Raw genomic sequence first — 144,179 nt, forward strand, 5'->3', positions numbered from 1 at the left:
CAAAATCCCTGGATTCAAAAAATAATTGTTCAGACACTGTAATTAGCAGTCAGAATACCTGATTCAGTTCTCACATCAACAGTTTTTAAGGGGAAACCAGGTCTCAAAATTGCAGAATTACGTGTGTAAAAATAAGTTATAATAGAAACGAAAAAAATATTGTTTGGTGTTTTTTTTTTAAAAATATGGCAGTGTTAACCAAAAGGTAACTGCAGAGTTCAGCAGGTGTCATGAATCTGTTCAGTATCAGACTGAGGTGTCCAGGGCCCACGGGGGCTGCAACATCAAATGCCCTCCTTCAAGGCACCTCCAGCACACACCACATACCTTTACATCTTCCCTCCTCCTTCGTTTTGCAGTTGTGATTAGGTGGAAGGGGCAGCCTGGGTAGGGAGCAGTCTTGGGCTGGGGAGCCAATCAGGTTTTTTCCCAGTGTCCCTCTTGTCCAGTCCAACTCTGTAGCTGCTCTTTGAGATAAGTCTCTCGACAATCAGGACCCAGAAGTGATATGACAGCCCCTTATGTGTGTTGCCAAAGAAAGCTAAAAATATAAACACTGCAAATGATCTTATCAGTGTCCCAGTCACAAAAGCAACATGATGAACTAAACATGCAGTATACATTCACTGAAATGGAATGCCATTCCCACATTACAGTAGAGAATGTATAGTAAGATGTCAGTTTATTTTTAGAAGCTGTAATTTAGACTTCATGCGCCATACTGCTTTCAACAGAATTGTGACTTTAAGGGAGACTTTCAGATGAGGTAGTTAAGATTATAAAACACATTCAGCAACTTCCTGTCCTTTTTTGACCAGTTGAACCCACCTGGTAGTTGATCCAGAAGAAGGCTAACAAGAACTCATTTGAAGTCTCTCCAATTCACCTCAAAGGGGAAAAAGACATCCTTTCCTCCTCAAAGAAGGTAATTGGACAAGTCCCTGGATCAACTTTGTACTTAGAGATGGTAAACCTGAAAGTTGCTAAAAAGGCCCCCAACCCTTTCTTGCCGCTAGCTAATTCATCTGCCAGTGCAATCCCTACAGGAAGATAACTCCATAACTTCACAGCTTTCATTGTTAAAAACCAGTTTCTTCTTCTTTGAATTTTATTTTAATAATATTTCTTGCACTAGAGACCGAAAGAGCTTGGCACATTCTAGATAGGGCCATTAATTTGTAAAGAGGAAGAAATACCATTTCCTCCCATTAATCCATAACCCTTTAGTACAGTACAACACATTGCTGACCCTTCCTGCTGCTTACTCTCATTGCTTGTTACAGCTAATATGTATAATCTACCTTTAAAGTACCTTCACCTTTAACACCAATAAAAGCTACCACCTCAGCTCCTCCAGACCAGCGGTTTATTTGCCCATGTATGGGGTTCTGGGAGGACTTTCCCAACTGATATCATGCAAAAAATTAGTTAGATAACTATCTGCTAGGTTTTATAATCCTGTCAAATGAGGTCTCCTTTGGCTTGCAGTATCATTTGATCATTGGCCCAATTTGGATCGCCTAGTTTGGCCCAGAACATGGGTCACCATTCCTTCCCCCTTTACTCCACCACTGCCTTCATGTCCTATGCTTTCTCTTATTGTAACACAAACCCATGAGCTAAAATGAAAAATTGTTGGTGAACTTTGTATAAAATACTTGCGAAACAAAAGCTTTCGCTCCTAGTTGTTGCTCTGTGCTGCAACCAAATACTATTGTACAAATCCAAAAAATAGGAAAAAAACTTCAGCAGGTTTGCTGCAAAACATTTATTGTGGGTAGTGGTAACACAACATGGTCAATACCCTTTATCAAGTGTACTTGTGCAGAGTGAAGCCCCGCCCCCACTTCCTGTTTAGGTCTCTCATCAAAAAAAAAAAACCCTGCTAATGCACAGACTGGCTCCTGCTGCCTCCAGGCATGCCCAGAAGGCTCTCCAGGTTGACTAGAGTAGTCGAATTGAAGAGAGAACTGAACAGGAAGTGGGGGCAGGGCTTCACTCTGCACAAGGAAGCAAAGAAAAACAAACAATCAACTTCTAACTGAGGAACCAGGTCAGAGAGAATGCTGGGACAAAGGTAGGTAATTCTGGAGGCTGTTTAGAGTAATTTTACTGATAGAAAAAAAAGGTTTACTTATTTTTCAAAAGGGTCATATTCTGAGACCTGTATAAAGAAGGGTTGGGTGCTATAAGAAAGTGAGGCAGTAATAGCATCAACAACAATCATAAGACTTTATGCCACAGTGCACCCTGTCTCCTAATTGGCTTTAATGGGGACATCTGACCCCTCTTGCACCTGTAGTAAAAAAATTGTCTACTCAAGTTTCTGGAGTTGTCCAGGAAGGAAATGGCTCCCCCGCCCCTTGTCAACCCTCCCCTAAAACTAGTGTAATTTCTTTTCTACAGAATCAAAACGTAGCCCAAGCTTTTACATACGTGAGCCTAGTAATTTCCAACAAACTTTCTAATCTTCACAGTAGATATTCCTTAGTGATTTAGAGATGAACATATAAATTATTAACAATAACTTCCTTACATGCAATCACTGTTATCAACTTCCTACACGTCTTCTGGCACTAACACATTGTAAATATTCACTAGGTAGAATTTTTACCTGACTAAAAATGCAATGTCAGGGGACTGCAATATGAAGATTAGTATCTCTATCTTATTCTATTCTTTTTCTCTAGTTTTTTGTATTTCTCTGTCGGTGTGAAACGTTTTCCTCTGTGAGCTGTGTGGCCCTCCACTGCAAAAGGGGTTTAAAACCCCCATTTGAAGGAACTGTATTTTTGATTTTACTCATGTTTCCTTGGATGTTCTTTACAGACAACTATGGTGAGTCACAACCTTACTATGTCCCATTCCAGCACCCAGACAGCAATATTTATAGACATCAGACTTGGGTGGGTCGGGCATGGGTCTATACAGGGTCGGACTGGCCCGAACCCTGTTACCGCTCTCCCGGCGTCCTCCTCTGATGCGTTAAGTGGAGGATGTCAGGCAGGTGGCAGCGGGTTATGGGGGCACAGCCGGCGGGGCACCTTGGGGGGTGTGGGGCCCCTGGGACAGCAGCCCCGGTGGGCCCTGCACCCCCCAGTCCAACCCATGGTCTATAAATACTGAGTCTCAGTGGGTTAGGGTTGGGAGCAGATGAAAAGTGAGTGGGCTAGGGTTGGGTGCAGGTCAACTTTTTGTTGACCCCCACATCACTACCGTTTGCCCAGACTTTAAATTTTCCTTGGAAAAATAATTTCTAGGCTGCTGTGATTCACGTTTTACGGTTACGTATCTGTGATTCTAAAACACAACACTTCGATTGCATAATATATTATTAATGTGCATGCGTACTTTCAAAGCTGCATGGCTAAAAGGGCCAATCCCTGTGTCCAAACGTCAACCACACAACTACCTAAGTAAATATATTGGTTAAGGGTTAATACTCACTTATACTCAATTATGACATCAATATCGCAAAGGCATGCCAATAGCTATAACACATACAAATAAATTATTAACTTTAGAGGCTTAAGAGCAAACACTGATATCATATCACCACTCCTCTTCCGATACTAACAAATATGTGTAAAATTCATTTTATACTTTTAATTCTTTGATTATTCAAATCCATAAAAAATGCAGATTTTACTTATGACTTGCAACTTTTACTTATGTGTGTAATATGACTAGAGGTCCATTTATGACTGAAGTTTTGCCACAGTCATTGCAAAAAAATTTGCACCAACAATTAGGGGAAATCACTTTTAAATATTTGGATTATTTGCTTGTAATGGAGTCTGTGGGAGATGGTCTTCCCGTAAGCAATTGTGTGTGAACAAAAATACAGAGCTATAATGTAATTATCTCCAGCTTACTAATATGCATGTCATGTATCTTTCAGATTTGGAGTTTTGCTCCAAAACTAATTGTTTGCTCTGAAAAATATATTAAAGGTATGTGACCTGTTATCTAGAATGCTATTGTATGAATAGAATGCTGTTATAATTTGGATCTTCTTACAAAATATACGAAAAAAACATGTAAATATTAAAAATACCCAATAGGACTGTTTTGCCTCCAATACGAATTAATTGTATCTTACTTTGGATCAAGTACAAGGTAATGTTTTATTATTACAGAGAAAAAGGAAATTATTTTTAAAAATTTGGATTATTTGATTAAAATGGAGTCTATAGGAGATGGGCTTTCCGTAAATATATAGGAAAAAAATGACCAGCTTTGAATTCTTCATTCTGCCTCATTTACCTGCTCATATAATGCTTCCTCAATTAAATTGTGACAAAACTGAAATATTCCAAGGGTAAGTCACCTTGCATAATCTATATTTATCTCTTTATAGTTTTCTTAACACAACTGCACCTAGCGGAAGCAAGATCTTTTTTTTTTACCCTACTATGACAATAAAACCTTGCACAGTGATCATTCATACATCATTGTCCAGGATTTTACATGAGTCATTCCTATAAAGGATATTTCCCTATTCTAACTGACATTCTTTCAATAGATAGGATAGAAATGCAGACTAAACAGAAGAATATCCTTGTCATTTACCTGGTTTGTTTTACACAACCAGCCTCATTAATGTGATGTTTGAAGTAGTCATTTCACAAGCATGCAGTCGAATTATAATTGTATTTTCATATGCTCATATACAGGGGTGGGTTGTATTATCTGGAATGTTAGGGGCCAAGAAATGAATTTACCACAAGCACTACCTGCAAATTAGTTGCTATGGGTGGTAAGAAGTGTAGCACACTTTGCTCCAGATATTACCTAACCCCAAAAGAATACAAAGAATGCTTGCCCGCTGCTGGAATTACATATCTAACTAGTAACCAATTGTAGAATTTGTTCATGCAGAATTAAAGTAGTATTGACCACAGCATAATGAATGTATACCTGTCTTCATCATTCAAACATACTTATTTTAGAACAATGGGATATGCCTTTAACATATGCTCTTGCCTTGCAGGGTAGGGGCATAGCCATTTGTGCAAACATATAATCTAGAACACATGGTTGTTTTCTCTCTCTCTTCCTGGAAAATTGACAAATACACTAACTCCATAATTTCTCAAATTAATTTATTTTCAAATTTGACTAATTTCTTTTTGCCGAATTAACTAAAAAAATGTACACAAAACTTGCAGCAAAAAAGTTGTAAAAACTCAACTTTTTCTAATTGTTGCCACGAAAATCCTCACTTTATTGTTCGAAGTCGAGCTTTTAGACAAAACCCAGCAAAATCTCTAAAGTTTAGAGACAAAAGGAAGAACTTCAAGGACTTTTGCCATTGACTTCTATATCAGTGATCCCCAACCAGTGGCTCGCCAGCAACATGTTGTTCACCAACCCCTTGGATGTTGTTCCCAGTGGCTTCAAGGCATGCGCTTAGTTTTGAATTCCTGGCTTGGAGGCACTTTTAGGAGCATAAAAATCAGCTGTACTTCCAAACAGAGCCTCAGGCTGTCAGTACACGTAGGGGGCTACCAAATCATAGCTCTTATTTGGCACCCCCAGACTTTTTTCATTTGAATGTTGCTCACAGGTATAATAGGTTGGGAACCCCTGTTCTACATGAACTTGACAAATTTAATCTGGTCAATTGTCAAATTTGGATTTCTAGCCATTTAGTAAGTTGCAGCATTATTTCTCTGCGACTTTTTTGAAAAAAATTCAAATTGAGTTTAAAATAAACAATCAATAGTTAGTAAATAAGCCCCACTGTGTCAGAAACACGGATTCTAAAAGCACTTTAAGAACCCAGCTACACATCAAATCATCAAATCAGTGTATTCTACGGTGCATTCAGGAGGAGATGATCAGGTATCTCTGTAGTAAATGGACTCACTTGGTTTTGCACACTGGACCTATGGTTTGACAGCCATTATGCATGTTATTTGGACAAATAAGAATCACTTTATTTTAACTATTCCCTTATGTCCCAGGGACTAAGGGAAGAGTACATTTCGGTAAGTATAAATTCACTCAATTTCAGTTTCTGAGGCTTAGTTAAAAGCAAAACATTCATTTATGCACAATGGATAAATGAAAAACACAAACTTTGGATGAGCAGAATATTATTGCTACCACTGCACATCGCACACAACCAATAGCCATTTAAAAATGTAGTTCACATGCAGAATCCATTTAGCAGTTTCCAGATTTTTGTTTCCAGACACACATTTTTACATTGTGCTGGTTACAATAATGCAAAGTCCACAGTGTTAACAATAAAAAAGACAATATTGATGAGTGAAAGTGCCCTTTATCCCTTCGCCAAATGTGTTTAATTGTCACCAAATGCTTTGGAGTAAGTAGGGTTCATTTAAAAACTTCATGCAGCCCAGAATGATTCACAAATTGAACATTCACATATTGAATTGTATTTAATGTGCAAACATATTTGCAAATATTTATTGGTGCTGCCATTGTCTTTAAGAGCTTTTTATATATAGCATAATTGCAAATTGCAAAAATGTATGCACATTCTCTGCATTCAAGTTACACAACACTTTGGTGGTACAGTTTGTGATGGAAAAAAACATTCACTAAAGATTTTGCGAATCTATATTCACAAACTAACCGCCGACGATATATTTGTTCACAACGAACATGCACAGTGACCAAGCTTATGCAAACACCCATCTCATTTGAGAATATCTGTGAGCAATATGCCTTTCACTATGATTTGCACAGCAGTGCAAAATTAGGATGTGTAATGGAAGACAAGGGCAAACAACTACATGCAAATAGATATGTGCTGCACAAACTTTATAAACAACCCCCAGCAGTGTTTTTCCTGCACCAAATGCATTTGAGTCAATGGGGGTATATTGGGTTTTTCCTCAAGTCAAGCGCATTAAAGTCAGTTGTATTTTTTCTTGCATCAAATGCATTTAAGCCAAGGGGAGGCTTCCTTGGAGTTTTTTCCCCATACAATACAACACATGGTAAAATTCTAGCACAGCTCTGAGGCAATTTTGAACAATCGCAAATTTCGCAGCAAATCTGTATCAGGCGAAAACATTAGCTCATCGCTAAAATACAATCACATTGTTTATATTACACGATACTTGTAACCATGGCAGGAACGTGTTAAGGTTAAAGATAGTTTAAATAATAGCCAAGAGCAATGACTCAATAAGGCTGAATGAATCAGCGTGTGAATTACCAGACATTCCTTCATTTACAGCTACAGTCAGAAATATGCCTTCTGCTTTGCAGAGTTAGCAAAAGGTGTAGACTATTACTGGGTATTATTAGGTACTATTAACCTGCACTAGTGTGTCTTCGTTTCATGTTTTATATATTATACAAGGAAATGACGTAGTACTTTACTATTGTTACACACAGTACAGGAGAATAACAGCAAACAGGGGAAAAGCAAATTCCTGTGTCAGATAATGCAGTTTCTATGCAACAGTTCTTTAACAGGAGACATAGCTTAAGGTTTATTTACAAGCACAAGTTGCCATGTTTTTTGCCCATAATTTAGTGGTTTTCCCTATAATTCCTGCATAACTGTGGTCACAATTGGGAAAGTTGCAGGGGATGTGTTACTCTGCACCCAGCTGCACTTGCACGCGGTCACAGTTGCTCTGAAAATCTTTGTTGTTGAGACATCACCATTTATAGCACTCCTCATCAGGATGACTTAATACGAATGCAACAAATGATGTGCGATCACATCTGTGAGTTTCCATGTAAATAACCCCTCTAGACTTAAAAATTACTTTGTAAATTGTGGTCAGTTTCTCTATAAATAGCTGGTATTTTTTTTTACCAGCAGCCACGTCAGACAGCACCAAGATATACAGAGGGTGCCAGGAGTTTATTTTCTTAAAATTATTCTGAAAGTTGCATACATCCATTTGTAAGACTGCTATAATTTGTTTGTACTATAGGGCACATAGTATGCCCACAAATTTTTTAGATAAATGAGTTAAAACAGAAGACTGGTAAGACTTGCAGAGAGTGTAGCTTTTCAGAGTTAAAGCATGACTAAATTCTTAAGGTGCATGTTCAGTAATAAATCAGCCATTCAAATTTCTTCTAGACATATACATGTATTCAGAAAAAATATGGAAAGCTCCTGAACATCCCCTAAGCACAATGTAACCATTTAGAGACTACTAAATGGTAAAGTGGCTGTACATGCATTGACTTAAGCATGGTAGTCTAGCAGATCTTTATTAAAATTGCTGACAACAGGACATATTTGGCTAAGTGGGCGTTTGAGGAGCATGGGGGGGCAGGCCAAGCTGACTAGATTGCCTAGGGCGCCCGGTCGGCTTGGCCCGGCACTGGTGTTTTATCTGCTATATAACATTTTTCTTTTCTCCTTTTTCCAGTCTTAATGGCTTCCACCATGGCTACACAGCCGAACTCTGAATCCTTTGTAAAAGATTCAGCCCAATACCAAACTGAACCCAAATGCATATTTGCATATGTAAATGATGATACAGATGGGTTAAAGGGTGCCACACTCTGCAAAATATTTTCAACTTCCGTGTTTACGTGACAAAAAGTCAAATGATTTTAAGGATTTGGTTCGACCAGTAGCGTGGAATTGGCTGAACCCAAATCTTGCTGAAAAAGGCAGAATCTTGGCCGAATCCCAAACCAGATCCTGAATTTGGTGCATCCCAAATTGCAATATATGGACAAAGAATCCCTGCCTTGCAGAAAAAGGCTTTATCTGCCAAGCACGTACGGCGTACGTTCTTGGGCGGATAAAGGAGTCAGGAGCAATGACAGCCCCCTGGTCAATGAGCCAGGGGGGCTGTCATGTCGGTCCTGCGATGTGATCGTTGCAGGACTCTGCAGAGAGGACCCTCCAGGACCCCCCAAAATTTGCATTTTTATCCCTGTATTAGTGTTCCTAATCTTTTGTTTAGCATAGCTTTAACATGCGGTAGTTTGGTGTAGAAAAATATCTTAGTAGAAGAAAAATATACGGAGCAACCAAATCATCGCTGAATAAAATCCATATTTATTGAGTCCATTAAAAACAAGTTGTGCATGTGCATATAAGGACCATACGCTTGACGCGTTTCGTGGCAACACACCACTTTCTCAAAAGCTGCATGGAACCCACCGCAAGGAGGTACTTTTTATACAGACCAGAACTCCTCCTACGACATATTAACCCCGTAATAATACACATATCAACAAAAATAAAACCAACAGCACAAAATCAAAATACACATAAAAATAGATAACACAAGGTTAGAGAAAAGGCAGCTATTTACACAGGGAGGGATCATATATTATATAATAATTTTATTACTTAATAGAAACATGTTAATTCCCAATCTATTCATACCGCCCAGAGAAAAGATTTTTACGTAATGAAGCATTTTGGATCTATCAGTTAGGCACTATGGAAACATTGAATAGAGACCTCTGGGGTGTTGTATATACTGTAGCTATCTAATGACCTCTACAAAATAAGATGCTGCATAGTGGACGTTTTGAGGTGATGTTTTGGAAATATCATAAAAATCGGCAAATTTAGGGAAGCTTTGGGGCTTGGAACTTTGGAATAGAAAGACATGGGTACCCATTTTGAATTCAGGGGAATGTGTATTTTCCAAAAATATATGGCTTTCAGGGGTGAGTGTACTTTTTTGTAGCTTTATCGCACAATAAAGGATGTAAATGTGTTTGTTTTGCAGGAGCTGAAATGAGAGATCATGTGGGGGTATGTTCACCTCGGGGCCCCTATATGCCATATACCTAGGTAAACCTATACATATTGGGTATCAAACTGTTCAGTTTACCCCTGCAGTTTAAATTTAGGGTGTTTTATCTTGGTACCTAGTGATATGTGGGAGATAAGATGCTGCAAAATAGAAGCTTTGTTCCTATTTTTGTTTCTGGTATGTGTTTATATTATGAAAAACGTTTTTTTTCATTCTTTAGATATTTTGTAGTCTATATCTTGTTACAGAATTACTCGAAAATTCTAGCACATTTTGAAAGTTTAGGTTGTCCTGAAAAAAACGATATATTGCTTTCCTGGGTAAACTAAAAGTCCCCCCCAAGGAAAGGCCCCTAAAGTGTGCAAAATGTTCAAAAACTGTCTGGCAATAAAAGTTCCGCTTTGACCAAATCGGCTGGCAGTGAAAGGGTTAAAGGAGATGTCATTTTTGGTACCTTAATGCACAAAGTATTTTAATGTCTTTAGCAAATTGGGTAAAGTGGGTGAGTGCAGAGGATCTTGTCCTGGGATTCGTTACTGGGATTCAAATTATCACAGTCTCTTGGTGGGGACAAGGGGCATAACTATGTCCCCACAACATTTTAAACAGTAAATAAACCCAGCTGGATTTTTTTGCCACTAATACGGATTCACTCAGCTTAGCTGGGATCAAGTATAAGTTACGGTATTAGTATTACAGAGAAATATTAGTCAAGTTTAAAAATTTGAATTATTAGCTTAAAATGGAAGATGGCCCCCCGGTAATTTGGAGCTGTCTGGATCTTTGGTTTCCAAATAACTCATACCTCTGTCATCATATCTGTCACTGAAACAGAAATAGTAATGTAATAATAAATACTATTGATAATAAATTCCTCAAGTTCCTCATTCATATCCCTGTCGTGTGCCAAGAATATGTTAATGTTTGCTAGATGTTTGCAATGCGTGCCCAAGACAATTACTATTCCTTTACACTCAAAGTATTCCTGCAAGTAATTTAGAGAAAAAGAACCTGCTCAATGGAAACTTGAACGGACTTGAATGAACAAAGACTTCATGGCTTGTTGGAAAATATATTCAATTTTATATCATATATAACAACCATGGTCCTTATACAGGAACGAAGACTGTAAACGGCCACATTGGGTAATTAAAGAGCAAGGAAAGGCTACTACTGTAGCCCTTAATATAGTGTAGAGCCCCCTTGCCTATAGCAAATCGCAAACTTTATTTTTTTAAATAATGGTCACTTCAAACACCCCCCCCACTCGCACCTCCCCCCCATGGCGATCAAACACCCCCCCCCCCCGTGGTGATCAAACACCCCTCCGCTCGCACCGCCCCCCCACCCCACAACTACCCCTACCCCACAACTACCCCCCGCCGCTCGCTCCCCACAGCGCTTGCCTGCTCCTTCTGTGCTTCTGCCTCTGTGTCTGTATACTTGCTCACAGAGGCCAGGGGAGGGAAGGGGAGTGCGCCTGCTTCTCTCACTGAAAACAAGCAATGCGCATGCGCCACCTACAGTGTCCTGGTCGCATAGTCTGTGCAGGAGCCATGCATTATGGGAATCCTCTTTACACAGCTCAGCGTTTTTTCTTCCTGTTTTGCTTCTGATCATCTGAACAGGTGAAATATGGGGAGACTTAAGGGCACTATTGAGACAACTGAAGGTATGCCTGCAGCTTGAGATTAACTCTTTATTAGCCTTTCCTTCTCCTTTAAAAGGGGAAGTCAGAGCAAAGGGCAGGAGTTCAAGAGCAGACTTCACAGAGATCAATGTATTATTTGTATATCTTTATTAATACATTTAATGTTTCACTCATGAAACAGTTGAGCCTTAGAAGAAATATCAATTCCCCATTGGTCCTGCTGGGAAAAAGAGATAAGTAACCTCAGTGAACACTGCACTTTGAATAACACTCACTGTTACTGTTTTCTAGTCTTCTTGGGATACTGTGTATGCTGGAACGCTCTACCATCTTGCATCAGGAAAGCTCCCACACTGCCACTTTACTCTAAGAATCACCTTCTACATGAAGCATTTCATTAGTCTTCCTCTGCAGCAACACAGCCTTGAAGAAGAAATCTGCATTTAAAGGATTTTTTAAACTGACATGGAAATTATCTACTTAAAGAAAATATTCAAAATTCTTAATGAAAGAAACAAAAAGCCACTAAAGTGCGGTGTGGCTTTGAAATGCTGCAGTGATCAGCATGTCCTGCATTACCCCCTTGTTTAAACTACATTGGGCTGCCTATTGGCCAGATATCAGATAATGTGTATTTGTGGTGCAAATCCTGCAGCCTCCCCCGCAATATCCATGGAATGAGCCCTGTCCCACACACAATCTCTGCTCTATACCCTTCAACAATTTTTCAAGGTTTTAGGTCAGTCAACCATGAATTACTTCTAAATCCATAATTATAATGCCCCATTTTGGAAATGAATGCCAACACATTGATGTACAGGACGAGCAGTTTCTGCAAGTCTCTATAGGTAATGATTCATCTACATTGTATTAGTAAAATAAACTTGCACTTTATATGGGAAATGTAATCCTGAGTGTGAGAGTTGTTCATTTTCCCTAGAATTTGAAATTGTGATTCAGTTATATAAATTAGGCACAGCAATGTGGTGCAACCTGTATTGCACAGCAGTTTCTGGCTGAATGACTATTATTGACTGTTATTATTGGTCCTCACAATGTTTTAATGGTTTCCATAGTGAATTACTTTATCAGTGTAGTCAGCAGGCATTATTGACATTCCCCAGTATTACACCATTATAGCTGGGACCTGATAAGTAGCACATACTGCAACCTGTGTTCAGACACCAATTAGCCTGTATTGTGCTAAGTAGCACTCAAGTTGCATTGCAAGGTTTTTCTACTGAATGGGGGTGCCTCAGGGCTCTGTGCTTGGTCCTTTGCTGTTCTCCCTGTACACTCTCTCTTTGGGAGACCTTATTTCTTCTTTTGGTCTTAAATATCACTTATATGCAGATGACATCCAGATATATTTAGACACCCCTGCACTAACCACTGATATTCAAACCCAGATTGGTAACTGCCTCCTGGCTATCTCCTCCTGGATGAACAGGCGCCACCTCAAACTTAACCTAGCTAAAACCGAACTCATGGTCTTCCTGCCCAAACTTGGCCCTCCTCCTCCTTTCACCATCACTATTGATGGCATGACCATCAACCCTGTAAAATCCTTCTGCTGACATTCAAAGCTCTTCACTCCTCTGCTCCTCACTACATTACTTCACTGGTCTCCCTGCATGTTCCTGGTCGTCTCCTCCGCTCCTCTCAGAGCCTCTGTCTTTTTACACCATCCACACCCACTGCGCTCTCTCGTCTTAAACCTTTCTATCTCGCTGCTCCTTACCTCTGGAACTCTATCCCTGAATCCCTCCGTAGGGAAAACTCACCCACTCTCTTTAAGAAAAAGCTCAGCTGTTACCTTCTGGAGCACTAAGACATTATTTTGCCCAGTCCTGCAATTAAGGGCAAATGCCCATACCTAGTGCACTCTTACCTTCTGGTTTGTGCCTGTATGTTACCCAACCACTTAGATTGTAAGCTCTACGGGGCAGGGACCTCCTTCCTACTGTGTCTCATACCACATGGCACTTATATACTGTATATATATTTATTGTATTTATTTATTATATCACTTGTCCTCCCTGTGTGTAATTTTGTATTCTGTAAGATTGTACAGCGCTGCGTACCCTTGTGGTGCTTTATAAATTAAGTTATACATACATACATTTCTACATTAACACTTAAATGATCCCATCCCTAATTTTGTCATTAGGGTGACAGACAGACTTTCCCTCTGTTTCAGGAGGTCGCATACCTTATCAAGGCGGAGTGGCAAAAGGCAGCTAGAAAGATCTCATTAATTTCTCCTGGCACTAGGTTCTCCAAACTATATCCTTTCAAGGACTCAGAGATTAAGGATTGGAGCTCTCCCCCAGCGGTAGATCCGGTGGTAATCCATCTGGCCAAGAAAACCACTCTTCCCATCGATGACAGTTCAGCCCTCAAGGATGCAAAGGACAGACGTGTTGAGACGTATTTGAGGAAAGCCTTCTTAGTCTCTGGGGCTATCTGTAAGCCAGCAGTGGCTTTAGTCTCTGTAGCTAAGGTCATGTCCGTGTGGACTGATGCCATTGACAAGGCATTGTCAGAGGGACTTGATGTTAAGGATATTTCAGACAGCCTTAGGGAACTTAAGCTTGCTGCAGGTTTCATGTCTGAGGGGGCTGTGGATTGCACTAGACTGGCTGCTTGCTCTATGGCACTTTCCGTGGCTGCCTGCCATGCCTCGTGGCTCAGATCCTGGTCTGCGGATGTCTCTTCTAAGATTAGCCTCTGCACTCTTCCTTTCGAGGGAAGATTCAGATCGTGGAAGTCTGAGAAGCACATGTCAGTGGTGATTTCCCTGTCTTAAGTGCTGGGTTTCCTCCAGGATGGCTTGGACAAAGGCCTTCAATACAGAACCTTAAAGGTCCATGTCTTGGCTCTCTCAGCCTTATAGGAGAGAATGTGGGCGGAGAATCCTCTGGTCAAAAGATTCTTTTGTGCCACTTTAAAGATTAGATCGCCAATACAAACGCTTGTTTCAGTCTGGATTCTTCCCTTGGTTCTGCTTTTCCTTTCCATGGCCCCGTTTGAACTTTTAGAAGAAATATCTCTCTGGCTCCCCACACTAAGGACTCTTTTCCTTTTGGCCATAGCAGCAGCAGCCAGAGCCTGTGAACTCTAAGCCTTGTCATGTAGTCCAGACAAGATTTCTTTCCTCCACGACAGAGTGGTCATCTGGCCAGTCCAATCCTTCAGGCCTAAGGTGACGTCTCCCTTTCACCTTAAAAGAGAGATAGTTTTGCCCATCTTTTCTCAGGATCAGAAGGCTAAAGATTTACATCTCATAGACGCGGTGCGCTCTCTAAAGCTTTATTTGGAGGTCTCCAGCTCTTTCAGGAAGACAAACAACCTATTTGTGATTCCGGGGGGGAAAAGGAAGGGTCTTCCAGCATGTACTTCTGCTGTTAGTCGTTGGATCAACTTGGCCATCGCTAAAGCTTATCAAGCTCAGGGCAAGCAAGCTCCAGAAGGCTTGAAGGCACACTCTACTAGGGCTGTCTCGTCCTCATGGGCTGCAAAGGAAGAAGTCCCAATCCCAGAGATTTGTGAAGTAGCTTCCTGGTTATCGGCATGGTCATCAAGCATTACCGTCTGAACCTGTCCTCTTTCAGCAGTCATGCCTTTGCAGCAGGAACCCAACCAGTGGCTGTGGGTTTCTTTTCCCGCCCGTATTTTCTTGGCATGGCTTGGTATTCCAGGTGTAATGCTGATATAGAGTGGCCAGGAAAAGGGAGAATTGTTTTCAAACTTACTGTAATTCTCTTTTCCTGGCCACTCTCCATATTAGCATGGCCCCTCCCTGTTTCATGGAAATTGGTATGAGACGGGGCAGGTGGGCTCCTGAGATACCTTAAAACCGTTGGGGGAGGGACTATCTGATCTAGGGGCGGGGGTGGTGCCCTGGGTGTAATGATGATACCGGCATGGGTATTACTACCATCCCAATAGCACTTGCAAACTCCAAGGCACTTTAGACTTAATGGGGACCTGTCACCCTAAGAAATAATTCCGAATTCCTCCTTATTGTGTTAGTTGAGTAAAATAAACTATATAAATTATATAAATCGTTTTTCCTTTATTCTGTGAATCAAAATCACAGCAAGCAGACAAGCTTTGCCTCATGCCCAAAATCTTGTGCATGTACCAGAATGGGGGGCCTGATGCCAATACGCATGCACAGGATACCTTATTATAGACCATGAGCAGGGAGGGGGAATGTGAGGAGTGCAGTGACATCTAGGCTAAGTGCTGAATAGAAAGTGAAAGTAATAGCCTGCTCTACCTCCATGCCTGAGGCATTAAGGTTGGGCAGGCAGTATATAATTGACAGCTGGCATATTTAAATACCTTTATAACAGTTATTGATGTTTTAATAAAAACATTTATTTGGGTTTCATGTTGTACTATACAGCTTTTTATGTCTAGTGGAGTAAAACACTTTCTCCTTATTCACAAACAGAAATCCGCCTAAATTCTGACTCAACTGTCACTTTTCAGTTTTTGGTGAAAGAAAGACAGTTTAAAGACATTTTCAACAACATTATTTTTGACATTTTCAAAATGGAGTAATTCTCAGTGTAATTCTGACAGATTACATCTAAGCTTTTCTGTTTTGCCTTGTTTCACCCAATAGGTGCAAAAAGCCTCATTAACATTTTAAAACACTGTAAAACACTGAGTAAAAGTTTAATTCATACAATCTTGTACATAAAATGTTTTTACCTTGTATTTCCATTATCATGCTAGCTGTAGCTTAATGAATGATGTAATGAGAAAGTTTCTAGTGAATATATTATACTTATCTGTGTCCCCCATAGAACTACAGAGCTACTTGACAGCATTGGACTGGCCCAACAGGGCGTTAGGAAACAATCTGATGGGCCCTGGTCCTAATAGGGCCCACATCACTTTGGAGGGTGCAGATTGCTGTTGACCAGTAGTGTGGGGGGGTTCTTGATTCACTTACCATGAGCCCCGAAATACACCAGTCTGAGAGTCTGACACTGTGCGCATGTTACTAGTTGAAATCCATGCTGGGATTTCAAGAAACAAAGGAAAGCTTTGAAATTTGGCAGTTTCGAACAGAAAGCCATATTTACCCATTTTGGATTCTGGTGCTCTAATGTCATTTACTGTATTTCCATATATAAAACATTTTTTTTTTCCACTTACTATGTTATTAAAGAAAAGCAGAAAGTACAGGGCCCTGTGCTCGAGTAGGAGCGAGACCAGTAATAATGTAATACAGACACCCAGTTGGCCCATACAGGGGACGATTGGGCATACTCTCCCTTGATTGTTAGGGAGAGTACCACTTGTTTAAATAAGCTCAGTTAAAATTAAGGGTCATTAAGCAAGAGATACAGGTGGAAGAAGGGCCCTTCTCCCAGCATGCCATTGCCCTCAAAAACTTGCATGTGTACACATGTAATAAAGTGCTTGAGTCTAGGTTTTTTTCTAAGTCTTTTTTTCTGAGTCTAGCACAGGGGTGGGCAAACTACGGCCCGCGGGCCACATCCGGCCCGATAGCCCTTTCAATCCGGCCCGCCGTCTCCGGCCCCTTTAAAAGAATGACAGGCCCTGATTGGTTGCGCCCCGTGCATGCGCACAACGTCAGCACGCACGGGGCGCAACCATATAAAAGAATGCACTGGGGAGCCGGGGAACAGAAGGACAGGACGGAGGAAGCAGCGGGTCACTGGAGGAGGGAGCCGCAGGTCATGGAGGATGCTGGGAGGAGCTGGTGGGAGGATTTTGAGGAGAAGCTGGAAGATGCTGGGGGTGGAGCTGCAGGATGCTGGGGTGGGGAACTGCAGGATACTTGGGTAGGGAACTTCAAGATGCTGGGTAGTGGAGCTGCAGGATGCTGGAAAGTGGAGCTGGGGGATGCTGGGGGGGAGCTGAGAGGCCCCATGATTTCTGATGGCAGCCCCGGGCGTAATGCTGTCCCGGCCCGGTCCGGCCTGTCTGTTAGTCAATGTGGCCCCTGAGCCAAAAAGTTTGCCCACCCCTGGTCTAGCATCATGTACAAGTTATGTCTAAGGGACAAGGGACAGTGAGATAAGACTTGTAAAACCCTCCCATTTTACACCTGGTGTAGCCCAGGTTCCCTTTGCACATACTGCAGTACATTAGCATATTTTTGTTCCTGCAAAATATTGTGTAATTGGAGGGTGTGTGAATATCCCTGCCCTACCATGGAATGCCTATAATGATACAGATGCATGTTACAACAGCCTTTCTTAAAGAATTATAAATGTTACAGCTTCATAAAGTTCCAAATTAAGTAGTATTAAATAACATTCAAAAGTACAGTATACCGTCCTTTGTTGAGCCAGTAATTTCAGCAACACCTTGAATAATGCACTGAATGAAAAACAATTGACCGGATATCATGTCATTCAAACTATGCAACAGAAAACATGCAACTGCTTCAAATCAAGCAAAATAATCAATTTGTAGAATGTATTTGTTGGAATTCTAAAGGTTGTTGCTTAAGGTTTAGCAGTTACACTGCTGATTGTCTGTCTGTCCCTGTCATTGTCTACCTTTCTTCTTTGCCAGTATAGTTTGCTTGCTTAACATTTGGTGTCATGATTTTTCATAATGTTCTATTTTGACAGTCAAGTATTTTATTGTTTTTGTGACCTAATTGCCTACAAATTTGGCTTCTTAGAACTCGGTTTCCTAATGCTGCTCACACATCAAAATGCTTATTTTGAAAGATTCGTGTTTCCATGCTTTGTCTCTTCACCTATCAGTGCTGTTACGGGTGCTCTAAGACATGCAAGTAGACCAGCATCTATCACAGCAATGATAAAGTTAGCACAATGGACATGCTGTCAGAGCAGCAGCAAGGGGAGCTTTGTGTCAGTACTACCCTTGCTGTCTAACCACTTGTCTACTGGGAGGTTTTTAAACCCCTATTGGGTGCGGACCAGGGACAACGTATACGACCAGTGAGCCAAATAAATTTGTGATAGTACTACCCTCAAGTGGCCAAACCAGGATATAAAGCAGGTAATAAGGAAATGCCTCTGTGTCCTGAACCAACAGCCATGGGAGTGGACAAACAAAGCATAAAAGTCATAGAAATGTTGTGTTGTAGAACTCTCCCAGTGGATTAAAATCCACTGTCAAAAGATGAATGGTCTAATGTTGGCCTCTGGGCCCAAATGATTAGATCAGCAAATGACAGTGGCCAAATCAGTCAAAGATAAAATAATTTGGCCACCTTGAGAAAAGAGCAAGAGCTCTCCCCAGATACCTCCTGGCTGAATTGGACGGCGGAGCTGGAGGGTTCCCACAGTGCTGGCAGCCACATGTAATGTCACTTCCATTGGAAGCGATGTCGTATGTATCCGTGCACGTGACGTCACTTCTGCAACCTAGGGTGGCACCAGCCCTATATAAAGCACTGCTTCTGTCAAGCTCTTACCAGTGTTACAAATATAAGTCTGCATTCTTAAGTTTAGAAGCCCTTCAGTGCCAGAATTAAAAAAAAATAAAAATGTAAATGCTTATATGTAGATATTTGCTGCTTGAGATATGTTCAATAATTGTCTGAAGAACTTGATTTTTTTAACATTTATTTACACAGGACCTTATCAAATAGTGGTAATAGTAAGCAAATAATTGGCAGAGAGAATGTCAATTTAACAGGACACTGATTTAAACAGTTTAGGTATCACTTTACATTTCTGATGCCCAAAAAGATAATTACAAAGAAGATGCACATTTACTAAAGGCCATGTAGTTTAGCAGCACTGGCAGTAAGACATTGTGTGCTGCTTTTTAACAGGACAACAATTTAAGGTTCTGTTTTGAAAATCTAAAACTCTGCAAGTGTTTCCACCCATTGAACAAATCCAGATTGCATATCCTGAAACAGATTTGCGGGTATAATGCCTGTTTCATTTGGGTAGGTATAAAACAAGATGGCGAAAGCATGCTGTTCCAGTGGATACATCCTTTTAGCTAGCAGTTTGCACTACAGATGAATAAATTATTTTAGTTATTTGTAAAACAATAGCATGAAGTGTATACTGTACCACCACAGCGCCAAACCCTTTGTAAAAACCCAGTCCACCTTCTTCCCTTTTTATGGTATTTATACAGTCTTTCAGTCCTTCATATTGGGAGTTGATTGGGACAACTTCGTGGCCAAGGTCTGTATTGTCTATAATAGTACGTGTTCCTTGAATGTGAAGCCTGTGCAGTACAGTCTCTAGAGGATAGAGCAGAACATCAGCACAAAGGCTTGCAGCAAAATTAGCTATGAGTTCTGGGAAGTAATCTTCTAGTTTGTTTTGCACGGCATTTGAGCCATCTCCTGGAAGCTGCGCAGGACTCTTTTTCTTTATGAAGAACAGAACACACTTCTGGATGGTGGAGCTGATGATGTAGTGAAGAATGCCATGAAGCACAGTGGGAAATGTGAGAACAAGGAGTGGCAGCAGTCGTTTGCTGTAAGGTACGCCCAGGTTCAGTACTCGGCCAATTCCTTCTTTTAGGCAATCCAATATTCCAGGGTTATCATGTATAATCTCACTCTACATAGGAAAAAAAATTGTGAGAAACGTGTCTGACTATATAAATCTTTCTTTTACCTTCTTTTCTCCTTATTCCTTGATATCCCCATTGCCCTTTGATTTCACGCTCAGTTTTGTTTGAACCAACCATGCCTTCCCTTCTATTTGCCATCTGTTTTCCTCTTACTGCTCCCTCAGCCCTTCTTTTGGCAGGATTTTAACTTAATGTGCCATGTATGAGCACCCCTGATGGGCCTACCCAACCAATATCTGGCCAAAAATTGTCCAGATGTCAATTGGGCAGGTTTGACTTTCCCATTGGATCAGGGACCCTGAACGTACCTTATCAATAATTTCTACTTGTGTTCATTTTATTTAGTCTGTAAGCAAATAACTGCCTATGGCACCCAGTGTGCTTCAACTGAGGCTAAGATCAGTGATTTCACTGCCAAGACATTAAGCAATAAAAAATAGTTAAACCAAATAAAATTATAAAACCATTTTGTTCCTCATTTGAAACAGTATCTACACTTAGAGGACAACTATGGCTAAAGTAGTAGGACAAAAATATTGTTCATTATGTTTTGGGTTTCTGTACCAGCCCAAGGCAACCACAGGCCTTTAGCAGGGAAGATCTGTGTCCCCAAAGATGCCCCAGTAGCTCCCCATCTTCTTTTCTGCTGATTCCCTGCACATGCTCTGTACTGCTGTCACTTACTGGGCTTAGGGACCCACTCACAATATACTGTATATATAGAACATAATTGTCACAAAACAGGACTGATTAGTAATTAGTACAGATAATTACTATATGGCAGTTCTGAAACCAGTGCAATTAGCATCAGAATTCAATAAGCAGTCCTGTAGCATCAGCTTATATTACAGGCCAGCCTCATTTTCTGCTTGATTTGTAACCACGCCTAAGCTTAGCAACAGCTGAGCATGTGAGTGTCAGGGCTCTGGTACACGGGGAGATTAGTCGCCCGCGGCAAAACTCCCTGCTCGCGGGCGACTAATCTCCCCGAGTTGCCTTCCCCCTGCCATCCCACCGGCGAACATGTAAGTCGCCGGCGGGATGGCAGACGCGGCGGCGCGATTTCGCGCAAATCGCCAAAAAAGCCTCGCGAGTCTTTTTCGGCGATTTGCGCAAAATCGCGCCGCCGCGTCTGCCATCCCGCCAGCATATAAAATACAACATGTGAAACCATATTCACATTAGGTTCTAGTTCTCCTTTAAATATATTACTTGCAATCAGTTCCCATCAGCGATCTGAGAAGGCAACTTCCCTCCATGCACCTGAGGAAGGCTGGTGAGCCGAAACATGTTGTGCTAAAAGATGTCTCAATAAAACTACACTGTTTCACTGCATATAATGGTACTCTCCGGGTTCTTGGAATCATATTTGTAAACTTCCCTCCAGCTGTCAATACAGCCTGCCCAGCTTCTTGTTTAAAAAATCAGCTAGCCCCCACCCCAGCACAATACCTGCCCCTTGCCTTTCCATTTAATTGCACTATGTATAATGTTTTACATATGGTGATTGAAAGTAAAGTGAAGAAGGTGTTATCAGGCACTTCACCGCCCATGGGAGAGGACTTATACACCTTATGGTGTAAAAAACCAAAACAGTGATAATGTTTGCAGTTGTTAGTTACTGTTGGTACAGTTATTATTCTTTTATACTGAACACTGAACATATACATAAAAAATATGAGAGTTCTTGAAAGCCGCACATTAGTGTGCAATCTGTGTAGGTGCAATTATATTCATGATGCATAAAATACATACACATTGCATTATAATGGGTGGGCAGCAATGGGCACTATCATCACTCCAATGGTTACATACTCACAAATAATATTTTTAACAAATTGGGTAGGCTCTGATTTGGATGACATTGTACATTTTGCTGCTTAAATAACCATTATTGCACATGAAGTATTAGGAAATATCTGTAAACTGTTAAGATACTACATTAGGTTTTTCTTATAGAGTTGGTGCACTGGATATCGTCTACTTCATATCCCTTATATATCTGTTGCAGTAATGTCAAATAAATATCTTATTTTTTAAATGAAGATTTTAAATGTGTGGTACTTGGAGAAAATATATCCTGTGATGAGGCTATTTTGTTGAAAGATGTATGTTCTTTATTTATATTACAAAGGGTTACTTTCTCTTCAGAGAACTGTATGCGCTTTAACTGAATGAGTTCTAAAAATTGCTGTTCAACGTCTATTCTGCAAGTCACAACAGATCTTTGAGGAAAGTGAGATCAAAGCAAAATAAGCCTTTGCTTCAGATTAGCCCAGTGTGTATTGCTTTCAAAGGTTTTCAAAGTTATATTTACATTTTGTATGCATTGTACATATTTTAGCAACCTATACTCAAACCCTTAAAACTTTTTGTATTTTGCATGTTAAAGATTAGGAAATTATAAGAAAAACGCTACCTGATTACTGAAGCTTGCTTAGTGTATTGCAATAAATATATTTAATTTTTGCAGGTAGTGGGTTACAGTCCTGAATCACACTCTCCTCCCTAAGGCTAGAAGGCTTATGTTTCCATCTATACACACAAAATTCCACATATTTAAATATCTGCCCCCTAACACAGCTAGTTTCCACTCACAAATCTTACAGAAAGACAGGACTTACTCATTTGCTCAGCACTTTCCACTTCAGATCAAACAGTCAGCTGATTAGCAATAATTTACAGCTCAGACTCCCTGAAGGCGGCTGTCAGTGAAAGTACATGGGGGAAAATAAAGGTATGCGCTGCTGGATTAAATGCAGCCGATTTGATTGGGAAAAAAACCAACAGGTCTAAACAGCTGGAAGGCCACATCTTCAAAGCAGTAATGCCTTAGCGGTACAAATCAGAAAAAAGTTCCATTTCCATTTTTAAGGGGCAATAAAACCACTTATGGGTATGAATAATTGACAGTATAAGAGAAACATGGAGCAAGGAACATAAAATGTATGAAATGAAACGTAGGAAATTACCTGAACAGTTTCAATTAGACTTGCTGAATAAAAGGGAGTTACAATAACATAGACCAATCTGCAAATAAACAAATACAGTTAATTATATCATTCAGAAATAAACTATATTATATATATATATATATATATATATATATATATATATATATATATATATATATATATATATATATATATATATATATATATAGCTGGTAAAGACAAACAAGATGTGGAAGGCAGAAGATTGCATACATTTTCACAGGACATACTTTATGCTTTGGCAATTTTTTTATATAAATATAATTGTTATCAAAACAAGTGAAGACTTATGTACTATCACATTTTTGTACTTACCTACAATTAGGGGGAGATTTACCAACTTGTTTGACTTTGATTTATTTTCATGATTCAATTTTTCTTGGGCTTAAAAAACTTAAATTTGAATTATGTTTAAAAAAAATCGAATATCTGGTAAAATGGAATGTTCAGAAAAAAACCTGGAAACTGGAATGTAAAAATTCACCGTCTAAAAGTTTCTATAGATGCCAATGGGAGTTGCAAAGTCAGGCCGTATTAAACTTGAAAAATTGTATGTATTCAAATTTTATTCAAAGGAGATTACCTTATTAATAAATAAGTGAGCATTCGATAAGTTTATTTGATTTAGAAAGACAAACTCGAAAATAGATAAATATACTCATTAACCATTTATACAGTAATTCTTTAGCAACTTTTTTTTTGTTTATTGTCTGGTACGGTCACCTCCAAATATACACAGATATGGCATCCCTCATCAGGGCATCAGCTATCCAGAAAGCTCCAATTACAGGAAGGCCAACTCCCACAGCACCCATTTTAATGAAATGATTCATATTATTTAAATTATTTCCCTTTTCCTTGTACTTGATGCTAACTAAGCTGCATGAATCCATATTGGTGGCAAAACAATCCTACTGGGTTTATTTTATGTTTAAATTATTTTTTAGCAGACTTAGGCTATGGAGGAATTACGGAAAGACAACTTAAGCAGAAAATGACAGGTCCAAAGTGTTCTGAATAAGAGTTTTTAAATTCAGCATTCATTTGTGATGTGTAAGCAGGGAGCACACAGACAGATTCCAATAAAAAGGTAACACACACTCTGGGGCTCATTTCCAAAACATGCTACGGTATCAGTACCAGTGCAGTTAGCAGTAGCAACCACTAAGCAAGTAGTTAGATTTTGAACATCACTTTGAACAGCACTTGTATGGCTCTAGGCCATAGCATGGAAATTCCATACACTTTCATTAGTGTACACACAATGAACATGTGCTTTTTTTTCTGTCTTTGCTTTCGAACAGGTGACCTATAAATTCTACCTGCTGATTGCTTGCTATTGATCACTGCTCCTGGCCAAACTTGGTGCCTTTTATTACATAACCCCTAAAGATCCTTTTTGAGTGCAAAAATACAATTCTGTTTTTTGAAAATATCAAGATTAGTTTAATGGCTTGTATCAAACCTATTTCTTAAAGGCTAGTAGCTGTGTAAAATATTTACACTCCCCCATAAAATGTAGGGTATCAAAGAACTCTGTTGTAGCTCTTACATGGGAAATAATTCCATGCACCATGAATGCAAAAAATCTATTACAAAGAGAGAATCGGCATATTTATAAAGTTATGTCCCACGCAAAGGTCCAGAAGCCAAGGATTACAATTAGAAACAATAGGGTGTGCTTACATTGTCAGCTTGCAATAATAATCCCTAGTAGGAGCATTAAACAACTGTTTAGATGTTCTCCAGCTCCCACAATATGTTTGTAGCAAACCTGTACTTTTTTTTGTATACCATCAATTCCATGTCTAAAATATGAAGAATGAAGTCATATATGGAGCTACCCTGAGACCATTTTTACACCACCTGCAATATAACCAGATAACTGCTGAAACTGGAGAGTTGCTGAACAAAATGGTGAAGAGTGAATAGCCCCTTTAATTGTTACCCTTCTTTTGCTTTAAAGGAACAGTAACATTAAAAAATGAAAGAGCTTTAAAGTAATAGAAATATAATGCACGGTTGCCCTGCACTGGTAAAACTGGTGTGTTTGCTACAGTAACACTACTATAGTTTATATAATAAGCTGCTGTGTAGCTACGGGGGCAGCCATTCAAGCTGGAAAAAAGGAGAAAAGGCACAGGTTATGTAGCAGATAACAGATAAGTTCTGTAGAATACAATAGTGTTTTATCTGTTATCTGCTATGTGCCTGTGCCTTTTCTCCTTTGAATGGCTGCCCCCATGGCTATATAGCAGCTTATTTATACATTACATTAACATTTATTTATAAAGCGCCAACATATTCCGCAGCGCTGTACAATAAGTGGGTTACATACATTGGACATACAGAGTAACATATAAAGCAATCAATAACCGATACAAGAGGTGAAGAGGGCCCTGCCCAAAAGAGCTTACAATCTACAAGGAGAAAGGGTTGAGACACAAGGTGTGGGAATGGGCATGACCAGAGTTGTGAGAGGTGGGGCACAGGGTATTGCTAAACTAGAATAGGGTAAGCCTCTCTAAATAAATGTGTTTTTAGAGATTTCTTGAAGGCAGAGAGATTGGGAGAAAGTCTGACAGTTTGTGGGAGCGAATTCCAGAGAAGGGGGGCAGCCCTTGCAAAGTCTTGAATGCGAGCGTGTGAGGAGGGAATGAGAGAGGAGTTGAGGAGCAGGTCAGTAGAGGAGCGTAACAAGCGGGTTGGATGGTACCTAGAGATGAGTTCAGAGATGTAGGGTGGGGCAGAGTTATGGACTGCTTTAAATGTGAGGGGATGGTAGGGGAAGCCAGTGCAGGGATTGGCAGAGTGGCACGGCAGAGGAGGAGCGGTTGGAGAGGTGTATGAGCCTGGCAGCAGTATTCATTATGGACTGGAGAGGGGACAGTCTTTGGAGGGGAAGGCCAATTAATAGGGAGTTACAGTAGTCCAGGCGAGATATTATAAGAGAGTGAATAAGAATTTTGGCAGCATCTTGGGTGATAAATGATCGGATTTTGGAGATATTTCTTAGGTGAAAGTGACATGATTTGATAAGTGATTGGATATGAGGGGTGAAGGACAGGGCAGAATCAAGGATAACCCCAAGGCACCGGGCCTGGGAAGATGGGGTGATGGTAGAATTGTTAACCGTTATAGATACCTCGGGAACAATGTGGGCGTTGGATGGGGGAAAGAGAACCAGTTCAGTTTTAGAGAGGTTTAATTTGAGGTAACGTTGGGACATCCAAGTGGAGATAGCGGACAGGCAGGAAGAGACGCGAGTTAGAAGCTCTGGGTTGAGATCAGGAGAGGAAAGATAGATCTGAGTATCGTCAGCATAGAGGTGGTACTGAAAGCCAAAAGAACTGATTAATTTGCCAAGTGAGGAGGTATAGAGAGAAAATAGTAAGGGGCCCAGGACAGAGCCTTGAGAAACCCCGACAGAAAGAGGCAAGGGAGAAGATGATTCCCCATTGTAAGAGACACTGAAGGATCGATCTGAGAGATGAGATGAAAACCAGGATAAGGCAGTGTCACGAAGGCCAAGAGAGCGGAGAGTCTGGAGGAGAAGAGGGTGATCCACAGTGTCAAAAGCAGCAGAGAGATCGAGAAGTATCAGTAGCGAGTAGTGTTTTTTGGCTTTAGCCGAAAGGAGGTCATTTGTTAGTCGGGTTAGAGCAGTTTCGGTGGAGTGTTGTTGTCTAAAACCAGATTGTAGGGGATCCAGGAGGTTATTGTCAGAGAGGAATAGCGTCAGTCGGTTGGATACTAGGCGCTCAAGCAGTTTGGAGATGAATGGGAGCAGAGAGATAGGTCGGAGGTTAGTAGGATTGGAAGGATCAAGGGAGGGTTTTTTCAGAATAGGGGTTACAAGTGCATGTTTCAGTTGGGAGGGAAAGATTCCAGTAGAGAGCGAGAGATTGAATAGATGAGTTAAGGCTTTGATAAGACAGGGGTTGGCATTACGTAGAAGTTTGGTAGGAATGGGATCAAGCGGGCAGGTAGTAAGGTGGGAGGAAGACAGCAGTTTTGAGACTTCCTCTTCAGTCACTGGGGGGAAGGAGCCAAGAAGAGACTGGGGAGGGAGGGGAATGGTTATGGGGATTTAGTTGTGCAATGTCACTTCGGATGGTGTCAATTTTATTTTTAAAGTGCTCAGCAATAGCTTGAGCAGTGACTGAAGCACACGGAGGTGGCGGAGGAGGGGACAGCAGAGAGTTAAAGGTAGAGAAGAGTTGTGCAGGTTTTTTAGAGAGGGAGTTAATAAGTGCAGTGAAGTAGGTTTGTTTAGCTTGGCAGAGGGTGGTGTTGTAGGAGAGCAGAGCAGATTTGTAGCTGCAGAAATCTGACTCTGACCTTGATTTGCGCCAGCGGCGCTCAAGTGTACGTGACTGTTTTTGGAGGGATTTGGTATGAGCAGTGTGCCAGGGTTGGAGTGGTTTGGGCCTCACGCGTTTGGTCTTGGCAGGAGCAAGCACATTGAGGGCAGTGGTGAGTGTGCTGTAGTAGACAGAGGTAGCCTGATTAGGACAAGAGACAGTTTGGATGTTAGAATGAAGAGAGTCAAAGGTAGAAGAGAGATGTGACGTGTTTAGGGATTGCAGGTCTCGGTATGTGTATGTTTGGGGGGCAGCAGAGGGTGTAGAGGGAGTTAGCGAGAGGTGAAATGTGAGCAGATTGTGATCAGAGAGGGGGAAAGGGGAGTTAGTGAAGTTGGAGGTAGAACAACATTTTGTAAATATAAGATCCAGGGAGTTTCCATTAGAGTGAGAGGGGGAGTCAGAGCACAGAGATAACCCAAAGGAGGATGTTAGTGAAAGGAGTTTAGAGGTAGCAGGGGCATTAGGATTGTTAACAGGTATGTTAAAGTCACCTAGTACAATGGATGGGGAGTCAGAGGAAAGGAAGTAAGGAAGCCAGGCAGAGAAGTGGTCAAAGAATTGTGAGGTCGGTCCAGGAGGTCGGTATATGACCGCAATGCGAAGCGAAACAGGGGAGAAGAGCTTAATAGAGTGAACCTCAAATGAGGAAAATGAAAGAGAAGGAGGAGGTGGAAGGACTTTAAATGAATAGCGGGGGGAGAGAAGGAGCCCTACCCCACCCCCTGCCCTGTTTCCAGGCCTGGGAGTGTGAGTAAGGTGTAGCCCCCCAAAGGACAGAGCAGCAGGTGAGGCAGTGTCAGTAGGGGAAAGCCAGGTCTCAGTTATTGCAAACAAGTTAAGCGATTTAGCGATGAAAAGGTCATGGATGGAGGTGAGTTTGTTGCAGACAGAGCGGGAATTCCAGAGGGCACAGGAAATTTGAATAGAGGCTTTGGGTATAGGGGTAAGGGTCCTGTACTTCAGAGGGGTACAGGGTGGGTTTGGGGAACGTGTCCCTAACAGAACAGGGATGGGGTAAGGGCCAGGGTTGGGGGAAATGTCACCAGCAGCGAGTAACAGGAAGGAGAGGAATGCAAGGTGAGAGCGGGATTTGTACGTTTTTGTTTTATATGAGGAGAAAGAGTTAACTGGGGTTACGGAGCAGAGCAATTTAAAAACTTCATGTGCTGAGAGGGAAGGAGAGGAGAGGAGAGAGGCAGTGATTGTTATACCTTTCTGACTGGATGGAGGGTGTGGCTGGAGATGTTTTAGGAAACATGAAAGTGCAAAGAGGAGGAGGGCAGGATAAAACATTTTGGGATAGGAAATAACAAACTACCATGAATAAGCAAAGTTGTTTTCTTGCGATTCCACCTTGTTCAGTGTTGATAGGAGATAGTTTGTAGCCTTGTCAGTGCCTTGTCCAACTGCCTTGTTTAACTGCCATTCCCTTCTTCCTAGCACTTGTGAAATGTTGGCACTTAGGAAATGGTAGCACCAGTGCCTGACACTAGTGCCATCCCCAAGGCTGCATCTGAATTTATATGCAGTTGATTGGGGAAAGCCAGAATCTAATTGACTAATTAATCAGTTAAGCACTCAGGGATCAAAGTAAGCAGGCTGTGAGACTTTTACAAGCACCAGAACCAAGTTTTGGGGCTGTAAAAATATCTCTTGCTCACTGAGGAGTGGACACAGATGTGAGTTTGACACAGCTATCACAAGTACTAAATCAAGGTAGGCCTAACAGAAAAAGTTATTGGCATAGCAGATACACAGATGAGAATTACCATTAATAAAGAGGCTGCAATATAGTGGGTCATATGGCAGTATACAGCAGAGGGATACACAGATGAGAATTACCATTAATAAAGAGGCTGCAATATAGTGGGTCATATGGCAGTATACATACAATTTATATAAATTATAGTAGACTTTCTGAAGTAAACACACAACTTTTACCAGTGCAGGGCAGCAGCACATTATATTTTAGTTACTTTTACACACTTTCATTTTTTGGTGTTACTGTTCCTTTAAATGGACTGAGCAGAGACAGCTTCTATCTTAGCCTTAGAGTTTTTTGAAGATGGGATCAGGGTCAGACCAGGATAAAATGAAAAAACAGCAGCACTCCGGAAATGTTGTAGAAAAAAGTGACTTTACTCCAGTGCACACTGGTCAGGGTCAGACCAGGGTATGCAGGATCCTCCCATTCCCCCCAGGGGCCCGACCACTGCCACCCCTGCATTATAAAAGGGCCCACTGTCTCACAGCCAACATTCCCAGATTAAACTATTAAGGTATTCCACGTGTATATCTACAAAACTAATTTATCTACTGCAGTGTCCCTGTGGCCTTGCGTACTAACAGCAAAACTAACAGAACGGTCAGACAAAGACTTAATGAGCACAGAAGTGCTATACGTAATGTCAAAACAAAACAGACTTATGTTAGTCGACATTGTCGGAAGCAACCTTTCCATTTCTTTGCTACGGTGGATGGTACTCGAGATGGTTCCACTAGGCTAGGGAATCTAGAACAAAAACATTTGCAGGAGGGGAATTTTTTGGATATGGAGGCTGAATACCTTAGCTCCTAAAGGTCTAAATGAAGCTATTAATTATGTTGGGTTGAAAAACTCAATATACTGTTCGACTTCAGCTTTTTCTTCTTATTATTATTCTTAATGCCCCCCATTTTCTAAGCGCTACTCCTCCTACAGTTTTAGGGGTACAACACCCAAACTCTCCACACTTCTTTGCCCTATAGCGGAGCAGGTTGCTTGTGCTTTTCTAAGTGATCCCGCCCCCCCGTCTTTTTGTGGTGCCGCTCCCAACACCCCAATTTTCCCATTGACTTTGAGAGGGAAGGTTTTCAAACTTCTGCCACTTCAGCTACACTCCCCAAACTTAAATAACATAATCATGGGAGGGGCAAACAGCAGCCAATCAAATTTCACCCCTTGACTTTAGTGGGGAAATTGAAACTGCTGCCAATCTTACAGCTTTGAGGCTACACTCCCCAAACTTGAATCACAGTCATGGGGTCAGCCTGAATGAAAATGTCATGATTGTTTGTGTTTGTGTTGAGCCACAAACAGCTAATCATATTTCAACTATTGAATTTTATTGGTAAAATGCTGTCAGTCCCACAATTTTTGGCCCGAGTCCCCAAACGTTGCAGAACTGGTCACTGGTGGACTGCAGTTAAAAAATATGAAAAGTGGGTTGGGCCACTAACAACCAATCAGAATTCATCCATTTTTTATTGTCTTAAATATAAAATGCTGTCATTTGTACACTAATTATGCCAGGGTGCCCAATGTTTGTCACTGCGTGACTTCAACTCAAGGACAGAAAAAGTGGGCACACCCACCAACCACAATTCACCTACTGACTTTTATTGGTTTAAATCTAAACTGCTGCCATTCTTTAACAATTGATCCTAGGGTTTCTAAACTTTGCAGTTAGTCACTGGGTAACTGCAGTTTCAGGTTAAAAAAGTGGGCGGAGCCACCAACTGCCAAACAGATGTCACTCATCGACTCATTTAAATTGCTGCCATTCAGACACTATTAAAACCAGAGTCCCTAAATTTTGCACAGTGGTTTTTACTATATAATTGTGATCCGAGGTTACAAAAACCGGGTGGAGCCAACAACAGCCAATCAGATTGAACTCAGTAACTTCACGTTTTTCAAATCAACATAAAGTTTGTTCTCAAACTTCCCTTTCTAGTTTCACATTTCTTTTTATCATCCTCCTGTACAATATCCTTATGTTTGGATATGGTAGGACTGTAATATTTAAAGACAAAGATGTCCATTAAATATTTATTACAGATTCTTACAAAATTAAGCACTTACCCTTTCAGAAGAAGATGTCCCCCTATTTGCTTTGGATTCCATTTATGATTAAGCTCCCTATGAAGAACATAAAAAAAATGGTCATTTTTAATGCCATTGCTTTTTGTAAATAGTTATAGATATAGCAAAAGGTTTTGAATACCAGGGCTGTGGAGTCGGAGGCAATTTTGGGTACTTGGAGTTGGAGTCGGCAAAAAATGAACCGACTCCGACTCCTACTAAATTTAAATGGGAATAAAAAAAAAAAAAATAAAGCAAGTTTAAATGTCCCAATTCACGAACAGTCATAATTAATTACTTCTCTGCTATAAGAATAAAGCCCAATGCACGCAGTGCATAAACAAACACGTTGAGCGACCATGAAGCATGCTTTTCATTGACTGTATGCTTCACTAACTGGGATGTAACGCAGTTAAGGTGCGGAAGCTCCACTGCGTCGTGTTTCTCTGTTACAGGGAACACAATGCCCACTGTGAACCTAGCCTAACTCTCACTGATAAATAATTAAGTAAAAAAAATTTGCAGGACTAGAAATACTTGTATACGTGAAGGGAATGGATAGTCAATAGTGTCAAGGAACAGTAACACCAAAAAATGAAAGTGTATAAAAGTAACTAAAATATAATGTGCTGCTGCCCTGCACTGTGTGGTTTACTTCAGAAAATCTACTATAGTTTATATAAATACCCCGCTGTGTAGCCCCGGGGGCAGCCATTCCTGCACTGGTACAGCTGGGGTGTTTGCTACAGAAACCCTACTATAGTTTATATAAATACCCCGCTGTGTAGCCCCGGAGGCAGCCATTCCTGCACTGGTACAGCTGGGGTGTTTGCTTCAGGAACCCTACTATAGTTTATATAAATACCCCGCTGTGTAGCCCCGGGGGCAGCCATTCCTGCACCGGTACAGCTGGGGTGTTTGCTACAGAAACCCTACTATAGTTTATATAAATACCCTGCTGTGTAGCCCTGGGGGCAGCCATTCCTGCACTGGTACAGCTGGGGTGTTTGCTACAGAAACCCTACTATAGTTTATATAAATACCCTGCTGTGTAGCCCCGGGGGCAGCCATTCCTGCACCGGTACAGCTGGGGTGTTTGCTACAGAAACCCTACTATAGTTTATATAAATACCTGCTGTGTAGCCCCGGGGGCAGCCATTCCTGCACTGGTACAGCTGGGGTGTTTGCTACAGAAACCCTACTATAGTTTATATAAATACCCTGCTGTGTAGCCCTGGGGGCAGCCATTCCTGCACTGGTACAGCTGGGGTGTTTGCTACAGAAACCCTACTATAGTTTATATAAATACCCTGCTGTGTAGCCATGGGGGCAGCCATTCCTGCACCGGTACAGCTGGGGTGTTTGCTACAGAAACCCTACTATAGTTTATATAAATACTCCGCTGTGTAGCCCCGGGGGCAGCCATTCCTGCACTGGTACAGCTGGGGTGTTTGCTACAGAAACCCTACTATTAGTTTATATAAGTAAGCTGCTGTGTAGCCATGGGGGCAGCCATTCAAAGGAGAAAAGGCACAGGCACATAGCAGATAACAGATAAAACACTATTGTATTCTACAGAACTTGTCTGTTATCTGCTATGTAACCTGTGCCTTTTCTCCTTTTTTCCAGCTTGAATGGCTGCCCCCGTGGCTACACAGCAGCTTATTATATAAATTATAGTAGTTTACCTGTAGCAAACACACCAGTTTTACCTGTGCAGGGCAACAGTGCATTATATTTTTATTACTTTAAAGCTCTTTTATTTTTTAGTGTTACTGTTCCTTTAAGACTGAAGCTTTAAAACATTTGAAAAACTGCTGTAATTCACCTGTAATGTTAGCTTAAACTTTAAACATGACTATGGGATTCTAGGGAAATCATTAGGAGTAGGAGTATAGATAAAATTGTCTATCAGTTTATTATCAGTTCAGTTGTGTTTTAAGTGCCCCTTCCCCTTCCTGGATGTATAAAATACATTAGCATATTAAAAACAGAGGAGTCGGAGTCGTGGAGTCTGAGTCGGACGTATCAAAAACTGAGGAGTCGGAGTCGTGGAGTCTGAGTCGGAATCGGAAGTATCAGAAACTGAGGAGTCGGAGAATTTATCTACCGACTCCACAGCCCTGTTGAATACATACAATTTCTTGTGCCACTTTTTACAGAATCCCTCACTATACATTTTATATGCTTTGAATCAGCTGTATAGTTGCCAGTTTAAAAAAAATTTAAAAAGTTGTGTAAGGTTACTGTACTGTGTTTTTATGCATTTTTTAAACACAACCCTCCATTCTATCGTATTTAAGCACAAGAAAATATAGCACCTGTCATCTAAAAAAATGGGATGAACCGCAAATGCCATAAACTCAACTGTGAATCAGTGAATCAATTAGCTGATGTATTTAGGTGCTCTCAAACCTCTGTCTCAAACGCACATCAAATGCATAAAAAAATACCTGTGTGTCTGAGTCTTAAGTCTATCTGGGGTAGAGGCCAGGGTAGGTGTGAAACAGTGTAACATACATACATTTTTCACACCACTAGTTTCTACAAGTTTTCTAGATTTGTGTGGTTTCCTTTTAAAATAGGTAGTTCACCTTAAATCCCCAGAAAACCCAGTTTAAATGCTGCAGCTTTATAAATTGGTATTGCAGTTTCACCAAATTTTACAACTTTTTACATTAACTTAAATACCCACTTTTATAAATATGTCCCGCAGTGATACAAAGATAGTGGGAATTTCTATGCTCCACTATAGCCAAACAGAGCATCCAGTGGCTACTACTAGTTCTCAGCACAAACATTTCCTGGTCACTTTTGGGTTGTTCTTCCTTTGCAATTAATGAACTATCACAATTTTTTGTACAAGCTTGGCTAACAGTATGCTGAGCAAAACACACATTAAATTAACAGGCACAGGCACCAGGTGTGGATAAAAGCAGTAATAAAGAAAAATGAGTAAAGTAATTAAGCAAATCTAGACTAGATTATTTTTCTTAAATGAAACCTTACCTTGGTAAATGAGTAAATTCACTAAGCATGCCTTCAGCTCCAAGGCTTATGCCCTGAACAATAAATGTGCTTCCCATTCCTTTCCAAAGAGCTCTGAAGCCCTGTAATTTTGTACAAAAACATAAAAGAAAATCATCCATCAGTTGGATATTTGCTTTCTGTTTCTTACCACTAAGTAGTTTATATGGATTACTGCACTAATGCAAAACTGCCCTGTATGTAAATGTGCCCCTTGTGGAATATATAGAGATACTTCCTCTCTCATCTTCTCATCTATTAGCTACAAACAAGCCATTAGGCAAAATAACCCCTTTAATTGAAAGGCAAACCCTGCATAAGGCTAATGCCAGACGTGGCGTTTTTACACTGTGTATTTTCTCCGCCTAAAAACGCTGCACAACCCACACAGCCCCTGACTATGGTGTTTTTCAGCCTAGTACCGGTGACGTAGCAAATCCCGTTTCCCATGGTGCTAATAGTGTGAAATAGGAAAAAACGCAGCGTATTTCTGCAAGGTCTGGCAGCTGCCTTTGTGTATACATAGGAATAGGTTGCTGTGCAAATAACGGCGTATTTCGGCAAATGCATGAAAAGTCCGTGGTAACGCGTTTTCTAGCGTATTTACGCATAGTGTCTTTTCCATCGAGACTGTTTAAGTTATTTCTATGGATGATGATATAGTGCGTTTTTCAGCCGCCAAAAGAATTAGAAGACACGCAGCGTAAAAATGCCACATCTGGCATTAGCCTTAGACAAATGTGATGAACTCCTCATTCCCTCAATTAACAGCACTTGGTGATTATTTATGAATTCACCGATTACCCCACAATATCTACTTGATACAGCTTCTCTAGCATCACCTATCTGTGCCTCTGCAGGATATATTTTGAAAAGTATACCTTTGAATTTTTGTGAACTATGAATTCATGCTTGGGAGATTTTTCATAAATTTATTTCTGGAATTTTTTTTTTTTTTTTAACACTATTTATTAATTGTATTTATTTTGAGTGGGCTGACCAGTCACTTAGTTAGAATTATTAATAAACTGATGGACATATAATTTTAATGGTTTGTAATGTAATGATCAAGGCAAGAAACTAAGCTTTTAAACATACCTGTGTTTTAGTGAAGCTGTACATAATATTAACAATACTAAATGGAGACAACTGGTAATTCCGTGCATGATAGTTCACCTAAAGAGAAAACATATAAATAACATTACGCAGAATAGTAATACCAATGCAGTCAGTGCAACACAAATGGACAAAAAGAGTATTTTCTATTATTAATAAATACTACAATGCTGTCCATGATTGAAGTTCTTTATGACAAGCAAATAAAAGGAAATCAAACCACTATACAAATCAAAGTATTAAAAAATATCTTGTATACAAGATCTTTGACACTTATGTGACAACTATGCAGTTTAAATACATTGTAACACTGCCACCTAGTGTTATGCTAAGATACTTAACTTAAAAACACAATATATACCAAAGATACAAATGCAACATTTATATGGGGGTTGTAAGCAGTATATACATACGTATTAAATAAAAACAAGGGGAAAATATCTGTCATACAGTATTTGCTTTGGAAAAATGGGAAGCGGCTGTCTATACAGGCTTTCTATGTGGGCGAACCACATCAGTCTAAAATATTTGCTGTCAGCCATCACCTACCCATTATATCTGCCATTATAAATGTTTCCTGAGGAAAATTCCACTGCATTACAATTCTTACTGTGCAAAAAATTCATTTGCACTAAAAGAAACTTCCTTTCTTGTGTACGGCATTATCAGGTTGGCATACATGTCATATTTAACTGCACTAAAAACTTAAATGGAAAATATAACCCCTTTTCACATGAGCTTATTCAGCCGGGCTTCAGGCTTCCTTCTCCGAGTTTTGCATCACTGGATAATTTATCTGAGGATAATTCTGACACTTCATCAGAGAAGACCTCCTAAATACTTGTTATAATCGATTGACATGCATCACAAACCCTATTTACTAAAGTCACAGGTATGTAGCGTACCCTATAACTCTTTTCAAAATTGCACTTCTATTCTATTCCAGACAAATATGTTAGCAGGTGTGGAAGGCACAGCTGGCATGTCCAAAGGCGATAATGCCATCTTCCACTGAAAGTTCTTTTCGTCATACTTCTAACATTAAAGGAGAAGGAAAGGCTAAGTCACTTGGGGGTGCCAAAATGTTAGGCACCCCCAAGTGACTTACATGACCTACCTTGTACCCCGGGCTGGTGCCCTTGTTAGGAGAAAACAGCACCAGCCCGGGGCACCTGTAGACACCGCTTCCTCCTTCCTTTGCGCGCTGCTGGCGAAATCCGTGGGCCGGCGCATGCGAGGAGGAAGCAGGTAGCGCCGGCAGCTGCCCCGGGCTGGTGCTGTTCTCTCCGTACGGGGGCACCAGCCCGGGGTACAAGGTAGGCGTTCTAAGTCACTTGGGGGTGCCTAACATTTTGGCACCCCCAAGTGACTTAGCCTTTCCTTCTCCTTTAAGCACAGAAGACATGCAGGCTGGCTGACCTTGTGTGTGGAAGGTTGTACTATTACCCATGGATTTGACAGGACACACGGTTTATGTGATACTATTACTGGACTAACTGGGATAGGTATCTCTGCAAGCTTTCCAGGCAACTAAATCTTCTTAACTTGCAGTATGTTGCAAATTTTATATATATGTATATATTAGAGATGCACCAAATCCCGGATTCAGGCCGAATGCAGCCTTTTTTTGATGCATTCGGTTTCGAATCCATGGTCCCAGGTTAAATTTTAGGGGGGGTTTAACCCTTCCCAACCCTATTTAGCATATGCTAATTTGGATTTGGTTCGGGATTCAGCAGAATCCATCAGGTTCGGCCAATTTAATTAGTCTTTAATGGCTTCTTTTAAAAGTAAAAGGGAAGCTACTAAGACAGTTTATTGCCAACAGATTAGCCACAATAGTGCAAGCTAGAACCCTGTATTTATTCTTCAGAAAGCTAGCAGCTGCCATATGAGCTTGGTGTGATGCCACTTCCTTCTCCTGCACCCTTGTGTTCCTGGCTGGCTTGTAGCGCTCAGCTCAGATACAGCAGGGAGGGGAGGGGGAGAGAGGAGCGAGCAGTGCAGGCTCATGGGTTTGAGCTGAGAGAGAAGCCCATGTGCACACAATAGACGTTTCTGATAAAGTTTACTTAGTTTTAACCTTTTCTTCTCCTGTAGGGCTGTGACACACGGGAGATTAGTTGCTGCGCGACTGTCTTGTCGTGGGTGACTTATCTCTCCGAAATGCCATCCCACTGGCGAGAATGTAAATCTCCGGTGGGATGGCATACACGGCGCAGTGATTTGCCGAAAGTCGCGGAAAAAAACTTGAGAGAAAACTTCCGCGACTTCGGCAAATCGTCCCACTGGCTCCGAAAAATACTGCACAGACAAAGTATAATTGAAAGAAAAGAAAGGAGTTCTTTCCAATGCTTATAAGAAAAACATCTGGACCAGAAGGACATATTAAACATTAAAAAATACAGTGGAAAAGTATGCATTACCTGGCACTGCCGACGCAATACAATGCATGGATGGGCTAAAACATTCTCTGTAAAAAGACTTGAAGAAGCAGAAAACAAATAAATAAAGAACTGCAATGGTGGACAATCAAAGCAAATTCTGTATGAAAAATAACCACACATTAAAAAAAAAATATATATATATATATTTAGTTATAATAAATATATGCTAGGAACTTTGGGGTCCCATTAATATTCATCAAACTCTTCTTTTTGCTAGTAATCTTTGAATGTCTTTTAAAGACATTAATATGCAAATGCTAGAAACATTACATTAATTTACAGAGAAAAAATACTGAGCTTCCTGTAGCTGCACAGCGACAGTAAAGTGTACATTAACTATTGAAAATTTTTTGTAAATATGACTTTCACAATTGCACATTCTCTGCTGTATGCTTCTAAACAAATTATCAGTGCCAAAGGTCAACAGGAATCAATATTAGCCTGCTTCGGAATGGAGTACTAATCAGCTATAGCACAAGGCAGCCTTATAGGTGAACAGAGGTAGGAAAACATGTTGGCTGGCTTAAAGGAAAAGTAAAAAAAATTAATGTGGTAAGTGTAATGATGAGCAAAAGGTTTTTGCAAAAATAGACACCAATGTATTCAGTATGCACTGAGAAAAAAAAAAAAAAATTCGCAACATTCCCTTATTGACTTATATATGAATTTGGAATTTTTTGGTGAAACAGGAGAGAAACTGCTGTGTAGCCATGGGGGCAGCCATTTAAGCTGGAAAAAAAAAGGAAAATAGGCACAGGTAACATAGCAGATAACAGATATCATCTACAAAATACAATGGTGTTTTACAAAGCTTATCTGTTATCTGCTATTTCACCTCTGCCATTTGTGGTGCTCCATTTCAATCATTAGTATTGGAAACCACTAAACAGAAAAAAAAAATATTTAAAAGATGGCCCACCATATAAAAGCAGGTTTTTCAGCTACACCCTCTACTGACACAGTTTTAAGCAGAGTTACCAATGATCTCCAGATTAGAAAAGATTAAATAACTTTAAAAATATATTCAGAAATAATTCAGAAATTATATTTACATCCAAATATATATCAGAATTACCTTGCAAGCCCAATGCCAAATCCAGCAAATCGATTCAGGTGCTCTACAAGAGATACACACAAAATAAAGCATTATTTAGAGGAATAAAAAATGCAAGTACAGTAGATTTCTTTCATACAGGATGCCTATTGCACACCATGCCTTGCTTTTACATTTAGTGTTAATTGTAATAATTAAACCATACTTTGTACTTGATCCCAACTGAGATAATGGGTTGATTTAATCTTTAAAATTATTTTTAGTATAGTAAGTATGGAGACCCACATTAGGCATGATCCCCAGAAAATCCCAGGTCCTAAGCATTCTGGATAACAGGTCCCATACCTGCAATGTTAATCATGAAAAGCACCCTGAATGGCGCACACGGAGGGATTACAGATGGACCTCTATGCAAAATTGCTCAAGCACTTTGACATTTACAGGCATTTATCCATTGATTAAAATTACAGACAGGCATTTTGACACAAATTGTTCTTTGCCAGCGGGCACAAGTAATCAGGTTTTCTTGTGCCACATTCTGTGACGTAAGCTAGAATCCTTGGTTCCACTGCTTGAAATTCATGGGACATTATTTAGCAAATTTCCAACCAAATATATTGTATAGGAGTTCTGTCTGACTGACTGGAATTGATACCAAGGTCTGCAGTACTGAAGGCTGGAAGGTTCCTCTTCTTTTACCAGCAGTTTACGAGCACAGTACAGATATTTACCACAGGGACAAATCATTAAACAGCTGAGTACAAATATGAGTGGTCACTTACATTAAGAGCCCATACCTATTGGTGTCCAAAATGCACACTGAAAGGCATCAAAACGCATATGTTTGCTTCTACATACATTTTTTATGAAGTTACAATATATTTTTCATATTATATATTTTGCATGTATGTCAAACATCCAGTCAGCCCACGTATGCAGCATGTTGCATTTTTGCTTGTGGGTATAACCTGATAGAATAAAAGGGAATCAAGTAGCTGATGACCTTATGTGCACCCAGGCATTACATCTTAAATATACAAAAAAAGCCTGTGTATTAGAGCCTTAAAGCTACCCTTACAAGTAAAGAACTGCTTGCCTTAAAAGGTCACTCAGTTGGCCAAAAACCTGAACCGGAACCTATGTGGACACCTATGTGATGCAGTCACTGCCCAACAGGAAAGATGCAGGATATGCAGCCAGATCTGCCATACAGCGGTAAATAATCTGCCCACTTGGTCTGTAGTTATCAAACTGGCAGTTGACTTAAGTTGGCCATACACAGGTCTACTTGGTACACTCTCCACCTGACTGGCCCACAGGCCAAAGAATGGAGAATATATTAGGGCCCACACATAATAACACCCCTCCTATTGTTACAAACGTTCCTACAAAATGCACAAATAACTGAACAGCAGGAAGTAAAAAGCAGCTGCGGCTCCTCCTCAGTTCATCTTCTAATGTACTGGGAAATTTTCAAACATGGCTTATACCTGAACAGACCAATATCCATAATACCCCCTGTACATGGATATCGAGATGTCAGGACTGGAGGGCCACCATACACATAAAACATTATTGTTGTGCGAATGGCAAGCTATAGGAATTTCTTAGAAATGCTATCTATGTTCTTCTGCTCAGAAAGCAAATTATTCCCCTCTTCTACTCAGCCATAGTTTTTCTGTGAGGCACCTGAATCCTATGTTTCTCACCTGAAAAAGACGGCCACACAGAAGCAGCGCATTATACCTGCAGAAGCACACGGTCATACCAGCTTCTGTAAAAAGTGTTCTATTACAGTGGGCAAGGTTGGGACAGGCTTTGAAGCACATTGTAAATAATGCGAATTCAATTTTACCCCCACCCGGGGAAAAAAAAAATCTGTGGAGCACACACAGTTATTTAATGAGTAATTACTATTGAACAACATCTTATTGTTTAGAATCTCCGCACTACTGCTTCTGACTCATGAAACAACATAGCAGAAGCAGCTGATACAGACCTGGGTCAGAATAGACTTCTGCTACACTGGTGCAAGGGTCACAACCAGAACACAGAAAATGATAAATACTCCTTTAAATAGCAAATACATTTGATTTTTGCCTTATCCATATTTATTGGATATTTGCTTGATTTGAATTTCATTGTGCAAATAAACTATTATTGGGTGAATTAATAACTATAAATGAAGGCAACCAACACACATGATATAACTGCATGTGACTGCAGGCCTGGGGGTAACTGATAAGGGGCATGGGGGGCATTGCTACTGTGCCAGTCCCAGGGGTGAATAGGCCGTAGTTGTGCCGCCCAATCCGACCCTGGCACGGTATGAGCCACTCACTGTCAGTCTCACACTGGTGCCACTCACTGTCAGTCTCACACTGGTGCCACTCACTGTCAGTCTCACACTGGTGCCACTCACTGTCAGTCTCACACTGGTGCCACTCACTGTCAGTCTCACACTGGTGCCACTCACTGTCAGTCTCACACTGGTGCCACTCACTGTCAGTCTCACACTGGTGCCACTCACTGTCAGTCTCACACTGGTGCCACTCACTGTCAGTCTCACACTGGTGCCACACGGTAGCACAGGGCACAGGGCACAGAGGCTGCACATAATGAGCCCGGGCCCATCAGCTCTTCTCAGTGGCCGGAGCCCATAGCTGCACATCCCTGACTGACAGACTGCTCACCGCCGCCGCTGCTGCTGCTACTGCTCTCCTCCCCGACGGCGGCAGGGCCAGCGTTACTATCGGCTCCATACTGCGGGCTTTTCTCTCCCCAGTGAAGGTTGCGGCTGCCCGGGATATCAGGCGGGGTGGTTACCCAGTGCTGTGACAGGTCCCCGGAGGAACTGAATGACCTTGCGGGGAAGCCGTGTTGGTAAGGCGGTACGTCTCCATCTCCTCGGCCCCACGACGTGCCGCGGTATTCTAGGCCGTCAAACCTATCGGGCCGCCGTGGCTGCATGCTGCTCATCGCCCCTCGCTTCCCGACCCTGGCCCGACAACCTTAGCTGTCAAACCGCCTGTGCGCCGAACGTCACTGCTTCCTGCAAGGTAGATATGCCTCTGACATCACAAGGCCGCGAAGTTCATGCCGGGAAATGCAGTCCCATCATATCGGCCTATAATAAAAACAAGTAGCTAAGCGCGAATAAAAAGGAGAATGATTGGCAAGCTTATTGACCAACCACGTTCAGCTTCCGTAGAGGCGTTGCCCAAAAACCTGTAGTTGATTTGCTGATGGGGAAGGGCTTGTTCCGCACTAACAAATAGAAGCGCCCGTCTCCATAGCAACTATACACTTGCTGTGTCTATAGAGAATACTGCATAGAGTTCCTCCCAACTTTTCCGGGTAAGATAATGTCCTGAATTTTATCTGGGCTTCAGGTATCATTCTCGGTTACTGCGAACTAATAACCCATTTTGGTTTCTCTGTTTTATCCTGCTTTGCTAAGACACAGCATTAATGGCACAAATATGGGGCACTGTATGCGCGGAGGGATATTCAAATAATGGCCAACTCTCTCCATCAGCTCTCTATTAAACATTGCTCCCTCATTGGCCCTGTGCTCTGTCCTAAGGATATAGGATAAAACCAAGGGAGCACTAGGTTTTCGACTCCAATTGTAATTAAGTGAATAAGGGAAATACATGGAAATGGGAGCCTAAAACCTCAATTAAAAAGGGAAAGTATTGTGTTATACATAGTTCAGCACATTTTCCAGTTTCATTCTACTTTTATTAAACAGCCCCCTAGTTATACAGATCTTGGAGCAAGCAGCATGTTTCATTCACACAGGACACGCCAATCGCTCATATGTACAGGCCCGGATTTGTGGAGAGGCCACAACGGCCCAGGCCTAGTGTGGCAGAAATTTAGGGGTGGCATGCCACCCCACCGCAAGTAAATTTTGAAATTTTGCCCTCGGGGAGCCCGGAACGCAAATCCGGCACTGCATATGTAACAGACGAGAGACCAGAAAGACTCACTTACCACTGATTGGCAGCTCTGTTCCTGTTTGCCCATCCTGCTTCTAAACTATTTAGTAATATATCTGCAGGGTCGGGCTGGGGGTTGCAGGGCCCACCAGGGCTGCTGCCCCAGGGGCCCCACACCCCCCAAGGTGCCTCCTCCGTCCGCATCCCCTGCAGGGGCCCCCGCCACTGCGCACCCCTAACCCCCCCCCCCACAGGTTCCAATTTTAACAGCTCAGCCAGCAGTCGTGAATTCTTACTGCAAAGTCCCTCATTTCTCTTTGATCTCCTGCACTGAAAGCTAAAAAAGATACAATGTTTCCCAAACTTAATAAGATAAGTAGCTTTTGGCAGAGAGCCAAAAAAACTAAACAAGCAACACCTGCACTTAGATGCAATTGTAACTAATAAGCTAAACATGTCTCTTGGGGGAACTGAGACTTGTAGGTTAAAGGGAAATGCCACCTTTTTTGGCAAAACTATAATAATATGTAAAACAAGACCCTGAAACCCTCAATAATGTATTCAAACTTTAAATAACCTTCCAAATTTTATAAAAACGGTAGTTGTATTTAGGGGGTGTGGTCGTGAAAATGGGCGTGGCCAAGAGCTGAAGAAAAATGCGTTGCAGAACAGGTAGAGAGAGTTGCCACTATGGACGCACTGAATCCAGGATTCAGTTAGGAATTTGACTAGGATTCAGAAATTTTTCAGCACGATTCGGCCAAATCCAAATGCCTGGCTAAACTGAATCCATTTTTTTTGTCACATGAACATGGAGGTTGAAAATGTTCTACCGGGCACTGCACTCACGGTTGTCTTTAAGTCACTTGTAAACTCATCTGCATAAGTGATTAGGGTTCTGATTTGGTTCAGGATTCGGCTAAATTTATTGTGCAGGATTCAGGGTTTGGCCGAATCCCAAAATAGTGGATTTGGTGCACCCCTGGTGGCCACCTTTCACGTAAAAGCAAAGGGGGTGGGTCCATGACACTGGGGGTGAAGTCATGACATGTGTGGGTTCATGACATGACTGGGCATCTTGTGAAAATGGAAGTGAGTATTGACCAGATATTTGTTTGGGTTTTAGACATTAAACTAAACAGCCTAAAACAGCTGTTTAGTTCAAAAACAGATAGGTGGGGACCCTAGGCAGATAGCAGACCTCTGAAGGAGGAGACAAAAGTCTGAAGGTCTTTAGCTACCACCACCATACCATATGTATTGGTCAGCCCTGTCAGGAGTTCTGCATACTACTGAAGATGTAACAAACCCAAACAACCTTAAGCAAATCTGGATGGAGAAAATGGGCCAAAATTACTCCAAAACAATGGGCAAAACTGCTAGTGTAAATACTTAAAAATTATAGTGTGTGATGTATTTGTCAATGTTTAGTGCTGAATCACTGTTTTAACAGATAACCAGGACTAGGGGAGTCTTCTGTCTTTGAACTAGTCTTAATTAAATTAAAACCCCTTGCTGTATATCAGGGTATTCACTTAAAGGGAAGCATTGCAGGAGAGCTATGGCAGATTTATCAATTTAAAGTCAGGAAATCTTTTGTACAACACATGGGGCAGTTTAGAGCATAATACATAAAAATTCATCCATGTTCTATTCATTCATGTGGTATATTTAGAAGCACATTTGATAAACATTTGATAAACACGCTTCTAAAAATCCATAGGAATAGAGTGTGGGTGAGTTTTTATGTATAAGTTTTGAAAAACATTTTGATAAATCTGCCCATGGAGTTATACATCGTTGGGCAGCAGTTAGATCACTAGTTGGCTTGGAAACTTTTGGCTAATACTGGACATCTCATCCAGACATTAATGCTCTTCACTACTTTTGTAAACTGGAGAAGCCTAGTTTTACCATTTGTTCACTGTGTTCATATTGCTTGCATTCATGTTGCAACTGACTCTATTTGCAATAAACTCAATGCAGTTCAGGAACTCCTTATGTCCAATCCTTCTGGCTGTTACTGAAACATGGCTCACTCCTACTGACCACTTCACCTGCTGCCCTCTCTTATGGAGGCTTCTCATTTTGTTGTACTCCTAGGCTGGGTCATGGTGGTGGGGTTGGAATTCTTAACTCCCCTGAATGCAGGTTTTGGGGCCTGGAATTATTTTGTCAGAAGTCTTTCTATATAACGTATGCCACTGATGGGACAGGGCCCAAAAATGGGTTGCTTATGGTGGGTCTACATGGTTGCCTGAATACAGTTAAATAGGAACAATAGGAAATAGTCAAGAGAAGGTAAATTCACTGTTAGTGCCAGTATTTTAGGCATCCTTCCAGTTATTTTAATTTCAAGGTTTCTATCCCTGTGCCAGTACTCCTTTTAAGATACAGATCTTCTGTACTCCAGCTCCCCTGCAGCTGCATATGGTAGGGGCCTAGCAATGTTCTTATGCTGGAGAAAATCACGCTGACATTTGGCTACTGATGTGACAGGGATCAAAAATGGGACCCCATGCTGTTTAAAGTGATCTCCATGGTCACCTGAATACAGTTAAATTGTTTTCTACAAAAGTAAATTGTAGAAAAAGCACACAGAAAGGCAAATTCACTGTGAGTGCCATTATGTTAGACATCGTTCCAGTAAAATAAACTGCAAAGTTTTTTTCCACGGACTTGGAAAAAAAAACTCCAGTTCAGAGAAAATCTTGCCATTGTTCTTTTTTTTTTTTCATTGATTCATTCTTAATCATTATTTCATAAATACATGTATTTGTGTCCTTAGAAAAACTAGCCTAAACATACACATGATTTTGCTTTTTTTAATCTATATTTAATGTAGCAGCAGTACAACCCTGCGACAAACCCACCCTAATTGATATCTGTTGTCTAGGCAAACCTAGGTGCATTCACAAAGTCTCAACACTAGATGGCAGTGGTTAACTTTAAGTGATGTTTCAGCGAGCAGTTAAAAAAATAAAGCTTTTCTTTATTACAGTGTAATTTAATGAAGAAAACTGTGTCAGGCTGCTTTATTTTATCTAACTAATTCCTTGTACTGTGCAAGCAGAACAACTTGCTTGTTATTTCTATTGTATGTTACATTCAAAGATTTAAAAAGAATCTGTGATCCTGAACTCTATTGTGCAGCGCTCTTAATAAAAACATGTCTTCCATTGAGTTATTATTGAGTTATTGAGTTATTATTGCTAGAAGTCTCAGGTTAGAGGTCTCGGCTACAGTTCCCAGTCATACAGAAGTGAAAATAATAATACTCACTGTTCTATAGATTTCCTTTGAGAGTGTGTAGTGTAAGCCATAAATGCAGCATTTGGCACATAGCTGTGTGAATATCTATGATTTAAATGGCAGTTATGACAGCCACAATATTAAGGGGGGGGGGTTGTTTTGGGGACTTGCACAAAGTTTCAACTAAATATATTCTTGCAGAAATATGAACAACACAAGACTAGGGGGGCCAATTACTAACAATAACGGTGGGATTTTTTTTCCTCAATATGGATTTTTAGCACTAAAAGTCGCATAAAATAAGTTGTGACTTTTCTGAGATTTTCTGGTATCAAAACGGCTAAAAATCCAAACCCAACAATTCGCCAGCTAAAACTTGGTGAGATCATGTAGAAGTCAATGGCATATGTTTCTTCCCTTCCTTGGAGGATCCTTCTTTTGCTTTGAAATTTTAGAGGTTTCGGATTTTTGACTCTGGGTTTTTGTGTGATAGTTCTAAACAGTTGTAGTTTTCAAGTTGAAAATTTGGAATTTTTGCGACTGTAACTTTTCCTGCACAGGTTTTTAACCTATCATTCCTCTAATTTGTATGTCATTGAGGGTATAAATAGAGGGCTGCCTTTGGCTACCAGCATTGCGATCTGCACCTTGAACCTAATTTGTAATCTTGTTTGAGATGCAGAACACAGCTGTGCTAGATAAATGAACACTAATGGACTTGATTTTGCACCCCCTAAGTACTTGTATATTGGACTTTTGTAAATGAACCCTAAAATATCAAGGTGATTTTAGGTTCTGAGACATGGACAAAGTTTGCTCAAGCCTAGTAATGCAAAACACTCAATCACACTTTTCCTTCATTATTCTAACTGCCCTGGATTAGTGAAAGCAGCTGGAACTTACTAGACTTGAACACATTTTGATTATTCTGGGAATGTAATAATGACCCTAAAGTTTGTTTGTAACCAATAGTAACCAGTTAACAGGTTGGATACTGTTTAGCTGTATCATTGGTTGCTATTGGTTACTAGAAAGGGGCACACTTAAAGAATTAAATTGTTACTATAGAATCTGTTTGTCTTTCAGCAACAAACAGCTGCATCTTAGGGCTAAACTGCACGGGAGATTTTGTAGAATGGTGTTGGAGAGACAAAATGCATACTACAAGTTGGATATACCGTGGTGTGAAAAACTATTTGCCCCCTTCCTGATTTCTTATTCTTTTGCATGTTTGTCACACTTAAATGTTTCTGCTCATCAAAAACCGTTAACTATTAGTCAAAGATAACATAATTGAACACAAAATGCAATTTTTAAATGAAGGTTTACGTTATTAAGGGAGAAAAAAAACTCCAAATCTACATGGCCCTGTGTGAAAAAGAGATTGCCCCCCTTGTTAAAAAATAACTTAACTGTGGTTTATCACACCTGAGTTCAATTTCTGTAGTCACCCCCAGGCCTGATTACTGCCACACCTGTTTCAATCAAGAAATCACTTAAATAGGAGCTACCTGACACAGAGAAGTAGACCAAAAGCACATCAAAAGCTAGACATCGTGCCAAGATCCAAAGAAATTCAGGAACAAATGAGAACAAAAGTAATTGAGATCTATCAGTCTGGTAAAGGTTATAAAGCCATTTCTAAAGCTTTGGGACTCCAGCGAACCACAGTGAGAGCCATTATCCACAAATGGCAAAAACATGGAACAGTGGTGAACCTTCCCAGGAGTGGCCGGCCGACCAAAATTACCCCAAGAGCGCAGAGACAACTCATCCGAGAGGCCACAAAAGACCCCAGGACAACATCTAAAGAACTGCAGGCCTCACTTGCCTCAATTAAGGTCAGTGTTCACGACTCCACCATAAGAAAGAGACTGGGCAAAAACGGCCTGCATGGCAGATTTCCAAGGCGCAAACCACTTTTAAGCAAAAAGAACATTAAGGCTCGTCTCAATTTTGCTAAGAAACATCTCAATGATTGCCAAGACTTTTGGGAAAATACCTTGTGGACCGACGAGACAAAAGCTGAACTTTTTGGAAGGTGCGTGTCCCGTTACATCTGGCGTAAAAGTAACACAGCATTTCAGAAAAAGAACATCATACCAACAGTAAAATATGGTGGTGGTAGTGTGATGGTCTGGGGTTGTTTTGCTGCTTCAGGACCTGGAAGGCTTGCTGTGATAGATGGAACCATGAATTCTACTGTCTACCAAAAAATCCTGAAGGAGAATGTCCGGCCATCTGTTCGTCAACTCAAGCTGAAGCGATCTTGGGTGCTGCAGCAGGACAATGACCCAAAACACACCAGCAAATCCACCTCTGAATGGCTGAAGAAAAACAAAATGAAGACTTTGGAGTGGCCTAGTCAAAGTCCTGACCTGAATCCTATTGAGATGTTGTGGCATGACAAATAAGGCACATATCTATTTTTTTACATAGAATATATTTTGGAAATAAAATAATTTTTAACTAAGTGTTAAGATAAGTGTTATCATGCCGCCATGAACCCCCTCCCCCAAAAAACAATATATACAAATACACACAAATTTTATGTTGGAATATAAGGGACCATGTTAAAACTTTAAAGTGGACTTGTCACACAGACATAAAAAGCTGTATAATAAAAGCCCTTTTCAAATTAAACATGAAACCCAAAGTCATTTTTTTTATTAACACAACCATACCCATTATATAAGCATTTAAAAGTCCCAGCTGTCAATCATATATTGCCTGCCCCGCCTCTCTGCCTTCAGCATAGGGGTGGGGCAGACAGTTACTTTCACTTTCAATTTTGAACTTCTTAGATGTCACTGTCCTCCTCTCATTCCCCCTCCCTCCTCACCATCTAATTGTGTTACCAATGCATGGATATGGGCATCAGGTCCCCCCATACTGGCACAGAAACAAGATTTTATCAGGGTGCACAGCTTGTCTTAATAACAGTGTCCACAAAATGGCGCCTGCTTGTTTTCTGCAATTGTGAATTCCAGTGCTTAAGGAAATAAGCTTACAATAATTTATATAGTGTAATTGAAGTTTATTTTGCTTGACAAATGCAACAGAAAACAATTTGTAATTATTTCTTAGGGTGACAGGTCCCCTTTAAAAAGAGACCATGTAACACTTTTGACGGGATAATCCAAAATACCAGTCTCTGCAAGCTTTCCTCACTCCCTAACTTTAATCTGTGTACCAAGTTGGCAGGTGTTACTTGGAACAGCTATATCTGTAAGTGTGCAATACTTCATCTCAGGCAGTGGGGACTATTGGTGCACAATAGTTCAAATAAAAAATCTTTAGAACTACCTAATAGGTGGTGAGTACATTTAGCAAATATATATTTGCATCTGATGTTAATAGAAATGAAAGGTTTTTCAGAGAGACAACATTCTTTTCCTCAGCTTCTTGGTATGAGTATAGGCCATCTCTCTACACAAACTGTGAAAGAAGAGTTATTTTAGAATTTCAGACAGTATATGTCAGGTTTGTGGCACGCAAAGCATTTTGAATTTTCTTTTTCTTGTTTTTTTTTTTTTTTTTACAAAAAAAGTCCTCTAGTTGCATGTCATTTTGTTTATTTGCAGTATATGCTAAGCATCTGACTGTTTGAATGTTCACATTATTTTTGCTCTTCTGCAGTCACATTACGGGCATCAATTATTGCCATATCTATTACAAGTATGGGATCCGTTATGCGGAAACCAATTATCCGGAAAGCTCCTATTTACAGGAAGGCCATCTCCCATAGACTCCATTTTAATCTAATAATTCACATATTTAAACTTTTTTATGTAATAATAAAACAGTACCATGTACTTGATCTCAACTAATTCATAATTTTTGTTGGCAAAGCAATCATGTTGGGTTTAATTAATGATTAAATTATTTTTTATTGGACTTAGGGTATAGAGATCCAAATTACAGAAAGACCTCTTATCCAGTGGCATAGGCAAGCAAAGGGAGGGGAATGACTTCCTCGGTGCATAAAATGTTTTTGTAAGTTAACTGTCAATATTCATTCTCTATGTATAAAGAGAATAAACACTGTACATGTCCCTGAAGGTCAAGAAGTTTTTATAAAAAAAAATACTGACTCTGTAGGAAACTTTTTTTTGGCAATCCCTAGGTTACATGTATAGTCTCAACAAGTCCAGTTGTTTTAGAAGTAACACCACTAGATACTGTACACATGATGACATTTATTTTTACAGAGTAGGCCCTAAAAGTGGAAATGCCAGTTGTTAAGATACCCGTGGTGCAGAAATTTGGAATCATTTCAACAAAATATCACCATGATCTCCAGCAAAGTCTCCTGCAAAGTTCTACAGTTTCTGAGCACAAACACAGGCCTCACAGGTACATATATTTCACTTCTATGCATGAGCATTATATCATTTTTATACTGCACATGCTGCGACTGGATGTACTAAGGTTTGGTGCCTAGAGAAAGACCGGACCAAAATACAGCACTGACCAAGGGCCAGTGCTTTTTTGTGTGAAGAGGAGACCTGGCCCAGGTTTTGAGGTAAGCAGTTATTATCACTGTTAGGTGTCTAACAATTTTGACATGTCCTCATTGATTAACCTTTTCATTGTTCTTTAAAAAGGTATCCATTAAGGTTAAATCTTCCTTGTGTGCTTTTGTCAAAGCCCTATATGTACAAACTAGTAAGTTCAGCTGCAAATTTTAATTGCTAAATTGTTAATTTCTCTTCTCTTTACAGTACCCATAGACAGTGGCAGGTGATTGCAACCACTCAAAGCTGGGTCTTAGGCATCATCCTTGTTTGTAGATTTCTGAGAAATGAAGTATTTTATTTCTTTAATGAAACCTTTCTTTATCATGTAGAGAGTAGTATAAGTTCCAATTGAAAGGTTACATTTAGTGCCAACTAAAAACATGTGTTTCAGTGTTTACCTGTTCTTCTCCAACAAAACATTTAAACAGACATCTTTTAAAGGTGTTATATTTAACACTAAAACCAGTAAGAAGAAAAGGGATATTTCAAAGGCTAACAGATTGACAAGTTAATCCTTTTTTCACCACAGGATATTCTTCTTTTCTACTGCTTAGGAAAAATCAATACAGGATTACGTTTATGGTCAGTAAATGAAATTTAAAAATCATTGCTCTTCTTGTGATCTTTATTTTGAAGACCTTTGGAAATCACAGAGGATTTCATCAAACAGTTTAACAGTGCAGAGGATTTAGAGGAGAAGGAACGCATGCTAGATACCGCAAGACAAATTCTTCATAGATGCAAGGTAGTTAAACCATATTGAGTTTTTTTTTATAGCCGTGCATAAATAATGTTAGATGTTGATACAATTATTTGATTGTTCTAATTCAAAAAATTACACTCAGAATGAATATGACATTCCTAGAGTAATGTTTCAGGATGGTACAGGTATGGGATCTGTTACCTGGAAACCCATTATCCAGAAAGATCCAAATTAGGGAAAGGCCATCTCCCATAGACTCCATTTTAAGCAAATTAAAACTTTTAAAAAGTATTTCCTTTTCTCTGTAATAATAAAACAGCACCTTGTATCTGTATCTTGTAACTAAACTATAATAATCCTTATCAGAGTTGAGTCTTTTTAAAGAGATACTGACACCAGAAATATTTTTTTTTTTACATTGGACATAATATTGTCCTTGCATGCTATTTATAATTTTGCCATAATAGTATTTGTCAGATTCTTTTACATTCTCTATCTGATCCCCCGTGTTCCTCTATGAGGGGGCTGCCATATTTGTGCAGCAGGAGTCCATTAGCATTAGAAGCTGCAACTGACAGGCTGAGAAGGGACAGTCAGGTTGGCAAAACAGTCAGGTTTAAGAACTTTGACTAACAATTACTAACATAAGCTGCCCTATCAGCATTAAATGATCAACATGAACTATAGATAACTTTTTATCTTTATCTACTTTTTAAAAAGTAGTTTTTCCGTGTCAGTATCACTTTAATGTTTAAGGTTGAAGACACACAGAGCTACTTAGTAGCAGCTAGAGCTGGGCGGTATGACCAAAAATTTATATCACGGTATTTTTCAAAATTATATCGGTGTCACGGTATTTGACGGTATTTTTTTTTCCATGCATGATTAGGTGTTAACCCCATTTCCTAATAAATTAGAGAATAATTACTGCAATATTGAAAATCAGAGTCAGGCAAGCGAAGGATCGGCAATAGAAAGTCGTAAGGTAAATCAGGCAGGCTTAGTTTCCCAGGCAAGGCCACAGACAACATAGCACAGGAGGAGGCGTTTGATAGCTTTAAATACCCCCCACGCATGCGCAGAACCGACGCCATCACCGCGTTGCGGATGTGCACACTTTGACATGTACATGCACTTTGACGCACGCGCACCTGGATGCGCGTGCGCAATGTCCCGCGGACAACGGGACGCGCTCATGCAAGGAGGCGCGCGAGACCGGGCCGCATGGGTGAGTACCCTGACACCCCGGTATTGCGGTATCTGAAAAATGAATATAGTTTTAAAAAAACCACCGGTATTCGGTATTAAACGGTATATCGCCCAGCCCTAGTAGCAGCTACTTTCTGGCTATTAAAAGCCAGAAAATACCCTGCCATAGAGAATACTGAGAATTGCCTTACTGTTAAAACACACGAAGAGACAGTTATCAGTAAATCATCAGCATTGTCTATTTTAGTAGCCACAAAAAGTAGCTCCTAGTAGTAGTTCTGTGTGTCTTCACCCTAAGGGGCTCATTTACTAACCATCGATTTTTTTTATTCCAACTTGATTTGGATTTTTGTCGAAAAAGTCTCAGAGAAAAAACACTGCGACTTTTCCGAGATTTACTATGCGTCTAAATGGCTAAAAATTAGCCAGATTAAACTTGCTGAGTTATGCCATGTCAATGCAAAGGTCTCTTCCCTTTCCTTGAAGTTCTTTTTTTTGTCTGGAAACTTTAGAAGTTTTGCTGATTTTTGTCTGAAAACTCGACTTTTTTGAATTGCCGCTGCGACAATTCACTAAAGTCATGTTTTTAACTGTGCGAATTTGAAAAAGTCGGGTTTTTTACAACTTTTCTCACAGCGACTTTTCTTTGCGAACATCCAGGAATACAAATTTGGTCAAATTTGAAAATAAAAAAAAATGAGAAATTAAGTTTTAGTAAATATGCCCCTAAAACTGGCATCTAGCATTAACTGGATAATTTATTTGATTTACAGTTCTAGATGAAAAGTAAATGTTTGAGACTGTAACTTATGTTTAAATACAGTGCTCTCTCTTTATATCTCCCTCAAATTTGCATTTGTTGTTTCATTATTTTTCACCTTTTTTAAAACAACTCCAATTTAAATTTCCAGCTTCGGCCTGTGTTTCTTACAGAAAGTTTTATTTTTGAATATCTCAAACCTTTTCAAATTAGGTATGAAAAAAAAATCGCTATTAAACTCAGTTTTGGATTGCCTCTAAGATTAATTATGTTTTCTCTAGAGTGCGAGAATTCTTTTTATAGACAGCCATTGTCAGAATATTTCTCCTGGCATATTTGTTTTTTGCCAAGACTAAGTACAAATTAGCACCTATGTTAAATCAGCCACTCTGCCTCTAGCACTATGAGAGATAGTGATACCTACCAGAGAAACATTGTTGTTTTGTGGTCTTTTAATACATATGGCAGTTTTTTTAACTATAAACATAAGCCACAGACTGACCTTTCTCTTGCATAGACAATGTTCCCTTTTAATATTTTATATTTTAGAGACGATCAAAACTTAACTTGAAGGGTTCTGGGAATCATGTGGATCTGCATTTTGCATGGACAGAATTGATTTTGCTGACCCAGTGCAAAGGCAATATACAAGAAGGTACATCTTTGGTATAACAAGCTATTACTTACAATATTGTAGAATGAAAATAAAGTCACTGTAACTGGTTGAGTTGTGGTTGAGTCAATAATTTCTTGCAAACACTTTTGCTATTTGGTTACACACTGATTCTAGGAAACTGTGCAGGTACATTATTGGCACCTGCGTGTGTTTTTTTATGCTGCCTCTGTCTCTCCCAATGAAATTCTAAGCTTTATCAACTTGTAACTATTGTGTAGTTACATTATTTCCACTGTGTTATCTATCCCAAAGTTTGCCACCTTTTACAAGTGAAGAAAAACTAGCACCTGGAACTTTGTTTCACTATGAGCAAGTACACAGACTCCTTTTTAATATTTTTTATTTTATGCAATTTAGTATATATTTTGTATACGTTGTTCTTGTCTAGCTGGTGAGATTGCTGTGCTTATAACTCCCTTGTCAGAAATCCTTGCTCTGTGCTATGTAAGATACAACAGAAAGCTAGTGAAGTGCAGTGTTAAAAGCGTGGTCTGTCTCATAAAAGCTAGTGAAGTGCATTCTTAAAAGGGCACAGTGTATCTCATAGTGTGCAAGGTTCTCAAGCTCTTGGCAATGCATTATCCTTCCTAAATATAAATTGCAGGGTCGGGATGCTGAGAACGTTTGTTTGATGCTTTAAAGGGGAACTATACCCCCAAACAATGTGGGTCTCTATAAAAATATATTGCATAAACAAGCTCATATTTAAAACCCTGCTTTATCTAAATAAACCATTTTCATAAAAATATACTTTTTTAGTAGTATGTGCTGTTGGGTAATCCAAAATAGAAATTGCCATTTTAAGAATTAAGGGCCACCTCTTGGGATCATAGGATTCACAGTGCACACAAACAAGCCAAGACACACATACATGCTAGGCCCCATCAGCCAATTAATGGACAGAGTTCAGTCTTTTGCTTCCACACTTCTTCCTGTTACAGTTAGAGCTGCATTATTTCCTGTCATGTGATCTCTGAGGGAGCACCCAGCCCATCACTAAATGGTGGATCAAGGGAAAGGATGTAAAAGGACAATATTTACTGATGGCGAGATTCTTTAATAGGTCACTTAACATAATCTGTTGGTTACTGTAAGTTTTCATTGTGAAGGTATAGTTTTACAGCACCACACTTTGGTTAGTAAATTGCACTACATAATATCAAATTGTATCTTATGCTTTAATGGACTGTTAAGGTTGTTTAAAGTATACCGACTTATACTGTAAATCATATTTTATTTGTTTTTTTAGAGGTTATTGATATCTTGCTTATTTCGATGGACCAGGTGAATTTTGATCAAGAAAACATCTCTCTGTTGTTCTTCATGGCAGAGTCCATTCTTTATAAACTTTGTTGTGATGTTACCCAGAAGCCATGTCTATGCTCATTTGATGTTAAGCTTTCGAAGGTATGTAAAATTGCATGTATACCATTCTTCAGTTCGGTGCTATAACTTGTTTTCTATTACTTCAATCCTATCTTTATAAATAAGAGTTTACAATAATCACAAAAAGGTGGCTAAGTTTATTTGTTAGCTAAGTGCACACATTTCATTCTAATCTCTGCTTTACTGCGTGCTAAAAAAATGATGAAGTTTTATTTTTGGATTGTGGCATTTTAGATTAAAATTTTACTACTAAACCTGAATTCATAAGATAGTGCAGTTTAAGACTAGTGATGAGCGAAATGTTTTCACCAGACATGGATGGCTTGAATGCGGAAAAATGCTTCACACGCCAAAAAATTGTCATGCGCATAAATTTTTATTTTTGACACGTTTAATTTTTTGAGTAACACTAAAGGGCAGATTGTTCATTCGAGTGTTCATTCGAACACTCCAAGCAGTTTTTCGGGTGATTTTTCCGCCACCCGCGCAATTTTTTTCGTATGCTTTTTCGTCCGCTTGCGCGAAAAAATTGGAAAGGTTTTCCCGCTGTTTACTATCGTTCGGTACAAAAATTTTGTGACTTTCGGATCGCCAATACGATATTAACGGGACTAATACGATTTTTTTCGTAAGCATTGTCGTGATATTTGCGATCTTCAGAAATTAACATATCCAATCTGAATTTGTCCTATTCAGGATTCGAACTCTCGTTTTCATGAATGTGCCCCTATATTTTCCTCTGTTTTCAGTGAAGCAGGACAGATTCGCTCATCACTATTAAAGATGTTTTCTGTTTCTTGAATCAAAGAATTCCAGTTTTTCAGTTAAGTCTAGCAAGTTCACCATTGCAGTCATATCAGGAATAGTATCTGTTTTCCATCTTTGTGCGATTAGCAATCTTGCCACTTCTAGAAAGTGTACTACCAGTGTTTTTTGGGCGTATTTTAGGAGGTCAAGTTCCAGGTTAAGTAGAGCTATGGTGGGAATTTTAGGGATTGGGGTGTCCATGACTTTGTTGATAAGATCAAACACTTGTGTCCAGAATGGGACGATTTTAGGGCAATCCCACCAAATATGAGTATGAGTGCCCTCTTGAGCACAACCTCTCCAGCATTCCTTGGATGAGGTTTGTGGATAAATTTTATACAGTCTCGTAGGAACTAGGTACCATCGGTACATCAATTTAATACTAGGTTCCAACAGTCTGGCCGATTTTGTTGAAGCAGTAATCAGAGCAAAGGCAGAGTTCCAGTCTATTGGGTCTATTTCTGAATTTAGCTCCTTATTCCATGCCGTAAGAGGAGTATTTGGAGAGTTGGGAAGCTGATCATTTATGTTAGAGTAGAATTGTGATATCCTCGCACCCGACATGATTGAGGAAGCGAGTTTTTGTTGGGTTGTAGATAGCTATTAAAGATGTTTTAAATGTACAATTCATCTTTGTTTTTAGGAATCCAATGTTTGGGTCAGGATACGACAGAACCCCACCACTTTTTTGCAGGTTCTGCCAAATGCATTGTTCTCCCCAGAAGCTTTTAGCTGGGCTCTTTGCCTGGCATTTGTTTAAGATTAACAAGTTTCTTGGCCCTGCTGCCGCCTTGCTGTTGTGTCACTTGCAGGCCATAAAAGTATTTCCCAGAGTCCTTTCCATCAATCCACGCTCAGTCTACAGCAGACAAATAAGCCATCAGTATCTCCTAAAGTTGATCAGCGCTGCATTACATTTTGCATTGTAAAAAGGGCACAGTGTATCTCATATTGTGCAAGGTTCTAAAGCTCTTGTGGAGTTCTTTCTGTAAATCCATGCTTAGTCTACAGCAGACAAATAGCCCGTCAGTAACTCCTAAAGTCGGGCAGCGCTGTATTACACTTTTACATGTCTTCCTGTTTCTTGCCTGCTTGGGAAAGACAGAGCACCAGTAGTGCAAGGGAAAACTGTGAAATGGACGAGCTGCAGGAAGTTCAAATATCTGTCAACCCTCGCAGTTCTACACTCTGCAAGCAGTGTCTTTTTGAAGCAGGAGGAAACCAGGAGAACTAAAATAAGACAGCAAAATGTGGGAATCTCAGAGATCATTCAAAAAGTAGAAATTTGGCTCAGGAAAAGAAGCAAAACACAGAGAAGAAACAAAAGCATTAAATAAAGTATAAGAAGAGAAAATGGGTGCAGGATAAGAAACAAAAGGAGAATTAGTTCCAGATTGACAGAAGGTAGGCAGATTCAGTATCTTCTAAAGTCAAGCAGCGCTGCATTGCATTTTGCATTGTAAAAAGGGCACAGTGTATCTCATATTGTGCAAGGTTCTCAAGCTCTTGTGGAGTTCTTTCCGTAAATACATGCTCAGTCTACAACAGACAAATAACTCCTAAAGTTGGGCAGCGCTGTATTACACTTTTACATGGCTGGAAATAGAGGAGAGAGAATTTCAACAGCGGTAAAAAAATGGAAATTTTTAAATAGGGGCATGTTTTAGTTAAATCGGTGTGGTATTCTTCTGGATTGTGTGGCTCTTTTTTTTGTCCCTCTTTCAGTTTTCAAATGTTGGGAAAAATTGTGGGCTACAAAATAGGGGCAGTCTTGAAGTGCATTATATTTATATTTGGTAGACGGAAAGGAGAAGAACACCAAAATGCTTAGGGGCAGATTTATGATTCGCTTGAGCAATCATAAAGGAAAACCAACATCAGTTAAGGAACCCACGCTGGGTTTCAGGGGAAAACACCTCATAAGTGAAGTTATTTTTCCCTGAGCGGGCTTTATTAAATAAGAAAAGAAGTTTGTCAGCTTTAAGGAATATTATACAAGAAGATGAGTATTATACAAAATGTCTTCCATAAAGGAGAAGAAAAGCGAATGCAATCACTTACGTGATACTTCGGGTCAGTGCTTCTGTTAGCAGAAAAACTACTCTTCCTTCTTCTGCCTTCACTCTTCTGTGCACAGTGAGAATTTAAACAAGAAACTTGACTTTCTTACTTTACTGCGGCCCCAGGATTCCGAAGATAGATGAGGAAAGGAAGATGATCGCCCGGTTGCATGAACCCCGGGCTGATGCAGTTTTCAGCCAACAGGAGCACCGACCTGGGGTATCATTTGGCACCCCCAGTGATTGTAACTTTCCTTCGCCTTTAACAGAGCATGTGTCATCATAACCTGAAACGTTGCTGTAATAGCCTAAGATGTGTGCAATAAAGGCATTTTAAACAAGAATACAAGTGGTGCTGTTCCAGACTGCACTTGCTTGGATATACCCATGGGAAGTGGCCATTGGGGAACCTGTACTATTTTAAAACAGATTCAAGGTGTCTGACTACTATCAACAAAATCATAACCCTTGTAACCCATTTTACTAGTCTTGTTTTATGACTAATGTGGATGTGCACAGGACATAGTTGGTAAGGTTATGGTGGCCAGAGACAATGACTGCGTTACATCATAGGTGTCCAACTTGACTCTGCAACAACTTTTTTAAGTGCTTCAGAACTGTTGTGGGAACATTCCGAAAAATCAGAGCACATTCACTCAAAACCAGTACTTATGGGCTTATTTATGAATCTCCGAGTTTGTAAATATTAGCGTTCTTCTCAAAGTAGAAAAAAACTTGAACATTTGCTTATTTATTACAAATCTGAATATGAAAAACTCAACTGAATAAAAAAACTGAATTTGTGAGTTTACAAACTTGAAAAAGACATGAAAAACTCGAAAATCTTGATTTGAAAAACTACTTTGATTTTGCCTAGGACAACCTTTTCTTTTAGATGCTGAAGTTTTACATTTGAGTTTTTAGATTTTTTGCACTTAATGAAGATTCAAAGAACCATTATTCAAATATTGGGAGTTTTAGACCCTAAAAATTTGAGTCATGAAAAAAAATTTTAATTGGAACATTAATAAATTACCCCCTATATGTAAGGTATATACTTGTTTAGAAACAAAATGTTCATGAAATTCAAACTTGGATTGGCATACCTTAATCTTATTCTAGTCTACTCTATGTATTCGTGTGTGCACATATAGCTTCATGTGTTGTACTTTATAGTTTTTCTACAAAAATAAAAATAATTTAAAATAAGAATCACATGAAGATGCACAAGATCTGAGAAGGCACCATATTCTACTTTGTTTTTGTTCTGTAAACAGCTTGGATTTCTGACATTTTTAAGACTTCATGTTTTTAATCTTCTTGGACAACTTCAACCTTATGATGAGCAGAAAGAGCACCTTTCAACATACCTAGAAGGTAGGAATAGAAAAAAAAATCAAATATTTGATGCAGAACAGGCTTGGCAATTTCTCAGACCTGCTACAACTGTGCATGCCCACTGGAATTTACATGTTTCAACACACAAACTCTCTCTTTTTTCTTTCTCACTTACGTTGCCTGTGGGCAAATATGGGCTATATATGTTATTTTTGGAGAACTCATACTGGTCATTTTTGAGCTGCTGGTACTCAGCTCCCTGTTGTCTCTGCCTAAGCCCTAATCAAACCAAAAATCCACTTAATTAGGCTTTATTCAGCTGAAATGTGTTTAGGCCACAAGAGCCTTTTATCCATGTATAACTTTTTTAGAGAACTAATGTCAAAAAAAGGAATATGGTGGATGTTGGACAACACTTTAGGTATATTATGGATTTCACCATACTGAGTGGAAGTGGCACTGCACATGCTCAGTGTTCTCTGAGCTTTTAGATGTCATTGGAAGTCCTAAAAACATGCAGAAAGGGCAGATACATGTACCATAGAATCTGATGCTAAAGGGCAGATTATTCAGGTCAATTCTGATGCACTGCTTACTATGTTGCCATGTAATGTGATCCTGAATTAAAGGGCATCTGTCACCCTGAAATTGTTTCTCCCACCAGAGGCATTGGGCTAATAGAGTCAGCACTCTGGTTGGGGGAAAATATAGTTTGTTTTTTTTTGTGGCACTTGCTCATTATGTGAATGCGTGTGCCCTAACATGGCTACCCACACAGGAAGCTACCTCCCAGTACAGGCCTAGAGCTGGTGGAGGCTAGTTTATACTTTAAAAAAAATCTATTATTGCACCCAACTGGAGTGCGGGCTCCATTAGCTCACACCTCTGGTGAGGTAAACAATTTCAGGTTGACTGGTGCCCTTTAATTGCTAAACAGCTTTGTTTCATACACATTATTTTATAAATATAGTTAGTTTGTCACTAACCTCACTTAACTGACAGCAGCCTTTAATTCTCCCTAACATTATACTCCAGCAGTTTTCCTCTGTTGTACTCTAAACAGATTCATATGAACCTTTTTAGGGGATCTGGTTGTGCATCATCTCTGCATATCTGTGAAAGAACAATTTTACCTGCCCAATTTTTTGTTGCCACAGTCAAATGTTTCAACCATATTTATTCTTATATTTCAAATGCTTCAGCTTCTTTTTATTGTATTTTAACTGTAACTGGGATAGTGCTCATAAATAAAATACTCATAAAGAAAAAACAATAAAATTCTTAAGCTTCTACTGCAAAACTTCCCTTGTGTGCAAATATGATCTTTAGCCCCAAGAAGCACAGTCCTGCTGAGCTAGACACTGTTAAGAGCCATAATCTATCCTTGTACAGTTTATTACTTTTCTCTTATTAACCCCACAATATTGCTTTTCAATTATTAATTTGGAGACCAAAGCACTTACGTACTATGGAAATGTGTATTGCAGATAACTGCTATTCATAATGGCAGAGTTCATATACATGGTATGTCATTTTTTTGTGGAGGGTCTTTCAGATGAAATGGCAAATAAAGCATCATTTACACTGTGTACAGTCTTTAATAGGCACAAATTTGGACCAACAGAGCCTGCTCTCCAGAGGGAGCTCCTGGTTCATGTGGCCATGTTGGGGCACATGCATGAGCATAATGAGCGAGAGGCCCAGCTTCAGGATCCTGCGTCACACAACATTGTTTTCTAAAAAAAATACTATTTACTTAGACATAGCAAGATCTCTTTCCTCTTCCTCTCTCTCATATAAAACTAGACCTGTCCAGTCTTGTGTTTGGACTGTGATCCAAAATCCATTGTTTACAATGCTGAATCCATTGGAAAATAACATTTTTGGTAATAACTGTAGTTATATTAGTATATAGTATATTGCATGCACAGGCATTTATCTTGTGATTTATTGTATTTACTAAATATATTCACTAAATTTTATGGGTTAAATGGAGGTGAATATGGGGTTAATTGTCCCCTTAATTCGGCATTGGAGCCAGAAAGATATTTGAGGGATGAAATACACTGCAGTGGGATGCTGTCCATTTCAAGATTTGTTTAATTTGTTATATATGTTATATGTGATACATGCCACAGGGCACTTCTTATATTGTATACATAGGCACTTAGTTTGCATTTCATTGTGTGCACTAAATATATTCACAGAATATTATGGGTTAAATGGAGGTGAATATGGACTGATCCTCCTCTTCCTGTGGGTATTTAAACACTTGTTTGTATTTGTACTAATAGGCTTGATAAAGGGCTGGAGTGAAGCCCGAAACGTTGCCTTTGGCACTTAGTAAAGATTCACATTTTTCAAAACAACCGGAGTGCTGCTGTTTTCTTCATTCTTGAATTTATCTGCCCGGGCAGTGGGTACAGCGTGCACCTGGGGCTGCAAGAAGCTATTTTCACTGTGTAAGCACATGTTAACTGATTCTATTTTTGGTAATAACTGTAACAGTCCTCTTACGGAGAGCCATACCAATATAAATACATCTTCCCACCTGTAAATGCTTACTGTTCTTGTAAAAGGCAATCCACTGCCATTTGGCACACCACATTTTCAGTGAGTATTGCTCAGCTAAGATGATTTTCTGATTCCCTAATCTCTGCACAATGGCAATACAGTATATCATACACAATTTACCACTTTGGGAAACCGTTTCTGGCAAGGAAGGGGTTAATGTCCTGAGAAGACAGAAAAGAGGAGGTGATAGGGAGCTAAAACTAAAAAGGAGAGAGGTTTGGGGGATCAATAAACTTAAGTCATTATAGCCTAAAGGTTTGAATAAGGATTATGATTTATTTCTGTATGGTTTTGTATTGTTATAAGATCTTTGCTTATTAACTAATGTGGGCTTTTTATGTAAGGTCACTTCCTGCATATAAATTTGATTTGTGTATCACTGATTTGTATGTGTCTTGATAAAGGGCACATAGCTTGGCTGAAATGTCACTATTGTAAGGTGCTGATTTTTAATATACTATTTTTTAATTATATGAGTTGTTTTGCCTAAAGATCTGATAATCTAGGGTCAGTTAGAATGGCCCGATGGCTGACAATACATGCCCAGATGTTCTTGCAGTATAGTCTAAATTAGCCAAACTGCCAAAGCAAATGCGGGTATGTATGGCCATCTTAAATCCCCATTTTCGGATGTACTTTTGTGCCAGCTGAAAGCTTGGAGGCAAATTGAGAATGTAAACAGAAAGGAATTCAAAGTATTCTGCTTTTTTTTTTAAAAAAAAAAAGTGTTTGTGCGTCATCATATATTCGCCAGGCTCAGTTTTTCCATTTGCCTGATAATGTTACTCAGAAAGATAAACCGGAGTAGTGTTGGTTTAAGATGAAAAGCAAACTTAAAGATATTTAAAGTTGAACTTACAACAACTCAAGTGGCTGAACCTCGGATTTCTTTTTCTCCTGTTTGTAGTGGAAATCAACAGAACTAACCGAATTGAGTTTTCTAAATGAAGGTTCAATCCAGTTCCAGCTTCAGCCCTTAAATTTGTGTTTGAAATTTTATTCTGCTGCCTTCTTTACTACTTTCAAGAAGGTGATTGTATATATGGAGTAGGCTGGCCAGACATTTTGTAATTGTGATATAAGATGATCATTCATTTTTGTTCTTAATAAATTAATGTATTGTTAAATAAAGAGGTCAAATCCACTGTTGGTTATCTTGTTTGTGGGGATCTTAGTCAACCTACAACCCCTGTATTTTTTATGGGCTGTTACTTGCTGTGAATTTAATGCCTTGAGTTAGCATTGATTTTATCTGGACATAGTGCTTTTGTTCCCCTTTTGTATATACAGTATATGGCTACACTTCCTAGTGAAGGATCATCCTGGTTGGCAAGTCTCTGCTTGAATGGGTTTTAACTGAATGACAATGCTGTTTTAGTATCAATGTATTTTCCCCTGCTTCTTGGAATGTGTAATTGAAAAATCTAATTGGTGATCCCCTGTACTACAACTTTCACCTTTAAAACTGGCCAAGTTTGCCTAACCAGGGCCATACAGTCATCACTGTTTTACTGTATGTGTTTGAAGAAACAACATGATAATATATATTATATTTTCTTATAGCACTTCAGTCCTGCAGATCTGTATATGAGCCATTCCCATATGTTCTATCATCAGTACACGCAATGTTAAAGGTTTGCACAATGATATGTTCTCCTGACATTCCTTTGGAAAGCCACTCATCATTGCAGGTAGGATTTGTTTTATGCTGTTAGGATGTTTGCCCATTTTATATGTGCTTAATAACATAATTGATGTATTTTATTGAAATAATAAAAATTACGTTTAAAACAATGTAACACAAGGCAGCAGACTGACAGACTTGTCTTGCTGGAGTAGACTGACCTTTGCAACATTGTTTAACTAGTCATAAACAGGAGTTCAGCAAATGCTGCTTTCAATAGCAATTACATTTACAAAGAACTTTTAAAGCACTAAAATTTGTAATAAATTCACATTGGAACATTGCATAGAATTATGTTTTCTTTTATTAGGCAAAAAATTATTTTTTGTGTTTACATGTCCTTAAATGGCAGTGTAAATTTGTCTGATATGGTCCTTTAGCTCTGAAAAAAATATATATTCATTCTACATAAGCTTAATCTTTAAGAAAAGTCCTTCTGTGCATTGGAACACACAGTTGAAGTTTCTTCTTTGCTATTTAATGCTGATATAGGTCTTGTTTGCTTGGGAACACTCCCAGTCACAGTAATGTTTTTTTTCCCCCAAAAAATGTATGTTTCAGAATCAAATTAAAGTGGACCTGTCACCCAGACATAAAAAGCTGTATAATAAAAGTCCTTTTCAAATTAAACATGAAACCCAAATTCATTTTTATATTAACCCATCCAAACCCATTATAAAGACATTTAAAAATCCCAGCTGTCAATCATGTATTGCTTGCCCCGCCTCTATGCCTAAGGCATGAATTTGGGTTTCATGTTTAATTTGAAAAGGACTTTTATTATACAGCTTTTTATGTCTGGGTGACAGGTCCACTTTAATTTGATTCTGAAACATACATTTTTTGGGGGGAAAAAAACATTACTGTGACTGGGAGTGTTCCCAAGCATATATAACTTTAGCTTTAATTTGATTCTGAAACATACATTTTTGGGGGGGAAAAAAACATTACTGTGACTGGGAGTGTTCCCAAGCATATATAACTTTAGCTTTAATTTGATTCTGAAACATACATTTTTTTGGGGAAAAAAAACATTACTGTGACTGGGAGTGTTCCCAAGCATATATAACTTTAGCTTTCTATTCAGCACTACCTAGATGTCACTGCACATCTCACTTTTCCCCTCTCTCCTCACCATCTAATTGTGTAGCCAGTGCATGTGTATGGGCATCTGGTCCCCCATTCTGGCACATAAACAAGATTTTGGTATGATACAAAACTTGCCTTCATAACAGTATCCACAAAATGGTGCCTGCCTGCTTGCTTTGATTGAGTAATTCCACGACGGAATTAGATTTATATTATTTTTATAGAGTAAGTAAAGTTTATTTTGCTCAACTAACAATATAGAAAATAATTTGGTGTTATTTCTAAGGGTGACAGGTCCCCTTTAACTAAAACAAAATAACAAGTACTGATTTTACCTGAAAAATGCATTGTAATGAATTTCAGTGTATATTTTTTATATTTCTGTATTACAGATTAATACTGATTTTAAACTGGCAGTTACAAAACCTGGAGGAGCTGAAATGAATTCATTTGTCTGGAACTGTCTTGAGATTTGGCTACATGTTCAGATAAACAGCATTCATTTGCAAAAATCTCTTCATCATTTGTGTCAGCTTAATGGAGGCCTTCATCAGGAAAACTGGTGTGTTACTATATCAATAAAACCCCATATAAACCCTGCACACCAGAAAAAACTTACTTAGGGAGGTATTATAGTTAAAAAAGCATTTTATTCATCAAAAGCATGAAGTTTTTATACTTTAACAATATATATCCATCAAAAAACAAATACATACATACCACCCCGCAATTTGATCGAAAAAAAGGAAGATATGAAGGCAGATACTCTGGATGAGAGAATACCCCAACGTTTTCGACAAACACCTTTGTCAAGGGAGCTCTGATTTGTAGCTCTTGATTTGGCTACATGTTCAGATAAACAGCATTCATTTGCAAAAATCTTTACATCATTTGTGTCAGCTTAATGGAGGCCTTCATCAGGAAAACTGGTGTGTTACTATATCAAGATATTAGTCTTATTATAAGTGCATGACCAAAAACTGGACAGAGGCATTAGATGTAGTTAATGGTGCATAAGTTGTATCGCAAGGTGCAGGGCCGCCATCAGAAATCACGGGCCCCTCACAAAAAAACTTTCTGGGCCCCCCTCCCACCAGTACAAAGGACTCACAGATATGAGACATTGGTAGCCAGCAAGGCCCCCCTAATACATTGGTAGCCAGCAGGGGCCCCTAATACATTGGTAGCCAGCAGGGCCCCCCTAATACATTGGTAGCCAGCAGGGCCCCCCTAATACATTGGTAGCCAGCAGGACCCCCCTAATACATTGTTAGCCAGCAGGCCCCCCCCAGTACATTTGGTAGCCATCTGTGCCCCCCCAGTACATTGGTAGCCATCTGTGCCCCCCAGTACATTGGTAGCCATCTGTGCCCCCCCAGTACATTGGTAGCCATCTGTGCCCCCCCAGTACATTGGTAGCCATCTGTGCCCCCCTTCCCCCAGTACATTGGTAGCCAGCTGTGCCCCCCCCAGTACATTGGTAGCCATCTGTGCCCCCCTTTCCCCAGTACATTGGTAGCCAGCAGGGCCCCCTAATACATTGGTAGCCAGCAGGGCCCCCCTAATACATTGGTAGCCAGCAGGGCCCCCCTAATACATTGGTAGCCAGCAGGGCCCCCCCGCAGTACATTTGGTAGCCAGCAGTGCCCCCCCAGTAGATTGGTAGCCATCTGTGCCCCCCCAGTACATTGGTAGCCATCTGTGCCCCCCTTCCCCCAGTACATTGGTAGCCAGCTGTGCCCCCCTTCCCCCAGTACATTGGTAGTCAGCTGTGCCCCCCTTCCCCCAGTACATTGGTAGCCAGCTGTGCCCCCCTTCCCCCAGTTCATTGGTAGTCAGCTGTGCCCCCCTTCCCCCAGTACATTGGTAGCCAGCTGTGCCCCCCTTCCCCCAGTACATTGGTAGCCAGCGTCTTGTTCGGCGGCGGCGGCTTCGCGCTCCTCCGGTGATGCCCTTCCTAGATGAAACCTCGGTGCCGAAAGAAGCCAGGCCCTTGTATAAGGTTGCGCCCCGTGCGTACTGACGTGAATGTACGCACGGGGCGCGACCAATATGATCACCTGCTGACCACCAATGACAGGGCCCGGAATTGATTTAAGGGGGCCCGAGCTACTAAGAAAACTTTAGCACAGCCAGGCCCCCTTTTAAAGTTAAAATCGTCCGGGCTCGGGACAGCTGTACCCCCTGTGCCCCTCTGATGGCGGCCCTGGCAAGGTATCACCACGCGATACAACGTTTCGGTCCCTCTTGGGACCTTTATCAAGGTGGTTCAGGATTCTGCGACAAGTAGACATGGCCCAGAAAAATTCATATTTAGTTTACCCACTCCATCCTGTGTCCCCAGATTTCTGGCAACTTTACTTTAAAGGGAAACGAAAGGTAAAGTCACTTGGGGGTGCCAAAATGTTAGGCACCCCCAAGTGACTTTAACCGCTTACCTCGTACCCCGGGCTGGTGCCCCTGTTGGGAGAAAACAGCACCAGCCCGGGGCACCTGGAGCGCAGCGCTTCCGTGTTCTGGCTTCCTCTTCCTGAATGCCAGCGGTGGGTGCATGCGCAGTAGAGTGAAAAGCCGACTTTAATGTTTAAGTTCGGCTTTTCTCTCTACTGCGCATGCTCGCGCAGCGAAACAAGAGGAAGGAAGCGCCGGCAGCTACCCCGGGCTGGTGCTGTTCCCTCCTCACAGGGGCACCAGCCCGGGGTAAAAGGTAGGTGGTCAAAGTCACTTGGGGGTGCCTAACATTTTGGCACCCCCAAGTGACTTTGACTTTCTTTTCCCTTTAAGGACCTGCTCATGTATTCTGCTGCAGTTCTTTGTTGCCAGTTAATTGTTGGCCAAGTCCAATAAGTTCCTTGCCCTGACTGTTTAAACTTATATATCCCTTGACATTTCTGTATCTCTGTGAGGCAGTTTTCACTCTTAGCCTTCTCTATACTGAGGCTGTATTTATATATTTTTATGCATATGCGTTGTATGTATATTATATTACATATATGTAGTAAACTTTTTCTTTCACTTCTTGAAACTTAGGTTGGATTCACTTTTAAGTTTATTTATCTTGGGAGAAGCTGCAAAATTAGACATTTCCTGTTTAAAGGCTCTAATGGAACTTGCTCATAATTACATCACCTCTCCTCTCCACCTTCCAGTACAGGTATGTATGGCTTTAAGGTATGCTATTTTCTGATGGGGGTTTAGTTATTAAAATTTTTTCTTCTCTTTACAGTTGATGTTCTGCTATGCTTCCCTTGAAATTTTATGTTACTCGTTCATTTCTTTATCTTTATCCATCCCAAAAAACCTCTATTAATAGTTTGTGAAGATGGTTGTTTGTCACCTGTCACCCATTTTCAGTCCACTTGTTAAATAGAAGGAATTGTTAAATCACTAGGGGGTGTCAAATATTAGGCATTCCCAGTGCTTGTAATCACTTATCTGGTACCCTGAGCTGGTGATCCTGTTAGCAAAAAACTGCACCGGCCCAGGGTTCATGTGACAATCCTCTTCCTTCCCTCATCTATCTTTGGAATCCCGGGGCAGACGCATGCGCAGTAGAGTGAATAATCCAACTTTTTTGTTTAATTTCGGCTTTTGCAGTTTTTTGCTAATAACAGGGTACCAGGTAAGTGATTAGAATCACTGGGGGTGTCTAACATTTGGCACCAACCAGTGATTAGACTTTTCCATCTCCTTTAAGAGCTTGTGGTTTTAAACAAGGATATTTTTAGCATGCAGCCTATATGCATGTTAATTTGACTTTTAATATTTATATTTTTTTGTTTTGATTGCTTGTCTTTACAGAATTCAGAGCTTCCCTTCAGTCCTTTTACATCATGGCCATGGGAGGTTATATATGCTTACATTATGGTGCTTTCTGACATCTGCCTGCATGGCACTACTGCTGAGATCCAAAAACATGCTTTCACTGGTTTTCTTGATAAAAATGGTACAGCCATAAGCACCCATGAGGCAGGTTTGCATGGGCTGTTATTCTTTACGCATCCTCAAGCATCTGAAGCTTGTAAGTAGATTTAATGTTTGTTTTCCACAGTGCCTTAAATAGAAACATTTTTTACTGCCAAAATGACCTTTTTGGCATATTAAAATTAAGAATACTGAAGGCATCAAGCTGTTTATCTACTGCACAAATTGTACAATGTGAAAGAACTGCTTCAGTTAGTGCACGCAACAAATCATGTTATATTACATTGCAGCAATTAAATTAGATAAGAAATATAGGCCATAAAAACAGTAGGCTATTGGTACAATAAATCTTCAACAAATATAACCAAATGAAAAGCCAATTTGTTTTCCAAATTCTAGATGAATGCAGTATATTAAATTCTAAGTATCATAGTATATTTAGTTCTATTATTTTTGTATAAACTTGCATGCAGATACAGCAAATGAAAGAAATGGCCATGCTTAGATACAACAGAAGGAAATATAGTTATTCCTGTATAATATATAACAATGGTTAGTTGTTCTCATACGTACTTGAAATACATACACAAACACATAGCACTACTTTTTACTGCATATTTATAGTTTTCTCCTTAATGTAGCTAGACTTTTATTTGCTACTGTATATCCTTTTATGGTAACTTAAAGGAATGCATCTAGTAACCCATAGCAACCAGATGTTTGCTTTCAAACAGATGAACATTAGGTGCTGCCTGCTGATTGGTTGCTGTGGGTAGACTTGGGAAAACATTGCAACTTTTATTACACTATCCATCCCCCATCACTTTATATACAGATAATGAGGGGTTAATTTGTGGCCCTGCAAGAGCATGGAGGGGTGCAAAAGTACAGTGCAGGAGGGGGGATGCCTATGTGCCTCCCCTCGCTCGCCTCATTCAAAGTGTAGTCCATGAAAACTGCCACAGTTTTTTTTTTTTTTTTGCTACAAAAGCCCGTTGGGGGAAATTTACAGAAATGGCCAAGCTTTATCCAGTGAAAACCCAGCGTGAGTTATCAAACTCATGCAGGATTTCCTTTATGATTACTCTATGCTGAAGGCTCAAGCAATCGCAAATGTGGCCCATAGTATCCTTTGTCCTCTGTATGTGTTAACTTACAGTATTTTTAAATGTCTGACCCCCTAATAGAAGATGATATATATACAATAGTCACATGGTCAAAACTTAAAAATATTATTGGTAACCTACTCATAGGGGCACATTCATCAAAGTACAATTGTTTCCGAATTTCCGAAGTATTTTACTTTGCGACAATTTGCGCAACAATTTGAGCGACAAAATCATATTTGTTGCAACGAGTATGAAAGTTTCAGATTCATTCAAGCTTTGGTATCGTGACTTTCCTTGGGCCAGGTTGGAGCTGCAGAGTGCCATTGAGTCCTATGGGAGGCTTCCAAAAACATGCACTGAAGGTTCAAATTCAGAAAGGTTTTCCCGCCGTTTACGATACGAAAAATTTGTGACTTTTGGACCACCATTACGATATTATCGTGACGTTCCGATCATCAGAAATTATCGTATTTAATCCGAATTTTTGGGATTCGAACTCGATAAATCTGCCCCATAGTAGTTTTAGGCTAGGTTTTAAACTAAGTAATACTGTGCTATAAACTGCATGTCTGGATCCATCCTAATGTGCTTCACTCTGTTTTAAAGTTTGTTCACTGAAACTTTGTCGCAGTGAAGCTTCATTCAAACAGTAAACACATTATAGTAAAATATAGCAACATTTGGACAAACATTGCATTTGCAATGGTCTTTTGTGGCAGAATTATCCATCATATCATTCTTTCTGTCGAGCTGTTTAAAAGTAAGGTGGCAATTTACTGAGCTGAAAATAAACGAAAAAGGAGAAGAGGCACACCATGCATATAAAGCCAAAATACTGCTTTAATGGCTAGAAAAATCTTCAACAGGCAGAAAGCAGTAGTTTAATATTACTGAATTTATACTGAAAGGCAATGTGGTGGTTTTTGGATATTGAAAAATATTGATTTATTTTATAAAAGAACAAACAACAAGAAATGGAAATGGACTTTCTGATTGCATTAAATAAATATTTATTTCACTTCAGTGATTAAATTACAGTGATCTGAAAGGTGTTTTTAATAGAAGTATGCAACAAACATATATATCTAGCTAGAAGAGGGTAAACGTGTCAAGTTTGCAAAATAGATTTGTCTGGCAGGATACAAGTACAAAGTAAGAAATGATTTTCTTTAAAGATGTTTATTTTTCTCAATGATTTTTAATATGCAATCTTACTACTGGTTACACAGGCCCAAGGTTATAAGGGAAAGCAGAGAAATAATGAGTTTAAACAGGGTTTGGGAAAAATGTCTTATAAAAAAAAATAATAAATGTAAAACACAAGCAATTCAAATGCACCAGAGTATATACCAATAAATAAATGTGCTAAGCACTTGTCTTACAATGTATTGTATTCTTATACCCTTATGTAATAAAGACGTTAAATTGTTGTGTTATTTATTAAACTGCAGTGTATTGGTGCTGTCACACAAGCAAGCTTTAAGAATAGGTTTTCTTAAAGGGGTTGTCCACCTTTGACTTAACTTTTAGTTTGATGTAGAGAGTAATATTCTGAGACAATTTGCAATTGGTCATCATTTTTTATTATTTGTAGCTTTTTAATTATTTCAGTTTTTGTTCAGCAGCTCTCCAGCTTGGAGTTTCAGCAGCTTTTTAGTTTCTAGGATCCAAATTACCTTAGCAACCAGTGTGTGGTTTGAATAAAAGACTGATATATGAAGTAACAATAACAATGAAACAGTAGCCTCACTGAACAATAGAAAGCCTCACAGTTTTTCGACTGCTGGGGTCGGTGACCCCCATTTGAAGGCTGCAAAGAGTTAGACAAAAAGGCAAATAATTAAAAACTATATAAAACAAATAATGAAGAGTAATTGAAAAGGGTTGTTAGAATTGGCCTTTCTATAACATACTTAGGGGCACATTTACTAACCCACGAACGGGCCGAATGCGTCCGATTGCGTTTTTTTTGTAATGATCGGTATTTTGCGATTTTTTCGGAAATTATCTCGACTTTTTCGTTACCAATACGATTTGCGCGAAAAAACGCGAGTTTTTCGTAGCCATTCCGAAAGTTGCGCAAAATCTGGCGATTTTTTCGTAGCGTTAAAACTTGCGCGAAAAGTCGCGACTTTTTCGTAGAGTTACAACTTGCGCGAAACGTTGCGCCTTTTAAGTTTTAACGCTACGAAAAAGGTGCGACTTTTCGCGCAAGTTTTAACTCTACGAAAAAATCGCCAGATTTTGCGCAACTTTCGGAATGGCTACGAAAAACTCGCGTTTTCTCGCGCACAAGTCGTAATGGCTACGAAAAACTCGCGTTTTTTCGCGCAAATCGTATTGGTAACGAAAAAGTCGCGAAAAATACGAAAAAGTCACAAAATGTTCGTTTTCCAATCAGAATTTTTCCAATTCGGATTCGAATTTGTGTCTTAGTAAATCAGCCCCTAAAAGTTAGCTTCAAGGTGAACCTCCCCTTTAAAGTTTTTTGGAGGGTCCTATCAAAGGTTTGCATTAACCTTTAAACTTAACACCTGCACATTCATAATGAATAGTTGTGCCTTTAGGGCGTTCTTTATAGAAATGCAAATTATCTGGTGTGATTACATTTTTCAAGCCAAAAAAATGAAGAAATTCATGAAATTTAAATTAGCGTTCATTTCCACGAATCCTCTTTATTTTCCCCAGTAATTGATCCAGCAGCCATTTTGGGAGCATTGGCACTTATTTTTTGAAAACAATAATGTGTTTAAGTTTCACTTGAAACTGGGTGAAATAGAAAACAATGTTGGGATTACCTTCCCCTTGAAAATGCACCTAGGACAGGCTGTCACTGCCTATTTACTAATCCACGAACAGATAGAAAGCGTCCGATTATCTGTAACCTGCCCCTACTCAGCCATCCATATCTGTTAAACCAATTGGGTAAGGGAGCCATGTTTGGCCCCATTTGGTAGCTGATATTGTATACCTGTAAAACCATACTGTTGGTAGAACATGTATGAATTTTGGAATTAAAAATATATTTTAAATTATGATTTAATGTGAACTCAGGATTCCTTACTCCTCCAGGGCTTGACCAAGTATCCGAGGATGTGACGCCTTTACAAATGGCTGGCTGGCTCCAGACTCTTAATAAAAATATCTCTGTTACATATTTAGATTTCCTGTCTTCTTTTAACAACAAGATGGAATACCTTGAGCTGCTCTATTTAACCCTTACATGGCATTTAACATCACATTTACAAACAGATTTTTCTGTTCTGTTTCCATAATATCTAGGTAACAAAATGGATTGGATCATTCATTATGGGACAGTCTATAATTTGGTTAAAGTCTGCAATGCACTCCAGATGGATGTGAACAGGAGTGGTTTGAGAAATGCAATATGGAAAGCACTGAACAGATGCAGTGAAAAAGATAAGCAAATTATAGATGCTGTAAAGGTAGCTGAGGTGTGTATTACAATGAGATTTACCATTGCATTCCTTCTAAGTGCTCCCGAACCAAATATATCTACTCATCTTGACTGCATTTTATTTACACTAACTTTCAACTACCATCCACTTGCATCTCAGCATTTGTTACCATTTAGTAAAAAAAGAATTTAATGTATGAATGTATAACTTTTATTTATAAAGCACTACAAGGATACGCAGCACTGTACAATCTTACAATATGCAAAATTACACACAGGGAGGGCAAGTATAATAATAAATACAATAAATAAGTATAAATACACAGAGAATAAGTGCCATGTGGTATGAGACACAGTAAGACGGAGGTCCCTGTCCTGTAGACCTTACAATCTAAGTGGATGGGTAACATACAGGCATAAATTGGAGGACAAATTTCTGAATTTTGATACCATAGAACTTACCAATGTCAAAATGTACCTATATCTTTCATAACTCTACCAGACTGCACTGTTAACATATATATGTTTATTTTTTGTTATTGTTACTGTACAATCAACACTGTCAAAACCTAATAAAAATATAAGTTACAAAAAAAAAAAAAATTGGAGGACAAAAATGCACAAGGTATGGCATTGGTCCTTTTGCACAGGACTAGACAAAATAATGTTTTAGTGCTCCTAAAGGTAGAATCAGAGTTTTTTCTTAAATGTAGTTTTAATGAATTGAGAACAAATGGATAAAGGGGATATCTTATGTGTAGGGAAAGATCTCACTAATCTGTGCCGTTTGCTTTATATCTACTGTACATTCAAAAACCAATGCAGAGATTATAGAGCAAAAGACAAATCATCAGAAATATGAAAAGTCATCGGCATTTCCATGCTTGGTAACCTTTAGCAGCAGTCTCTGCAGAGCCATTTACTTGCTTAGTCTGCATAAGTGCATGTTCATGCTTCTTCTTCTATTGTACAGAGCAGAATGCAGTTTTAAGAATTATTGGCATTACTGAAGCATGCACAAGGATTGCCTGAGGAGCGGTATTGTGTTTATGTGTGACGGAACAATTCATTTTTAAGCATTACCTGATTTATCGGGCTTGCCTTATTATCTTAGGTTCTGCTCTAGATAAATAAGGAACACCATATTAAAGAGAACTATAACCATTTAAAATTTAATGTACAGTAACAGGAAAAAATAACTTAATTCATGGTGATATAAAAACCCTCAAAGTTCTGTTTTAAACTGGGAAAACTATTCAGCATTCAGCTTAAGCCCAATAAATAGAACCATATTAAAAACATGTCCTTTTTTATTTAAAGGGACTCTGTCTTAAATGCATGCTGGTTGATGCTATCATTTCCAGTGCTTAGCATCAAACTGACAACTGGAATACTGGGGGCCTACCAGGTACCCGACTCAAGAGACCACCGCCCAGACATTGCCACTCCCGTTCTGCTGCGCTATTTACTCCTCTGTTAAAAATAAAAGATCTGTAGCAAGGAGGAGAGGTGGTGGCTGAGGGCAGCTAGCTTGTGAGAGGTAGCAGGGCCCACCAGTGGGCCAGTCCAACCCTGTGTGTCTGATTCTTTAGGCATGAGCTTCAGCCATCCTCTTTTCCCCTCTATCAATAAAGACACTGCACACAATTTGAATATACACACATACATAAACACACATATGTATTTATGTATATACATCTATATATTTATATATGTGTATGTGTTAATGATTTATTAAGATCAGAGATTAGTTCTTAATTGTGGCAGTGCAGTTTCCTACAGCAACCAATCAAATCTTTGTTTTCTTTTGCTAGACTAATGAAAACTTACTAAAAAATTAGTTGCTGTGGAAAACCACACTGTTCTATTTAGCTCCTGTCTTTGGTAATAAGTTTAAGAAATGATTTGCTAGGTTTTATGTGGCAAGGTTTTTTGTGTTCCATTAAAAGTTCAGAATTCTTTTATTTCTGTAATATATAAAATTCTTTGTTGTTATGTCTGACTCTGATAATCTTTATTATCTTGTACACTCTCATTGCCAACAGTGTAGTAAAATAAATGAGCCTTTCAGATAAATGGTAATTGTGTCTTGCAAGTTACTTGCTTGATTCCTATGTGTATATCTAGATGCTATTCTGCAATATATCAGCACCATCTCCAGCCCCTTTGTACAAGTATTAAAAATGGCATTTTGCTACAGGTGTATGAATAAACCAAAAGGAGACTGGAAATATGTTATTTTTGGTGAGTCTAGTAGCATAATGCTTATGGCATAAAGGGGGTTTCTCCAGTGGTGTTTCTCAACCAATGGCTGACTGAGGAGCCTGGTATTAATGTGTTTTTGGCCTCAGAACATGTATTTTCAGTAAAATATATGACAAACAGTGGGGTTCATGTAAGGAGTAAGGAGATATTTTAATCAGGAAATGCTAGAAGGAACGGCATCCTATCTAAAGGTGCGGTGTTATCAACCTACACATTATGTAAAATTATTGTATGCAGAGCAGATTAAAAATGGTAAGTGTGCTGTATTCAACCAATATAAGGTATAAACAGGAAACATAGTATGTTTTAGTGCAATTGCACAGCAGTGATCTTGCTGGTTAATTTGTCAGACAAAATAATGTAGACTGTCAGACAGAATCAACTAAACTTTAGAGAAAAACTAATTCCATACACTTGTATTGATCAAGTTTAACCACAAGATAAGCTAAACCTGCTTATTAGGCAGCCATGTCTAGTCATTGTGACTGACCCTGTGCTTTCACAATGGAACTGCTTTAAGATAATCTATTGTTTCTCCTACTCAATGTAACTGGAGTTATGGTCAGACTTGGGTGTTTTACTGTTGTGTGCTCTTCTCATTTCTACCACTAGGTGGTGCATGGGAGCATTTTTAGCAGTGCAGTTGTTAGGGAGCTGTTACCTTCCCATTGCTCTGCTGATCAGCTGCTGGGGGGGAAAGGGAGGAGAGTGAGATCACTTTAACTTGCACCGCAGTAGTAAGGGTGCATTTTGTAAAAATAAAACTTGTTTTCCCATGATTTTGCACTAAACTCTATATTGGTATATTGCAAGGAAATACCTTTAGGAATCTCATTGACCCATTAGGCTCAGGATTCTGGACTGGGAACAGAGCAGGGGTCAGAAAAAACTGAGTTATATCAAAGGAATCTACAAGAACCAAGGGCAGATTTATCAAAATTTGAGGTTGTGAAAAACGCTGACATGGAAAACTTGTGCAACTTTTCTTTTTGAATGCTAGCTTATTTAAAAAAACAAACAAGCATTAAAAGCAATAGAATATTCCTGCACTCATTTTGTCAGGCAAGAATCTCATTGTTTCATTCATTTTCAATGAGGCTAAAAACTTGCATGTTTTAATAACTAAGAAAATAAATAAAGTTGTTAGAGAGAGTTTCCACTGAAGTCTTTTGAACCTATTTCTGGTGACTTTTTTGGGGATCATTTCTTTAATAAATACAGGCTATTAGTAGTTCCTAAGAATATTCTAGAGTATATTCACTGTGTTGTTTCTCCAATTGTGAAAAAAATGCAAATTCAGATTTTATTAAATTGGCTCCCAAAAGTGAGCACCAGAGACCTGGAGAGACAACAACTCAGTGTCCTTATATACATTTCATTCAGAGTGGCAAAGTGCTCTCTGGAGATGACATACACATGTACCATGGATCTTTTTAGACAATCAATCTGCTAATCAGTAATAGTGGGAGAGAATTCTTGTAGAGGATAGGCATTAAAGTGGGAGTACAGCTTTGTGAAGTCTTATAGCTTTAGAGTGTATAGTAGAGATACTCATTTATCTGCTTGTGTGTATACAGTATATATATGTACACTGTATATGTAAAGTAACCCATAGAACGTCAAAATCACTCATGCTAGCACTTTGGTATTTACTACTGCCAGTAATGAAAGACTCTGGAATCCAAATTAAGGTGTTTTGACACCTCAAAATCACTGTGTGTCATTGCTCTTTGGATTTCACTGAGTATTTTTATATTAATTGCATGTAGTTTAAGAACAGCTTATCTACAATTACACAACAAATAGTTATGAAGGTCTCCTTTTTAAGTGTTTATTTTCTACATTTTTTGTGTCTTTCATCTGTTTTAGCTAAATTAATGCAGTAGTTTATTTAACTGCCACACTTTGCTTTTTAATAGGCTGAATTAAATGGTCCGGCAAATACCTTCATTAATGCAAGTTCTAAAACATCATTAACTCCTGTGAGCTTAGGCTCCTGTCAGTATGTGGGATTGAGGATTGCAAGTGCCCTTTCGCAGCATTTCCTACCCCCTGTTGTGCCCTACATTCCACTTCCGAAGAAACAAGTCTACAGTCAGCGGCAAATTAAGCTTTCAAAGCTAAAGGAAGGCAAGACTGAGAAATTAGTTTCACATCCCTCTTTAAGGTATGGAAAGTATGCATATAATATTGCTTGAATTTTTGGTTAAATGACTGCAAACTGTACATGAAAGGAATATAGTCTAATAAATGCATTTTTTCAGATTTATTATTGATCTATTGCGCATCTCCATTATATTATTTCATTATACACCATCATTTTAAAATTCTAATAAAAGACATTCATCATATAGAATATTCTGCACAATTTGAACAAAAAAAAATAGGATTTTAAACATGTTTGAAATAAATCTAAGTTAAAGATAGCTGTTCTGCATTTACAAAAACAACTAAAGTCTTGAATTTTCTACTCCTTAATGTTGCTTGATGTGTGATTCTGCCTGATTTTTTCATTGTCATCTTTTCTGGTTAAAAACTGTTCTGTTGTGTACCAGCAATTGAAAAATCCCCTGTTTTATAAATCTCAGAATCCAAGACCAAAAACCAGCATCCAGACCAAAATCCCAGTCTTATTTGCCAGCAGCTTCCATACCTTTTAAAGGATAAGGAATAGTGAAATTACTGGGGGGATGACAAATGTTACACCGTTTATAATTATAATCACTTACCTGATATGCCAGGTATCAGCTGGTAGAGTAAGAAGCCAAATTTTAAACAAAAAGGTGGCCTTCCTTTTTACCATACTGAGCATGTGCTGGCCCGAGGCCATTGAGGAATAAAGGAGCAGACGATGATTGCTCTGTGGTGCTCTTACAGAAATACCCTGGAATAGTTTTCAGCGTCCGGGAGCACCACCGGCACCCCAAGTAATTTCACCTCTCATTTGTCCTTTAATGGGTATCTATGCATTTTGAAACTTAACAGACATTATTTATATAAGAAATTAATCTTTCAAATAATCCTCTTATATTGGATTTCACATATGAACAAATATTTCAGTTACCTCTGCACAGTTATTGGCTGATGTAACCAAGCATGTACGCATTTGTGCCCCTGGTCTGTGAGTTGGCATAGCCAGTTGGCATTGCAGAAAGTTTATAGCTTATGGGGAGAATAATAAAAACTCAGACAAACACTGTGAATGCTTAGTCCAGCTGAACACAACTGTCTCTGATATAACTGCAACCAAGTACCTAAGTACTGGAGAACTCTAGAGAAATACAAAAAGGGGTACAAAGGGGGCAGATTTACTAAAACCCTAACTTTCCTCATTTTATTTTTTAATTTCAAAATTCAAATAAACTTTTTTTCACAAATGTCACAACATTTACTAAAGAGTCTGAACCAAAAAAAGTCAGTGTTGGAAAAAGTCACAGAAAAGTGCCAAAACTGTGCACTGAAACCTATACTTCAGATCCTTCAGGGAAGGGACATCAGCCATTGACATCTACATGATCACAACAAGTTTTAGCTTGTAAATTGTCGGAGTTAGATTTTTAGCAGTATTGTAGCATAGTAAATATTGGAAAAGTGACTTTTTTTAACGCAAAAAAAAAATCAGAATTGGAAAAAAAAATCTGACCATTAGTAAATGGCCCCCTGTAAGTATTATAATTTTTATATGCTTGGAAAAGTGAGAGAGACTTCTGGGAAGCCCAGGAGGTACAGAAAAGCAGTGTATTAGATGCTGCTTGTGCTTTATGTTTGTCTGTTCTTCAGATCACATTTTAGTAGTTTTTCACCTTTCATTACTTTTTAACCAGAGCATATTAAAATGCGATACAAAAATATCATAAAAAAATCTTATAATTTGTCATTTGAAATTAGCCGTAATGAAAGATTTCAGAAAACATGTACAGGGTACACATATTTTAAGTGAAATATTTACTGCTCTTAAAATTTAAAGAGAGATTAAAAATCCATGATGAGCTCCATCTTTATTTTGCTGAGTGCTATTAGCTGGCAAGAAGCTTTTACATAAATGAATAACAAGTATACCAGTAGATGGCACTCAGAGTTAAACGCAGTGTGACATTAGTGTAAAGAGATCTTGATAGCCCTGAAGTACTATAAAATGTCACACTGTGATCGTGAATAAATCATGTTGTTTATAAGAGTAATTAGTTTAGTGTTTGTTAATTGGGATGGATTAGCATCTGCATTGCAAATATAAACACGTTTTTTTCATTAATGTAGTATTTTTGTATTTCAAATTAACCATTTTAATCAGAAGATTTGCAGTGTACGGTATGTACAAGATTCTGCATGGTTGATTTACGTAACTTTTTAGCATTGTTAACAATCAGAACAATACTTGCCTATTTATTATTAGCTGGGAGAAAAAAAAACTTGTCGGAGGAGCTTCATCTTAACTGTGTAAGATTGAATGTCCCTCTATATGATATCTGCAGTAATTTATTATGTAATTGGAAAGAGCATTTCAACCTTATTACAACCATATGATAAAATAGAATAGCTGTTCAAATCATATTTAGCAGTATCAGGTCGATGAGGGTGACATGTTTACTCAAACAGGCTCTGTACCAGAGGCAATCCATTTTTTTAGGCTTCAGAGCTGATTTCCCATATTTGCTGTATCAAAAGCAAATTAATGTACAGCATATAACAAATAGTATATGTACCACTAACAGTAATTTACAACTACTCAAACTACTCATCAACCACTTGGTTGAATTTGTGTTGTAAATCAAATTATTTTACATGTGGTATGTATGTAATGCAGGAAGCTGAACCAATGCTGTAGTTCTTACAAGCAATAAAGATTTAATTCAATTTATAAATGGTGAGGAGTTAAGGCGTGATAATCCTTGACAAAGTCTATAGAAGAAATGAGTTTGTTTTGTAGTGTAGACAGAATCCCAGGAGGGACAAAGATAATGGAAGGAACGTGGCATGAACAACATACTGCAAACCAGAAGAGTAATGACAAGAACTGATATCTTGGAGGAACTGTTGGGGTCATTTACTCACACTGGATGAGCCAGGGTTCCCTGTGTCAATAGGTACATTGCATGTAAATTACAAGAGGAGATGGGTCACACAAGACAAAGGGGCACTAAATGCAACTATGTGGAAGTACAAAGAGCACCTTTATTCGCAGGCACTAATCCCCAACCAGTGCTTCAGGGGCAACATGTTGCTCACCAACCCCCTTGGATGTTGCTCTCAGTGGCCTCAGATTTTATATTCAGATTTTTAGCAGTATTGTCGCATAGTAAAAAATCAGAATTGGAAATAAAATCCGACCATTAGTAAATGTATAATAATTTTTATATGCTTGGAAAAGTGAAAGAGACTTCTGAGAAGCCCAGGAGGTACAGAAAAGTAGTATATTAGATGCTGCTTGTGCTTTATGTTTTTCTATTCTTCAGATCACATTTTAGTAGTTTTTCACCTTTCATTACTTATTATAAAGAACAAGGTCTTTACTCCATCAAAGACAAAATTGTGCAGATATCTGATATGTATATATATTTGGTATTGCTGTAACTATAATAAAAATACCTTGTACACTTTGGGGGCCATTTACTAACGCTCAGATTTTTTGAAAAAAAAAATCTGAATCCGACAATCCAATTCGGATATTTTTAGCACTGAAAGTAGCAGAAAAAATGTAGCCAGTTTTTTTATATTTACTGTGTGACAAAATGGTTAACAATCAGAATCCAACAATTTGCCAGCTCAAACTTGCTTGGAGGATACTTTTTTTGCTTCGAAACTCATTGTAATGTTGCAAAGAATCAAGTTTCTTTGGATTTTATAATATAAAATATGGGAAATGAGTCTTGGTAGATCTGCCCAGTGACTGTTTCCATCATTTCTTTATATATATATATATATATATATATATATATATATATATATATATATCTCTCTCTCAAAAAAGGGGAAAGTTGTGCTCAACCTCTAAATTTTAAACCATTAGGCGGGGGTGCAATGAGGCTGTGACCACAAATACATAGAAACAACAACAAGAGATCCTCTGCACTCACCTATTCAGTGCATTAAGCTACCAAGAAATGCCCACCCCTTTAAGCAAAACAGGGATTGTTTGTCCATATATTGCAATATACTTCAAGCTGGCCAACTATGTCAAAGTCATCTTTTCTGGCCAGTCCTACACTGACTTATGCGATTCATTATGAATTCTACTGCTTCAATATACATTTAGCAAAGGGACTAAGTTTTGCCTGCAACTGCTTTCAAGGTTAAAACCCCCATATGGTTGCCCTTTTATTGGCTCCACTGGGATCACTTGACTGTAGCTGGGAAGGGTGGGAGCTACAACATGGAGCTGGCCACTGCTCCTATATAAACTATGTTGTTGTATGTATATATATTTATATATATGAGCATGCCAGTCAAAACAACTCACCATTACAAATACAACATAAGCTTTTTTAGCCCTGAAAAATGCAAATATTTGACATTGTGTTATATTTACAGTAATAATAAAAACAAGGTCCCTTTATTCCTTCACAAAACAATAAAGGCAGCAGGTACAGTGAAAATACAATTAATTGTTTTAAAGGAAGACATTAAATAATTCACAACCCTTTGTTTTTCTCCCTCAAATGGTCTAAAGTCAAGCGAAATGCACAATCACAAAGTCTGCCTTCTGCTTATCATGACTTTTTATGGCATGTACAATACGAGTAGCTGCCAAAAACGAGAACTTGTAAAGATATTTTATGTTCTGCAGGTGACAATTGCAGACAACACTAAATTCATTACTATATTCACTGTCTCATAAACATTTATTTCAGGATGTAAGTACAAAAATCATTTGTGTTCCATGCCCAAAATGGTTACAGCTGTCTGTTAAAATATTAATGAACATTTATTAATAAGTGTAGAACTAGAGATGTTGAAGTATAGCAGATGTATATGGACTGCCTTCCTATGTTATCAAATGATGTTTCAGAGAAATTCAAGACTTTTAGTACATGTATAAGCTCAGATGATTTCATTCACATTCGGAGAATAATACTGGGATATGTATGTTACTTGATTTAAACTAGTAGCTTCTGGAGAATCCAGGAAGATAAACTATAAATCAAGTGGAAGTTAAACATAAGGCAGTTGCAGCTATTGTGATATCGGTTTCATTACTTGTCTGTTTTGTCTTTTCTTACACCCCACTCTTTGGGACCCATTTACTAATGTCCATTTTTTTCAGGTATTGTATATTTACTAATTACCTGAAAATTTGAAAAATGTGTAATTTATTAAGTTAAAAAAACAAAATAGGACAAAACTATGATTCTAAAAGCTGTTGAGGTCATGTAGAAGTCAGTGGGAGGTGCCCAAACTGTAACTATTTTGTGGTTTTTGTTGTTTGTGAAAATTCTTACGAAAAATATGGGAATGATTGTGCAGCTTACAGCAACAATAACAGAATAAATAGTAGTAGTAAAATAACAAATAATTTGAAAAAAAATCAACAATATCAAAACAAAAGTAAACAATTCTTCATAAATATTGCAAATAGTCTGACGGCTCTTGGCATAACGCTATTAATCCATATGTTACTTTTGGCTTTTATACTTTTGGGTTTTCTGGGCTTAAGTTTGGGTTTGGGTTTGTGCCAAATGAATACAGGAACTGTTTGAAACTGTTCCTTTGAAGGGAGTTGCTAAGCCACACTGCAGTATTGCTCACCTTTACTTGAAAAACTTTATGTTGTTTTGACTTTTTTGAAAAATGTTATTATTTTGTTTGTTATATAGTTGTTGAGGACTAGTGTCTTACTGTATTTAATGTAGTATAAACAAGATGCTTATATGATGTATGCATGATAGTGGGTGAGACGTAGCACATAGATATGTTCCACATATATGAAAGTATTGCAGTTGTCTATATGAAATTGTCACACTTGGTATCCCAAAACCCAGAACTAATGCCAAGGTCGCAGTCAGAGCTCACGCTTTTGCCTATTACAGCTGCCTTTCACTTTGGGAGGAGCCCTCCTCTACTTGAACGCCAGAAGGTCTTAAAGTGAGATAACCAAGGCAAGAGTTCTGGCCGAGCAAGGGAACCGGTTTGTGTGTTGCAGGAAGTGGAGAGCTTAGTCGAGTTAACAGGCCAAGGACAATAACCAAACTTTTAGAGCAATAAAGAATTCGGAATCCAGAAGAGTGGTCAATAACAGGCAGTAGGTCAATACAGGTAGCAAAAAAAAAAACAATGGTTCATAAACAGGCAATGGTCAGGGACATAAGATTATACTGGAGGCGCACCCAGGAACTATACAGGACAGCCCAAGTTGGGCAATGGTATAAAGGTTTTGGCGCCTTGAAATATTCAAGAAAGTTGATTATTCAGTTGCAGAGTAGATATATACTATAAATAGATCAAGATTAGCCCAGATTAGACTGGATCTTCTGTAGATAAATTAGGGAGATATGTAGATTGCAGGAAATTGGAAATGATGGAATTGATAAAGTTAAGAACTAGCTTTTAGAGGCATTCATGGAGTGAGATCAGTGAGTTTGTAAGTGTTTTTTGGGACTCGAATAATCATAGAACAATGTGGAACCAAGACCATTTAAAAGGAGGGACTGAAGATGTTGGTATAGACTTCAGTTAGTTTGAAACGCTGCCCATATACACATACCGATATTATTGTACGCAAGGTTTTGTACAATATTCAGTGCGTGTATGGTGGGTTGATGAGGTGACTGATATTGGAAAAAGCCTTGGATATTGGTCGTCTTGTCGATCAGACAGGATGTATGTTAATACTGAATCGTCAGATAGAGGTAGATATCCTATTGTTCTACCTGCATATCTGACAATTCTGCGAGCAATTAGATTGTGCTGTAATGAGTATGGCTACCTTAAGGAAGTAAAATAAAGGATTTATTTTAAAGGGGTTGTTCACCTTCAAATTAACTTTTAGTATGATGTTCATAATGCTATTTTCAAGACAATTTGCAGTTGGACTTTATTATTTGTTATTTGCAGTTTTTGAATGATTTAACCTAGCAACCAGGCAGTGGTTTGAAAGGGAGACAGGAATATAAATAAAGGAGGGCTTAATTAGAAAGATTAGTAATAAAATTGTAGTCTCACAGAGCAATAGTTTATTAGCTGCTGGGGTCAATGACCCCCACTTGGAATTTGAAATAACTCAGAAATAAAGACCAATTGAAAAGTTGCTTAGAAAAGACCATTCTATAACATACTAAAAGTTAACCTGAAGGTGAATCACCCCTTTAATGTAAATAGACTATGCTTAGTTTGCCCACTAGATGGCACCAACCAATAAGGTTGGCTTGTAAAGGTAAAAGTCCCCGACAGGAGCCTATATAAGAAGGTGCATTAGCTGTACACTTTCTCTTTAGGCCTGATAGGATTAGCAGAGACACAAAGGCTACTGAGTAGGAACCAGGTGGCTACCCGCTCTTTGCCAGGTTAGATAGGGAGGTAGAAGGTGCTCTAAGAGTGAGAGCTAGACATGTTAGCTATAGGGGCGAAATTACCATGAGGTGAGTTGAGAAACCCTGGCAAGTTACCAGGGGTGGCAAAAATCAGCTCTGATTTTTAATTCAGAATTTCGTCTCCTCTAGTGCCGATGGGGGGGGGTGGCATCAAATTGGCTACCTCAGACGACTACGACCCCTGCCGTGGCGCTGGTTGCTAGCAAGGACAGCTCAGGCCCCCACAAGGAATCCGCATTTGGGGTAGAGATTGGGCATGTGTGGGATTAGAGTAGCAGCCTTATAGAGGAACTGTAGAGAGAGAGAGAGACTGCTCAGGAAAAGACCAGCCCAGGGACACTGTGGAAGAGAAAGACAGGGATCCTGGAGGCTTCAAGGAAAATATTCTGTGTCAAAGTGTGATTTACTTTCCTGCTTGGTTTACTCCAGTCTGCCATACTCTGCTGTTTCTATAATAAAGTTGGGTTTGGTTCAATGCTCTTTGTGGGGTCATGACTACTGTTCTCAGCAAAGGCCTACACTGGTCCCAGGGTCCCAGGGAAACGGTAAGAGCCCCAGGTACTCACTTTACAAGCTGATCTGCACAGGTTTGTAACACGGTACTTTTCATTATACAGGTATGGGACCTCTTATCCAGAATGCTCGGGACCTGGGGTTTTCTGGATAAGGGATCTTTCTGTAATTTTGATCTCTGTTACTTAAGTCTGCTAAATATCATTTAAATATTGAATAAACCCAATAGGAGTGTTTTACCTCCAATAAGGATTAATTATGTCTTAGTTGGGATCAAGTACAAGGTACTGGTTTCTAATTACAGAGAAAAAGGAAATCATTTTTAAAAATTAGAATTATTTGCTTATAATGTCTGTGGGAGATGGCCTTTCCATAAATAGGAACTTTCTGGTTAACGGGTTTCCAGATAAGGGATCCCATACCTGTACTCCATCAGGGCCAGCATCCTTTTTAGGGATAACAATTTAGGGCTTCAAGGACATTAACATTGGAATTCTAGAAAGTCTAAAGTTTTGTGACCTTAACCCTGTTTTCTGTCCTTAAAAGAAACACAACAATAGATCTTGTGGAAAAGAAGCATTTACTTTGATATCACTGCGTTTCCTTTATAATTAGTAATGTTCTAGAAAGCTTGTCAGAGTTGATAGGTGTTGCCTGAGAATTGCTTGTATAACTTGTTTAAGCAGTGTCCTTTGGCTTTCTTGATAGCTATACCATAAACATTACAGCTTATAAATTCTTAAATTATCACAAAGTTAGTATTATCTATGTATATTAATTATAACCTACAAATTTATTCTGAACCCGAGGTGAACAAGCTGCCAGATTTCTGTTTAACAAAAGCATTAGGTTCAACAATCAAATTCTAACATTACACGAAAATTCTGCTAAACTGATGGAAACACCTGTTATGTTTCACAACTGAACATTTTTAAAAAAAATTCAACACAGTACAATAAATTGCAAGACGCTTTGGGTACTTTAGAAAAATAAAGAGCCTGTAAGACAGATTGGGAGGCAGCTGTTCCTTCCTTTCCTGTCAGCGCACTGGTCCCCTATGCTCATTGCACATGCACGGCCCACACGTGCTCCACATCATTACATGTCAGCCTGCGTCATGATGTCACACACCACATTGTGCCGCTTTCTGTTTGGAATTCTTTTGAATGTAATTTCCTGCCTGTAATTGGAGTTTTGGTGCCTTTTTGACATTCCATTTAATTGTCTAAGATGGCTTATGTATATAGATTCTGCCTAAGGCTGATACCGCACCAGGCGTATGGTGTATATTTTCGGCAAGCTGAAAAACGCTTGCCGTAAATATGCGCCATACACACCATATGCCCCTACCTGTGCCTGCACCGGAATGAATGAGATATGCTCGGGTCAGACACATGTAGCTGATATCCGCATAAAAACGAGACAGAATGCAAAGTCGTACATTTTTATGCGTATTTCGGCTACATGTGCCTGCGCCCGAGCGTATCTCATTCATTCCGGTGCAAGCACAGGTAGGAGATGTGTGGCATCAGCCTTAGCCTTCTGATTATTTGATCTTCTGTTTTTTTTTCCTGTCTGGTTTTTGACTTCAATACTTGCCACCTCTCTTGACCCTAGCCTGTTCTCGATTACAATTTGTCTCATTCTTGCTTTTATTGAATTAATCTCATGTTTCTCAAGTTCCCTGTTGGTTGCTGCAGAAAGTTCCGGGGCCCCAAGCATCGGTGAAAAGTGGTACCAGAATTCACTAATTCCAGCTGCCTCACAGGGTTTTCTATAACACCATAGCCCTCAAAATAAATGAACATTGAGTTATATTTAACCCAGTGCTCTTTTATAAGCGATTTTGCTAAAAATCATTTCCCATGTTACTGCTATACAGAAAAATATAGTAAATAATTAGTATGTCTGAGCTGCTGTGCGAGTAGTAAGAACAATCTAATTTGGTGGATCGTTAACATTGATCTTTAATCGTTAATTTACGTTAGAACCTGAGAGAGTATGTCATTGTTACAGTTTTAAAAATTATTAAGTTTATACTACATCTTTATGAAAAACAATACTTTTTCTTCTTCTCCATCAGGGAGCAGTATTTCAGTACAGAGCCTTATACAGCAAGACCAGATTTTCTAACCAGAACAAATACGGATTTGCAAAGAGTTATGGATGAACAGGTAATAAATATGACACTGTCCTTAATATATCTTTGCTGAAGTTTTGTTTGGCTACAGTTTGACAATAAAAGAATTTCATAAGATGATGTGATGACTATGTAAGGTGACAGATAAGGATTGTCGGATGATTGGTGACATCTCCTAAGACTTCCTTAGACTGTATACAGAAATAACAAGTCACACAAGGCTTTTGAAGAGTCAAAACAAAAAGGTTTCATTGCAAAACATTTTGGTTTCCAGTTAAGTTTGTAAATATTCAGTTGTACTTATTAACTGTTAAATATTCTTATTCACTATTTATACACAGGATGTTGGGGATCATCATAGGTAGGGTTCTTTTTGCTGTAGAGCAAATCTGGCTATAGGATTAATTTCAGGAGAAATGCTGACTCTGACACCTTTTCCAGATCCCAAAAATCTCCATAGCAGAAATTACGCAATTGGCACTGAAACCTGAATGCAAAGTAGCATCTGCATTGGTAAATGGCTCAAAAGTTTCAGTGCTCCCTACTTTTCAGGTATAGTTATTTAGGGTAACAATCTTGCATGGAGGGTAAAAAAATCCAGTTTGTTTGCTTGATTTTTCATATTGTTCTTGCATTAGTAAATGAGCCCAGTATGGCCACATGTGCACAACCCATCTTCTGTAGTTGGTAGTGTCAGATGCAATAGGAAGGAACCAATCCAGGGAGTGAGGTACAGGTGGCCAGTGGCTGTTTGGAATTCTGAACCTAACATTTATACTTGTGAGATTTAATAGCTCGTGTTCAACCTATAAAGGGTGTATAAATTTGAGTATCCTATAAAAAAAAACTAATGGGAGGCCTACACAGGCTAATCACAGCCAAATCACATTATCAGTTTCTGATTTTCCTGTGGTAAAATTATTCTATAAAGTTGTGACTTTGCTCATTAAATGTCTGGTATATATAGCTGTAAAACTTTACTTTAGCAGATTATATTTATAGTGTATTGGCAAATACATAGCGTGGATTTAGTAAAACAGAACTTCAACACATGATGCCTAAACTTCATTGTTATAAAGTTGTTTTGAAAGAATTTGCCGCACTTTTATCTCCAGCCAAAGGTAAATTGGAATTTTTACATTTAGCTCCTTCTCATACTGTGGAGAAACCTGGTTGTCCTGACAAGGACTGATTTCATCTGACAGGAATGCAGTTTCTGAGTGTTCAGCAACAATTTCTTGTGATGTGGAAGCTGAACAACTAAACTGAAATACCTTACCTCTATTTGCAAGTGACTATTTTTTACGCCTGACAGTTCAGGAAGATTTTTAATCACTTTGTTCTTGGTAGAATTTAAACCCATTCTTGACGGTCAAGGTCATTTTATTATGAAACTAAATTATCCATTTACTACACCATGTTTTCAATGTTTCATTCCTCCTGTGAACTATTCATTTAACAGTAATAGACCTAAAAAGTGCAAAGCTGTAAATCTTTCTACAAGTCCCTTATACTTTATTGGGATCCACACTGATTCTATAAAGGACGGAGGGATAAAGCTTGTGCAGTGTATTTTGTTAAGCCGGTAATATTGTATATCAATGACATACTCATTGTTTTTATCGTTTCAAAATTGATTTTGTGTTGCTGGACCATCTCAAGATGTGCCAGTAAGTTACTACCTTGAAATCTCATTACCAGTAACATGGAAAAAATGAATTACCATCTTTAAAATGGATTATTTTGAATTTAACAATGTAAGGAGGTATTTACAACCTATAAGGCTGTGTGCAAAGTGCAGAAAATGGATACGCAGCTGTTTTTTGCACTTTACACACTGCCTTCCTCTAATGCGGCATTGCCGTGGGTGTAGAGACCTGCAGGTGCCCCAAAGAAGTGGTGCTGCCTGCACTGGGTAGCATTGTATTTATGGGTATAGCAATAACTGAACATTTCTGAGTTAAAAATTGACACATTTATTGGCCATATTATAAATAGGGTAGATATAAGAATATGCAAAATATCTGTCAGTGTTTGGCTTGCTTGTACAGGTAGAGGATCTATTATGCAGTATGCTCTGGGCCTGGGTTTTCTGGATAATGGATCTTTACATAATATGGATTACCACACCTTAAGTCTGCTAAAAATAATTTAAACAATAAATAAACCTAATAGGATTGTTTTGCCAACAATATGGATTCATGCTGCCTAGTAACGATCAAATACAAGGTATGGTTTTATACATTACAGAAAGGAAATCATTTTTAAAAATGAGAATTATTTGCTTATATTGAGCTCTATGAAAGATGTCCTTCCCGTAATTCTGAGCTTTCTGGATGATGGGTTTCCAAATAACGGATCTCATACCTGTATTTTATCCTGTTGAAAATGAAAAACAGATTTCATTACAGGGGAGTTAACACAAGAAAGTATTTTAAATTTTTTTATTGGATTCTGGAAAAGGAGTCCCATGGGGAGAAACAGCTCCAGTATGTTCTTCAAATTATAAGAAATAGAAGCACAGAGGAGAAAAATAGTAGACAGACACTAAAAATGTATAAAATAGTGCCTCATATAATACCAAACAATAGCAATAAAAATAACAATAAAAGGTATCTCTAAAATGTAAGGAGAACACAACCAAGGTACAGGAATGGGATCCGTTATTCGAAAACCCGTTATCCAGAATGCTCCGAATTATCTCCCATAGACTCCATTATAAGCAAATAATTCTAATTTTTAAAAATGTCTCCCGTTTGTATATATCCAGCATATTTCCACACAAAAAGTCCATCTAACTGTAGAATAAAGAAACAAAAGGACTTTGGTGAGCATTTTTTACTTAAGAGGGCATGAAGTTCTATCACATGTTCTCCAGGTGCCTTGCAAGTCTGAAATGTTAGGTGAGACAAGAGAGACAATTGGGTGAGGGTATTAGTGCCACTGGTAACCTCTTAAGGTTGTCTCCTCCCAGCCACCTCCTTGCACTGATCCCATATATTCACTTGTCAATCCATGATATACTGGATTGATCTCACTTACAAATTCTGCAGTGTTAGACCAGCTCTGTGTCCTCTGCGATATAGGCAGTAGTTGTTTTCCCCAAGTAGCACTCTCCTTAAGCCAGAAGCCCTGGAGCTGTCTCCTCTCAAAGTCTTATATATAGATAATAAACAGCACCATTCAAATGTAATCAAATTAAAAAAAAGCCTTTATTCCATCTTGGCTGTAACCTGGATGATACAAGTTCTCAAAGTCTTGGCAAATCCAAGATAAGATGGCCACTCATCCCAATGCAGACCCTACCCTATAACCCAGACATCAATAAAGCAAACATGCAGTTCCATTTTGGTAAAACAGATGCAATGGCACCAGGTGCAGAGCAATTGCATCCAGAAAATTGCCAGAATTGTGGGAAAAAAATTAGCTCACTGTGCTTTGTAAATACGCCTCATAGTTTTAAGATGGTTCACAATAACCTGAATTGTTAAGGGATACTGTTTACTCCTTCTGCATATTTTTATATTAGTGGTACCTTTAAGACACAAAAAAATAAATCAGTTATAAATCAGCCCCTAAATGTACTTATTTTCGCAATAAAATGCCAAAATGACTTTCCTTCTCCTTTAATAAATCCTGTTCTCGTACCAGATCTGACCTTTAGAACCTGTATTTAAACAATTCTTTCTCTGTAAGTTTTGTGTGTTGCATGGCCTTTTGTATGTGGCTATTTATTGGAAAAGAGGCTTTATTGGCTGTACTAATCACTTATTCATTTTTCACTTTGCCACAATGATAATGTTTGCTAGTGGCATATTTTCTCCTAGTGTTTTCCAAATATCTTGACCTAAGGACAGCTGTCAGAATTTTTTACAGCATTTGGGAATAAGGATAAAAGATTTAGTATATTTTAGAAAAAGGCAAGCAATCCGGTTTTCTCATCCATATCAGTATATTTTGGACATGGGATATTTTCAGTATACAGATATTGGACACTACAGGAATCAGCTGGCTACACCCCCATGGCACATCCACTTAATAATTTTAAATTGTTTAGTGTCAAACACAACTTTTGCTCATGTTATAGTTTATACAGGTGCAATGGCTGGCTACTGTTGTAATTCCCAGCATTCCAGTTTGTCAGGTGATGCCAAGTTTTGACCTTGGAAAAGCAAGTTGTAGGTAAAACGTAGTTCCTGTGAGAAATATATAATGAAGCAGTAGAAATCTAAATGATTCAGATAAAAGTGTAGGACTGGCCAGACCAGGGATGACTTTGACATAGTGGCCAGCTTGAATATATTGCAATATATGGCCAAACAATGCTTGTTTCTCTTAAAGGGGAGGGCATTTCTTAGTAGTTGTATGTACATAATGCCTTGCCTAGGCAACCAGAAAAAATGAAAAAACAACAGAAACTGTGTTAAGAGTAGGCTTCTCTTTAACATACTAATGTGTAAAACGTTTTCCCTGGTACAATAATTTATACCAGCCAATGAACAGGTAGCAATTACTAGTCAGATGTTATATTGGTTGCTACTGTACCTAGGCAAACTTAGTGCCTTTTATGACTTATAAGGGGATCTGTGTATTTTAAGGCAAACTTGTCTTTAAATATTTAAAGTAATATATTTAAAGTAATGACTTTTACAGTAACATTTACTGTACCTTAGCTTGAGCATACAAGGACTGTGCAGTGTGTTAACATTGTATATTGTTTATCTACAGTGGGCAAAAGAAATAGAGTATAGAATGGAAGAGGATAAAGAAGAGCTGCAGAGGAAACAACAGGAAGGTCAAAAAAAGCAAGAGGAGCATTTCAAAGAAATAATGAAAAGAAGGGAGCAAAAATTAAAGAAAACCACTAAACCATATGAGCTTCCACTGACTAGCAGTACACAATAAATTCATTTTTAGCAGTGTGTGTATAAATGGGTGTAACATATTCTGTATGTTTGGTGATGCTGTATTTAAAACAACAACCGTATCATTATAGTGAAACAATATATATATTCAGGTATATATTCTATCATACAGAATGCTTTCTGGTTTTTTTTTTGGATAAGGGGTCTTTCTATAATTTGGATCGACATTCCTTAAGTCTGCTAAACAAATAATATATTAAATAAACCCAATAGGATTGTTTTGCCACCAATATGGATTTATGCAGCTTAGTTACATCAAGTACAAGCTATTGTTTTATTATTACAGGGAAACACATCTATTATACTCACAATGATGAGAGTTACATTTATATAAAAATAACAGGCCACATAATTGTACACATAACTGCTACAATACCTGTTATAAGATCCATTCCATTAAAATACCTGTCAAACCATTGCTTTCCCAGAATGAGTTGGACATTTTTTCACCTTCAAAGATTTCAAATTGAAACATTTAGTCAAGATTACACTCATACCAAGTGTATCTTACTCATGATATTGAGATGTATTAGAGCCTTTAGTCCTGCTCTAGCCCCAGGAATAATATTGTGTGTCACCGCCTGCCTTATTTTGATCCAGCCTGACTGAATAGAACTAGTTTGTTAGTTATATTCCTTTTTAATTAATTTGAAAAGTAAAGTCATTTTTAAGAGATCTAGATATAACTAAAGTGGCAATTGTAGTAGAGACGCACCATAAAACTGTTTTTTCTTTATTGAAGTCTCATTTACCAGTGCAAGTACCTTGTACTTAATCCCAGCTAAGATATAATTAATACTTATTGGAGCCAAAACAATCCTGTTGGGTTTATTTAATGTTTAAAAGATTTTTAAGTAGACTTAGGTGGCCATGTAGCACTAAAAGTCATGACTTTTCCAAATTTTACCATGCGTTCAAATGGCTAAAAATCCGAATCCAACAATTCGCTAGCTAAAACTTGTCAAGATCATGTAGAAGTCAATGGCAGATGTCTCTTCCCTTCCCTGGAGGATCCTCCTTTTGCTTCAAAACTTTAGAGGTTTTGGATTTTTGATGCTGTTCTTTGTATCGCAATTTAAAAAAGTTGCAGTTTTCATGCAACAAGTCAACAAATGAGGATTTTTCACGACTTTTTTAGTTCAGACTATTTAGTAAATGTAGGACATTTGTGGAAAGCAACAAATGGCAACTTTATGAGAAATCTATTACAGTATCCTATGGTGGTCTTGAAGCCTTTAATGTTTAGCAGATCGCAGACATAATACATGAAGAACAGAGCCAACATCTACCTTACCATGGATATTTTTGTCAAATTTGTATGAAACAGCACTAAAGTCATTAAAGTTAGGTTATTGGCACGCAGCACTAAAATCAACCTTCCCATGACAAATGCACATTCTAAAGCTGAATCACTAGCAATATATTTTACTAAAACACTGAGGATGCAAATAAAAAATCCTCATCACTGCAGAGGAAATGGAGCATAGTGTTATTATAAACTCATTTTATCTGACTGATTTATAGCAAAGGATAGTTTCATTTTTTTAATAGCTGTACTGTATGCTTTAAAATGCATTTTTGTAGGGATAAAGTTTATATCAAAGAATGGCAACTTAAATCAGTTTTGCAGCTAACAAGCACTTGAAATCTGAAAATTAATTTAAAATTATTTTAAGACCACGGCTGAGACCAGGGCCCCAAAAATACCTATGTGGGATGCATTTGTTTCACTCTCAAACAGGATTACATACAGTTTATTTGCCCATTATCAATAATAAATGAACTGCTACTGTTCAGATGGACCCCTTACTCCAACCACTGCAAATATTTAAGAGTTAATATCCTTGGAGAGGGGTTTGGATCCCATCCTAACTATATTACCAGTTAAATTGTAATCTATGGTTACTTTATTTAATCATCCAGGTCTATAGCATTTTGTCTTTGAACTGTTGTGCCTAAATAGAAATACATGTATTTACCTCCATGCTATTAGACAGGAAAGGAATATACTGACATACTGTATACTGCCATGACTTTGGGTGCTTTGCTGTTGCAATTTGCAACCTGCAGTTACTATCTTGCTTATGTGGCCCATGTGGCAGTAATAATTCTGACATTGATGATTTTCATCATGAAATCAGATTACCTCCTGAAAGATAGAATAAGATGTTGGGGGAATGCCTATTTAATCTGGAAGCCAAGCTGACAGCAAATTAGAGTGACATTTGGGGTAAACACCTATTTTCTTCCCTAGATATTCTAATGAGTATTTTATATTTAAAGAGCGTGGATACCAATGGTTCACAAATCTGCCCCTATACCTTATAAGATCAAAGACTGAGCATCCAAAGTTTGTGTGAAGGAACTTATATGCAGAGGGATTGCTTAACTGTGACTTTCTATGTCTTGTTTTGTATGCATTATTAAATCTTGCTGCCTTTCTGTGGCCAAATTTCTCTGTTAAATTATTTGGCACATTCCATTTCTTGTGCAAGTAGTAGCTCTTTCTGACAATACCTGTCAAAACTAGTTTGCTAAATTATTCAGCAGGTTCCATTTTTCATGTCATGTAACTAAGCAGCTATATATTTTGAACCCCTACAGATTTGCATGACAGGTTTTTACTTGCCTTAGTGTTTGTGTCCATCTATGGCACCTGCAAGTGTTAATTCAGAGATATAACTGGGAAAATTGAAAACACTGTTCTAAAGAACCCAAAGACCCTATGCAGTATTGGCACCAATTCCTTTCGTGTAATAACTGTCTTTGCTAGAAAGGGAGAGGTGAGCATTTGCATTTTTAATTGTTTTCCAAACTCTTCTTATACCATGACTCCAATCAAAAAGCTTCCAAAAACTTCAAACCAGATCTACATATCATGTCTTTCTTGTCAATCTACTCCATGTCCGTCAAAATCAGCCCTCCTATCAGAGCGAGAACTACTATCTTAAGGCTCTTTTAATTTAATTTCTGACTCCAAGAGGGCAATTGGAACAGTCCTCGTATCAGTCATGTACTAGGATTTAATTTCAATAAACCCTGTATTTTCTCACTTTCTAAACAGCCATCCAACTTTTTTTGAAGCTATGTAATGTATCTGCCAGTACAACTGCTTTGGAGAATTCCGCAACGTCACAGCTTTCACTATAACAAACCCTTTTTGTTGAACTTCGATCTTCTAATCTGAATAGATGGATGAAAAAAATCTACTGTTGAATAACATATCAAAGATTATATTGTATGGTCAATCTGTATAACAGACAGCAAAATCCTTGTATGCACTTCCACCAAGGGTGCAGAATCCACCAGAAAAGCTTAGAACAATAATAGGGCTATGGGGCAGGATTGACAACTCTGCACATATAAATATTTATTTAGAAATATATTTTTAGCAGCTAATGCCTCATAGTCCTATTCTTGTGCTACTTCACTTTGGCACAGGAGCCAGAGCAGGGAGACAAGTACCTCAGTACTTAATTAGGACCAATGCTCAGGCACAAAATGTGAGTAGGGCAGGGTCAGCCCTGATTGGCTGACCCCAACCCAGCAATAAGGGTGCTGGGGTGAAATAGCTGAGCCAGAGATCCAGGTAAAAAAGAGAATGAATGGGAAATGAGCACTTGCATTGTATTTAAAGCAATCCGTTCCCCCTTTTCTATTTTTGCTTTATGGATGGCTCCTTTACAACACTTGTAGTTTTTATAGGCTTTAATAAAAGTGTCTGACCCCTCTGACTTTTCAGTGCTTTCCTCTTCATTCCTATTCTTTACATTTGTATTAAGCCACAAACTGTGATTCTTAATGTTATTAAATTTTTTTATTTACTAAGCGAATAGAGTTTAATATCATTTTAGCTGAAAACCTAATGTGCCAATATACTGTAGACTCTTTGGTGACCCAATGTATATTTGTTTTTTGCAACACACATTAAATTAGATAATATTATAGTCACACCCAAGTGAATTTGTATATATGGATTGTTAGAGATTACCAGATTGAATATAGCATCAGTTCTTGCTGAACCTAAAACCTGTCTAGACCATGTAGAAGTCAATGGCAGATGTCCCTTTTACAACTGGAAGATCATTCCTTGCTTTGCGGTTTAAAAGGGTTTTTTTTAAAGAGGAAAAACAATATGAAAAAGCCACAGGTTCAAAAACAAAATCACAGTTTTTGCTTTTTTCCCCACGTCTTTTTTCCATTCGTACTTTTTCAATTTGGATTTTTTGATAAATGACTGACATTCGTGGAAATTAGCTTAATTGTGGTTTCAAAAAACATATCAAATGAAGAAAATGCAAATGTTAATAAAGCCCCCCCCCCTTAATTTTGCCTCCATTTTCCCTTGAGATCATATATAATGTGTCCTATACATGTATTAAGAATTCCACAAAAAAATGTATCTGATATAAATGCAAAAATGCAAAGTTTTTATACAATTCCAAATGTATTTGGCTAGCATTTTAACGCATAATTTGTCTTTGTGTATTATAACCCTTATGTGACAAGTTTAATTAGCACATTTGCTTCTCATGGAGAGGCAGCTGAAACATGAATGATACATGCCTTGTTGGGAACATATTGCCCCATTAGCTTTCCAAAGTTCTTTATTAGCTTTTCTCCCTCGTGAAGGTATGAGGGAATATATAAGAAATGACATTCTATATCACTTTCTCTCGGCGTGGTGGCAGATACACATGACTGATAACTTGAAAATAAGGAACAACATGTTATGTGCTTGAAAAGACATTTGGTAGTTTCTCAATCTATCAAAATAATGGTTTTCAAGAATGAACTATACATTTTCCCCGGCTGAATTTTTAGAAAACAAAATTGCTTTTATAGTGAAGGAATGGGCTATAATTTATATTAACCCCTTGCGTGCAGGACCAGTGCAAGTCAGTGTAATCACAGTCCTTTTTGAATTCTCAAAACACACAAAATGATGTCGCAATGCTGTTCCGTGGATGCATGCATCAGTTTAACCACCCCCCAGTCATAAACTGCTATTTGGTTAATAAAGGGTACAGGTGTGGGATCTATTATCCAGAATGCTTGGGACCTGGGGTTTTCCAAATAAGGGATTTTCTGTCATTTGGCTGCCATGTTAAAATAATTAAAAAAAGTGTTAGAAGGTCCTAAACATAAATGAACTCACAAATACATGACAGATACTCACAGATACATGAGGTCTCCCAACTCAATATGGTTCTGGAAATATTTATTCCTTTTTCCTCATATCCTCTCTGGCTTCACTGAGCAGATATTAACAGTTATTTTTTCTGTTGTGTCTATTACTGTTATTTTAATCATTTGTTTCATTTTAAGTCAGATATCCCAGTTCAGTACTGTAATATATTATAATGCCTTTATTGTTTTTTCTCTCTATTAATACGATATAATATTGTACTTGAATAGATAATTTGTTATGCATCAGACACATATCTTTCTTACTGGATGTTTTTATAAAATAATACTTTACTATACTTTATTGTAATACTCACAATGATGGATTGTAAAATTCTTGTTTGATTTGATTTTGAAAATTCAATAAAAAGATTTGAAGAGAAATAGAAAAATATTAAACAATAAATAAACCGAATAAGATTGTTTTGCTACCAATATGGATTCATGCAGCTTAGATACCATCAAGTACAAGCTATTGTTTTATTATTATGGAGAAAAAGTAAATAATCTAAAAAATTGAGTCTATGGGAAATGACCTTCACCTAATTCAGAACTTTCTGGTAACGGGTTTCCGTATAATGGGGAAACGGTATGAAATTTGTTATCCGGAAACGCATTATCCAGAAAGTTTTAAATTACAGGAAGGTCAATCAAATTGGGTGTATGATTTCCTTTTTCCCTGTAATAATAATACAGTACCTTGTACTTGATCCCAACTAAGATATAATCAATCCTTAATGGAGGTTTTAGTAGACTTAAGGTATGGAGATCAAAATTACAAAAAAACCCTGTATTCAGAAAATCCCAAGTCCCAAGCATTCTGGATAACAAGTCCCATACCTATAGTCATACATATATGTACATAGAACCTACATGTCTTGCGGCTAATTTATCACTTACTTAAGGGATAAATTTTACCAGTGCAGCTATGCATATCAACCAATCAGACATTTGGTTGAATAATCTAACTTGTAATAGACTGGACAAATTGCTTATTGGTTGGTATCTTAAGGCTGATGCCAGACGTGGCGTAGGGCTGATTTTTTCGGCAAGCAGAAAAACGCTTGCCGAAAATTCAGCCCTACGCCTGCTACTTGTGCCTGCACCTGAATGAATGGGATACGCTCGGGTGCAGGCACATGTAGCCGATATACGCATGGAAACGCGAGAGAATGCAAAGTCTCGCGTTTTCATGCGTATATCGGCTACACGTGCCTGCACCCGAGCGTATTTCATTCATTCAGGTGCAGGCACAAGTAGCAGGCGTAGGGCTGAATTTTCGGCAAGCGTTTTTCCGCTTGCCGAAAAAATCAGCCCTACGCCATGTGTGGCATCAGCCTTAACTGCCTGGGGCAGTTTAGAACTTGTGTCAATAAGCACCTTTATTTTAAAACCATATTTTTCAATCTAAAATTACAGAATCTGATGCAAGTCCTGAGAAATTCTAATCCCTCTTTATTTGCACTCATGCCTCACTATTTGAATGAAATATTTTTCTGCGTGCAATCTGCCAATCATACTTGGAATGCTGAATTGAAAATGCATGAAAATAGTTTCTTCTTGCTGTGAACAATTTTGAAATGCAATTAAATCCCTGTAGGGTTACAAAAATTAACAAAAACTGAAGATCAAATTCAAAAAGACTTAAATGTCAAATTTAAATCTAGGTGTTGTGTTTGTACTGTAAGTGCTCTAGGAAAGGAAATGTTGAACTAATATTTATTAACCATATGATTCAACTCAATAAATGTCAAGATCAGCAACGTGAAGCTTAATTTATGAGCGTTGCAAGCAGAACTTTATATACTCGCTGCTGAGTAAATGTTTTGTGTGTTTATGGGCACTAAATTCCCACGTTACAGCCAGCCAAACTTGAGGTGATTTTCAGAATATCTGAATTTATGGAGGACAATTAATTTGTTGAGGAGGGAGACTGAAGCTGATTTTCTGTCAATAAAAGAAGATCCAAATGAGGAAATTCCAGTAGGTTTTTAGGAAACATCGTCTTACTATTCTCCTGCCTACAGAAAGGTGGAAGCAGAAATTCAGAAGGCGAAGAAGAGAATTTGTTTAAAATGGTAGAGGGGAAGAATGAAGAAAATAATAAAAGTCTAATGGGGTTATGTAATAAAAGGCACTAAGTTTGCTCAGAAGCAGTAACCCATAACAACCAATCAGCATATAGCATTTGCCGGTCACCTATTTGAAAGCAAGCATCTTATTGGTTGCTATGGTTTACTGCTCCTGGGCAAGCTTAGTGCCTGTTATTACATATAGGGGTAGGTATAGATGTACAGTAAATCTAGAATAATTTGACCAGACCACCACTTTATCTGGTTATAATATTATATCTCCAATATGATAATATCGTGACTATTCCGATTTTTTCGTAAACATTTTCGTGAGATTTCCGATCATCAGAAATTATCGTATCTAATCCGAATTTTACCCATTTTGGGATTCGAACTCGTACTTTGATGAATCTGCCCCTGAATGTTTGGTTGAGAAAACCAATAATAAATTGTTAAATATATAAACAACTGTAAAAAAGAATAATACGATTATTTGTGAAACATGTTTATTAACCTTTTTAGTGCCACAGGACGTAGAATCTACGTCCTGGGTACTAAAGGACCAAAGTGCCACAGAACGTAGATTCTATGTCCTGGGGCACTTCCGGGTTTGGGAGCGGAGAAGCGGCTTTTCAAGCCGCTTCTTCGCTCCCCGCTCGTTCCCCAGCCTCCAGACACAAGTCAGAGGTGGGGAACGAGTGGCCCCTGGGGCGTGATCGCCCAGGGGCCCCATAGGAAATGTCAGGACACGCTGTCTATGCGTGCCTGACATTTCCTGCTCTCCCTTCCCTCCCCCCTGGCCCCCCTTCTCATACTCACCGGATCGGCGTCGCAGAAAGAAGCTGCAGCGTCTCCTGGGTCCTTCCTCCCACCTTCACACGATGTCTGTGCCTGCTTGTCCCAGGTAAGTGTAAAAAAACACACATACACACACATAATACACTAATACACACTTATACTCACACTTACACACAAACACATACATTTTGGGTAGTTGTTGGGTTTCACACATTCAGAACAGTTACACTTACACATACTTACTTGCACACTCACTTGCACACTCACACACATGCACAAAAAACACATTTTACCATGTGTACACACTCACTTACACACTTATGTAATTTTGTATTTTTTTTTTTTTTTCTATCGCATCGTTTTTATTCTTGCCTGAAAAAAATGTTTTATTGCCTTTGCGGATAGCGTATTCGCTAACCGCACTGCGCAATACCTTTTGTGTATTATTTTGGTGTTTCTACTACATGTTCTGTGATTTTGGTGCATTTTTGGGTTTTTTACTGCATGTTTAGCCATTTTATAGCATTTTCAGTTATGCATAGTTGTTGTTCGCTTGACTTTGTCTGTAAAACTTATTTGCCCAAGCCAAAATACTCAAACTGTTATTCTGCCTGCAGATATTATTAGGCAAAAAAAAAAATGATTTTAGTGATTTCTTTTTTATTTTTATCAATTTTAGGGCTTTTTACATTGTTCTTTGTTACTTGTCTTTGCACATGGACATTTTGTCTGCTGTATTTCAATTTGGCATCCTCTGTACCCCACATAGTTTGGTAAATCTATTCATATTGGGCATCAAACTGTTCAGTAGACCCCTGGCGTTCATAGTTAGAATGTTTTATGTTGATACGTTACTAAATGTGGGGGTACATAATGGGGTAAAATGCAAGCTTTGTGACAATTTTCAGAAATGTCATAAAAACCGTTCTGTTTAGCATAGCTTTGTAGTTTGGTAGTTTGCAGTAGAAAGATGTATTTACCCATTTTTGTTTTGTCAGAATGTGTACTTTCGGAAAATATATGGTTTTCTAGGGTCTCTGTACTGTTAGGGGATCTTATGCCGCATAATACACATACCGGGTGCAAAAACTGCATGAGCCGGAGCGTCTTATGTGAAAATTCATATGCACTATTTTTACTTGGGTGCCCCTGTACCCCACATAGTTTGGTAAATCTATGCATATAGGGCATCAAACTGTTCAGTAGGCCCCTGGCGTTCATATTTAGAATGTTTTATGTTGATACGGTACAAAATGTGGGGGTACATAATGGGGTAAAATGCAAGCTTTGTGACAATTTTCAGAAATGTCATAAAAACCGTTCTGTTTAGCATAGCTTTGTAGTTTGGTAGTTTGCAGTAGAAAGATGTATTTACCCATTTTTGTTTTGTCAGAATGTGTACTTTCGGAAAATATATGGTTTTCTAGGGTCTCTGTACTGTTAGGGGATCTTATGCCGCATAATACACATACCTGGTGCAAAAACTGCATGAGCCGGAGCGTCTTATGTGAAAATTCATATGCACTATTTTTACTTGGGTGCCCCTGTACCCCACATAGTTTGGTAAATCTATGCATATAGGGCATCAAACTGTTCAGTAGGCCCCTGGCGTTCATATTTAGAATGTTTTATGTTGATACGGTACAAAATGTGGGGGTACATAATGGGGTAAAATGCAAGCTTTGTGACAATTTTCAGAAATGTCATAAAAACCGTTCTGTTTAGCATAGCTTTGAAGTTTGGTAGTTTGCAGTAGAAAGATGTATTTACCCATTTTTGTTTTGTCAGAATGTGTACTTTCGGAAAATATATGGTTTTCTAGGGTCTCTGTACTGTTAGGGGATCTTATGCCGCATAATACACATACCTGGTGCAAAAACTGCATGAGCCGGAGCGTCTTATGTGAAAATTCATATGCACTATTTTTACTTGGGTGCCCCTGTACCCCACATAGTTTGGTAAATCTATGCATATAGGGCATCAAACTGTTCAGTAGACCCATGGCGTTCATATTTAGAATGTTTTATGTTGATACGGTACAAAATGTGGGGATACATAATGGGGTAAAATGCAAGCTTTGTGACAATTTTCAGAAATGTCATAAAAACCGTTCTGTTTAGCATAGCTTTGTAGTTTGGTAGTTTGCAGTAGAAAGATGTATTTACCCATTTTTGTTTTGTCAGAATGTGTACTTTCGGAAAATATATGGTTTTCTAGGGTCTCTGTACTGTTAGGGGATCTTATGCCGCATAATACACATACCGGGTGCAAAAACTGCATGAGCCAGAGCGTCTTATGTGAAAATTCATATGCACTATTTTTGCTTGGGTGCCCCTGTACCCCACATAGTTTGGTAAATCTATGCATATAGGGCATCAAACTGTTCAGTAGACCCATGGCGTTCATATTTAGAATGTTTTATGTTGATACGGTACAAAATGTGGGGATACATAATGGGGTAAAATGCAAGCTTTGTGACAATTTTCAGAAATGTCATAAAAACCGTTCTGTTTAGCATAGCTTTGTAGTGTGGTAGTTTGCAGTAGAAAGATGTATTTACCCATTTTTGTTTTGTCAGAATGTGTACTTTCGGAAAATATATGGTTTTCTAGAGTCTCCTAACTGTTAGGGGGTCTTATGCCGCATAATGCACATGCCGGTAGCTTATATTGCAGTATATACACTTTGTATGCACTAACTTCCTTTTGGGGTCTCTAAATGCCAGATACATCAGTGATCCTATGCACAATGGGCATCAAACTGTTCAGTGGACCCTTGGCTTTCATATTTAGGGTGTGTTTTCTTGGTACCTAATGTTATGTGGGAGATAAGGTGCTTGAAATTGGAAGATTTGATGTGATTTTCAGGTATTTCACCAAAACTAGCAATTTTGGGAAAGCACTGCGACTCTGTAGTTTGGAGTAGAAAGACATGGGTACCAATTTTGAATTCGCCCGAATGTGTACTTTCCAAAAATATATGGTTTTGGGGGGTCAATGTATTTTTTTGTGTTTTTACCCCACAGAAAATGCAGTAAATGTGTTGAATTTTCAGTAGCTAAAGAGACCTCTGGGGCAATCTCTATGCACTAACTTCCTTATGGGGTCTCTAAATGCCAGATACAGTGGTGATCCTATGCACAATGGGCATCAAACTGTTCAGCGGACCCTTGGCTTTCATATTTAGGGTGTGTTTTCTTGGTACCTAATGTTATGTGGGAGATAAGGTGCTTGAAAGTGGAAGATTTGATGTGATTTTCAGGTATTTCACCAAAACTAGCAATTTTGGGAAAGCACTGCGACTCTGTAGTTTGGAGTAGAAAGACATGGGTACCAATTTTGAATTCGCCCGAATGTGTACTTTCCAAAAATATATGGTTTTGGGGGGTCAATGTATTTTTTTGTGTTTTTACCCCACAGAAAATGCAGTAAACGTGTTGAATTTTCAGTAGCTAAAGAGACCTCTGGGGCAATCTCTATGCACTAACTTCCTTATGGGGTCTCTAAATGCCAGATACAGTGGTGATCCTATGCACAATGGGCATCAAACTGTTCAGCGGACCCTTGGCTTTCATATTTAGGGTGTGTTTTCTTGGTACCTAATGTTATGTGGGAGATAAGGTGCTTGAAAGTGGAAGATTTGATGTGATTTTCAGGTATTTCACCAAAACTAGCAATTTTGGGAAAGCACTGCGACTCTGTAGTTTGGAGTAGAAAGACATGGGTACCAATTTTGAATTCGTCCGAATGTGTACTTTCCAAAAATATATGGTTTTGGGGGGTCAATGTATTTTTTTGTGTTTTTACCCCACAGAAAATGCAGTAAATGTGTTGAATTTTCAGTAGCTAAAGAGACCTCTGGGGCAATCTCTATGCACTAACTTCCTTTTGGGGTCTCTAAATGCCAGATACATCGGTGATCCTATGCACAATGGGCATCAAACTGTTCAGTGGACCCTTAGCTTTCATATTTAGGGTGTGTTTTCTTGGTACCTAATGTTATGTGGGAGATAAGGTGCTTGAAAGTGGAAGATTTGATGTGATTTTCAGGTATTTCACCAAAACTAGCAATTTTGGGAAAGCACTGCGACTCTGTAGTTTGGAGTAGAAAGACATGGGTACCAATTTTGAATTCGCCCGAATGTGTACTTTCCAAAAATATATGGTTTTGGGGGGTCAATGTATTTTTTTGTGTTTTTACCCCACAGAAAATGCAGTAAACGTGTTGAATTTTCAGTAGCTAAAGAGACCTCTGGGGCAATCTCTATGCACTGACGTCCTTATGGGGTCTCTAAATGCCAGATACAGTGCTGATCCTATGCACAATGGGCATCAAACTGTTCAGCGGACCCTTGGCTTTCATATTTAGGGTGTGTTTTCTTGGTACCTAATGTTATGTGGGAGATAAGGTGCTTGAAAGTGGAAGATTTGATGTGATTTTCAGGTATTTCACCAAAACTAGCAATTTTGGGAAAGCACTGCGACTCTGTAGTTTGGAGTAGAAAGACATGGGTACCAATTTTGAATTCGCCTGAATGTGTACTTTCCAAAAATATATGGTTTTGGGGGGTCAATGTATTTTTTTGTGTTTTTACCCCACAGAAAATGCAGTACGTGTGTTGAATTTTCAGTAGCTAAAGAGATCTCCTGGGCAATTTGTATGCACTAACTTCCTTATGGGGTCTCTAAATGCCAGATACATTGGTGATCCTATGCACAATGGGCATCAAACTGTTCAGCGGACCCTTGGCTTTCATATTTAGCGTTTGTTCTTTTGGTACCTAATGTTATCTGGGAGATAAGGTGCTTGAAAGTGGAAGATTTGATGTGATTTTTAGGTATTTCATCAAAACTGGCAATTTTGGGAAAGCATTGCGACTCTGTAGTTTGGAGTAGAAAGACATGGGTACCAATTTTGAATTCGTCCGAATGTGTACTTTCCAAAAATATATGGTTTTGGGGGGTCAATGTATTTTTTTGTGTTTTTACCCCACAGAAAATGCAGTAAATGTATTGAATTTTCAGTAGCAAAAGAGATCTCCTGGGCAATTTGTATGTACTAACTTCCTTTTGGGGTTTCTAAATGCCAGATACATCGGTGATCCTATGCACAATGGGCATCAAACCGTTCAGTGGACCCCTGGCTTTCATATTTAGGGTGTGTTTTCTTGGTACCTAATGTTATGTGGGAGATAAGGTGCTTGAAAGTGGAAGATTTGAGGTGATTTTTTAGAATTTTCATAATTTTTTATAGAAAATGCTAAATTCAGTAAAGCATTGCTGTTTGGTACTTAGGAGTTGGAAGACATAGTTACCCATTTCGGATTCGTCAGAATGTGTAGTTTTCAAAAATGTATGGTTTCCTTGGGTAAACCTAATGTTCCAGGATTTTTGGCTTTGGAATGTAAAGTATGCCGTATTCTGCTGTAATGCTTTGAAAATTTAGTAATTTACTGCTGGGAGTTTTTGATCTATAGAAGTCAGAAATCTCAATAAAACTATACATATCAGGTATTGGCACGTTCGGGAGACATGAGGCTTTCCAAATCAGTTGAATTTTTGTCCATAAAATAAAATATGTTTCTGGTAGAAATCCTTATATCATGAAAAATAGCATTTTTTCTTTTTTTTTTTGTATTTCAAGCTCTAAATCTTGTTCCAGAAGTGGAAATACACAAAAACTCAGGTAGATTTGGAAAGCTCAGGTTCTCCTGAAAAAAACAATATATAGTTTGCCTACCTAAACTTAACCCTGCCCCCAGTAAAAGCCCCTACATTGAGAGAGCACAGAATGTTTACAAAACGTCTGGCACTGGGGGGAACTGAAATGACGAATTCGGCTGGCACTTAAAGGGTTAAAGAGGATTTGTATTACCAATGGTACCCTTTTAAAAATTCCAGAACAATGTAACTAAGAGACATTCAATAGAGGCATTCAGTAATCTACTTTTAACTTAACGATTAAGCAGTAACTAATCGAGGATTTCCCCAACTTCATTTTTAAATGCTATTTATAAAATCTTACCGAGCCATTATAGTACCTTGCAATGCTGATGAATGTCAGTTACTAGAAGAGCTTTCGGTTTCATTAAAAATCCAGAGGGCCGCTTGCTGTGCAAAGTTCAAACATAATCCATGAGCTGGAAATGTTAATGAAACAAACAGAATGTACAAAGTGCTAAATATATCCCTGTCTGTTAATGCACCGGCAGCGTTTGCTGGGACATTTAGAAATTGGTAGAATAGTTATGATAATAAATTCACAGAATTAACATTTCAGCCGTCCAGGTAAATGTGTGGCTGGTAGCGCTGTTACTTTCAAGAATATTAATGTGAATAGAATACAATACGATAAGAACATGAAGTGAAACGCCACACAATTAGCCACAAAGCCATGCTTCAAGCTCTGATTTGCAAACATATTTTATTACAAGTAATATTCTATACATAGTCCACAGTCTGTTATATTTGGACCCAACACACACTGAAAGTATAATAATGATAATATTCAACCTCCCACCCCAACACATACTAGTAACAATCCACAAGATCAACTCAAAAACACTCGCAGCAGTAATATTGGCCACATTATTGCAACTAATGGGCCGTGAGTTCCAAAAAATAAGTTGCTCTTGGATAAAAAACCCAGATAACCATGAAAATGTTTGGGAAACCATTAGACACAACAAATAACGTAAAACTTTTTACATCTGCCCTGATGTCCCGGTAGCTGTCTCGATAAGTATATATATATACAGTATATATATATAACATTACAACAAAACCATTAGATTTTTCCACCTTTATATATATATTTATTTTCTTATTTTGTTTTATATTACTTTCCCACAGTTATTAACATATTAAAAACTTTAAAGGAAGTGTACTTTGTGTGTACTTTGTGCTTTGTGATAGAGAGAGAGTGTGGTTCCATAACCTTGGGCACCGCCTTTTACAGTAGCTTGTCTGGGCTCAGGATTTAAGGCTTTAAGGCTCATACACACTGGTGCTTTGCCCTGTATTCCCCTGCAGTGGAGTTCTCCTACATTCTACTGCAGGGGAGCACAAACTTGTGCACAAAATGATCCCTCAAAACACAAAGGATAGGGGAGCAGGAAACAACTATGGAAAGTGGTCACTGTCTAGGTGGACCAGGTGGATCGGAAAACCAACAGCAAGAAATCAAGGGGGTCCCAAGCACATAAGGATTTCACAAGGGCCACAAAAATCAAAGTAAAAAAGTATTTATTAAAAATTACATTTACATGTTCAGTTATCTCCAGTTGTCCCTTCATGGCCACACAGCCGCACAACTGGATTAAGTGCAACTGCACACATTGCTGGATATCACTAATCAGATGGTTTGGTCCATGGACAAGACCATGATCATCATTGAATAACAAATAAGGAGCATGTAACTGACCAGGTATTCTCAGAATGGCTGGCGTATGGTTGTACTTACCAGGCAGATGGTTAATGGAATATCCCACATCAGTATGTACATGGCCATATAAAAGTGTAGGTATAAGCATTACAGTATGTATTGAATTGTAGAACCCACTTCCAATATATGTTTAATGTGCATCCAACACAAACAATCAAGTTTAGTCATTTCCATTTGTTAGTATTAAAGATCAGCAAATGCATTTTATAGTCAAATGCTGATTTTCCAGTTGTTTTATCTTTGTTACTGCAACACGGACTGGCTGTACCCTAATACCTAACAGTGTAAAGCATTATAATAATACTGAATTGTAACCTCGGCACTGAGATGAAACTAAATGTATTATGTTGCAGGGAAAACGGCACAAAATGAAGGAGCAGATGGAAAGCAGAAGGAAATTTAGTCTTATTCACTGGACTGAGTCCAAGGACACATCTGTGAGAGTGACAGAACCACTTAGTTCATTTCTTTACTAAGAATCATGCTGTTAATAGCTCTCATGTGCCACACTATTACAATGGAAAGTTCTCTTCTCTAACAGCTGATTAAATAATTGCAAAGAACCATTGTAAAAGGTGCTCTAAATACAGCAGAGATCTACTGAGTGACTGGATGTAATGCGCTCTGTCATTTGTTCATCTGTTAAAATAATCTGTGTCGTTTTTTTCCCTGTGAACACCAGGGGTAATGTATATACTATATATACCAAATAGTGTCACATGAGGAGATATTGCCTGTATGGTAGGAACAGATGTCTCCAAAGATCATGCAGAGAGGGTATCCCAGGGAGACACTTCATATACTTGGTATGTGCAGAGCCTACATCATGCATCTATTATACAATAAAAAGAAGGCTGGGGGGGGGGGGGGTTAGGCTGGAAAGCCTGTATACTTTTTGTACTATGCAGACAATGCAGCACATACATAAACAGTGGTCTTTGCTGCAGAATTATTGGGGCCTGGGGGCTCTGTCTTTTAGATCACCTACATTTAGAGGTCTATTTATCAAAATTTGTGTTTGTGTAATTTTTGCATTTTTTTCATGAATAAACTCACAAATTAAAAATGTTTGAATGTTGACTTATTCTATACAAAAATGCAAATATAAAAAGCACAGAGAAATTCAAAAACCTTGAAATCCTTGTTTTTGTAAGAATTAAAAAAAATCCTGAAAACCTCTAAAACCTCTAATAAAATAAAGTACAGCACCCCACTGACTTCTACATGACCTTACCAACTTTAAGAAGTGTATTTAAGTTTTTCATGGTTTTTACACCTGATACATATTGAAAAAATGTGTGTTTAAAAGTCTGAATACATGATTTTTAGCACTAAAAAGTTTGGTGAAATGAAAAAAAAATACAAATGTTGATATATTGGCCTTTAAGTCTGCTACAAAACACTTCAGAATTAAATAATTCTAATAGGATTGTATTGCCACCAATATGGATTTATGCATCTTAGTTACGATGATGTACAACAGTGCTCTCTAACTGGCGGCTTGCAGGCTGCCCTCTGCTGCCTGTGAGTGCCATACTTTGCCTGCCCTATGCTGCCTGTGTGTGCCATACTCTGCCTGCCCTATGCTGCCTGTGTGTGCCATACTCTGTCTGCCCTATGCTGCCAGTGTGTGTCATACTCTGCCTGCCCTACACTGCCTGTGTGTGCCATACACTGCCTGCCCTATGCTGCCTGTGTGTGGCATACTCTGCCTGCTCTATGCTGCCTGTGTGTGCCATACTCTGCATGCCCTATGCTGCCAGTGTGTGTCATACTCTGCCTGCCCTACACTGCCTGTGTGTGCCATACACTGCCTGCCCTATGCTGCCTGGGTGTGCCATACTCTGCCTGCTCTATGCTGCCTGTGTGTGCCATACTCTGCCTGCCCTATGCTGCCTGTGTCTGCCATACTCTTCCTGCTCTATGCTGCCTGTGTGTGCCATACTCCGCATGCCCTACCCTGCCTGTGTGTGACATACTTTTCCTGCTCTATGCTACCTGTGTGTGCCATACTCTTCCTGCCCTATGCTGCCTGTGTGTGCCATACTCTGCATGCCCTATGCTGCCTGTGTATGCCATATTCTGCCTGCCCTATGTTGCCTAGGTGTGCCATATTTTACCTGCCATACCCTGCCTGTGCGTGCCATACTCTGCCTGCCCTACGCTGCCTGTGTCTGCCATACTCTGCCTGCCCTATGCTGCCTGGGTGTGCCATACCTGCCCTACCCTGCCTGCATGTGCCATACTCTGCCTGCCCTATGCTGCCTGTGTGTGCCATACTCTGCCTGCCATATGCTGCCTGGGTGTGTCATACACTACCTGCCCTACCCTGCCTGGGTGTGTCATACACTACCTGCCCTACCCTGCCTGCATGTGACATACTCTGCCTGCCCTACCCTGCCTGCATGTGCCATACTCTGCCTGCCCTATGCTGCCTGGGTGTGTCATACTCTACCTGCCCTACCCTGCCTGCATGTGACATACTCTGCCTGCCCTACCCTGCCTGCATGTGACATACTCTGCCTGCCCTACCCTGTCTGTGTGTGCCATACTCTGCCTGCCCTACCCTGCCTGTGTGTGCCATACGCTGCCTGCCCTATGCTGCCTGTGTGTGCCATACTCTTCCTGCCCTATGCTGCCTGTGTGTGCCATACTCTACCTGCCCTATGCTGCCTGTGTGTGCCATACTCTGCCTGCCCTATGCTGCCTGTGTGTGTGCCATACTCTGCCTGCCCTATGCTGCCTGTGTGTGTGCCATACTCTGCCTGCCCTATGCTGTCTGTGTGTGCCACACTCTGCCTGCCTTATGCTACGTGAACCTAGCAGGAGTTTGTTCTGGGTGTTTGTTAGCAGTTGGAAATAGTCATTATATGGTCCCTAAGGTGTGTAATTATGTGCTGGGGGTTGCTGTGCTATCCACAGGGGAGGAGGCATATGGATTTAAGGGTTTGTCTTAATATGACATAATAAACTTCTTTCACATATGAGTGAAGGGTGATATCCCTGCAGTAAGCATCAACCATTTGGGTTTTTGCTGCACTACCACCATTAGGCTGATGTTCTTATGGAGCGGTTTAGTTGCCCACGATAAATCTCTGCTATCACAGGTTAGTAACCACTCCGAAATCCCTCACCATCGCTTCGGTATTCCTCCTGCAGGTAAACGGCTTTCACCGGCCTATTGGTGCAAATCCAAAGTTAATTGGACAGACCTACCTCACTTGCTGTTTAAGCAAACTCAGATGTCTGTTTTAAATTTTTGGCAAAAATTCATCTTTTTGTGAATATGCCCCAAAATCTCTAGTTCTCTAGCAGCCCTCTAGGTATTTCTTTATTTGGCACTATCCTGTCCTGCTGCTGGAAAAAAATATGCCTCCTGTTTTTGCAAATAAAATTAACCAAACAAGGGTATCACTGATTTCAGCATATTGAAGGATCCCGAGAGGCCCTGAAAGATCTGTGATTGCTAGCTTCAGCACAACACCAATATGCTGCTTCAACAATTACCTAATATGCTTTGTTACTGAGTTAGCATTGTTTAGTTGTTTTACAGAGTAAACTGTTTTGGGACAATTTAAGCCAAGATCACCATAACCTTACTGGTTAATCTGGTTACCCTCCAGAAGTCAGTATTGTACCGATGAGACTTTATGAGCAAAGTAGCCTTAACCAATCAGGAAATCTTGCTCTAAACACACAGGACTTCAGGGGTGGCACTTTCTTCAGGTGCACAGTTACTAGGATTGCCACCTGGCTGGTGTTACTGCTGTGGTGAGTAAAACTGGTGCTTGATGACTATTAATTATATACAAGAAATGAAAAAATATAGAATGTGTTTAACTGAAAAGATTGCAACCTTAATAGTCACTGTTCTAACAGGCATCATGTTGGGCATTTTACTTTTCAGGCAGCAATGATTTTAGCAATCACTGAACCCTATAATTTAGTCATTTGCCCATTATCACTTATCACTGAGCTCCTTCATCACCCAGCTATCATCTAATTAAAGCTTGAGTATTAGAAAAATAATTTGCTGATGAGTTCCAGTGAGTTGAGGTTCTTTAGTATGATTTCCTCCTGGTGTTAAAGAATTGTTTTTTATTTTGTTGCAGTTATCTTGCACATATATTTGCACAATTATATTGCTACGTATGGATTCCTCGGATACTAGGTTTGCTTTTAATCCTGGCCACCATGTTCAGCAAACTGTACAGTTAGGTCCCATGTGGCCCCCCTTCATGTCACTGACTGACAAGTCATGACTTAACCGGTTAGTGAGATGCAAAGGAGGAAGATGTGCCTGGTTATTGAACATCCATTCACTTCATCCGTTATAGATTACATTTTTGGCTAACTTACTATATTGAAAATATTTTTTATTTTGCAAAGCCAATTTATTTATCCAGTTTTAATTCTACACCAAACTTTTCCTAAATGCTAGTTGATCCAGAGAAAGCAAAAAATCCTTCTTTAGCCTCTCTAATTTGCCTCAGAGGGGGAATTCCTTCCTGACTCCAAGATGGCAATTGGACCAGTACTGAGAGCTATTTTCAATGTCCCTGTATCTCACTTACTAAAAAGCCATCTAAGCCTTTCTTGAAGCTATTGTAGGGACCCACACGGTCAACAGTCCCTATGGATGTAAATCCCCTACAAGTGCTGTTCACCTAGTTGCTAGGCAGAAGCCACTATATTTAAGTTACCTTACATACATTTGTATGTTACTGACCAATGAAAGCGTTCTGCCCTAGAGGGACAACCCTTCTAGTGAAAGTTGGGGAACAGGGACCCCATGAACAAGGTTTGTCAGATTATAGGACCTGCTTTGCCACAATATGTTCTAGGAATATGAGATAGTAGGTGTAGCTATAAAGAGTAGCCTTCGACTCCACCTATGGATTGTAGTTGGAGGTAGTCTATAGTGAAGGGACCGCAGTGCTGAAGAGATTTAGGCTTAGCATATTGCTCCCTAAACAGTTTCCATTGTTCCACTGAGGGGATCTGGACCACTAGCTGGTAGCCTTAAAAGATTGCTCTCACAGTTGCTGCTGGACTCAGTTGAGGACATTAGTGTCCAGGACACCAGTTACCTAATATGCATTCAGAAAAGAAGATGGGAAGCTACTGGGGACATCTTTGGAGGCACAGATCTTCACTGCTATAGGGCTGTGGTTTCCTCTGATACAGAACTCCAAAACATAATGTGCAACATTTTCAGACTACTTTTCTAGTTCTCCTTGAAGCATGCACCATATACTCAAATATACCATTCAGTGACAATATCTGAGAAGGGCACCTCTGAGTGTTAGGGTTCTGGTTGTAACCCATGCTCTACTTAAAGCTGGGTGTGGGTTTTAAGAAGACCCCAGTTAGCTACAGCATTAAATAAACATATACTAAAGAACTGACTGTAATCTTTATCAAGGATCCCAGATAAAGGAACATTTTTGGTCAAAACTATTCAAATGTATTATAATAGAACAGATCTATTGTTGTGTTATATACTGTAATGTTTACAGTGCATAAGGCTTGTTCATAATGTTCAAATTCCTTTCCTATCCATAAAAATGAATAATGTCACTTTTCAGGTTCATGCCATAAGGTGGTGATTTCATTTGCAAATTACCCATCCAGAAAATCAAGTTTCCCCCAATTAGGCTGAATAAATCAGCAACCCTCCAAGGCAACCTAACATGCTCAATAGCCTGTAAAACAGGGATATATAAAATGGAATGATGAAAAATCACAGAAGAGCCGTGCCAACATAGATCTTGGTTTAATAGACCTCATATCATTTTTGTGTTCTCTAATTCAATTGTCAAAATCAAGTAGTTACCATAGAATTATTATTTTCATTTTCGGGGACGTTCTGCAAAACAAGATAGGAATAGGCAAGCAGGATTAACCTGTTTTTTCCTTATTGTGTTGATACGCTACCAGCTTGTATGGACGATCACACTGTGAGTAGGGCAACACTTTCTCATAGTTCCTGCCCTGGTATTGCATTTTCATTGGTGTTCTCATTGGTACCCTCCATTTCTTTATGTTGGCTTTAAGAATTTTTTATTCTGCTTGCAAGATACCTAATTCCTTCAGACTTAGAAGTCACACAATTTTAAACATGTTCTTATATTTGATGAGTTAAAGGGGTAGAAAAATACACAAAAGGGGAGTTGTGGGAGCAATCCAAGGCTAAGTAAAATATATAGTACAATGGAAGTACAACTGATCTGGCCAAATTAGCTACAAGTGTACAAAAGTACCAGTAATTACTAGTAATTTAATATCTATGCAGGTGTGGGTATTTACAAAAATGGGGGTTTTAGTTACAAAATTATGGTCATAAAGTTGACTAACCACCATACCACGTCAACCTAAACTAAAAACCACTGCATGGTCAAGGTAAAAACCCCTGCAACAAGTCAGTTGGTCTTCAATGTGTAGATGAAATGCTTAACCCCAACTATAAGAGAAGGGGGTCATCATTGTCCCAAAAGGGGGCAGCCCCCACAATTATTGTGTTTAATACTGTGGATGCACCAGTGATTAATAAGTTGCAACCAGCAGCATAAGTACACAGCACCAGGTGCCTTCCCCTGCAAAAAAGAATCTTCAGAAGGGCCCGGCATGCACTTTAACCCCTGCCGACTTCCCACGGCCCCTGCTCCCCACCGCTCACTTTCAGGTAGGAGAGCAGCTGGGGTGGGGGTTTTTTTTACACGCATACCCCACAGACCCCACTCCCCCCGGGGGGGTCTGCTTCCTCTATAGTTATGCCATTGGGTGCAACCAGCATTATATTCTCTTGACATTGCACTGACTCCCTTTTCATATGCAGCATCATTTTGTAGTCCATCCAAATATACAGCCATGGCTGCTTTTCACATCTGTGTATTTTTATCTCTATGTTTTTATTAGTATTCTCTGGACAAACATCTCAGTTACAATTCATATCACTATCCAACAAAACCTTCACTGTTTCAAAATGTACCACCTGCCAGCAGTCATCTTTGACACTGGATTTACATTTTGAGTATGTACTTTTAACTCTTATAATGGTCTCCCTGTGGAAGAGGCACAAGGTTTAATACAGCAGGGTGAATTGGGACACTCAGGTTACACATATTGTGCATACACATTACTGGAAAACAGCCGTGTTTTCCTCAAAAACTATTTTGTCTAAATTTTTAGCATTCGTTTGATATGAAACAGAATGCAAAGTTTCTAGATTGACTAAAACTGCATGCGAATCACCATATTTTTATCCAAAATGCAGCAATTTCCTCAATAGTTGTGAACACCTGTTTCATTCTTTATAACGGGATTGGCTTTTGTACAATAAACAAAAGCAAAAAGCTTATGTGCAAAAAGCTTGTGTCAGTGGGCTGCAAATCATGGTATTTCAATGTGTCAGTTCACGTGGCACAAAAACTGCCATGATTGTTTAGTGCATTAAGTGAAGGTGCAATAAAGGGAACTGTGTTAATTGTGTAGGTGTTAATTGCAGGGCTTCCTTGGGTCTATAGGCAGTGGATTATGGGGGACCCTGGACCCCTAGGTCTGCTGTATACTAGTGCCTCTTCCTCTGCACTTTGATTTTCACTGCCCGCCACAAACAAATGAGCAGGCAGCTGGGGGAGGCAGCTATACATGCTGGGCTACATCCACATGCTGGGCCCCCAAGGTTTTGTTTTGTAGAGGGCCTGATTGATACTGGTTACACCACTGTCTATGGGCCAAACAGTTTCAGTTTTGGACCAATGGAAAAGAGTACATTATGTAAAGCACAAATACATTTGTATGTTTAAATTCATGGAATTTTGCACAAAGTGTTAGGCTTTGTAAATGAGCCTCTGCTTTTTATTGCTATGGAGAATGACTGTCTTAAATTTCTATTGATTTCATTATGAAACATTTATGTCCTTTCTTTGTACTGTGTGCTAAATTGGTTTGCATTATTCATTAAATGTAATTATGGAATTGTAAAGGTTTTTGACTAAGTTTGGAGCATTGGTAAACTGCAAATAGAAAGAAATTGGTTTAGACTTAATCTACAGTCTAGACTCATTCAGCAAATGCTCATGTTGTAAAGATGAATAAGCAATACATGCTGCAGTCTGTGAAATGTGGGTTCAACAAATTGGTGATGATGAGAATAGATGAAAGCAAGATGTGTTTCAACCATAACAAGTATAAACATTATGTATTAAACTAGCTGCAAACAGTATAACTCAACGCCAAGTATATAGTTTGTATAATAAATACAGCAAACAAACCCTATTCCAGGATTAGCTTCTAATACAACTGCCTGTTCTATCAGCCTGCAGTGGCAGGAAAATGTCCCAAAGCCCACAGATTACTATACCATTTGCATCAGCATCTTTCAGTAGGATAGATATTGTCTGTCAATCTTACATTGTGTGTAAATGACATCTTTGCTTATGTGTTTGTTGCCTGTATTCGTGTCCTGGCCCTTCAAAGATTTCCTGTGGATGGGGCCACATATTTTCCTTATGCCTTAGGTTCAATGTTTTCATGAGGTGATCCAAAATTGTAATGGTGTGTGACCAGAACATCTTACACAGAAAGTGCCTCTTTTGATTGTAGATTGGAATGGGCTTCATCTGTTTATAACAAGGTTGTTGTCAATATTGAACAGGGCATCCTAGGAACCTCCAGATAAGCTTAGAAAGACAGCCCACTCTCACACAAATTACAGTAGATAGTGCCATATAGTGTCATATGGACCTATGGCAAATTAAGTAGGGCTTATGTCCTTGGCTGGGGCTCACCAGGAGATCCCTGGATGATAATTCTAGAATACATTACTAGCATATTTAAACCCATTTTTAGAGCAGATATATTCTCTAATTAGATGGAAATGCTGTCTCTGATAATCACTCATCATATTTGTTCACAATCACAATTCCAAACACATTCCTGGTTGGAAAGCCTATTATTCTAACTGTCCTGCTTGATGGATTTTCTTGAGCTTTGACAAGACCCCTCTGTAAATACAGTGTATAGTGAGCAGGCCTCTTGCACAAATCATAAGCACAAAAACAGGGAGCACTCACCGGATAGGTTCCGCGTACATAGTGTCCCGTGCTAACACATCCAAAAACGCCCCCGATCCAGGCGTGGTAGGATGCAACACAATAGGTATAATAGGATGGAGCACGCCAGGACAGCTATGTTAGTAAAAATAAAATAAACTTTTATTTCTAGCTTCCATTAAAAACATATTACAAAAATAGAAGAACTGAAACCCCCCAGCTTGACGCGTTTCATGGCTCAAGGCCACTTCATCAGAAGCTATTGCACAAATCACATTAGCAGAGTAATGAAAGGGAAAGTGTTTTGGTGAAACACAGTAATAGTGATTTCCCTTTAAAGTAGCTCATCATTAATTCATTGGGTTAACAAAATTAATATTTTAAAGGAATTATCAAAGCTATTTGCAACTGAAATGCCAGCTTGGCACATCTCTCTGGCTGCTGCTCATTCATGTTTATCTGTTAAAGGTAAAAGTCATTTGCCTCTAAACCATTTGCTGAACTGCACACGCTATTAAGCTAATAGTACATCGCAGAAGTGGCTGAAATAAATATATCACAACATTAAATCCAACCAAAGAAAGCATGGGAAGCATTTTGTAATGAACCAATTTTGCTGGAATGTAGTTTTCATTTTTTTTTGTTTTTCTTTAAACACATCTTTACACAATAATATAACTGCCAGCAGAAATATATTAACTAATAGTAGTTTTTAACTAGTTCAGAAGTAAAAAAAAACACAGATTGTCAGCCACTAACTCTGCAAAGGCAAATGCTGAACAAGAGGGAACGGTATACTGCCCCTTTAATTCCTACATATATTTTATACTAATATCCCTAATGCTTGGGATCTGTGTTTTTCCGAACAACTCCAATACAGTATGTAAACAAAGGTGCTAAGTTTGCCCAGGAGCAATAACCAATAGCAACCAATTCGATAATTGTTTTTAAACATGTGACCAGTAAATGCTTCCTGCTGATTTGTTGCTATGGGTTACTGCTCTTGGGCAAATTTAGTGCTTTTATTGTATAACCCCCTATACATAATTAGGAAGTCCATATATGCTTATTTTTTTAAACTATTTAATGAGGCACAAAAAACTTGTTAACATCATATTTATTAATAACAGTGAAAGTGAGACAGCATTGGCAGCTTTCGTAGATAATCTCAAAATGGTCAATATTTCCTGCCAACCTAGCCACTGGCAGAGACAGGAGCTTAGTGGCCTGGGCTTGGCTTCAAATCAATGCTGTTTCCAACTGAATTCTGGTCATAGTTTATTGTTGTTACATTTATTTATAAAGTGATAATATATTCCACAAAGCTTTACATAAGGGTAAATAATCACTGACAAACAAACTTATACACTTGGGGGCACATTCATTAAAGTATGACAGGTCCGATTACAAAAAATTTGTATTTTTTCTAATGTTTACAACTTTTGCGTATTTTCTGCGATATATTCGTTAATTTGCGCAACGTTTTCGTACTTTGTAACAATTTGTGCATCAAAATCATATTTGTTGTAACAAGTATGAAAGTTTCTGATTCATTAAAGCTTCATTTCCGTGACTTTCCTTGGGCCAGGTTGGAGCTGCAGAGTGCCATTGAGCCCTATGGGAGACTTTCCTTGGGCCAGGTTGGAGCTGCAGAGTGCCATTGAGCCCTATGGGAGACTTTCCTTGGGCCAGGTTGGAGCTGCAGAGTGCCATTGAGCCCTATGGGAGACTTTCCTTGGGCCAGGTTGGAACTGCAGAGTGCCATTGAGCCCTATGGGAGACTTTCCTTGGGCCGGGTTGGAGCTGCAGAGTGCCATTGAGCCCTATGGAAGACTTTCCTTGGGCCGGGTTGTAGCTGCAGAGTGCCATTGAGCCCTATGGGAGGCTTTCCTTGGGCCAGGTTGGAGCTGCAGAGTGCCATTGAGCCCTATGGGAGACTTTCCTTGGGCCGGGTTGGAGCTGCAGAGTGCCATTGAGTCCTATGGGAGACTTTCCTTGGGCCGGGTTGGAGCTGCAGAGTGCCATTGAGCCCTATGGGAGACTTTCCTTGGGCCGGGTTGGAGCTGCAGAGTGCCATTGAGCCCTATGGGAGACTTTCCTTGGGCCGGGTTGGAGCTGCAGAGTGCCATTGAGCCCTATGGGAGACTTTCCTTGGGCCGGGTTGGAGCTGCAGAGTGCCATTGAGCCCTATGGGAGACTTTCCTTGGGCCGGGTTGGAGCTGCAGAGTGCCATTGAGCCCTATGGGAGGCTTTCCTTGGGCCAGGTTGGAGCTGCAGAGTGCCATTGAGCCCTATGGGAGGCTTTCCTTGGGCCGGGTTGGAGCTGCAGAGTGCCATTGAGCCCTATGGGAGACTTTCCTTGGGCCGGGTTGGAGCTGCAGAGTGCCATTGAGTCCTATGGGAGACTTTCCTTGGGCCGGGTTGGAGCTGCAGAGTGCCATTGAGCCCTATGGGAGACTTTCCTTGGGCCGGGTTGGAGCTGCAGAGTGCCATTGAGCCCTATGGGAGACTTTCCTTGGGCCGGGTTGGAGCTGCAGAGTGCCATTGAGCCCTATGGGAGACTTTCCTTGGGCCAGGTTGGAGCTGCAGAGTGCCATTGAGCCCTATGGGAGACTTTCCTTGGGCCGGGTTGGAGCTGCAGAGTGCCATTGAGCCCTATGGGAGGCTTTCCTTGGGCCAGGTTGGAGCTGCAGAGTGCCATTGAGTCCTATGGGAGGCTTCCAAAATCATGCACTGAAGGTTCAAAGTCAGAAAGGTTTTCGTGCCGGTTTACAATCGATCAGATATGAAAATTTCCTAACTTTCAGATCTTGCCACAATATTTTCATACAAGCAAGACACGACTTTTCGCAAAATTAACGCATATAAGAAATTTTCGTATTTAATGCGAATTTTCGCAAATCGTACTCATAATTCGGACTTTAATGAATCGGCCCCTAGGTAATGAGGGCCCTGTCAATAAGGGCTTACAGTCTATAGGGGTGGGGATAATTGATATACAAGGTAAAATGATGTAGCCATAGTATATGTTGGGAAATATATACTAATTAGTGAGGAGATAATGGATCAGAAGCTTGCAATGTGTGGAAGTTGATATGCTATGGGTTTGGGAAGGGATGACTTGAAAAGAGCTGCTATAAATTATTAAATAAATTTATGAGCTTTACAGAAGAGGTGAGTTATAAAATTATATTTCTCCCAATGGGTCTGCCCAAGTCCTCCATGTGTTACAATCTTTGGCTTTGGGGCCAAAACAAATGAAGTAGACACATTTTGGTCTCCATCTGGGTGAATACATCAGTCAAACATCTGCTTATTAGTAACCTCCCTAAATGAGGGGCTCTTTTAGTACATGGACAGTTTTAAGAAGTGGTTGGATGTCTTTTCAATTTACTAGAAAATAGAAGGGTTCCGGAATTAATGGATGCCACACCGAGTTGATCTAAAGATAATAAAGGGGGTAATCACCACATGATGTTCAAAGAAGATCTGCTGTGTGCTTTATAGTTAGCTGTGGGTGTGCAGCCTCTAGAACGTCTCTTATGTGTATCTTATTTTCTGTACTGATACCATGATGGCGGCTGTTTTTGTGTTGCACATTCTCTACACTGAAGAAATCTTACTTTTCGCTGATCTCCATTTCATTTGGCTCATTTCCCGAATACACTTATTGCTGATAACATAATGCAGATGGACCTTAGGCCTTATTAATAATCCTTTATAGCAGATCTTACTTTGCTACAGCAGTGAGAATACAGTCTGAAAGGGCAGGCACCTTGAATGGAAATAGCCCAATAGTTTGTATAGTTGATATTGCAGCACCAGCATCTGTTATTCTAATAACATTATTAATATTTAAGTAGCTTTTAAGGGAAAATTACAGAAAGATTAAATCATATGAAACAGATCTGAAAGTAAATGTAAAACAGGGAAAGTAGAGGATATTGCTACAGAATACTTCAATTTTGTGGCAGATTTTACCCTCACAACATAATAGTAGTGTAGTCTATCTTTCTAGGGGTAGTGATGCACAAGGGCACCCCATGGTACCCATATACAGGAAGCTCAGACTGAGCTGGTTTTCCCTCCAACTTATTGCAATCTACTTTGCGATCCATAAGCCAACCCATCATTCCAAGACTGTTAAATCTAGCCATTGTTTGTTAAATAAGCTACACTGGTGAAGGAATACCTATATAGAGGCTGAACAGACATTTGAAAGAGTTTTAGGCTGCAATTTCACACTTGGTCTAACTTGGGGAAGAGTAAAATCATGTTTACAAGCAACATTAAAACAAAACAGCAGATCTCTGTATTAACAAACCCCTTTCTCTTCCCACAGCTGAAGCCTGTTGGGATTTTTTAAGATCATTATACAGAGGACCTGTGGGCCACTGATTTTTGGTGTACTTTTTATAAGCCCAATTCAGCTAATTCCACTGGCATTGCTAATAGACAGATGTAGGGGGAAATGACTTCTGGCTTCCTGTCTGATAGCGCTGAAGATAAAACCAGGCAGGTTTACCACAAGGTTAAATAAATAGCAGATGGAACATGGGACATTGCTCACTAACAAATACTGTAATGTTCTGATCACACTACTGCATGAAGAGAAAGATGGTTCCTGTGTGAGCAGAGACTCATTTGTAGGGCCCAATGGGAATGTGTTCCTGATAGTTAAGTAGTAGGGTAGATCTGTCAGGCTATAATTACAGGTTTGAATGGCACATTAATTTTGTGCTAATCAGTAATTTGCTTCTGTAGTAAATCAAACAGCATAACACAGCACACATTTATATTGCCTGCATGGTTATTTAGAATCCAGAAAAGAGAACCAATGACATTAACTCTTCTTGCAACAATTATTGTCTTGACAGGGTCAGAAATGAACATCTTGTAATAACAAAGAACTGTAGGCATAATCTTAAAGTTCTTTAGAGGCAATCGTATTACTAACAGAGTCAAGAGGATTGTGTAAGGCAGGTGTAGTTTGAAACTAAAGTTACCACAGGGCTATAACAGAGACAAGTAGTGAGCCAGTTAGCTGACTTCATGTTATTAGGCCAGATTATATTAAACTGATGATGTTGAATACCTTGGATGACATAATACAACCCATGGGCCTCCTGTTGGACAGTCCTGGTAATACATGCCTAGACAGATGACACTTTTTTCTTTTCTCATGAGAAACTGTATATGCTATATATATATATATATACAACACCCTACAGTGCAATTATGTTTGAAGTTGAACTGTAGGCATAATCTTAAAGTTCTTTAGAGGCAATTGTAGGACATTGCAGGAGGACATGGAATAACAGATAAGCTAAGGTGATCAGAGTGGATTATGTGGCAGTTCCAAAATTAAATTATTAAAGCCCCTCACTGTGGCCCATGTGAGTATTATGCATGACCATAAAAGACTTTCTCAGTTTTATAATATTCCTATCCTTTAGTGCTGTATTGACCAGGTGAAGATGTCAAATAAGTCATATCATTATTGAGATAATGATTCAGGCCCAGATTGTTTTAAACCTAATTCCACCTAGCTCTATGTGAGGAGGTCTTTAGCCTTGGAGAAGATGCCTGTTTGCTCATCTTGATTGCCAATTACGGTGAGATTTTAGGTGATTTTGGCTTATTTGCTCCTCTAAATAATCTTGAAACTATGGCTGGCTGATACATCAAAGTTTTCCTGTGTCTGTAACTTTGTTATAAACTACATGAGGCCAAAGGTTGGCCCTCCAATGGAGGCTTGAAGTGGAAAACTCCAACAACCACTGCTCTAAATGGTAACCTAAAATAATGTCTCAGAAATTCCTGAGTGGATCATTATATTGCCTTAATAACATAGAGTTAGCTGATATATCTTGCTACAGTATACTGATTTAACAGTAGTTTACCAGTGAACATTTACCTGTATAATTACCATCTGCTATTACATCTTCACTATTTCCTGAAAGGTCGACAAATGCCTGAACAATGAAGCAAACACAAAACTTTTAAAAGTTTCTTTTGGTAGAAAAAAAATATCTCTGAAAAGAAAGAAGCATCTACTATGTAGGACAGGTTCATGGTGGGCACAAAAAAACTGCATCCCTGCTGTGAAAATGTCAGGAAAATAATATGAATCATTCTATAACTGTCAGAAAAAAAACTCTATTCAGACTTTACTGTGAATGCAAATACAAAAGCTATATAGTGCATTGAAGGATAACATAATAGGGATTGGATGATTTTCTCTTTTTAATGAATAGAGACTAGATGTACAGTACCACCGTCCATTGTTAATAGTACAATAGCACATAATACATTTTATCATTCATCGATATAATGGAAAGGATTCCTTAGCACTATAAACTGCAGAAATACAGAGGTAGGGCTACCTGCACGACTGCTATAAAATGCTATCAGCCTTGATTATCAGGAAATATTACTTCTTGAAAATCCAAATGTGTCTGAAACCTAAATGGCGTGCTTCGATTTTCTTAAAAGGGGACTAAAGCCAACAAGGAACTAGGCTAGAAATACTGTAGCTGATGTTCTAGGCAAATGTACCAGTCCAAAGTTACCACAGGGCTAAAGCAAAGAAAAGTAGTGAGCCAGTTAGCTGACTGCATGTTATTAGGCCAGATAATATCAAACTGATGATGTTGAATACCTTGGATGGCATAATACAACCCATGGGCCTCCTGTTGGACAGTCCTGGTAATACATGCCTAGACAGATGACACTTTTTTCTTTTCTCATGAGAAACTGTGTGTATATATATATATATATATATATATTATGTTTGAAGTTCACCCTCTTTATCATTTTGCAAAATATTGCATTATACTGATACTCCAAAACTTTAATACTCTGACACTGTCATGCTTGAATATTCTAATACTCTGACACTGTCATGCTTGAATACTCTAATACTCTGACACTGTCATGCTTGAATACTCTAATACTCTGACACTGTCATGCTTGAATACCCCAATAGTCCCATGCTCGAATACCACAATACTTTGAAGCTTCCATACTCTAATACCCAGCACCTAATGTTCTCATACACCAATGCCTTTGATAATCCAATTTACTTTGGTGCCTAATTCTTCTCTGTTCTAGTACTTCAGTGTTCCAATATGCTTATGCTCTAAAGATTCAGTGGTTCAAATACTCCAGTGCTGCAACACTGAGTCTCTGGTGCACCAGAATACTCAACACTTTGCTACTCTGATACTCAACCAGCCAAATACAAAGGTGATATAATGCCTCTTCTGCCCAATTAAGAGGCATTAAATGCTCAAATGCTTTTGTACATTGATTCTCTTGTCATTAATTGCTTTCAATTACTGGCAGTTCAAAAGTCCCATACTAATGCTCTACACATTCCAATACTGCAATGCTCTCATGCTCTTACAATGCTCTAATACTCCAAATACTCTGATGCTCTAATTTTCTAATAATTTAATGCTCCAATTCTATCGTATTTCAAATGTACTGCTCCTATAATTCAGTACTTAAATAATTTAATGCTATTGTGCACTAATGCTACTATGTTCTGTATTCCAATACACCCAGTGCCCCCAATACCTTTATGTTATGCTTTACTGCTTCAGCTCTGAACTCTGAATCTCTAAATGTTGATACTTTGGTGTTCCAATACATTTCTGCTCTAATACTCTTAATGCATCAAAATATAGTCACTCCAATAATCCAATACTTTTATGCTCTTGTGTTTCAATGTTCCAAAAGTCTGATATTTTGGCATTCTAGTAGTCTTATGCTCTAATACCCTTAATGATCCAATACCTCAATACTCTGCTGTTTTGGTACTTTGGTACGTTTATGCTCCAATAGTAATTTGGTGCTTTTGAGCTCTAATCTTAAAATAATCTTACTTTTAAGATCTTCTCTTTATTTGTTGTTTTTGCTTGTTTTGTAAAATGCTGCAATTGTGAATAATTAAAGAGCTTTACAACTCAATGATGACATGAGTACTCTTAAATATAATCATTCTTTAACATGCAATTAAATAAGATGTAGCAGGTATATAGATGGGTATGAAAAACACCATTGGGGTCAAGTAATGTAGTATTTGATGGCAAAGCTGGCTTAAGGCCTCCAACTGATAATTTTTTATTTACTTAGCACCCTAAATATGGAATAAGTAATGCCTGTGCTGATTTGTGATGCTTATCTTTAGCAACATGGTTCCTCTGTGGCGTCTGTGTCTGTGAAAAACCACTATGGGTCAAGTGATATGAAATAGCTGCTTATAATCCCTTTCTAATCAGTAGGTCAGTCACAAAGGAATGTAGCCACCATTGACCACATTCAGTTTAATAAGAATAGAAAGGTATTGGCTTTTGTACTAAAAGATCATGGATATGGGCCTTTCCTGACCAACAGCCAATGTGAACTAGATACTAATCAGGCCAGGCAGAGAATGCATTTAGATTTGACTCACTGGAAGATCAGATCAGCCCAGGGTCAGACTTGGGGGTACAGGGCCCACCGGGGTTTCTGCCTTAGGGGACCCTGCACCCGCAATGGCCCCCACCGCAGGGGGTGCAAAGTAAAATTAGCTGCAACTCGTCGGGGGAGGTAGACCGGCTGATTGGTGGAGTGCCCTATGGAAATCGGGTCTGGGTTGCTGGGGTGTCCCAGCAGCTCCGTCCGACCCTGGATCAGCCAGATTTGACCCAGCATGTAAATGAAAAAAACTGTTTTCTAAAGGTGTTTATGTGCTGATTCTGTGGTGTCTGCAAAATTTCAAACAAATGGAAACATTTCAAATTGAAAAATAGCTTGTTGAAAAAAAAAGTTTGAATTAGAATTATAGTTTCTGAAACTTTAATTTTTTGAGATTTATTAGGCACATAGTACAACTATCTAAAAGCTGGTGAGTTCAGGTAGAAAACTTCTAAAACTTCTAATTCTAATTTTGATAAATCTGCATCATTGATTTCTACACAAAGAGCATTTCACCTTAAAGGTGCTTTTAAAGAACTGATTAATGCTCATGTATAACAATGATTTTTAGTTGCCAAGCCTCCCCTTATAAGAATGTTCCAGCAAAGAGAAAAGTTTGATGTCTGCTTTCTCTAATATCATTAACCAGCTGCTGTACATAACATTCTCAACACTAAACTGCTCTTGATTCATTTTACTTTTGCATGCCATTTCCAAATGTGATTTCTATCCGCTAGAATGCAAATGCCAAGTACCTTATTTAAAACTATTTTTAAAATCCCAAAATATAAACATCACTTAAATGATTTAAATCGATACAAAAATGTAACCATTACATTTACAAGTAATTTTTAAGCCACTGAGCAATTACAATTAATGTATAATGGAAAGTTATATAACAACCTCTTTAAGTACATCATTTCATTGTGTGTCTTGTGTGAGCTCTGACCTGTGCCTTGTGCTGCATTTAATCAGGTCCAAGGCTCAGAGAACAGGTAGTTTCTATAACTGGAAGAGCTCTGTGTATAGGACTTGAAAGGTGCACTATTCAAAAGTAAAGCAAAAGAGCCCTAAGCCATTATGGTCACATTAAATGCAGATATTGTAGCACTGATGCCATTCCCAGAATTCACATTAATACCAGCACATCAGAATAATATATGTATGTATGTATGTATGTATGTACTGTATCTCTTTACAGCAAACCATGAGAGCAGATAATACCTGGGTGCCCAAACTGAATAAAGCCTCATATTTATTTATTTAAAACTGCGAGACTCCTGTGTGAAAATTCCTGCGTGTGCCGTCACTCTATGTATGTATATCTTTATTTATAAAGTGCTATTTATGTACGCAGCGCTGTACAGTAGAATATATATAAATATATATAAGTATAAGTATAAGTATATATACATTGTAAATATGAGTAATCAGCTTGATAAAGGAACTAGAATGTTCTGAAAGCTTACTCTGATTATCTTAGTTAGCCAATAAAGGTATCACCTTTATACCACTTTTGTTATTTTTTATTTCAAAAGGGTTACCCTGTAATACATTGTAAATACAAATATTTACATATATCAAATAAGCATGCATTCATATATTAAATATATAATAAAAATAAAAAATGAATATCACATATTTATTAAATATATTTATAAATGTGATAACATTTTGGAGGGGCACAGCCACACTACTATCATAGAGTGCTATTTCATTAGGTGCTGTTTTATATTTAATTGTAGGGAGTGTTAAACAATCTGTGAACTATTAGCACATATTGGGTAGCAGTAAGTGGAGCAACGATAGAAGATTGGGATGCACCAATCTAGAGAGAATTAACTGATAGGAGCTTTGTAATCATTCTGTTGAGCTTATACATTATTATTAAGGGAACCTGCCTAGGAGTAGCAGCTGTCACCATTAAATTGTTTCTCTCACCAGAGGTGTGGTCTAAATGATCAATTCAACCCCATATCATCCACCTCAAGGTTTACATATAGGAGAAAGATACGCTTGTGTGACGACCTCACCAAATGAGTGGATTTTTCAATGTTTGGTCACCTTTAGCCTACTCCACATTTTCTTCTTCCTAATTAAATTACCCATGTATAAAACCTTGCATAACTACCTGTGCATAGATAATACCCCTGCATAACAGACTCCTTATCTGTGCCCTGTGGTAATTTGCCCCTCTATCTAAAGTAGGAGAGCACCTGATCATTCCATTTTTGCATTGCAGGTAACTACCATGTTAAAGGGGAACTCTGGCTTCCAAACCAACATTAGTTAAAAAGCCCCATGCAACACAGAAACTAATATACAGATGCAGCCAGGTTTCTTTACCATGTTGTCACATTATTTCTCTTCCAACATAGAGGAAAAAAAATCCCAAATTTGCCACCAGGAGGTGCATGATCTATGGCATTTTCGATTGCTCTTGGCTGGCAAGTCTTTGCACTCCAGCACCATCTAGAATTAAACACTTAAAAATTATGTCTGGACATAGTGAGGCAAAATGTGAAAACTTGCTGGTTGCATCTGTACCGGCTATACTGCTCATCACTATTAAGTGCAACATGGTCTTATTACTCAGTCACACTGTTGCTGGGGGACTTTAAGTGCACTTAAGATTTGGAATGCTAATAGGCAGTGTAGGTGCATTTTTAAGTTCTCTAAATATCCAGTGCAGCATGCCTGCCACATTAACTCGGGGAGACACCAGAGTATGCAGTTCTACTTATAACAAATGGCAATGTTTCCATGGATCTGCAGGGAGTTGGGAACAGGGGCTCATGGCCTACTAGCCACTAAGTAATTCTTTTCAGATACACACTGTAATTGCTTCCAAGTGTTACTTTCCCTTTAACCATTAATAATGGCAAATCTATATGCCAGGGTCGTATTTTTCCTCACAGAGTGTGCTGAGCAACTGTCACCTTTGAAAGCTTTACATTTGTATGCTATGAGCTAACCTAGCGTTTCCAATGACCTGAAAGTTGAGGACTTGTTTTTTTAAAATATATGCAGCGGTGCTGAATGAAAAGTGAAATGGATTAGAGAACAACCAGTTCACAATAACAGCAGAACTGCTAATTGTTGTTTATGTATCTTCCAGTCACCTGATAGTCCAAGGCTAGTCCAGCTATTTCTAATGATATGAATGAATGAGAATTTATTTTAGGCAATTTATTTGGCAAATGTATTTGACAGTACAAATATATATATATATATAATCTATACCACAAAGCAGATGCAGTGCTAGTGCTGAACAAAATTTTTCCCTAGCATGGATTCATGTCCTGCTAGTACATTATCTGAATGTACTTGCAGGACATAAACCCCTGTTCTTTGGAAAAAAAAGTCCCCAGTGTGCATCTGCTTTGTGGAATGTATTAAATACAGTATATTTTGGTACCACGCGGGTCCTGTTTACATGGGCGTCCGCAGAAAATTTTCCAAGGGGGGGCAAGTAAGCTAGCATCATCCTGCAACAGATAAATATATATATATATATATATATATATAAATATATATATATATATTTTTTTTTTTTGCAGCATGATACTAGGGGAGGCTAAATATGGCCCATACACAGACTGACCTACAGCTAATGTGACACTTAGTGGATTCGCTGCTGACGTAAAAAGTTAACCTCCCAACTACCTCTTGCCGTTCCCACTGACTCCCAGGGATACTGTACAAAAGTGCGGGTGGGGGTGCTTTTTTTTTTACCCTAAAATGTTTAGTATTAGTAGTAAAAGTATTCATACGCGCACTTCTGTTAGGGGATCTGCAAACATTTGTGTTTGTGATCAGTTAGCTTAAAGGGGTAGTTCGCATTCGAATTCACTTTTATTTTTAATGGTTTTTCAGTTATTTAGCTTTTTGTTCAGCAGCTCTCCATTTGGTATTTCAGCAGCTATCTGGTTGCTAGGGTCTTATTTACCCTAGCAACCAGGTAGTGATTTAAACAAGAGATGGGAATATGAATAGTTAAGGGGCCTACTTGGAAAAATAAGTAATACAAAATTATAATAATAATAAAATTGTAGCCTCACAGAGCAATATTTTTTGGCCCCCATTTGAAATCTGTATAGAGGCAGAAGAGAAAGGCAAATTATTCAAAAAAATTAATTAGGAAGACCAATTGCAAAGTTGCTAGGAATAGGCCATTTTATAACATACTAAAGGTTAACTTAAAAGTGAACCACCCCTTTAGATGTGTTTATGTTAGTTTTATAGCAAGAAAGGCAGTGGATACTGACTCCCCGTTATATACAGTGAGATGCAGTCCGTATTTACAAACCCAGCACATTATATGCCATGAGGAGCAGTGGGTACTGATGGCAGATATTCAGGCCCTGGCACTATAACACTGGCACTGATACACAACATTGGCCCCACTGTAACTTACTATAAATGAACAAAACAATGACAAAAAAAAAAAAATAGTAAGTACAAAAAACAACAACACATATATAAACACACAATGAGCTTTTTCAGAGGGAAAGAGTTAACTTACCCTCCATGTGTTAGGGTAGGGGATAGATTATAAATTATTATAGATGTCAGGCAAAAAACAATTTAATGTCAGCTAGTGATTCTTTAGAACTGTATAGTACCTGTGGGATGAAAACTGCAGCAAAAGTTGAGAGTTGGTTCTTAGGTAAAGTTACAGGGGCAGATTCTTCTTTTCAGTCTTTATTTCTGTTTCCAGTTTGCAAAATCTCCCGATCCCTGTGTGCATCTCTGCTCTGATTGGTCAATTTTACTGTCTGTCAAGGAAGCTGTGCTCTGATTGGAGAATCCACAAGAAGAAAGATCCAATCGGAGCACAGCAAAAACGGGCTTGAGGGCACAGTGCAGAAACGGAGTAAGGTTTTTGTTTTTTTTGCTACTTTTCCAGGGGGGGGCAAGTGCCCCCTCTTGCCCCCTTCTGTGGACGCCCATGCCTGTTTACCTAGTGGATGGAGAGCGGGAAGTATATGGATTGTGTATTACATACATATATGCAACCCAGCTTAATGGTTTAAGATTTGGTGGTGAGCATAACTTTCCCATGTTTGACACATATATATTTTTATACACACACATGTATGTGCTTGTATTTGTTGCACTATATGCAGGCCATATTTATACAGTACATAGGAACCCTAGGGCTTGTGCATAGAGCACAGTTTTAGGGGAGCGGCACTTGGGTTATATAATTGATAAAAAATATATATATAAAAATATAAACTCCCATTCATGCAATCTTTCGGCATACATAGATAAAATCCTACAGAGATATGTAGACCACTGTACTACAGTTTTAGTCAATGAAATGGAACAGCCCTAACTGTGTCTTAGGAATGACCTTAAAGGGCTTCTATCGTAGAAATCCCCCCCACCCACAGGAGATGCAGGCTATATGGTAAGCTTACACTCTGATGCGAGCTTACACTCTGAGGGAAAAAAATTTATTTTTTGCAAAACTCTTGAGAGCATTATGCTGCCTGCAGTGGGAGGGAGCTGCTGTTGTGGGCAGCCATGTTGCAGCTCATTATGTGAATGTATGATATGTATTATTGGTTAATGCAGAATAGCGCTCACAAGGTCCATTTTTCTTGCAAAAATAATATTGATTCCCCAAACAGATTGCAGGCCCTATTAGTCCTAAACTCCAGTGGGGGAAACATTTTTTCCACGATAGGTGCCCCACGAGAGTTGCAGGCACTTAATTGAATCAAATTCATACACTGTATGTTACTTGCTGTTCAATAATGCACATTAACATAGAAATAAATCATATTTTATTTTTCTCTAAAACAAAACAAGCAATTCATTGGGTGTAATTGTCTGGATCACCTTTTGCTGTCACCTCTCGTGTCTCTGGGGGAAAGGCTTTCAGAAGGAATAAAAGTGCTAGGGAATAAATGCCGCAGCCGCTGTGAGTGAGCTTTATGGGCACAGATGTGAATGAGCAGGGCCACGGTGGGCATCATCCCACTGACATTTCCCTTGACTGGTACCAAGGGGCTCCGGCTAGGGGAGAAAGTTGCTCTCACTCACGGCATTAGCAAACAGTGCTGAATGAAGAAAAATACAAGTACAAACTGAACCGCTGAATGCCAGCTTTCTTTCATTTCCATGGAGCAACTTAATGAGATTTTTTCATGCATAAAATTAAATTTTGTCCTTTCCTATTGGTTTCCAGCTATAAAGGCTTTACTTACAAGTATGTCACATTTTATTTATGTGTGCTAGAAATGGGCCTAAGTCGCAATGAAAGCTTTTATTGGTAATGACTGCAACACAAAAGGATTTGTGGAGTAGGCTGTGGGCTCTCTGCTACACTGAATATTTATGCATACGCCAGGCAATTTTAGCCAAGTCTGGCCCATTTCTAAAGCACCTCTTCCAAACAACGTATTATTTATGCATTTAAATGGGATCTAATTATTACAGTTGCCAGAGTTAGACATCTCCAAAATGCGGTATTGGATCAAGTAATAAAGGAGTAACTGTTTGATGTGCAAGCATAATTTATAAACACAGAGCGTACTGACAAATTGTCGGCTGCCTGATATACTGCATTCTAATTCCGAGAGCTCTCAAGACAATGTTTTGCATCTTGGGATTTATAAGTCTCCTTTAGAACTCTGATAACAACAGAAATATATTTCTCTCCAGATGTTTCATTGTTAATACTTGATCCTGTGCTACCTGACTGCAGCTAAATCGCTTTAGAATGAAAGCTTTGTCTGTGGTTCATCATTAGTCCTGTATCTCCGATATCCCCAAAAAGCAGGTAACTGCCGTTAGAGAAGGTCAGGATTGGTTTTAGAACTGAGCCCTAAGTGCATTGCCCATAAACTGTATTACTTTTATTGGCATCCTGGAAACAAATACCGACATACTGTATTATAATTCTAAATTCCATTACCTAAGAAGAGATTAAAAATATTGGAGACCCTGAGTGCAGGATAGGGAGCAACGTGCAAAAATGGTCACAAACCGCTGTTATTTCCACTTATACACCCCGTGCCTCCTCTATAAACACAGCATGGCTTCCAGTAGCACTGTATTTATGAGAAGGGGGTTCAGACAAGCAAGTTAGGCAGTGCTGGTTGGTGCAAGGTGCAGAGGAAGCCTGTACTTAACACCTGTACCCTGTGCAGAATTTGTAAGCTTAAAAATCAGCTGCTGAGCACAGGGTAGGACTGGGTGAGACCCAATCCCTTTTACCACTCCCCCAGCTGCCAGTGTCCTCCCCTGACGCATTTCACTTACATGCATTGAGGGGAGGATGTCGGACATGTGGCGGGGCAGAAGGAAAGGCATGGGGAAATGTTACTTTTGACAAGCAGGTACTGGTCATAACTATGTTTAAAATATAAGGGGGTCATATAACAATCTCTGCAATGCTTTATTTTCCAGTAGGTCCTTCCAACTGCCACAAGGGCACAGGCCCAGATTTGCGGCGAGGCCACAAAGGCCAGGGCCTAGGGCAGCACAAATTTAGGGGCGGCATGCCACACCGCTGCACCAAAATTTTGCTCCCATACAGAGCAATGGGGACCTCTCCCCACTGCTTCGTATGTGAGTTTAAATGTCCATTCGCGAGAAATATGTGCTTCTGGGGGGGAACAGTGTTCGCGAATGTGTCGAATGGGGGTGGCCTTGGGTTAATATGGTTAAGTTGATCAAACACCCCATGCATGCACTTGCTTAAAGGGGCTTCCTAATCAAAATGTGTTACAGATCCCCACACAGAAACCTCTATTATGTGTATCATTATAATCTGTTTCTTTAAAAAGTATGAATAAATACCACTTTATATGCTGAAATCCTGCTGTAAAGCAGCTCTTCTTGAAATCCTGGCAGGGGAGGAGGGACTAAAACATTAATGTTACAAATTGTAATTTCTCTGCAGCTTACAGACAGCATGCAGGAACTACATAACCCAAAACACTGTGACGTTCCTTTCCTTATTGACATCACATATGCAGGGAATTGTGGGATTTGGGCGATGCAGGCTAAACGCAGGCTGAGGACAGTTGACTACGGTTACATATTATTTTGAGTCTCAAAGTAGTCAGCCAGATCAGCAGGAGAACAGGGGGCAGCCTTAGGTAACTGTTCTAAACCATATTATTACATTAAAAATCATGAAAAGCCTGCATATTTTTATATTGATGTATATTGCAAAGTTTCTTGAAATTATGTTTTCTTTTGCTTAACATCTTATTTTCCAGAGAATTTGCAAGGTAACAGTATAGATAGGTTAATAAAGAAACAGACAGGAATCTGTCTGACGCAACAAATGGCACATTATAAAGATCAATTTCTTTCACACTGGAGGGCAGACTTCCCATGGATATATAGAAAATAGTGTCACGCACCTCAGCCACATTCAGAACATGAAATGTATTTCCCAGCAGCATAATATGATTCAGTCAGGCATTATTCCCCAAAGATTTGCTGTCTTGATTGTTCAATTTAAATCTTATCATAATGCACAAGCTAATAAATGTTCCAAATTAGGCACAGCTTACAGTTAATTATGCTGATGTTATAGTTTAAATACATAACAAAGAAAAATGGGAATTTAAAAAAGAAAATAATGCCTTTTAGTGTAAATTTATATCCAGAAACAATGCTTTTATCTATCTATGATATTTAAAGCAGTGCTAATATTGTACATAAGGAATATACAAAGAAAGTAGTCAAATGTGCTGTACAGTATCAGGCCCGGAATGGCAATCTGTGGATTCTGGCAAATGCCAGATGGGCTGCTGTAAGGTGCCATAGACAGTCACTATTTATTGGGCTGGTGGGGGCTGTTTGAGCCACTGTGCAATTGAAATGCCAGGGCCTGTTTTGACTCCCAGACCGGGCCTGTACAGCAGTGATGTGTGGGTCAGGAAAACGCAACCTGCACCCAAATCAAACCCAGCCCATACTGCATCCACTACTCTGTATGCTACTTTTCTGTGAGCTTCTGGTTCCAGGAGGTGAAATCTTCAGGAGCAGAGAAGGGGTAACTACCCCAGTCTGACCCACACCCAACCTGAACCCACAGCAGTTGCCTAAATTTCAACCCAAACCCGCCAGCTATGGGATGTGACATTGCAATGCTATTTCCCATTCTTTAGGTTTAACTATTTATTTATTTATTTGTCTGTAGTAATCAGAAAGTACCTTGTTTTTGTTGATTTCTATGTTAGCATAAATGTGCATTAAAGGCAAAAGCAATCCTATGTATAAATATCATTAGCAGCTTTAAAACATCATGGAAGAATATATCTTATGCAGGAAAAACCCATTACCCCTTTACGTCCATTAACTTTATAATTTTATATATACTGTATATATATATATATATATATATATATATACACTATATTAATTTAAAGTTTATGTTATGTTTGGTAGGATTAAAAATTGCACCATTTAAAAACACCTTAAAAACGTGCCATAGGCTAAAAGCAAACACTTTTTCATGTTACTGTTCCTTTTGAAAGTTAAATAATTGTTTTCATATTAAAACACTAAATCTTTTAATTCAGCACCTACAGATAAGCAATTTTTCATCAAGCTTTTACTTATAGCCCTGTAGAGAGCTATGACTGGCATTTGACCCCGGTTGTCTTCATGTGCTTAATCCATTTTATTCTGTATAATTTACTGCTATGTAACCTGTGCCTTTTCTCCAGTTTAAATGGCTACACAGGAGTGTATTATTATAAACTATAGCAGTTCTTCTAAAGCAAACGGTTTACTACAGCCTAGATAAGTGATCCCCAACCAGTGGCTCACAAGCCAAATGTCTCTTCCCAACCCCTTGGCTGTTGCTCCCAGTGGCATAAAAACCAGGTGTACTGCCATACAGAGCCTTCTGTAGGCTCTGCACTCTCTCCAGCTCATTAATATCTGTCGTAACGACTGGAGCCCAAAACTGCACCCCATACTCAAGGTGAGGCCCAGGGGCGGGCCGGGTTGCCTAGGGCGCCCGGTCGGCCAACTCCGCCCACCTCCCCGCCCCCTCGAACGGCGCATGCACGCCAATGCACAGGAGGAGGGGCCCTTGTGAGACCTAACCAGGGACCTATAAAGGGTCAAAATTACAATTTCATCCTTCAAGGTGATGCCCTTTTTTAATGCAAGACAGAACTTCACTTGCTCTAGTAGCCACTGAATGACAGTGAACTGCAGTCTGCAGTTGTGAACATTTGAGTTTCAGATAAATCTGCCCCATAGAATATAACTCAAATGTATTTTATCTCTACCAAAATACGTTACTTTACTTTTATTTGCCAGTTTGTTGCTCAGTTCTCCAATTTACTCAAATCTCTTTGCAAAGTGGCAACATCCTGGAGAAAACGCATGTTTTTGTCCAATTAAGTATCATGTGCAAAAATATAGACAGTACTTATGATGCTAACCTTAAGGTCCCCCCAAGACCCCTATGGTACCCCACTTACAACATTGGTCCAACTAGAAAATGTTCCATTTACCGCCACTCTTTTTAATCTACATCTATGTTTCATCCAGTTCTCTATAAAAATGTAGAAAGTATTTCTTGATTTCTTTAACTTAGACCAGTATTACAGACTTAAACAGGCTTATCACGAAAAACACTAAATTGCACCAGTTGCCCAAAGACACCAGATAGTTTGGAAAAGCTACAAGTTAGGAAATGAAACCACTGATCTGATTGGTAGCTATAGGTTGCTGGGCTGAAGTCATTGTTTACCCTGGTGCTTTCCAAATGATGGCTGGAAGAATCCCTGCATTGTCTGTTTTCTTTTGTAGCTCCCTCTCTGAGGGCCATCTGCAGGGTGAGGGTCATCATAGAACACTATTACTTTTTATTACAGGCAAATAGATACCAGAGGGCTCACCACTAAACCAATGACCATGCCTCGGTGGGCTGGAGATAACTAACCTTGCACATTTGAATCATTGTATACAATGCAAAACCCATGGAGCAAACGTGAGCCTTTTAGCAATAAGTACATATGACAGCAATGCTAAATGGTTTTATCAAAAACATGATTCTGTTCTTACATAACTCAACAGGGGTTAAAGCTATTTTTTATTTGAACTTATTGACTATTAAATAAAGCCCAAAGTTTTTTCCTGTAATTTAAACATGTGTGAATGCAATTTAAACAGTTGCTTGATTTCATCACTAAAACAACAAATTGAAAAATAAATGAAAATGGGAGACATTTGATTTCTTTTCAGTTCATTAAATAATGTCATTTTACCAGTGTCTTATAGCATACACATTTAGTGAATTTAATCATCATTTATTTCCATTAAAGTAAACCCTGCTGTAGTGGCAAATGATTAAAATGTATGACACCTATTAATCTTTATCACAAGCATAGAAAATGACATAAAACCATTATTATTTATCTCTTTGGCTTTTAGGCCATAGTTAGCAGAAATGGTAATAAAAGTGTTTAAAAAAGTAGCAGAAAAGGAAGACTGCGACCCTTTTCAAGATTTACTATTCGTCAAAATGGCTAAAAATCCAAATCTGACAATTCACCAGCTAAAACTTGCCAAGATCATGTAGAAGTCAATGGCAGATGTCCCTTTCCTTCCTTGGAGGATACTTCTTACTTGGGGGGTTTTCGGATTTTTCACACTGGTTTTTTAAGTGAAAATTTGAAAAAGTCAAGGTTATGGTGTGACAGTTTGAAAAAGTGTCGCTTTTGTGACTGTTTGGCAACTTTTTCCCACACTGACTTTTTCAATTACATGTGAGACAGTTGTGGAAATGATTTTAAAATAAAAAAATGAATCTAAAAAAAAAAAGAAAAAATTCCCTATATTATTCTCATTTCATGATCTGGCAAAATACCTGCGTGTTACCTATGTGTTAATGAATTTGGTAATGCTGAGTTTTTCTACTAATAAAGCAAATGTAGCAGAAAACCAAATCATCTTGATTTAAATACTATTACATCTGTTTAACCATAGAAATCAGTGTAGATTAGGTAGTAATGGGAAGCGCTCTGCCCAGACTGCAAGGCAATACTACTGCGCAACAGCCAAGTGGGCACTTTCCTCTGAAGTCAGTTGCACACAAAACCCCTTTAAGATACTTGTGTCAAAATGTGCTCCTGGTCCAGTTCTTCCTTTCTGCGCCTATTAATGCAGCGGAACACTTGAGCTACTGCCGCCTCCCGACCAGTCAATTAGTGCAGTTCAGTTGTGCCGAAAGAATAGGGTACAGGTATGGGACCCCTTATCCGGAAACCCGTTCCAGAAAGCTCCAAATCACAGAAAGCCTGTCTCCCATAGACTCCATTTTAATCAAATAATTCAGAATTTTAAAACTGATTTCCTTTTTCTCTGTAATAATATAACAGTACCTTGTAACTGATCCCAACTAAGATATAAATAATCCTTATTGAATGTAAAACAATCCTATTGGGTTTAATTAATGTTTTATTGATTTTTTAGTAGACTTTAAGGTATGGAGATCCAAATTATGGAAAAACCCCTTATCCGGATACCCTTGGTCCCGAGTATTCTGGATAACAGGTTCTATACCTGTACATAGATTTGCAATGAAGCACACACACAGTTGCATCCACTTTTGCTAATTGGACACAATTGCAGTAGGCACAGCACAATTGCGCCAAAAGAATTACCCACTTGTGTCTGCAATGGTGTCATTATCCTGGGGGGGGGGGAAAGGCAATTGCCCTCAAATTGCACTTTTCTTACTGCATTAGCTGCCATAAGTGAGCCCTACGATGTTTGTGTTTTAGGGTTCTTATTACTATTATTATTAGAGACATATATAAATTATTATTAACATTTATTTATAAAGTGCCAACATATCCCGCAGCGCTGTACAATAAGTGGGTTTCATACATTGGACATACAGAGTAACATATAAAGCAATCAATAACCGATACAAGAGGTGAAGAGAGCCCTGCCCAAAAGAGCTTACAATCTACAAATAAATATACATTAATATTAATAACTGAGATATGATAATAAGGACACAAGACGAGTAGACATGCATTATGGGAAAAAAGTGTTATTGAACGGTATATTAAGAACTTGTTGTTAGCCGTGAACTATAAATCTGATTGTAAAACATGCTTGTTTATTCCCTCCCCCGCCCCATTCCTTTCTGTACCCTCACCTATCCCATGTTAAAATGATAAATAAAGAATATACAAAAAAAATATACATTAATATTAAAAAATATCACACTGTGAATTATTATAAAGGTATTCAAAAAAGTCACTGAAATGCTCTAAACAAGCATGCATATGTATAAAAACTAAAGGTGTGGGATTAGCAATGTAAAAAGCCACTTTACACAGCAGTTAACACCATTGTTCACATCAGAAATGTTTGCCTTTAGAAACTGTTCTGTTTACTGGTTATAGGTTTTGCCAGGCCTAGAGTAGTATATAATAATGGAGTGTTTTAGGGTATCATGCTGGCATAAAAACAAATGACATATTAGTTCTTTGCAGTTTGCTAATTCGTGTGTAAGGACGGCAATGAAGCTTTAGCAGTATGACATTTATTTACAATAACTTTTATATAACTTTTTTCTTCTTGCAAAATGTTTTAAATACCTTGACAACCCCTTCACTTAGCAGTCATATGTCTTGACTTTGATACTGAAAATCTAAAACTGGAATTGTTATATTTTCTACAATATACTAGAAACAGGTGGAATCCTATTCTTGACACCCATTTGCAGACACATTGCTAAAGTATGCCCAAGTAACATTTCTCTGGTGTTATTGTGCGTGAATTGCATCATTCCTGGAACAATAATGCTCCTGGTGCCATACACGGTTACCATTTCCTTCAGTGGGTGCAAGACAGCTGCGGGTGTAAGTGCAACATGCACAGGGTGCCCTGAAACTAACACCCAGCACCTATTTAAGTAAAGCCTCAGGCACAACTATGGCAGAGGTTATAAAGATGTACTTTGAGAATTAAATGCACACACATTTGTTTACAATTTTGTTCTGAAGGACTTAAAAAATCGTAATTCTTTAATAGTTTTAGCCATATATTAATTCTTAGAGACAGAATATGGAAACTTATTTATGCACTATACTGTATAATGTAAATGTCAGATAGAGAGTGTTAGATCCAGAGATTCATCACTCCCATCAGTACTGTGCAAATACACACACTCTATAGTCAGTTTCATCAGCAGTATTATGGAGGGTGGGAAGGAAAGTCCCAAAGTACCTGTCCTAATGGGATTGAACCCAGATCATTTCACATCATGTAATTGATTATTTTTAACATTAAGCTGAAAAGAATGTAGATTTATTTTCATACTTATGGCAAATAAAAATAATATATATATATATAATTCACAAAGGCACACAGGACCAAAACCTATAAAATATTTAAGGAGAAATAACAATTTTCTGAATATATGAATAATATTTAAAATAATAATATCTCTGCCATGTAAAAAATAAACAATGGAGATGCCATTCAAAAATAGCAAATTGCAAATAGCAGGGCTGAACTGGCTGCTTGATTGCAGTCAAAATAATTTGCAATTAGGGTACCCCCTAAATAATGACAGCTATTTTTTTTACTTGCCCCCCAGTCTTCAGGTGACTTTTGATTCTAATTATGTTGTTATTAAAGTTTCAAGTTAGTTTCAAAGAATAATACACAAATCTTACAAATGCTAGAAATTCCATTACTGTGACACAATTTCTTGTTTCTTTCAGTCTTACGTAACAAACAGAGAAGCACACATATGAAAATAGTAGAAAAATGATATATGTACATAGATATATACAGAAGAAAACTGTAAAGCTTATGGCACATGCAGATTAATTGCTGCTGTAAGATTTGCATAGACTGTAATAATACTTTATATTTCTTTTAAATGTTAGTAATACTACAACCTTCGACTCTGGGATATGAAATTATTAGTTGGCTATGCCTGGTCCAAACAATAGAAGTCTTCTGTAATTTAGAAGACAAAGGTTCTGCCCTGGTCATAGTCTATGGCAAAACAGGGAAAGTTGTGCTCACCAGTAAATTTTAAAGGAGAACCACACCCTCCCTAGCTATAAAAGCCCCCTTAACTGTCCTGCCTCGACCTCCTTGACCTTTCCTTTATTGCATAGTCTCTAACTTTCAAAACTGTCCCTATCGCTAACCCCAACCTAAAAGTAGCGCAGCTGTCTACCTGGGCGACATCTTCCCTTCAAGCAAACATTCTTTGGGTCTCCCTGCCAACAAGGACCCTGCTTGTGCATGCGCAGTTTAAGCAGATTTCCTGCTACCACCAACTGTACATGCACAAGCAGGGTTCGGATTGGGAGTCGAGGCAGGCCAGTTAAGGGGGCTTTTATAGCCAGGGGGTTTAGTTCTCCTTTAAACCTTGTGTGCAATGAGGCTGTCACTAGTGATGAAGAAATTGAGAAAAGTCTGCAAAAAGCGTTTTTAGCGCAACTTTTTTTTACGCGCCCGGGGCCATCTGACTGCGCCCAATTTGGACTTTGTTTGACGTACAACAACAATTCACTCATCACTAGCTGTGACCACAAAATTCATATAGACAAAGACAAGATCCTCTGCACTCACCCGTTACCGATATGCTAAGGACACTAAAACATTTTGGGCATTAAGCTACCAAAAATGCCCTTTCCTTGTGCAATTTTGGTAGCTTAATGCACAAAATGTCTTAAAAAACCTTAGCATATTGATAATGGTTGATAATGGGTGCATTAAGTGCAGAGGACCTTTTGTCTTTGCCTGGAAAGAGTATCATGACACACAATTAGCATGGACAAAAGATCAGGCTTACTGGAGCTAGAATAGAATAGAACCCTGGAAAATATCATAATCAGTTGGGAAATGCAAGGATTGCCAGTTTCTATAAGGAGATACAAAAACATACATATTCCAAATGGTATATGGGTAAGGAGAAGTGTTTTTTTCTTTTGTGTTTTGTAGATGCTCAGTTCTGTACTCAAAGTCTTTATTGCTGTCTATTTTTTGATGTAGCTCCTTCCACATAGGGAGGTTTGGCATTTTGCATTTGGATGTAATAAAAATCTGTGTTATAATCAGGGCATGACTAAACAATGTTTGGTGTGACATTGGTTGTTATTGAGCCCAGTAACAAAAATGTTAGTACGAGAAGGAACCCTGACCAAATCACTTACCTTTTACCCCGGGTTGGTGCTCCTAGGAGAAAACCGCATCAGCCCAGGGTAGCTGCGAGGGAGTGATCCTCTTCCTTCTTCTGTCTTTGCGCCGATTGCGCAATAGAATCAAAGGCCGAACGTTAACAAGTAAGGTATTTTCACCCTACTGCACATACACCGGCCTCGGACTGAAGAGGATCGCTGGCTCGCAGATACCCCAGGTTGGTGCAGTTTTCCCCAGAGCACCCTGGGTACCTGGGTAAAAGTGACCTAACATTCCCCCCAGTGATTTTTACCTTTCCTTTTCTTTAAAAAAAACATGGATGAAAGGTTTATGTTTCCCATTGATCGAGTATAACAAACATTATGTTAATATGACATAGTTCATTAATGTTATATTAACATATACTAAGTGAGGAAACACAATTCTTCTGGCTAGTGCTAAATCTGGAGGAAATACATGAAATTCTGCTCAAGGAAGCAAGAAGAAATCGCAACTACTTCAGGACATTATCCTAGACATTTATCACAAATAGCTTTTGGGGAAAAAATGAGTCATTATTTACCAAGATTGACTGCTCCACGCTATGCCAGTAATGACCCAGTATAATTTAGGGCAGCTACATAAACTCTCAATAACTCTGTCAATTTACAGAAAAATACAACTTGATCTTAAAAATAAAAAAGGGAATAAGACCAAGCTTTGATGTTGTCATTCCAAAAAGGCCAAAATGCAGAAATAATTTGTGATTGAATCCAACTTTTATGATTGATTAAAATCTATATTTGGTATTATCCCACTTCACCACATGTTAATTACGCTAAAAAACTACTTCTTGCAAGGTTTCATGATATTGTTTTATGAAGTAAAAAGCCTAGTAGTAAACCCTTGCCAACCCCTCACTACAAACACTCTAAACCATTCATGCAAACCAGTAAAGATGTTTGGAGTAGTGATGAGAGAATCTGATCCATTTTGCAGGAAAAGTCACAAAACTGCTGAAAAATCCGCAAAATTACAAAAAAACTTCAACTTTTTTGACATGACCATAGAATAGAATAGAATATATCTTTATTGTCATATAGTAAACAATGAGATTTACTTTTTTGACGCAACCGTATCTTACTTTATCACTCACAAATTTTCAAAGCAGTTTCAACAAAAAACTTGCCAATGGTGAAATGTGGAATTTAGCAGTGAATACAGACTAGTTGGGACTTGTTTTTATCAAAAATTTTATATTTTACTCGTCACAACTTTACAGACAAGTTTTGACAGCTTCACAATTACATTCACACAAGTGATTCAGGCCACACTTTTACTTGTACCCCCTACAATCGCACAGCAGAGGAGTATACAATCATATTCACCTTTTCATCTTGTTCACTTCCACTACCACAACTGAGACTACATTCCCCCTTACCAATTCCTCCCCTCAATCCAGCACTCTCATTTACCCGGACTTTCCTCTCTCAAGGTTCATCCAAATAGTAAATGTCTTTCTCCAAGGAAGTTAACCTAAAGTCACAGGGTCCCTTACTAACCCTGTGAACTCTTATCATGCATAAATGACAGGAAATCTATTGGGAAACTACTCCGCGACAGCTGCCCATTCTCGCTGGCCTTCCTATCTCATGCACCTAGTACATGCCATTACATCCATTACCATACTCTAAATTGTTCTATCTGCCGGTAGTTGGGAAACCAGGCTCACCTCTTGCAGGTAGGCGTTGAATTCAGGAGTGATCCTGGCCCCTCTGCTGCCAAGGTGTCCTTTCTGATACCACCCCCATCTTCCCTTCCACACTTTTCAGGGTTAGAGGGGGCCAAATCGTCAGTGCAGGAAACACAGTTTCATTCTCTACACCAGAATTTTGGTTCTTAAGGTTACCAGGAATGGCTTTTTGCTGCCCCTAGTTACCAACTGGGTGCTGCCACCTGAGGCAAGAATCTCCTCTAGCCTCATGGCATCAGTGCCCCTGGATGAATCCTGCCACAACCTCCAGTATGAACCTTCGACTCTGACACACCACTTTTATACCCTCGGCATTAAACTCTCTACTGCCCTTTGGTGGCCACTTGTGGTGGTCACACACTTATACTTCTGCAATTACACAATTCCATTAAACATTCACATTTTCCAATTTTTTTACAGTCTCTTTTTTCTATTCCTGATTTTAAGAATATATAAAATAAAACTCCCACCCCTATAACCTCAAGCACATATGTGTTCGAATTAGATCTGCGACAGGTATACTGTATCTGGGACAGGTAGTCCTCTTAAAATAGATACTCCACCTTTAACTGCCAAATTGTGAGCAGGGATGCAACTTTTTCGGCAGGATTCGGATTCAGCCGAATACACACTCCTGGCTAAA

At 38.9% G+C, this 144,179-nt stretch overlaps 2 protein-coding genes across 3 annotated transcripts; one reads left to right on the plus strand and one right to left on the minus strand.

Annotated features, from left to right (window-relative positions):
- Nucleotides 1-18,954: 18,954 nt before the first annotated feature.
- Nucleotides 18,955-41,955, minus strand: slc25a46 (solute carrier family 25 member 46). 2 transcript variants are annotated; one of them, XM_031899694.1, is made up of 8 exons: nt 41,492-41,955; nt 38,817-38,859; nt 37,721-37,778; nt 35,277-35,354; nt 34,161-34,261; nt 31,152-31,208; nt 22,920-22,977; nt 18,955-19,934 (listed from the first exon to the last, which is right to left on the minus strand). In XM_031899694.1, the coding sequence occupies exons 1-8, from the start codon at nt 41,772-41,774 to the stop codon at nt 19,356-19,358; spliced, it is 1,257 nt and encodes a 418-aa protein (XP_031755554.1). In that variant the 5' UTR covers nt 41,775-41,955; the 3' UTR covers nt 18,955-19,355.
- A 92-nt stretch (nt 41,956-42,047) lies between these two features.
- On the plus strand, nt 42,048-92,724 carry tmem232 (transmembrane protein 232). The gene is made up of 14 exons (XM_018089899.2): nt 42,048-42,152; nt 50,203-50,347; nt 51,148-51,256; nt 53,733-53,838; nt 55,109-55,266; nt 59,390-59,489; nt 63,588-63,715; nt 65,190-65,359; nt 67,828-67,951; nt 68,599-68,818; nt 73,113-73,285; nt 77,433-77,680; nt 87,634-87,724; nt 92,419-92,724. The coding sequence occupies exons 2-14, from the start codon at nt 50,223-50,225 to the stop codon at nt 92,593-92,595; spliced, it is 1,929 nt and encodes a 642-aa protein (XP_017945388.2). The 5' UTR covers nt 42,048-42,152; nt 50,203-50,222; the 3' UTR covers nt 92,596-92,724.
- The last annotated feature ends 51,455 nt before the right edge of the window (nt 92,725-144,179 follow it).

The sequence above is a fragment of the Xenopus tropicalis genome, chromosome 1 (genome assembly GCF_000004195.4).
Source record: "Xenopus tropicalis strain Nigerian chromosome 1, UCB_Xtro_10.0, whole genome shotgun sequence".
Classification (NCBI taxonomy): Eukaryota; Metazoa; Chordata; class Amphibia; order Anura; family Pipidae; genus Xenopus; species Xenopus tropicalis.

What these genes read in the sequence shown, in the direction of transcription:
- slc25a46 (XM_031899694.1), bottom strand. Translation starts at nt 41,774, where the DNA reads ATGAGCAGCATGCAGCCACGGCGGCCCGATAGGTTTGACGGCCTAGAA. An exon ending in GGACATCTTCTTCTGAAAGG is followed by an intron (nt 22,978 to 31,151) that starts GTAAGTGCTTAA and finishes GTTTATTTGCAG; the next exon opens with ATTGGTCTATGTTATTGTAA. An exon ending in GTCTAATTGAAACTGTTCAG is followed by an intron (nt 19,935 to 22,919) that starts GTAATTTCCTAC and finishes TTTCCTATGTAG; the next exon opens with AGTGAGATTATACATGATAA.
- tmem232 (XM_018089899.2), top strand. Translation starts at nt 50,223, where the DNA reads ATGCCAGTTGTTAAGATACCCGTGGTGCAGAAATTTGGAATCATTTCA. An exon ending in CCTTTCAACATACCTAGAAG is followed by an intron (nt 59,490 to 63,587) that starts GTAGGAATAGAA and finishes ATTTTCTTATAG; the next exon opens with CACTTCAGTCCTGCAGATCT. An exon ending in TCCTCAAGCATCTGAAGCTT is followed by an intron (nt 68,819 to 73,112) that starts GTAAGTAGATTT and finishes CATAATATCTAG; the next exon opens with GTAACAAAATGGATTGGATC.